We start from the raw sequence: 144179 nt of genomic DNA, 5'->3' as shown, positions 1-144179 counted from the left end.
TCTTTATTAACAACTTTGATGAGGGGATCGAGTGCACCCTCAGTAAGTTTGCAGATGACACCAAGTTGAGGGGGAGCGTTGATCTGCCTGAGGGGAGAAAGGCACTACTGAGGGACCTGGATAGACTGGATCGATGGGCCAAGGTAAACTGTATGACTTTCAGTAGGGCCAAGTGTCGGGTCCTGCATTTTGGTCACAACAACCCCAGGCAACCCTACAGGCTTGGGGAGCAGTAGCTGGGAAGCTGCCTGATGGAAAGGGACCTGGTGCACTGATGGACAGTCGATTGAATATGAGCCATCAGTGTGCCCAGGTGGCCAAGAAGGCCAATGGCATCCTGGCTTGGATCAGGAATGGTGTGGTGAGCAGGACTAGGGAAGTCATCCTGCCCCTGTACTCGGCACTGGTGAGGCCTCACCTCGAGTGCTGTGTTCAGTTTTGGGCACCTCAGTACAGAAAGGACATGGAGGTGCTGGAGCAGGTCCAAAGGAGGGCAACAAGGCTTGTGAAGGGCTTGAAAAATATGGCCTATGAGGAGAGACTGAAGGAACTGGGGCTGTTCAGTCTGGGGAAGAGGAGGCTGAGGGGAGACCTTACTGCTCTCTTCCAATATCTGAAAGGTGCTTACAGTGAGAGCGGGTTGGTCTCTTCTCATTGGTGACAGGTGACAGGATGAGGGGAAATGGCCTCAAGTTGTGCCAGGGGAGGTTTAAGTTGGTTATCAGGAAAGAACTTCGTTACAGAAAGGGTTGTTAAGCACTGGAATAGGCTCCTCAGGGAGGTGGTTGAGTCACCATCCCTGGCTGTGTTTAAAAACCATTTGGATGTGGTGCTCAGGGACATGATTTAGCAGAGGGTTGTTAGTTAGGGTAGGATGGTTAGGTTGTGGTTGGACTTGATGATCTTTAAGATCTTTTCCAACCTGAGCAATTCTATGATTCTAAGACATTAGCCAGGTGAAAACATTGTCTTCCCATCCACTGTCAGCAAGTTCTTAGTAACAACCACAAAAAGTCCAAAACTTCACTGGTGCCACCCACAAATTAGGTGAAATATCGATACAACTTTGAATGAAAGAGATGATGAAGTGCTGTGTTACAAAATCTATTTCAAATTCAGTTACAAGACTGTACTGCAATCGCACAGCAACTAAGAACAGACTTCACTGGTACAATTTCTTTTTCACCCATTTATTGCTATAAGCAGACAAGAGCTTTGGAAGATGGTGCTATGGGTGGGTTCAAAAGAACAAAGATTTAACTGCATATGTTTATTTCAGAATCACAGAACCTTTAAGACCGGAAAAGACATAAAAGATCACCTAGTCCAACTGTCAACCCATCACCACATCAATCAAACCACATCCCTAAGAGCCACATCTACTTAGTATAAGATAAGCAGTTCTCTCCAGCAGTCTACACTACTCCATTCACTCTTCTTTCTACCAAGACTGAATTGTCTACACAGGAAGTTCAGACAAAATGGAATACTTGCACAAGCATGAGCGCTAATCCACTGTCCAGGTGACACCAACACAGCGATTTAAATGCTCATCTGCTATTAGCTCTTCTGTAATTCTCTGCAATATCCGCTGGAGTTTGTTTTTTTTTTTTCAAACACTGCCCTACTAATCACTGCATACAAGAAGCTTTGAGCTAACATTACTATCATCTGTCACATCTGTGGCTTTTCTTTTGCTTCCCTCTACAGAGAAATACTGCCTGCAGACACTTATTGTTTCATATAAATACATGGTATGCTTCCTCACACTGAAGAACAAACCATATACATCTGAGCTAATCTAGTCAACAAAGAACAACCGGTGCGTAAGAAGTTGGTATTAGCACTCCTAAAATCATCATCATTGTTTATTTAAGATATGTTGTACAGACAGAGCATATTCTAAAAAGCAGAGCATGGCTACGCTACCATTAACTATAGAGAATAGTATGCACTGAACCATATAAATCAAACCTGAAGCCTTGTTAACTTATTCCTGCTACGAAAGTCTCTTTTTATAACACAAGCAATTCTAATTCTGGAATAAAGTCATTTTTTATTACTTCCACAAACAGAAAGATTAGCAAAGACCGCACAACTTCCGTAACTATTGTGTATAATCAAGACCATTGTTTCAGCATCTGATTAAGAAGTGTTTTCTAATCTTCTTTATGTGAAGAAAATAGCTGTGGAAAAGGAGAAGAAAAAGGACTGACTCAATTATTTCACATACAACAAAACCTCTCCATTTACTGCCCAGTAACTACATTCCCACTTCCACAAGCCATCCAAACAGCAAAAAACCCCTCCGAAGTCACCCTTCAGCCAGCAGAAGAGTTTGCTTTGCATAACAGAACCTCAGAATGCTTCTGGAAATATATCTTGCTTCCACGTTGTTCAGCGGGAATACAGCCCGGTCCTGGTGACAGGCTGAACAGCTACAGATAAAGCCTCCTTCTGGCAGGACCTACTTGAAAGCCACGTTCACAGAGACAGAACGACGAGGGGCCTTCATTTCAGTGCAAGTGACGGTCCTTCCACGTTAGTCTGTTTTCTCCTTAAATGCCAAACTAAGCTAGCGCTAACTGAGCGCAACACCTAACAAAGTGCATTTCCACAGCTCAAATACAGGGTTTAATCCTTTGGATCCTCAAGTTTGCCAGCGCTGTAACTTGTCACTTCACCCTTACAACCTAATGGTCCCACATCGCACCGATCCACGTAGCAGCAGCCGGATGGCTGAGCTCCGAGATGCGGGCTGTGGAGCAGGGCAGCGTGCTGGAGAAGCGCAGCCGTACCGCTACTCCATTACTTCACTCCCTCCTCCAAGCAGCACCGCACTATCAGGGAAAGCACCGTCTCAGGCCAAGTCAGAACAACACCGCTATCTCACGCAAAAACAACGCTTTTCGATTCCCCGCGTAAAGACAAAATAAAGAGCCCAGCCCGGCACACAGCGAAGCACAACCACCCCTCGGATGTTAAGTCTTCCGAGTTCCCGGCTGCGTCCCAATCCGCCTCATCCTTCCCTCCGGGAGGACTCGCTCCCCGCTCCCCGCTCCCCGCTCCCCACCGCTGACAAAGCGGCACAAAGACGCGGTCACACGCCGCGTTCCCATTCCTGCACGGAGCGCAAATCCGAACCGCCCGTGCGCGCGAAGCGCGTTCTGCCCGGGAACCTCACGACCACATCCCACGGCCGGCGTTGGCCCCACAGCACGGACCTCGGCTTACAGACCACCGCCGGGGAAGGCGGCGGCGGTTGCGCGGCCCCTCACCCACCTGACGCCGCGCTCCGTCCCATCCCGCGCCGCCGTCCCCTACGGCCACCGCCGCCACCGCGCGGAGCCTTCCCCGGCTGTGCCCCCGCGCCCCCACCGCCCCGCCCCTCGGCCGAAAGCCCCGCCCCCTCGCTTCCCCCTTTGGCCCGCGCCAAGAGGGGCGGGACAAGGAGGAAGGGCGACAGCCAATCTCTCGCCGCGCACCTCCTTGATTGGCGTGAAAAGCAATCAATGGAAACGCCGGGAGGGAGGGTCGAGCCGTCAATCAGCGGCCCCTACCTGGGGCTCGCAAGAAGGCTGTCCGCGGGTTGCCGGCTCGCCGCTTCCCGCACGCGGGGCGAGCCCGGCCTGGGGATGCCGGCAGGCGGTTTCTCTCGGGCGCGGGGTCGATCTCGGCTCTCCCTCGGCCTGCCGCCCGCCTCCCGCCCTTCGCCTCCCTCCCTCCCGTTGGCGGCGGGCACCCCGGGCCGTGCCCTCGCCCTCCGCCCGCCCCGCTGACCCACTTCCCAGCGAATCCCAAGTGCGCGCCCCGGCCGTGCCCGCGCCCACCCGCGCTGAGGCCTGGGGCCTGCGGCGGGGGCAGGGGCTGCGCGAGCCGCAGCTGCGGCGCGGCCCAGACGACGTCCGCTCTGCATCCTTTGTGGCGGTCCCGGGGGCGGGGGGCTTTTGTGGGTCGCCGCGAAGCCTTCAGAAAAGACAAAAAGAAAAAAGCCCCGACGTTTCCATGTGAACGAGGTTCCGGGGGGCGCGTAACAATCGCCTCCGGACTTCAAAGGCCGCCGATGAGTGACCCCGGCTGGACGCGGGCTGCCCGGAGCCTCCCCGAGCCGAGCGTGTGGGGCGTCGCAAAGTTTGCTCGACTCCGACGCGGCGGTCGGGCTCACGGGCGGCTCCTCGGAGCTGCTGCCCTGTGGGGAAAAATAATCCCAAATCGCCGCGATCAAACGTGGTGAGAGGCGGCAGCTTGAGAACCGCCGATGTAATCACAGAAGGTTATATGGCAAAAGCGTTAAGCCGTGCGGCTTTACTTGCGCTTTGTAGTGCAGATGGTGACGGCGTTAAGATCGCTGGCAAAGCAAACGGAGAGGAGTCACCGAGTAACAAAGCTAAAGAAGGGAGCCACGGTCTTTTTCTTCAGCTAAGGGCTCGCTTGCACGCGGTCATAGGAGATAAAAGTCACTTCGTTAAAAAAAGAGGCTGTTTTCCCTAAGACGTGCAGCGGGAAAGAGGAAACTTTTCAGAGACCGCAAAATAAAACCGATGTTAAATGATCTTGCATCGTTAAAGCGCTGCTGCATTAATGCTCGTTCAGTGGCAGCTTTTTTCCATATTGAAAATGAGCTCTCGAGGTTGGAAAAACATATTAATTTCAAACAGACCTGTCGCTACCGGTTATTTTTTTCTGCTCTGTCAACACAAGCAAGTGTCCTGTGTGATGGAAGATATCGAAGAGCGTTTATTTTGATCCACCCGTGTTACAGTCCCTTGGATTTCTTCCCAGCTTTTATTTTTCTTCTCTCTATTTGTGACATTTCAGCACCCGTAGCTCTTTTTAATAATATCTAAATCTTGTAAAAATGGGACTCAGGCAGAGCTTTATTAATGCAATTTTACCCTTGCCTTGGAATTTGCAAGTAAGGCAAATCAATTTGCATTTAATCTGTACTAAGTTTTCATCCTGAGACAGAAAAGGGAAAAAGTGCTAAAATTATCTGCAGGGAATAACTCTATCAGCTTTTGTCTAACTGTTACAATTTTCAGCTAAAATGATGCTGCATAAAAGCCCTCTGAAGCGAATAGATTCAGGTTTGGACTGGTGCACCAAAAGATGTCCAGGATTGATCTTTCTGCTGTTAATTTCATTTGAAGGCAGAATGAGGCTTCAGGGAGTAATGAAAAGGCAGAGTTACTGGAGACCAAAGTCAAGATGGGTTAGCGGAAGTGAGCATGAAATTTTCCTAGCAGTGCTCACACTGACTTAAATCAGATTTGTAAGGACTTCCTCTTCTTGTGTAATTGATTTCACTCAAAAAAATGTGCAGCATAAGAAGAAACAACCTTTTGAAAGTTTCGTACTTCTTGTTGCTTCCTGCCAAAGAGCATATTGTGTGATTGAGAAACCTTTCTCTCTTTCAGGAAACACCAAGTTGCTGAGTAATGTTAAAATAAATAATGTTATTCAAATGATTTACAGTGCCCCCAATAATCATTACAGCATCTCTGATTATTAATGGAACATTGATAGGCCCCTGAAGAGTTTCTTGCTGAATCAGCTCTTGCAATAAATTGCTTTGCCTCCAGCCACAGTCCCACCCTATAGAAAGGGCCTCCAAGTTGTGAATGAGGTAATTGATTTAGGATGGCCAGAGGATATATGCGATGCACAACAGAAGATGCTTCAGGAGTTACTGTGTGTCTGTTAATGGAATTTCTTTTCCATTAACGCAAAACTATTTAGCCTTGACAAGTCTGTGTAAATATTTCTTGTGCTATTCATATGCTCAATATTACATTCATTATTGGTATTTTCATTCTATTCATATTTTCCAGGAATATTTCCTGAGACTATTAACTATTTTGCTTTTTTTTTTCTTCTCCTTTTAATATACCTCAATTTCTGGAATACTGAGAAACTGACAAAGTCTGTGAAAGCAAGATGCAAGTGGATCCTCAAAGGAAACATTCAATCTAAGTTCAAAGAAGCACTGTGTATAATCGATTTTGTGGAAAAAAAAAGTAGGAAAACAAGAACAAAAGGAAGGCCAGCAACTTTTCAAGACAGCTACATTCATCAACCAAACAAAAGTTGTAATTCTACTAATTAATAGTGAAGTCCACTCACTATTTATGAGTAAGTCATAAGAACTATTTGCTATGCAAAACACTTATTTTTATTTGCTGGCTCTGACACTTTGGTATGGCAGTGGATTAGGATATCCTGTGAAGCAGGAATGGACACAGTCTCTTAATGGTTTTATGGCATTGTCAGTTGAATAAGCTCCCTTTTAAAAAAATAAGCCCACAGAAGACTCAGTTCCAAATTCTTTGGAGATTAAAAAATGAAATACAAAAAGATGTAACTAGTAACAGGCTGTTGATTTAGCTGCTGTACTGTGCAAGATGCAGTTAGGACTAATGAGATGAAACTAAGAAACAAAGAGTGTGAATGTCCAATCCGAAATAAGAGAAGGGAAGGGAAACTCACAAATCCCTAAGTAGCTGTTTCAAAGTGTGCTGAACAGAACACTTTTTCAACAAGCTAAGGATGAACTAAATTCTGTTTTTCCTGTCTGGATTCACTATTGATGTATGATGCTTTTTGCAGACCCAGCTATCTTTCCCTGAAGTTGTTGTGTTATCATCACCAATCATAACGGAAGTATAGCATGAAAGGCAAAAAAAAAATCTCTTACTGGGTAAAAATCAGCTCTTCCAGATAACAAATGAAAGTGTAAGGAATAGCAGCATGTTGCCTGCTGTCAGAGGATTTATGCAGCTGGGTTTTAGGAAGTCCCTAGCTGCTTTCTCACTCTATTGATCCCATAAAAAGACATGGATATTGGAAGATTTATGACAGCTATGTTTGATTGCTCCCGGCCCGATGTCCGATAGATATTAGTAGCCTCACTCCATCTGATTTGTTTTTCTTGTAGTATCGTGGATAAAATTTACCAACAGGTCTGCAATCATCCATTTTCCACTTACTTTCAGCAAGAGTTTCTCATTTAACTCCCCCATGTGCCTTTAGAAATCTCTCTTCTAGTTCACAGAAGCACACAAATGAGTCAGGGAATCAGTCAGTGTTTTACTCTGCTAACATCTTTCTCTTTGACAAAATCAGAGGGACAGTTAGATACAGCCAGAGCATAAACAGAAGCTCTCTGACCATCGAGTGCCTTTGTCCTATATTTGAACCTGTGTGAATTGCTTCTGATATAGAGGCGTGACACGTGGAAGCTGACCCCTTCAAAATAAGCAAGTTTCAAAGTACTCTTTTGTTCCTTATTTTCCATGCAACATCTATAGCAACTCTTGATGCATACAGAGAGTATCTCATATTATCACAAGGTTTACATTTATCTTAATTTCTTTTTTTTTTTCCTCTTCCCTGCTTAAGACTTTGGAATTGATAGTGCTAATGAAATTATCTGTCAAGGGAGTCAGAAACTACAGTATTACCTTGTTTTGTGGGTCAGAACAAGAGCCATGGAAAGCTGCAGTTGGGAACTACACTGTTAGGGATACCTTGGTTTATCCAACAGAACTTCAGATCCTGAGTCAAGAACTGTTCAAGAACTTGAAATGTCATAGCGGTGAATACAAATGAAAAAAAATAAAATAAAATAAAATAGAAGATTAAATACAATACCAGTCTTTCAACCATGCAAGTATGTTTAACTCACCAGAAAAAAAAGAAAAAAAAATCATGGTAACACCTTCATTGCTGACCTCATAGGAATCAAATTCAAAACAAGCACAGCCATTTATAAACCCACTCTTAGATTACCTTCTTTTCATGACAAGGACTAAATGCGTGTATAAGCTTGCACAACAGCTAACACAAAACACTCCTGAACATTTCCCCAAACAAACTATGTCCCCATACAAAATATGTCCTATGACATATGCACTGTGATATATATTGTTATTTTCTGTTATACTGCGAAGGACTGGAATAAGGTTGCAGTTAACCCTGCTCCTTTCCTCCCAGTGCCTTCCCGAGGGGCTCTTCCAGTTGGCATGCGTTCTTCAGCTCCCCATTCCCAGTTAACTTAATATCCAGGGTTCCAGTGTGGAAGAAGATGAGATAAAAATAATTGAGTTATGGAGGTAACAATAGTGGAACACCAGAAGAAAATCAAGTGCATAGATCTGAACAAAGTGAGATGGATTTTTATTGAGACAACCTCTCAAAAATATGTATAAATTAACTACAAATAATAAAGTTCACGATGAAATTAAACAGGGAGTTTGGTGACACAGACACAGAAAGTGGAGCAAATCGATATCTTGATCCACCCTCCTGTGACAAGACTAAAGTATTTAACCTAAAGAGCAGATTTCACAATTTCCTCCTGCCTTCTTGCCTAGTTTTTACAGTCAGAAAGTTTTTAGTAACATGATTTTTCCCTGTTATAATTTTAGCACATTCTTTTCTTGTTCTATTCACAGTGGGCTTTGACAAGAAATGATAATCTTTGATTACTTGAAGGCTTCTCATGTCTCTCCAGTCATTCATTCAATAAATTAAATCCCTAGCTCCTTTCAGCTCCGCCGCACAGGACATGTTTTCTAGTTCTCTGGTCACTTTCCTTTCTTTCTTTTGGATTGCCTCCACATTTGCTGAAGTTCATTGCACAGAACTAGACATGCATCACTCAGTACCAATGCCGCATGTTTTGCTTTTGCTGAAATAGTGTGACATTGTTGATACATGTTCAACTTATGAGTCACTGTAACCTCAACGTATTTTTCAGCAAAACTTGTACCTAGTCAGCTGTTTCTCATCTTGTGTTAATGCACTCAGCTTTTCCAGATTAAATGCAGACCTTGCATTTTCTTTTTTGAAGTTCATCCTTTTTTTTTTTTTTTTTTTTTGGACCAGTTGTTCCATTTATCGAAACCATTTAGATTGCCACTAGATTTGAGACATTTGCAAATATGTAAGTATTCTTTCTGTTCCATCATCCAGGACACTGACAAAAATATAAAACATTACCAAACTCAGGACGTATTCTTTGAGAAATTCAGCCAACAGTTTCCTAAAAGTTTTGTGACCTTTGATAATTGCTCTGTGTTTATTTCTTTCCAAACAGTCTTCTCCAGCATCTTAAAAGGATCATTCAACAAGGTTTTCTCCACCTTGCTTATGTCACTTAGCAAAAAAAAAAAATCCAGCATCTTCTAAGCAAGTGAAGTAAAACATTTCCTTAATTTATGCTAATGTTCATTAAATATCTCTTGTACCTAGTATACAACACTTTTTGTATAAGAGACACAAAAGGATGTTTCAGAATTGTCAGTGAAAGCTGGCCATCTTGGACACCAGCAGGCAAAAACTGCACACGTAAGATCGTAAGATTCTTAGATTTTGAGCACGCAGTAATTTGATTTTGAGTGTTTGCTTGCATGACTGTATCACTTTTACTCAAACTGGGATGCCTCCTTTCATCTCTAATACTGCAAATTGTGGATGTCCCATCCCTGGAGGCATTCAAGGCCAGGCTGGATGTGGCTCTGGGCAGCCTGGTCTAGTGGTTGGCAACCCTGCACATAGCAGGGGGGTTGGAAACTAGATAATCATTGTAGTCCTTTTCAACCCAGGCCATTCTGTGATTCTGTGACAGATTATCACTTTCCTAGTCTTTCTTAGTATCACTCAGTAACATATCTGGCAATGTTGCATTCCTTGGAAGTGTTAGCCTGAAGGTGAGCAATGAGTTCATTGACATCATGAGTATGATATTATCACTGCAAAGACTGGCCAGTTCTATTTGTTGTGATAGACTGGAACATTAGCAGTCTTCAGGAGGTTTTAATATTGACCTTACTCCCCTCAAAGAGCTGTATTGCTCTAAGAATATTTTTCTACCATAAGCCCTCCAAAGGTTTTGTTCCTTGGCAGAGCTCCAGATATACAGAGAGTTATAGACTGAACTCATCTTCTGAGCAGTCCTCTGGGAAAAGAAGGTGACTTGAATAGGGCAAGGCTGAATGAAGACCAAGATTAAAAGTGAAGCGTTTTGCTGCTTCAGAAGTAACAAGTAGCTGTATTTTCATTAAAAAGGAAAGAAAAGCCACCTGGTGTTAATACTGAAAAAATAATCAGAGGGAAATTTAGATCTCTGTCAAAGTACTAAAATAGTTGAAATGCTGTCAGTTTGAAAGAGGAGCTTTCTAAAAATAAATAGAGATGAGATGTGTATTTGAAAACCAACCAACTTTTTTACAAGGCAGAGCTTTATGCATAATTAATATGTCACTGGAGATTTATTTTTTTTGTAAATAAATATAAAATTAAACTGTTTAATTATCATGACAGTTTAATTAGTACTTCTTTTCTTACAATAAGCTTACCTAATGGTGTGGAATGTTACTGAAATTAGCTAAGTTGAGATGCAGCAGATGTCTAAAACGTAAAGCTTGAAAACAGGAAAGAAAGGCTTATTTTCGCAAGTAGACACGTTTTTAATCTTGAAAACAGCAATATTTCTTTCTAATGAAATTCAAAATGTCACATTTCTTGGATTTGTTTTATTACACTTATTCTGTAATTGTCCTTACGCACATAGTTTTGGCATTTAAATTCTGTAGATTTTGTTCTTTGGTTGACACTGGTGTACTTCAAGTAAGTTTTACTGTAGAAAGTGAGGAAAATAATTCTCTTCCTTGAAACACGATGGCACATTTCATTATGCAGAGCTGAGAGGAAGACACCACATTAAGTCTCCATCTTGCATGTTCTATCTGAAGCCTCTCATTGTCAATCACACTCGTGTACCCACAGGGCAGGAGGTGTGAGTCTCCTCAAATGTCAGTCATACATTTGGTACTGCCAATAGAAAAAATCTCTTGTCCTAGTGTTATCTTAGGGCCTTTTGGCTGAGAATGTGTAGATTTAGAAGTTCCGCCTGTACCTCCTGGTTCAGTAAGCTCAATTACTTGCAGGACTAAACCTATATTAAAGGAGCACGAAAGTGAGCATTTTCTGTGGTTCTTCACTCTGCCTGGGATGCACATGTATGCTTACAGTCTTCAGAGGAGAAATCTACAGTCTCTGTTCTCATACACAATTAATGTAATGTAAAATTGCCAAAATACACAAGCAGATCTTACCTGTGTGCACACAAACTGTAATATGCAAGAGCATTGCACAGCACAGCGCTTGGTTTGTCAAAGGGAACAGGAGTGCAAATTTCCAATCGTAATTAAGCCTTGCTGGGAAATTGAGCATATGTCTTAAAGGATAGCCTGTCTCTCTTCTACTGTCTTTCACTCCCTCACCCCTCAGCCTCATTTTGGGTAGAATATTTTTTTTTAAGGGAATGAAGGGGAAATTTTGATTAAATCTTAACATCAGCTGTTCATGTGTAGGAAAATCTATTATTTGGATAACAGCATTAAAGGAAGATCTCTTCACTGACACAGGAGAGAAAGAAAAGCAATCACAGCAAGTTAGAACAAAAACCTGTCAGAATAAAGAAATCTCAGTGAACCCACAGCAAGGGTTACTGGAAAGCTTTGTGAGAGAGAGTGACAGAGCCCTTATGAAATGTAGATGCTTGAGAAGGCAAGGCGGAAGGGAGAAATAGAGGCTGTTTGCTCACTGGGTTTTAGCTGGAATCAGAGGCAGCTGTCTTTCCTACCATACATCAAACCAAACTCCGGAACTCTGTAATAAAAACAGTTCAATACAGACTGTCTGCAGCTATGTCTTTTTGATTCTGCTTTTTCAACCAGTGCCTCATTGGAAACCTTATCCCTCCTTCCTTCTCCCCTCCAACTCCCCGTTTCCTCACCCCCCCAAAAAAGACAGTTTAGAAACAACTGTGATTACATAGCATATTTTCCCTATTATAAGGCACTTAAAGTACAATAAAAAGACATCTGCTGTAACTTGGCTGCCCTTTCCATTTTAGGTTAATCTACTTCTGGATTTTTCATCATCATTCCCAATTAAATCCTCCTCCAAAACAAATGTAGATGGTTTTACAATTCTTATTTAAACCTTCTTATTGAATTCCAATCCTTTTGGCAAAGTATCTGACAAAATCATTGCATCCTGTATGATATACTTCTTCCTAAAGTTTCTACGAGCGTCTTATTTTCCATTTTTAGACTGATCTCTGGGGGAAAGGAATGCAAATTCCCATGTGACTAATAGCCCTGGCTTTCTGCTGGTTGTTGAAATACAACAGCATTGTAGCATACCTTGAATTTAAATACTTCCTTGTTCAGAGTTTTGTGTGGCACTCTTGGTTCACTTCCACTTTTCATTGCTAGGAAGCTAGTAGAAGAAGCTGCTGTATTCTGCTTTGTACAGTAGAGAGCTGCACTGTGTCTTATCTCTTGGGGGGATATTTGATTTTTGTACTGCCTATTTGTATCTACTGTGCTTTAATCTAATACAAAAGTATCTGTGTGAAGAGTAGAATGATAGGAAACACTCGCCCTGGGGTTCTAATGCTGTCTTTCCAGTTTCAGTCTTATTAATGAACAGCAAAACAAAACAACAAGCTGACAAGTCTGAGCTTCTTTTAGATATCACAGCAGGCACATGGAATAGCTTCTCTCAGACATACTGATCGCTTTTACCACATTTATAGTACTCTAATAAAGGCTTCTTGGAGCAGCTCCAGGCAATTGTAATTAATTCTCAGTGGGATGCTCATAGTGGTCACCCTGGATCAGAAAGGTCAGGACTTTGTCTGTGCCTTTACAACATCAGTAAAAATTAAATACCCACTTTCCCCAAAGGTCATCACAAGCTGACTGCACAAAACGATCAATCTCAATTGGTTTCCTGTTCCCCGCTGTTTCTCATTATTTCTGCTGTTATCCTAAAAATTAAAAGTAAATGTAAATAAATGAAGGCAGAAGCCATTTTCAGAGTGCTGATTTAATCATCCATTCTGTGTAAACAACCGATGAAGATATAAACAGGAGCAACGAGATAGCCCCTGCAAACACGTGAAGAGCAATTCACCTACGGCAACTCTGGCTTTAATTAATCTCCCTGGCTTCTTAGAGTGGCTAAAAGAGGAAAATCCAGGCTGGAAAACATCTGTTGCACAGTTCGCATAGCAGCGATTCGGGGTCTGTGCGTATGCAACCTGAAGGAAAACACTCCTCTCGGTATTCCTCTGCTGACGACGAAGCCCAGCGTGGGACGGGCGCGAAGGGCGCAGCCCGCTGTCTCCCGCCCGCTCTGCTCTACGCGGCCGCCGCTCAGCACCATGGACAGGGCACGCCACCCAGGACGGCTGGGAGGGAGCGCGGCCGGCGGCCCTGCTGTCCCCGCGGGCGGCGATCCCACGGGGTTGCCTTGGGGGCATTTATTGAGTGAACGCTTTCCGAACTCTACCGTCGAGGCCTGGGCCAGTTAGGCCCCGCTGCCTCTCTTCCCCCCGCTGCCAACCGGGGCGCTCAGGCTGAGTCAGAGCCGGCCGGGAAGGGCAGCAGGCTTTATGACACTTCTTCATTTACTGCATTTGTTTTATGGCTAAGCCTCTGTTTTATTTTCCATATTTCGTCATGCCTTTTGAAAAGGTCAATTTGAAAATGGTTGTGGGTTGTTGTTTTTTTTCCTATAATGCTGCACGTCTCGCAGCTGGCAGTTTTGCAAGGGGGGAGAACAGAGGTGACCTCAGCATGAATGAAAGTAAATAAAAAAAAGAGAGACCAATAGAGGAGTGTGCACCCTGTCAAGATATGAAGCGTCAGCCAATGTCATGCACAAAATAAAACCAGTTCTGGACCATTCAAAGCAACCAGTTTCTAAAACCTACTGTCTTTCCAAGGGGAAGAACATCAGTCCATTTTTTTTCTTTGTTAAATTGCTTTATATTCAGACAGCTCTCTCACTATTACTGGTTTCTTTTTCCAGATCTACACCAGAGCTAAAGAAGTCAAGCTTGATGATTTTAAACTAATTTTTAAGTTTTACATTTTTCCTACCTTATTTTTCACTGCATTTTTTTTCCTTTAATTGTCAAATTATAGTTTATTTTACTGTTCTGAATATGGTATCACTCCTTTGAGAAACAATGTAATTTTGCATGTAAATATCAAATCGTTTTTTGGCATGGGAATTGCCATCCTCAGGCTCAAGACAGTGACAAAACTGGCTTAAACAAATGCAAGAAATAGTCTCCAAAGACAGTCAGGCATTAGGTGTCATTGCACTGCTAATTTCCCTTGGGACACCCTCCATCTTTGCTCATAAACCTTTCGAAAGTCCCTTACAAGTCTTCATCTTGGCCTTGCTCTCCTTACATCAGTCTCTGCTTCATTCTCCCCTACTCTGTCCTCATTTGTATATATATCATCTTTCTCATGTCATTGTTCTTTTTAGTTGTTGTGCACAAACATTAAATCAGGAATGAAAAATGTTAAAGCACACCTATGTTTTCCTCACTGCCTCACTTCTTTCAAAAAATCGGGGAGCCAAACTAGAGTGAAAGCCATCACATCCTACGTGATACTTTCAGAGCCGCTTATGTTTCACTTATCTTGACTGCAACTCATTGGGCATCCAAGCTCTGAGTGGTAGAATCTCAGCAGATCTTCAGCTGTTGCTGATGTACAACAGCAAAGAATTTGTCTGTCTTCAATATATAAACAAGATATTTTGATTTCCACAAGTAGTGGTCTTGTGAAAGGTGTAGGCATATGATGGACTCTGGCTGGTGTTTATTATATGAAATGTCACAATTCTTATAATATAGCCCTCCATTTCTGCTCTACTTTTTATTCCTATGGTATAATTAAATTATGAACTCTGAAAGGGAAAGCTGTCCTCCATTTTAAGAATTGTTCAGCATCTAGCTCACCAGGGCTCCGATCCCTCATTAGATCTCTGGTAATACCACAATGTGAATAGTAATGGGGTTGCATCTGCCTGCTCACTAACCACAAGTCTCCAAGCAAGCCTAATGCAGCAGATCTTACAGCCAGTAACACAATAACTGGAGTGACAGATCATTGCAGTGCTTTGTGCTCTGCCAGAAGTGTTACTATGAGTATAAGCAATTAAGCTGGTTATTAATAATCTGAAAGCACTTTACGCATGCATAAATATAAACCACAGAACTCCATTCAGTTGGGTAATCTCATTTTGCTACAATGATCTCCTTCTAAAATTTCTACCAATAATAGTGTTTTCACTTCCACTTCTAAACTTTGTGTCTTGTTGCTTTGCACCACTACATAGCTGACATATTTCTCTTCTGAGGTGATCAGGTTTCTTCTATGGAAATGAAGACACACACAGAGCTGCATTATATTTTTTATGTAGATGACAGAGATCTTTATAAAACCTTTTCTTCATATTGCAATATGTATAAATGTACAATTTTCCTACTCTAACATAAAATGCATTAATGACATTTAGCAACTGAGCTCTTTAGGAAACCTTTTTGAAAGCCAAAATAGTAGACACTGGCTCCTAAATCGTATTTATTCCATGGTGTCATAAAATCCAAAAGCAGCAGGAAAGAGAGAAAATACCCTTAATGCACTTTTCAAAATCTCCACACAATTTGGATGGTTCTGAATATAAAATAGCAATGTCATTTGCAGCTGGCTATTTATTATTTATTGCACAAGGCTATATAGCCACACATTTCTTTATAATACATGAAGGGAGATTTCAATTAGTAAAGCAGAGGAGATTTGGCCTTTTAGACAGCCATGCATGAAAACATTTGAAGAACATTTGAAGATAGCTGAACTGTGGTTCCTGAAGATCTGCAGCCCTTTTAATAGCTACAGTTTAGGATTTATTCCTCAGAAAGAGCAATTCTCCTTGACTGAAGCAAAGTTTTTGTATCCAAATGAAAACGACATATTGAAGCACGGCAGTCTGATGGCAGCTTAGGTAATTTCCTTTATTTAAAATAATAATAATCATTTGCTTGTAACTTTAAATAAGCCCCAATGTGTTCTTTTAGGTCAATTCCCAAAGGAAGAATAAATGCAACTTTTTTTTCTAAACAGTGCTATAGTCCTGAAATTATGTATAACATCTGATAGCATCAGTTTGGGGACTATCTTTGGAAGCTTCTCTGCTATAGCAGCAAACCAAAAAGATAAGCAAACACAAACTAGAATCTGCATCGTTGCTTGGAAACAATCAGTTCAAGGAATGGCATAATCCTATTAGTCTAAAGAAGGCCAAAATTTTAATAGATTTCATGCAATTCAGATGCAAACTCTTCCTCTCAAATCAAATTTTATTATATATATATATAAAAAACAGTTTTTCTCTTTTTTTTTTTTTCTTCCTCCCTATAAAAGGGTATACATAAATGCCTCTTGGCATCGTGTGTGGAAAGACTTAGATGTGCTAAGTCTTCATTGATTTGCTTGGCATTCTCATGGATTCCCACTACCAAAACATACACATTGAATTATGCACTCATGTTAGTAGTACAAAAAAGACATTACAAAAGTCATTCAAAAGAAGATATTGAAAAGCTTAAAAGACTGCTGGTGGAATACAGAAGCACTGATTACTCAAGCTGGGCTTGGCACAGGAGCACATATAGGAACGCAGGAGGAATGCTCATATCAGTGATTTTAGGCAGCTCAGTTAATTAGCATGTCTGGTTATACTTCCACTGGGAGTGGAGAAGACACCAGCAGCTCCCAAAACTGAGCCAGAGTAGAAGTCAAACTTCATGTCCTACTCTTTATCCATTGGCAAGAAAAGGAGCCTAGCTAGCCAGTAGGAGCACTGAAGTTGAGTAGAGAAGCCTCAGGCCTGCTCTAATTTACTTTCAGCTGTCTCAGAAATCAGCTTAGCACTCTGGGACTGCTGCAGCAGAGGGAAAACCTGTGCACATCTTGTGGCAGCAGCCTGGACAGTGCTGAGCACAACTTAGTCTGATAGTAGATAGTTCTAGTGATGGTTCATGAAGATGACTTTCCAGCTTCAAAGCTGTGCAGAGCATAAAGGAAGGCATAGAGGAAGCTTTTAGTCTTCAATGGGTAGAACTGCATTTTTTGAAGTACTTATATATATGCTTAAATCTATTACATGCTGAGCTCCCGTTCGCTTCAGTAGAGCAGAAACTTGTGTGAAATGTAACATACACTGAAGTGCTTTCCTAGTGAGAAATGCCCTGCATCATGGTCATGGTTGCTGGCTTAAATCCAGCCAGAAATGATAGTCATCTAGCTTTATTGCATCAGTGTTAAATTAGCTTATTGACCCTGTGCAGCTCCTTCTGAACAAATACCACAATCAGAGGCATTACGACAGCCATAATTCATTTCATACATAGTCAGCAGAAAGGCAAAGGAACAGCCTTACAAACTGCTCTGCTTTTTCTCTCTAGGAGGCTTCTCTTCAAGGCAGGGTTGTGATACACATGGGGCAGGAATAAGGCAGAGACACCTACTGACGTTGCTTAGTCTGAGCTCTGTTCTCTCAGGCCAACAAGCAAGCCTGCATTTTCAATGGGTACAATATTCCTGTTAAAAGAATGAATTCTGAAAATGAAAATGGGAGACGATTCTCAAAAGGGATTTTTATATCCACAAGAACTCTTTATGCCAACTGCTTAAAAAGGCTTTGAAAATTTTCCAAGAAGGCACAACACAGACCCAGATTACTCCTGCTGCTTTAGCTTTATAATTACCTTCCCTTTCAGTACTTATTTTTGTCTTCAGAAGGGTGCCCTGCTCTCCACCAGCCAAAGTTCCTTTTCCTTGCCAGCATTCTTTAGAAAGAGCTGAATAGAGCTCCTCTTTCCACCCCCACAGGCATGGCTTGGCTGTGCCACAGGATACCAAAGGCAGAAGCACAAGGTGCTCTTGCCCAGCTGTGCCTGAGAACTTGTCCAACTTTTCTAGCATGAAGTATTGACATAAGGTCCAACTCTTGGGTGCAGCACAGAGAACTGCCATCTCCTGAAATCTGTGCTGGTCCCGCAGCAATTGGCAGTGTCTGCTTTGCCAGCACAGCTCTCTTGAAGCATAACCTATTCTGTCACTCACGTACCTGCATTACATGGCTGACAAGAGAAAATACTCGTGTTCCAGCCAGCCCTCAAAGTGTGGTGTTTTAATGAGACAGGGTAACCTGAATTAAAGATCAGATCCACAGTTCCAGTGCAAATTGCCCGAGCTTCCCACAAGCCTTTTTCAGTGCTGAAGTTCCAGTGAAATTTAAAATGCTGTATTTGGATGAGAATCTTTCTAAGCCCCATTGCTGCCATTTCTGTGCAGAAGAAACTTTTTCTTTGCAGAAGGCTCGCTTGACCCAGGTTCTTTGAGTCTGTCCTGGAGACCTTTCCTTCTTTATTAACTATTCTGTTGGCTAGACCCCCTGGGTGCTTGTATTTCCACTTTGAGAGCAATAATGGCCTTTGATGCCTTTGCTGTCCTTCTCCTACATCCTAGCATGCAGAAATTTTTGAGCTAGCTGCACCAGAAATGCAAATCAATGGATGAAAAGATAATAACATTTTCTCATTTGTGTTCCTTAGCTACTTTGTCTAATAGGAAACCTCATTTCCTGGGCTTTTATACACCTTCAGCTTTCCTGTTTCTTCTTCCTTAGATCTTTTATAAATCATAATACTTTTTCATCTTAGAAATATTGTCTGTTTTCTTTACTACCTGACCATCAGATTCTTTCTTGTTAACTGCTAGTTTGCTGTTATTATAAGCATATATGTGGTATGCAACTATATGTACACCTAAATGGTCTCACTGGTGAGCTTTTGCTGTGGGGAGGCCAACACAGCAAAAGAGTGATGATGTCTAAGTAGCTCAGCTTTATACCCTTTCTACACTAGCCAAAATCTGCGTGTGCTAAGCTTTCCTGAGAGGCTCTGAGGTATTAAGTACTTGAACTTGTAGCCCCATAGCCCTGTAAATATAGCATTGCTGCTGCTCACAGTGGGCTGTAGGCTTTCTGCTGAGTTTTTGAAGTCTAGGACTGAGGTTCATCAGGCTGGTCTGAACTTGCCTTCACTTGCCTAGAGCTTTGTTATTTAGCCTGTTTGGCTGTATCACGGTTTTTCAAATGGCCAGATGGGTGTTCCTGTTTCATTTTGCTTATTTTTGCATAGTATAACCATCATGTTTACATTGACAGTAGCAACAAATAGCTATTCTACAAAGAACAAAATATTTACGACTCCCTTAATGCAGTTCTGTAGTGGAATGCAAGCTGGGCGTGATAGTAGAAACCCTGAAAACTGGGACAAAGGACACAATGTGTAGGCATGGGATTATAAGAAAAAAGGACGAGGGCTAAAATAGCAGAGCCCAGGGCTGTAAACAACACAAAGTGATCAGGCAAAGAAATGAAATCATCGAAGCTGAACAAAGCATGTTTCAGGGGTGGAAAACAGAGCAAAGAACAGGTATTTAACACAAATGAGAGGTACTGTATATAAAAATTGGTTATAAGGTAGCCTGGCAAAGCAAAGTGTGAAATAAGTTCACATAGAGAAGTGACCCTAAGGGGTCACCGAGGAGGAAGGAACCATCAACAAAGCAAGGAACAACTGAAGATGTCTTAGCACCTATGAGGGTAGTGAGAGGGGCTGCAAAACCTGGACTGTGTACTAGGACTAGATATAACAATTTTAGCTCTTATTATTATTGAAATATTTTCTACAGTAGCATTCTGCGTATTATTTTTTTTCCTTTCTTCACAATACTTAGATCAAGAATAGTAATAGTTCTTTGATTAGATCATTTGGCTTTGAATTATGCAAACAACTGAGTTTTAGTTCTGCATATGCAGTGCATTTCCTTTGTGCCCATAACAAACATTTGGAGCTTAACACATGCAATAAATCCATGATGCTTTGGAGACTTGGGCAGTTTTTGATTTCTCTCTCTGCCAACAGCTTTGCACAGCAGACACCTGAAGGCACTGACATTATCATCATTCTCCCAGAGCAATGTGAGTAAGAGAGGGAAAAAACGCTCAGCAGCCACAGAGCACACATTACAGCCACTCAGCTGGAGCAGCACCTTCACTGAGGCCATAAATACCCACTCTGGTATAAATTGCTAATTCCTGCAAGAAACATTACTCTTTCACACGACTCTGCAGTGTGTACGGATGATTCCCATTGACACACTAGTATGTTTTAATGTTCTCTTCCTGCTTTCCCAAGATTTGAGTATGATAGGATGACTGAAAAACAACCAGCATCTTTGTTTCTGCATGATGGCAAAGCTACTGCATGCTTTATCAAAATGGTCTTCAGCCAAGAAGAGCAGAAGAAATCCCCTGATGATATTGGACATGCAGGATCACTTAAAGCAGTTTCATGCCCACAAAGGCAAAGTCAGTTCCTTACTGTGCTGGTTTTATTGCTTGGAGAAAAGTGTCCAAAGCAGGCTGACTGAAAGTAGCCCGAACTGCTCAGGCTACTCCTCCCTGTAACACTAACCAGATTTCATTGTTTTTCCCCTGATTATTTCAGCACTTCCAACATTTCCTTAGAAATTTCCAAACCTTTGCTGAAATGGATTAATTCAGTAAAGAAAATTCCAGCAGCTCCTTCTGAAATCATCAAAATAATCCACTGCATTTCCAAAGCTGCTATGTGCAAGTCTCACTCAACAGCAAGAGCTTCAGTGGGAATTCGGTGCCTCTGAAAGTCCAGCAATAAGAAAATGTTAGGCCACAGGCAAACTGGAAAGGATAATGGCAAATGAAATGAGAGAACGTCTTTGGGAGAAACAGTACCCTCTGGTGAAGAGGATACCAAATCCGTCTGCTGCAGAAATTTTCAGGTTACTTGTGGAAAAATGCAGCTGTTAGCAAATTAAAAAGTTTTCATTGGCAGATGAGCTCCTAAATCCTTTGCAGAAGAAGAGAATTAAAGGGGAAATTTAATGAGGAAAGGATAGTCAGTGGGAACAGGGAGCCACCCCCTGCATGAGGTATGTATGCCTTTACAGTGTGCATGCATTTTACTTGTGTTTCCCATCTTTCTCTCTGCCCTGTAATTTAAGGCTGTGTGTTCAAACAGTGAGCTCAGAGCTGCAGAAGGGAAGTTGCAGACAACCTACAATTAACTGCCAAACATGATTCTGAAGAGGTTTGCAATTGGTGATAACGGTATTGTTACTCCAATTCTTCTCTTGTAGATCATCCCTCATTACACACAAAGCCCTCTGTGTTTAGCAGCATTAGCCCCTCAAGCAAGAGATTACAGTAAGAATATTTAAAATTTTATTACTGCAGCTATTTTTTAAGTCCTTAGAGGCAGTGAGTACAAGGTAGGAGTGGGTAGTGCCACAAAAAATCATTTTTGTTTGTATCAGGCAACAAATAAACCACACGCATCTAATAAAACTTGACATAACAAACCCTCAGTGCAATTAGCCTTTAGATCAGTAATTTTATAATTCAGCTGTTCAGCAATGACTCAAACCTGTTGTATGCGATTTTCAAGTAGCTGCATAAATAGCTTTAGCAAACAAAACAGAGACCTGCAATTTATCATTCCAAAATGTACTTTTCCATTACGGATCTCAGAGGTATTTCGAGATCAAACTGTCTGAAGATGATTTGGGTTAAATAGATGGGCTTTACCCAAAGCGGTCTAAGGCTCCTTTGAGAGTGTATAATCTGTGCCAGCGCTGAATGAGCTTGGAAAGCGTACCCTCACACAACAAGAGGCCATTTCTCTGCTGAACGTTTTACTTCACTGCTTCCTCAAGTAAAATATGCATCGCCTCTTACCTCTGAGGAGGGAGGCATGTATGCAAAGACGGTCACTGCACACAGCCTTGCAGGTAGGATTAAAATGAGAGATGTTTGCCGCTTCTTGAGCCTAGAGGCTGAGGTCTGTTTCTAATTAAGATACTGCTTAAATCCATGTAGGAACCTCATCTGCCAAATCCAAAGGTGTTGGTTTTTGTTTTTTTAAATTTATTTTGATTTGTGCTATTGGTTTTACTGAGTTTTCCCATCAGTGACTCCTTCCAGAAACAGTATTTTGTGTCATCAAAGACCTCCTGAAGAATGGGAGCACTCAGCTCTGCTGCAATGCCGTTATTCAAGGCCCACATGCAATTGCTCAGGATCCGTGACACTGTACTTGGCTCCTAGATTATTCCTGTACCTCTGCACTGTAGTGTGTCACCTGGAGTGTTGCATTCAAATAGTTACACTTTTCCTCTTCTGTGCTCCATCATCTTTATTTTCCTTAGCTCAAATGTTTCTTTTCACTAGAGAAAAAATATTCAATGACTCAACAATTTTCTTGTGCTGTGAAAATAGTTTCCTTTTTGAAGAGTCTGTGTTTTACCCTAAAATATTGTTTTATCCATTGGGCTTATAAATAGACCTATGTGGCAACGCCAAATCTACCTTACATCCCATGTCTGTCTTCTCATTACAGCATCATGAGACAGGGAGGCATGCAGGCTATAGCTCTCATCTGACTCCATGAAGAACTGTAATCCAATCTGGTAGAGACGGGGCTGCACTCTTCAGCATCACTACTGTTCATCTGAGAAGTTTTTTCTAAATCTGATGATGTGTGTAAGAAGGGCTCCTGACAGGCCATCATGGAGGAATCCACTTCACTTGGTAAAACAGAAATAGGAATGTAAATTATTTATTTCTTTTAAAACCAACTAATAGCAACAGTTAATTGAACAGCGGGTCAATAAAGACTTGGGATCTGCTAAAGGATATCAGCTTAGACTGGGCAGTCAGGCTGCCTGATATGACATTTATGAATTTGTATTTATTTGTCAAGACTAAGGTTGGTAAGGCGTTGTAAAGCTAATACGACTGACAGTGTTAAATACTGAGATGATATAATTAAAAGATAGCTCACTGTTAATTGATATTAGAAAATTATTCACATGCTTTGATGAATAGACCATTGTGTATCATTTTAAATAAAAATACAAATTAATTTTCTTTAAGGAAAGTTGTGTTTGCAGAGCAATTCTTTGTTGAAGCTGCTTTTCAAAATGTATTGCTATCTTGTTCTGTCAGGCTAAGAAATTAAACAGCACGGAAGAGAGAAAGCAGTACAGACTGACTTGAGAGATTGCTTTAAAAAATCTAGTAGCACAAAATGCTTATTTTGCTTTATTATTTTCTTAAAGAAAGCTGCAGCATCTGTCAGTAATCTTTGTGTGATTGGTCAGGAATAAATCTAGCAAAGTGCTACCCATATCCTAACTCACTGCAGTATAACAACTAAAAATCTTTCCCTTTTTATTACCAATATTTACACCCTGAAACACCCATTTCATACATACAATATGCCTACTTCTAGCATATCCTAAGATGGAACTTTTGCTGTGGTTCCTTCAGGGTAAGGTGTGGCCCATGCTGCTCCATACTTATCAGGCATCTGTTACCAAGATGCCTGTTTTGGCAGGCTTTATGTTCTGGCTATGGTCAATACTTCCTTGGATAGGAAGCTCCCAGCTCCGTAGCAGCCGGGAAATGCAGAAGACACTGTGAAATCCACACGAACCAAACCCCAAACCAAACAGCTGAAACAATAGCTCTCAGTGAAACACAGCCTGACCCTCAGAACATGCAAATTTCTGATGCTGGGCTGCAATTTGGATGGGTTTGGAAGGCTTTGTTTCACAAGGCTCCTGTCCAGTGGGGGCATGATGGGATTAGACAGAGTGATAGTTCAGGTTTGCTAATAATGGGTGACATTTCAGCTAATAATTCCTAGAGGAGAAAGAAGGCTGGGAAAAAGAGACTTAAGCCTGCTAAGGATAAGTTTCCACCAGCATTTGGCTTTAAGAGGTGCTTTTGCAGGTGTTCAGCAGTCCTCAGGGAACCAACTGCACCTCAGGGTGAAGGTTCTATAACATCTGTAAGCTATGTTATCAAATATTTGTGATAACTACAGATTAGTACCTCTTCCTCCCCTTGTCTGCCTCCTCTGATCCCAACTCAAGAATCAACAAAGGCACTGCTGGTAGGACAAAGCTGCATTTGCCCAGAAAGAGATAAGGTCAGTTTTCTGTTAGAAGATTGCAAATAGTTTTACCAATGAAGCCCAAATATGGTTTTTAATCTCAGCCTCATAGGACATAGTGCCCCTCCCAGAAGACAGGGATGAAGCACTGTCCCACCATCCCTGTGTCATGCTGTCCTGTCCAGGTGCAGAGAGCTCTTCCCCCGAGCAGGTCTCGTCTGTAGAAATTGAGCTGCAGGTACAGAGACAAAGGCCGAGGAGAGTATTTGGGAGTCAGATTAGAAATGAAAGCCAGATAAATATCTATATTTGATTTTGAGCCCCTCACTGCAAGAAAGACATTGAGGCCCTGGAATGTATCCAGAGAAGGGCAATGAAGCTGTGAGGGATCTGGAGCACAGATCTGATGGGGAGCAGCTGAGGGAACTGGGATTACTTGGTCTGGAGAAGAGGAAGCTCAGGGGAGACCTTATCTCTCTCCAATTGCCTGGAGGGAGGGTGGGATGAGATGGGTTCAGCCTCTTCTCCCAGGATATTACCAGGCCCAAAGAGTATTCAAACTAATGACCAATTAATAGTACAGAATTGTTTAGCAGCCCTGTGAAACTGCCCTCAATGACAAAACATGACAAGCTATTTTCAAAGGATATACAACATATATAAAGCATGTACAAATGCTAACAACTGGAACCAGAACTGTCTTGATCACTCTGACACTCTGTACAGTTGCACTACATATCTACTGCTTTTTTGCTATCACTCAAGGGAGTTGTGTTCTATTATTTGATCTAAGGTTCTGCAGAAGGTCTTTCATGGCCTGGCTACCTGCCATCTGAGGAAAGACTATCAAATATGGAAGTAACAAAACAGCCAGGACCTCCATTCTCAGCACACAAGATGAGAGGTAATGGCCTCACTGTGCCAGGAGAGGCTCATTTTGGATTTGGATTAGGAAAAATCTGCTCTCAGAAAGAGTGATAAGGCAGTGTCACAAGCTACCCAGGGAGGTGGTCGGGTCACCAAGCCTGGAGGTGTTCAAGAACTGTGTGGATGTGTCATGCAGGGACGTGGTTAGTGGGTTTGGAGGGGATGGTTGGTGGTCGGATTGGATGATCTTAGAGACCTTTTCCAACCTTCATGACTCTGTGATTCTGTGATCTACAGACTATATTTCCTCTGGTCTCTGTACAAGGTAACATTGCTGTTGTATACTTCACCTATAATTGATCACACACAAAAAAAGTTGTGAAGTTCATGTGAATTTCTGTATAATTTCAGTTCAGATACCCATTTAAATAATGTCTTGTTTTCTTTCTCCTCCCCTCCAGCAAATGTCACAGTCAGCAGAGCAGAGTTTCTGAAGGCTTTGTATTTCTCTGATAGCACAAAGCAATCCAAACAGTACCAATGGGCTGCAGCTTGGAAGCACTGCTGGGGAGGAAAATTAACGCAGCTGAATAAACATGGGTCAGCTTTGGCTGACACCTTGGGGTGAAATCTCTAGGTCAGTTAGACTGAAAACGACAGTAGGAAATGTGTCAGGCATGCAAGACCCAGCACTCCATGCTTCCCAGGCTCCAAAGAGATTTTTTGCAGTCCAAGCAAGCAGGGAATGCTTCTCTGCTGAGCCACTGGAGTAACTGACACTGGCAGGGGATGGATGAGTGCTGAAATCTACAGAGGAGGGTGAGACAGCCACCCTTGCTGGGGACAGGACAGTGGAGAAGAGGCAGAAATGAAGTGGAGCTGTTGCAGCAGCGATGAGTTATTGCAGCACTCATTTGTACAAAACAACCATGCACAGACAATAGAAAGAAATAGTCATATTTTGAAAAGGCTGGTTTAAAAAGACGCAATACATTTCCTGACTGACACCTCCGCAGTAAATGTGTATGAATTCCTTCTGACAGCATGCAGTTCAGAGAATTATGGGTTCTGTGTTTCCATAAGTTCTACTACTTGGATTTCCATAGGTTGGCTAATGGCTGTGAAATTCCCTCCCAGCTGTTAGCTGGAACATTGCATCCAGAATTTAAAAGCACTCTTGTGTTGACTGCTGTGTTAGAAAAAGAAAGAAGCTACATGGGCTAAACAGAGTATTATACCCCTGGATGCAGCCAAAGGGAAAGACTGTTCCATCTGCAAGGCTATGGCCCTAACTGAATAAATGCACAAAACGGCATCTGCAGCATAACCCAGCTTCAAGCACCAGAAAGAATCAGGTTCTAACTGCAGAGATATGATCAGCTGCCCATGCAACACCTTATTGTTTCTATTCATAAGTTCCCTCCTCTATCTTTGCCTTTTTTTTACTACACCATTTTCAGGCCAATGAGAAATTCCTCAGTTCCCAAATCACATTCAAGCTACTGTAACCCCTGGCTGCACTTGAAAGCAGCGGATTCTGATTTGGTTTTGCTCTATTATTTCAAGTTTCCTCCCTTGACCTCTTGAAAAGATACCATTCAAACCCTCTGAAAAGAAACTCTGACTTGCTAGTTGTATAAATTTTCAAACAAAAGGCATGAATAATTAGCTCACCCAATTCTGTGCACTAGCAGAACCCTTGTTAACAGACAGCAACCTTAGAAAGACGCTTTTTTCTTACCCAAAACAAAACCACAGTGCTCTGGTGCTGTAATGGTGAGAGAAAACTTGCACACTGTTGATCTACTGCAGTTTTATAGATGACCTAATGCTGTTAATTAACAGCTACCAGAGAGTTTGCTTGGTTTGTCTCTATGTCAGCAAGCACAATTAAATACAAACTTTTCTGTCATGAATCTAAACTATCTTTTAGGGGCTGATTCTGCATTTCATTTGCTATTGAGACAAACATCCCTGCACATACCTAGGGTAAAATAGCTGTGCAGCAAAACAGCATCCTCTGGGGTCATTGGGAGTTCACTCAGCACAGAAGAACGACTTGGTATTCTGTCTGTTAGTGATGGAAATATCTCACACTTAGGAATTTAAACCCACTGCACAAGGCGAAGCTGAAGCTCAGACAAAGATGATAATGGCTGCTTCATTGTTAGACAACTGCTTTTACAGTTCAACAAGTGAACATGAGCTCCAGACTATCGCTGCTCCAGATGGAGCCTGGCATAGACATTGTTCAGTTATCATGAAAGTCTGTATCCTGCTACTCAAAATGGCAGTACCCTGTTTAGTGGGCTGTGTGAACAGAAAGGGTAGAAAACAGCATCTCTCGATGTTTCTCTGGGGATATCATAGGGCAGTTTGCATCTTTATGATTCTCCCCAGCCAGATAACATCAAGAGAAACTGACACCATCCACAGGAGACATGGACTGGCTATTGTCAAATCACAGCCACAGTTTGGGGCTATGAAAGGCTTAAACAGCTTCATTTATAAGAATGTCCTCTCCCAGGGGAAATGAGAACAAAAGAAAGGAAAACCATCTCAGAGATCTTAGCTCATCTGGAAGGACACAGGCTTAGCACGGTGTCCTCAGAGTGTTGGAAGAATCACAGAATCACCAAGGTTGAAAAAGACCTTCAAGATCATCCAGTCCAACCATCCACCCATCACCAATAGTTCTCACTAAACCACGTCCCTCAACAAAGAATCCAAACGTTCCTTGAACACCTCCAGGCTCGGTGATTCCACCACCTCCCTGGGCAGCCCACTGCAATGCCTGAGCACTCTTTCAGAAAAGCAGTATTTCCTAATGTCCAGCCTAAATCTCCCCTGGCTCAGCTTGAAACCATTCCCTCTGGTCCTATCACCAGTTACACGAGAGAAGAGGCCGACCCCCAGCTCACTGCAACCTCCCTTCACGTAGTTATAGAGAGCAGTAAGGTCTCCCCTGAGCCTTCTCTTCTCCAGGCTGAACAATCCCAGCTCCTTCAGCTGCTCCTCATAAGCCCTGTGCTCCAGAACTATTTACAGTGCTATGACAGAGTGTTTGTGTGTGGGGAATCACCTAGGAGCTTTTTAGAGTTCTCCTGTGAGGATTTGCCTGTTCTGCCTTTATGGTCAAGGCAGTCTCTGGCTCCTGTGGACAATGTAGTCATCTTAAAGTAGACATTTGTAGAATCATAGAATCATAGAATTGCTCAGGTTGGAAAAGACCTTAAAGATCATCGAGTCCAACCACAAGACCTCAAGATGAGGCCTCACCAGTGCCTCAGTACACAAGGATGACTTCCCTAGTCCTGCTGACCACACCATTCCTGATACTTTTCTACTTAAATAACCCAGTAGAGATCCCTCTCATCTCAACAGTAAAGGAGAACGTTGACCAGCATTTGCAGTGACAGGTTGAGGTGTGAACTCCACCGCAATCAAGCCAATGTCATGCTGACTGTTTCCTCACAAACATGAGATGAAGTCCAGGGTCACTGGAGCCCCAGTCCAGCTGGTGACTATCGAGCAACTCCCATGATTCTATAACTGGGCCAAGGGCACAGCTGTAAAGGGGAATTCAATCAGAACACTACAGCTTGGTGAAAAAATATCGACTTCACATTCCCTTTTGTTTCTGGGTAGAAATTTGTTAGCACACTCATTTTTTTTTTGGAAGAAATGGTTTCAATGGATATTCACCTGGAAATTAAAATAAAAATATACTTGTGAAAACAAATGTATTTTGGGGGGGCTAAAGAACTTCTTTCCCTTTTGTCAGAAGTAGCAGATGAGGGAGTGTTACAGGCTTGCTCTGCCTGCACCAATGGGTGCAATCACCCTTATTTCTTCCATCAGTATGTTTCAGCCTTGTGCATAAAACGATGGATCTGCTAGCAGTGTGCTCTTGCAGCTTGGAAGGCCAACTGTATCCTGCACTGCATCAAAAGGGATGCAGGGAGGCCAGCAGGGAGAGGGAGGGGTTTATTCCCCTCTGTTCTGCCCTTGGTAGGCCCCATCTGGAGTACCATCCCCCTCCAGTACTGCATACTCCATCTGGGGGGATCCCCCCCCCCAGCAGAGGAGAGATGCAGAACTGTTGGAGGAGGTCCAGAGGAGGGCCATGAAGATGATCAGAGGGTTGGAGCACCTCTCCTGTGAAGAAGGGTTGAGGGAGTTGGTCTTGCTAAGCTTGGAGAAGGCTCTGGGGAGACCTTGCTGCAGCTTTCAGTACTTAAAGAGAGCTTAATAAGTAGGAGGGAGACCAACTTTCTTATACAGTCTAATAGTGATAGGACAAAGGGACATGGCTTTAAACTAGAAGAGGGAAATTTAGCTTACTTATTAGGAAGGAATTCTTTACACAAATGGTGGTGAGGCACTGGCACAGCCTCCCCAGAGAAGATGTGGATACCCCATTCCTGGAAGTGCTCAAGGCCAGGTTGGATGGGACCCTGGGCAGCCTGAGCTGGTGGGTCGCAACTCTCTCTGGGGGTTGGAACTAGATGATCTTTAAGGTCCTTTCCAGCAACAGCAGTTGTACAGTTCTATGATTTATGACCTAAGCAGGTGCTTACTAGAGGAACAGGATGGTCCTATCATTTTTTTCTTAGGCTACTCACTCAGCCATTTTCTCTAATGATATACTAGAAAAGGAGCTGTCTTACTGATGCCAGTTTGTAGCGTGGAGAACAAGTACTCACAATTGTATGGCATCCTGATCGTAATGGGAAGGCAAGCCCAAGTGATTCATGTCCTCATTTGTTCCCAGCATAAAGAAGTAGGAACTACTCATGAACTAGAGAGTCCCGAAGAACAAGGCAACCATTTGGAGAGTAACCTCATGCATGGAAGAGATCAGAAGCACCTTTTGCATAGGAGATGAGTGTCCTGCCAAGCTGCTTCTCTTTGAGGGTCACTGGAGAATCCTATCTAGAATCCCATTTTTTTGGCAAAATAGTGTTACAGCTCCCATCGCCTAGTCTTGCTTTGAGAGAAAGCCGTGGGAAACTGCCAGTCACTCTCCTGTTGCTCAGTTGTCCCTCTGATGTCACACCTGGGGAGTGGTTGCTCCTGGAGCTGCTCTGATGAGTTAATGAGTACTGAACTACTTACCTTTCTCAGGGTGTCAAAGTAGTGACAGCCAAAGACCTTGAGGAATACTTAGAGTTGATAGCTTTTGCAGGAAAGATTAGACTTGTGTCACTCTTACCTCAGGGAAAGAAAGATATGAAGCCATGCAGTCATTGCTGGTTATTTCCATGTGCCCTGCTGCCTCAATCTGCCTACTTTACGGTTTTCATTCCTTTTTAAGGTGTAACAGATGAAATGTGAAGTTCTGTTGGTGATATCATGGTATCTCAGTCCTGCTGCCACTTCCATCATGTCATGTAGGAGCTCCAAGGTTGTGTGAAGCGCAGAGTTAGTCTAACCTCTGAGTTAGTCTTCATTACCCTGAGCAAATTTGCTAGCAGCTATAGTACAGTGGACACCTCTTTATGCATTGGTGTGACATTCCTTGAGAACTGGAAGGAGGGATGCTTCCCTCTCCTGGAAGTGCTCAGTGCAGAACTGGAGGGCTGTATTACTGCTGCCACAGCTCTTTCTGCCCAGGGCCAGTACTTACCTCCCTGACACAAGCTCTTGTGGAATGGGAACATGGGGATACCAAGCCCAACAGATATGTTCTCCACCCTGTCCTCCCAGTCCTACCCTCTAAGGCTCTCTTGATCCCATTCATCCAACCTTCTCTGGCAGCTCTTAATTCCCCATTGTCCTTTTCCCACCCTCCCAGGGCTTGGCAGCCCTGAATACCCGCAGATGTGCAAAGAGGTCTCCTCTGTATCCTCCAGCAGCAGACTGCTGTTCTGCCCTCTGTCCCATCCCTCCTCCAAAGCACAAGATGGGCAAAACTGGGGAGCCCATGGGAAGACATGGCCTGGGAAGTCACACACATTATCTCTGGGAGCAGAGGGAGGAGATGTCCCTGCACCATGTTGAATGCCTCAGAGTGACTTCAGGCTTTTGCAGAAACTTCAGAGCTTTGCCAAGTTCAGGCCCTTCCAGTTTCCAACAGTCTTGGCAAAAACAGTGTCTGAAGCTCAGGAGACTGACGTGGACAGGAAAAAAAGAAAGTTGATGTAATTCTGCTCCTTGACCTCCTGCAGCAAGACTTGGAGAGAAGAAAGAAGAAGGTGTAAAGGAGAAGAGGAGGAGGTGGGGAATCGTTCAGCACTGTAATGAAGACTTTTAAAAATGTCTTACACCTTGTCGCTGAATTCAAAGCTGCTCCAGAAATGAACAGCACAGGAGAGTACAGGGTTGTTGTTCGAGACAGCCATGGGTGATAATGCCAGATTCCCTCACTGGTACATATTTTTCAGATGATCTTTTTTTCCCCCTTCTTTTGATGAAGTTCAAGAAATATGATTCGTAAGGCATAAATACATACTTCAGATATTGGGAGAAATGCTCCTTTTTGGAGAAATGCTCCTTCTTAGAGAAATGCAACTTCTTGGCTAAAGTTTTATGATAAATTTTGTTTTTTCTACTGTGGAGCTATAAGAAACTAATTTACAAAGATCCATATTTAAAACACCCTGGAATTCTCCTTCAGGTACAACAGCTTTTCCCAGACCCACAGAACAAATCCTGCTCCAGCTCCTGTGCTTCAGGCAGCCCAAGTTTTCATTCCACAGGAGCCAAGTGGGTACAGACAGACACACAGACGTGCAGCCACACCGCGTGCCTTTGATTCGGTGGCTGCTTGGCAGACACTGTCCCCAGCTCCCTGGAGAGCCCTTTTCTCTGCCCCAGTCTGCCCATGTGCAAGCAGCATCCTTAATAAGTCAGAGTGAGCAGAGAGAGGCTGAAGGCAGAATCTCACACTCCATGTTTCTCTCCTGTAGCATCAGCCCCTTGTAGTTCCTTTGAGCTTGGGGCAGCACTACCCACAGAGGCTGTCCCAGGGCTTCCTCTGGCCTGGGAATAAATGAAGCAGCACGAAGCGGAATATAATGATCTGAAAAAATATAAGCAGGCTTCTCAGAATAAATCTTTATGAATGTCAGAAGGTAGACTGGAAAATATTCGGGTGTGCTTCCATTGGAGGCTTCACGCACTGGAAGGACATCAGGCTCTCATCTTCTGATGTGAGCATGTGTCTCCCAGCTGTGTCCCCTTCTGGATTTCTCTGCCAGATCTCTCTAGCTTCCATCAGCCACTTTTCCACCCAAATGCTGGCACCCACTGGTCATGGCAGGGCTACGTGTCCCCCAGAAAATCCACAGGGAATCATCTCCCTCTTATGGTGCGATCCCGTACTACACAAACATGCTCATTTCCAAGCTCTCCAACCTGTGCTGTTCCAACTGGGCTCAGAAGTGACAGAGGTGGAAGCCCATCTGAGCTGCGGAGCAGACAAGGGGATAGGTGGAAAACACATGAACTGAATTGCCACAAACATGAAGAGACCCAGAATAAGTATGGGCTGGAAATTAGACAGTGGCATAACCACTAGCAGAGAAGACTGAGGGCAGGAAGAGGATGACAAAGTTGTTCAGTTTATGAGTGAAGAGGAGGTAACGGTTCATGGCTGTTGAAGACAGCCACGTAAGTAAGGCAGTAAGGCAGAGCTCCAGCCAGTCCTTTTCAGCTCACATCCAACAACATTCTTTTCCCTAAAGCTGTGCTCAGAGTGACTGTGGTCCCTCCTCAGGGCATCTCCTCACCCTGCAGAGTGATGCTGTGTGTGTGAGCAGAACAGGGCTGTTTGCCCATAGCAGAACAGGGCTGTTTGCCCATAGGCTAAATGAGCTATCCCTTTTTGAGAATTATAGAGCAGCACAGGTTGGAAGGGATCTTGAAAGATCATCAGGTCGAAGTCTTGGGGAAAAAGGATCCTCAGTGAGATTATGGAGCATCCTGTGCAACTGCACACTGCACGCTGCACACTCCAATACTGGAGATCCTGCCACAACCCTGGGGAGGTTGTTCCAGTGATTGATTGTTCTCAGTGTAGAAAATTTCTTTTGCTCTTCACAGTTTACGATTTTCATAAACTTCACAAATGCTTGAGCAGTCACCCCGAAGCTAGGCTCTGTGGAGTTAACATCAGCAGCATACAAAATGGAGGGGAGCACAGTGCTCTGATGCAGCCCTGGGGCTGTGCGCATTGGAGCACATCCCCTGTGCAGCTCATGCAGATGCACTCCCAGCTGCCCTCTCCAACAGCACCAGCAGCAGCTCTGCTAATAGGACAGCTAATTAGATGTGTTAACAGAATGCCCTTGTCCTGTGAATGGGGGCTGGGAGTTAATGCTTCGTTCCCCTTGCACCGTCCTCATCAGATAAATGTTGTCCCTGGATTAAATCACCTCGAGCCACACTTCCTATCAGGATATCCCAGTATAGCTAAGGCCTTTCGTTTACGAGTTTTCCCTGAATATCTCCCTTCTAAAAAAAAAAAAATTTAAACTGTGTTTCTTATGTAATTACATGACTTCATGGGTGAAATCTTTAGGAAAAACAGTGTAGCTCCTGACTTCCCAGTAACACAGGGGATGGTGGGTTATAAACAAATCACTTTGGAACTGCTCACCTGTCTTCCCTCTAGTGCTTCCAGGAGAAATTGCATATGATTAGTGGTGTTGTGATGGCTGGTGTGCAAGCCCCGTGCCAGCCATACAGCTTTTTGTGTCAAATCCCTGATCTCTCAGGCACATTAATCACAACAAAAACAAGGCAGAAACTGTCAGATAGCTATTTGTAAGCCCTGGACCCCCATTTGCAAGGAGTTCCCAGGGCTCCCAGCTCAAGAAAACAGCTCAACACAGCGTGTTTTCCCCAGGACAAAGGCCCCTTTCCACACACTGTTTGCTGCCTGCCCTGTGGGTGACATTTAAACTGGATCTCCTGGCCTCTCACCTATGTGGCTGAACAAGGTACAGCTCTGATCACATTCAGGTTATAAGAAAAATGGGTGGAAAGAAAGACTGAGAAGTTATTTGCTATTCTGGAATAATGATCCCTGAGTAATGCTGTAAAGAAATATGATGGTTGGAAATAAACCACAGAGATGTTATGGAATTGGATTGATTGTCGTGGTACAGCTCATTGGGGGCACTTTGCAAGCAGAGGTGGCCATGTCTTACTGAAAGTATCATTTAACATGGAAAATGTAGAAAGAAAAGCGGAAGAGTAAGAAGAACGCTTACTTCTAGGGAAGGCAGTGATGGAAAGGGAGGGAGAGGAGGAATATTTGTAAAGAGATCTGTGAAGATCACCGCACACTTTGCTCCAGCTCAGTATTCTGCCCACGCACCTTTTCCACTCGAGGTCCCACTGAGAAGGAACATTTGGGCCTTGGCAATTTCTTTGTGGGGAAGACTCCTCCAAAATGGGCTGCGGTGGCTGAAAAGCAGCTCACAGCAAATTGTGGTTTGTGTGCTGGCAGCTGCCTCGCCCCAGCCAGGGCTGCCCCAGTCAGGTGGCTTGGTTCTGTTCACCTACCGGATGACATTTAATTTGAGATAAATTGCAAACGTTACAACCGAATGAACAGTTTGAAATTCATAGAGTCATAAATTGCAAGGCCATAGGGGGCTATTACCATCATCTTATCTGACCTCCTGTATAGCACAGCCATAAACTCACAGCCAGTGATCCCTGCATCCATCCTCGCAATTTGTGGCTGAGTGGGAAAGACACTCCATCTTGATAAAAGCCCCACTGTGACGGAGAACTCATGGATGAGATCTCCTAAAAGCTAATTACCCACTCAAAATTCATACCTTGCTCTCACTTGGTGGTTGCTCCTTTCCTCGCTGTCCTTTAGTTACATTACTCACAGAGCTCCCTTGCAAAAAGCAGGCCGAGTGTTGCATTGTTGGTGGCTGCGTGGCACAGGGATCATTTGCTGTTTGTTGAACAGTCATGGATAGTCCTGAGCAAACATCTCAGATGGGATCGTAGAATCATCTACGAGTTTTGGAAATGCTGAAATATTCATTCTATTCTTCATGTACGGTTTGATAGAAATGATTTGCTGAGCCTTCATCTGAAAGGAGATGCTGCAGTAGTGGGAAAAGAAAGAGAGGGAAGTAAAAAAAAAAAAAAAAAAAAAAGAATTGATCTGGGGATAATTGAGGAGAAAACTGCAGGCAGTCTGTGAAGATGCATCAGGAAATGTGGCCTGAGAAAGAAAAAAAGTCACGTTTTTGAAAATGTGAGTGCTCTGGGAACAGTGGCACTGGGAAAGACGGGGGTTGAAATGGAGGCACCAGGCAGAGGCAAGCATCTGTGGGCTGCAGGACTGAGGAAGAGAGCAAGGAAGAAGCTTCCAGCTGCAGCGCTCCAAGCAACATGGCAAAGGAGGCTGAGAACTGGCACAGGCTGCCCAGAGGCTGTGGGCTCTCCTCCTTGGGGACCGCCCGAAGCTGCCCAGATGTGGCCCTGGGCAACCTGCTGTGGTGCCCCTGCTGAGCAGGGCCGGGCCAGATGGCCTCCAGAGCTGCCTTCCACCTCAGCCATCCTGTGACTGATTCAGTGCATATGCAGCCAGGCACCATGGAGCAGCAGCACTGACACAGGTCGCTGCAGCATTAAAACAGGCCATTACAGGACCGGTGAGTTTCTTTACATCCACACCAGCACAAAATCCAACCTTCCATTCCCATGGCAACCCCAGCCCGGCTGCAGCCTCGGTGCAGCGAGATGGAGGCATTCGAGTAACGGCAGAGCGGTAATCCCTGAGCCTTGGTGTGCGAGAGGCAGTGAGTTCAGGTTGCTGGGGGAACCACAACTTTTTAATCATCCTGCATTAATGGTTTTATTGCACTGAATATTTATAGTGATTGGTGTATTCAGATGTGTTAGGAGAGAGATTTGCCACCTCCCTGGGCACCTCTGTGCAGGGCTGGGAGGCAACAGAAGGCGCAGAATAGCTGCAACGTGGAGGGGTGAAACAGCAAACAGAAATGCTCTGTGAACAGAAGCGTGTGAAGTGTCCAAAGAAGAACATTCACAGCAGTGGCAGATCAGTGCTTGACACAACACTGAGTATTCTGGTGGATTTTGATTGAAGAGGCAGCTGTGAAAAGCATTAGGAGAGTGTTTTATGCAAACGGAAACTACAAACATTTCAACAACTAAAAAGAATGACAACCAAAGGGGAAAAGATTACTCAACGAGCTGTTTTCTGTAGGGCTGTGGAATAAATGCAACACAGACCAGAAGCCTTCTGCCTCCCAGGGCCTTTGTGGAAGCTCGTCATTCCCCTCTTGCCTGTACAACTCTGCTCAAAAACCTATTTGGAAAGCTTTAGGAAAACACATTAATCCTATTCTGTATTTGAATCAGCTGAGAAGAATGTACTTACCAAAACATTTGGGACATCATAAAAAAATGACCCAGAGAAGCACTTGGAGGTTGTCCTGGGCTCAGAGTTCACACTAGTTCCTTTGGGTTTAACTGCTGACTTTCATCATCCTTCCCCCTCAACAAACACAGTTCAAATTGCACACATTTTACCCCTTCTCTGGGATACATCTGGGCTTCTTCTTGAGCCTCTGGGCTCCTGCAGCCTCTGGGCTGGAGAAGGTGGGACCAGTGGGGCCAGGTTTATCCTCCCTGGGTACTGCAGAGGCTCAAGCACGGTGCTGCTGGTGACCAGTGTCCCACATGGGGTGAGGGATGGGGACAGCCTCACTGAGTCATATAGATGAAGTTGTTGCATAGGAAAGTCCCTTCTGGAAGCAGCAGGAAAAACAGAGTGGTCAGCTCTGCCACACGCTCTGGAAAATCTTCCAGTGCTCTAGCCATGGTGACCACAGCCAAATGGAATGTCCAGCTGAGCCTTGGCTGAAGCTTTAATGTCACCGTTTCCTCAGTACAATTCCTGCCACTGGCTTTTGGGTCTTTGAGAGGGCTGTGGACGCCCAGGATCCTTGTGAGGGTCTGAGAAGAGCCAGGTCATTCACTCCATTAAAATATCACTTGGGTGTAAAGTAAGAAGCAGCCAATGCTGGAAAACCCCAAGCAGCCAGAGCTAAGGAGAATGTCACAGAGAGAGTTCTGCTGGGCTGTGGCCTGGGAGAGGGACATGGCTGAGGGTCAAGAGACGTCTGGGCTAGAGGGGCTTTTTCTGGGTCATACAATCATAGAATCACAGTTGGAAAAGACCTCCAAGATCTCCCAGTCCAACCATTCACCTACCACCACAATTTTCCCACTAAACTATGTCCCTTAGTAGAACATTCAAATGCTTCCTGAACACCTCCAGGGTTGGTGACACCACCACCTCCCTGGGCAGCCCTATATCCCCATGTGTCTCCTCACATTCTGGAGAATCTCCTCCTTGCAGCACACGTCTGTGGGTCTTGGCACCACCTCACCACTCCATGCCCACTTGCCCAGGCTTTTGGCCAAGAAGCAGTGTTTTGGCACCTGCAATGAGGTACAGCTCATGATGGAAACTCAAATAAGGTGCAGCTCAACTCATAGGTACAACAGGGCTCCTTCCTTACAGAATCACAGAATTACTGAGGTTGGAGAGACAAGAAGATCATCTAGTCCAACCATCAACCCACAGCTGTGACTGCTCTAGACCACATCCCTCAGTGCAACATCTGTGCATTTCTTAAACACCTCTAAGGATGGTGACTCCACCGCCTCCCTGGACAGCCTGCTCCAATGCCCAACTACACTTACTGTGTACGAAGTCCAGAAATGCTCTTGTCTCCCAGCACCTCCCATTTGTGGAGGCCACACTGAACACTGGGTTTCAGGCAGCACATTCCAGCACTGGTAGCAGTGATGCTGGGCTGAGCTTTCCCTTCGCTGGTGATGGCGAGGAAAGAGCAGCAACAGCCGAGTGAGCGCAGACCGTGCAGGGTGTCCCTGGTGCCAGGAGGAACCAAGACCCACAAGTGACAGTGCACCCACATAGGGCAGCAGGGATCTGTGCCCACCGGCTCTTCTCCCCAGACTGCCCTGCACACCAGCGGCAGTCACACCTTATTTGAAAGTCCTTTGCACAGCCACTGTCAATGCCGCGGTACTGCGCTTTCAGTGCCCATTTTCTCTGCGTGCAGCCAGTAATTTCTAAAGCACACAAAGTATTTTTAGAGCTCACTTTGAAGAGCTTCAGGTCTGCAATTGTGTGACTCAGCTGCCAATGCTATTTATTTTGGGTTTACACTCAAACTGAGCAATTACAGCCCTGAGCAGCTGTTTAGGTACCGTATTTCTTTGTCATGCTGCTGTACCGTTTGCATGCGGCATTGTCTGCTTTGTGCTCCCAGTTATTTGTCTAAAGGTTTCCAAAGCACATCCAGAATAAAGCCGTGGGCTATCACCTCTCTTTCTTCTGGCTGCGTGCAACCAGGCTTCCTGCGCCCTTTGCAGCACATCCTCATTCCGTGATGATACACCACTCTCTCCCAGGAGTGCTCCACATGATGACAGCTTGCAAAGTGCTGCTGCAGGATTTGGGTCACGGCTGGAGCATAACGTGGTATTTTCTCTTTAACGAAAGTCTCTCGCACAGCTTTTTCCTTTCAGAGGAAGAAATTTCTGCCTCTCGCTGAGCCATTTGTACGGGTTTAATGATGCTCAAGACATTCATCATGGGGAAGGGTTCTGCCTGAGCTCCTTGTTTACTTCAAGTCCATTTATTTCTAACATCCTTTCCTCCAGTTCTTGAATCCTTCACCTGCATGAACAGTACCCTTAGATCATCTTTATTGAATACAGTTAAGTGTAGCTCATGGGGTTATTGAATTACAGGCATGAACTTACCAAAATGAGATAAATCACTACCATGTTAGCCTCTCTCTATTAAACGCATTTCACCCTGAGGCACTTTTCCATAGAACAGATACCATATATCAAGCATTTGAATACCCAAAGTAGCTAATGTGGCTTCTTCCTGGGAGACAGCATGCAGCAGGGGCACAGAGCTGCCTCTGAAGGAAGCCTAAAATATTCATCATAAGTAACAACCCCTGTGCAAGGCTCGAGCGTAAGGACTTGGGATGGGTTTTGAGACACATTTGTTCACTTTAGACTTTCTCTCAGGTGGAGCAGTATTGAATGAAGAGGGCTTGCAATGGAGCTGGGCTCTTGTGTTAAATGAGTGAACTGGGTCCACCTGCTTCCCAGGAACAAGACTGGGGGCTGCCTTGACCTCAGGCCCCAAGTCCCTGCTGACGTTCAGCAGTATCTCCCCAGAATGGTCACCGTTTTACAACCACAGTTCTGGAGGACCTTGGCTGCACCCATTGGGGGTCTTCTCCAGTGTCCCATGCTCGTGCCCTCAAAGGTGGTGAGGAGATGAGATGGCAGGGTGACAAAAGAAGACTCCAAACAGAGCACTCTGTCATGAGGAAAACCCACCCTCTCTTCCCCCCCATCTCTGTAGTGCATCTCAAGGTCCTACACATCACAAAGCCTGATGATGAGCAACCAGAATCACAGAATGGCCAGGGTTGGAAGAGACCTCAAGAGTCATGAATCTCCAACGCCCCTGTCACAGGCAGGGCCAACAACCTCCTCATTTAATACCAGACCAGGCTGCCCAGGGCCCCATCCAACCTGGCCTTGAACACCTCCAGGGATGGGGCATCCACAACCTCTCTGGGCAGCCTGTTCCAGCACCTCACCACTCTCTCTGTAAAGAACTTCCCCCTGACATCCAACCTAAATCTTCCCTCCCTCAACTTAAAACCATTTCCCTTTGTCCTGCTGTTATCAACCCTTTCAAAGAGTTGATTCTCCTCCTGTTTGTAGGCTCCCTTCAGGTACTTGAAAGGCTGCAATTAGGGCACCCTGCAGCCTTCTTTTCTCCCTCTTTTTCTCCCCATGCCCTGCAGCCTAGGCCAGCCCATATGATGGCCAGGGACAGCCTCCACCAGCACCACACTTACAACAGGGAGGGGTTTGACTCCAGATCGCCTGCAGACCAGCAGCTTGCCTTTTCCCCTGGTTATTTCTTGTTCTTGCATCCCTATTAACTTTTCTTATCACAGTTTCACCTTTGGTATTTTCACAGTTGACATCATTTCAACATATTTCCTTTCCTGCCTTGTGGTTTGATAACCCTCATTTTTTTGTGTGTGCGTTTTTCTTTTCCTATCATATCATCCTGTTTGAATTCAAACCCCGAGAGGTTCTGGTGACCGAGAGGTTCCAGTTAGGGGATCCTGATTCCACACCTGTAAGTTGTCAATGCTGTAAATCCAGCGCACTTGCCCAGCTGAGCTTCAGCCTGAGGTCTGTGAAGTAAAGGCAAAAATTCTATCCCTGGGGCCATGCAGAACCTCTCTTGTAGGTGCTGATCCTCTGCAGACAGCTACGAAACCCCAAATCACGCACCCTTTTGTGCACTTCTGTTCATTCACGGAATTATGAAAACTATCAGCTGCCTTTCACATTGTACCTGCAATCATACAAAAGGAATGATGCTTTCGGATTGTTCTTCAGCCTGCTGAAAAACTGCTCTTATTTCTTATCATTATTAGCAGACATAAAGTTTGACCTATTTTCAGCTGAAAAGATTCACTCAGGTACAAAGATGGAAAGAAAAAGCAACTTCCCACATCACTGAGTCCACCCACCTGCCAAAGCAGGTTCCCTATAGTAAACTGCACAGGTAGGTATCCAGAAGGGTCTTGAATATCTCCATAGCATGAGACTCCACAACCTCTCTGGGCAGCCTGTTCCAGTGCTCCGTTACCCATACCATAAAGAATTTTGTCCGCATGTTAGTATGGAATTTCCTATGTTCAAGTTATAGGCCATTGCTCCTTGTTCTATCGCTATGCATCACTGAGAAGAGCCTGGCCTCATCCATTTGCCTCCAACTCCCTTTAGATATTAATAAACATTAATCAGATCTCCCCTCAGTCTTCTCTTCTCCAGGCTGAACAAGCCCAACTTACTCAGCCCTTCCTCATAGGGGAGATGCTCCAGGACTTTTTATCATCTTTGTGGCCCTTCGTTGGACTCCTTCTAGGATATTCCCTGGCTTTTTTGAACTGGGGAGCCCAGAACTGGATTCAGTATTCTAAGTGTGGCCTCACCAGGACAGAGTAGAGAGAAATCCCTCAACTTGCTGACCACTCTCTTTTTAATGCACCCTAGGTTACCAATGGCCACAGCGGCACAGTGCTGGCCACGGCCAACCTCTTGTCCACCAGGACACCCAGGTCCTTCTCTGCAGAGCTCCTCTCCAGCAGATCATACCCTAACCTGTACTGGTTCATACAGCTACTCCTCCCTAGACACAAGACACTACACTGGGCTCTTGTTAAACTTCAGGTTCCTCCCTGCCCAACTCTCCAGACTGCCCAGGTCTTGTTCAATAGCAGTACAACCTTCTGGTATGTCAGCCATTCCTCCCAGCTTCGTATAATCAGCAAACTTCTTGAATGTGGGCTCTGTCCCTTCATCCAGGTTGCTGATGAAGATGTTGAACAAGACCAGACCCAGCACTGACAGGGAACATAGCAAGTTATAGGCCTCCAACTAGACTCTCCACTGCAGATTACAACCCTCTGTTTTGCTTGTGCCCATGTCCCACTCAGGACTCTCAGCAGAGAGAGAGCCCCACCACTGGTGTTTCGTTCCCAAGAGGGACACAGCACTGGGATGGGGGGATGCCCACAGACACACACACACTGGGGAGCTGGTGTTAGTGATACCAAATGCTGCGACTCCAAGAGCGGGCATCCCATCATGTCTCCTTGAGACCCTGCCTGGGCAACCTTGCTGTCTGACTTCAAGCACCCATTCTCACAAGTGAGCACAGCACTTGCTGTCCCTGCTCTGTTCAGATTTTCTGTCAGGGACTTCCTCTCTGTCCCCAGAAGATTGGACCTGTGGTAGCAGGTCGTGTGGCACTTTGAATTGCTCCCACACAGCTCCTGCACCTGTGGGCTGAGCTGCACACAAGAGTGTGCAGCCCAACAGCCCAACAGCCCCGCTCCACCTGCAGCCTTTCTGTGACCCAGTGTGAAGTGCCACTGTCCACTGAGCATGGTGGCCACTGACAGCCCCCTCCTCTGTGCCCACAGAGCTGAGGATTGATGAGATCACAGAATATCTGAGTTGGAAGGGACTCCAAAAGATCATCTGCTCCAACCCCTTGCAGTGAGCAGGGCACACTTACAGCTGGATCAGGTGCTCAGAGCCCTGTCCAGCCTGATCTTGAGTGCCTCCAGGGACAGGGCATCCATCACCTCTTTGGGCAACCTGTGTCAGTGCCTCACCACCCTCACTGAACAACTTCTTCCTTATATCCAGTCTAAATCTCCTCTCTTTTAGTTTGAAACCATTTCCTCTTTTTATGCCATCACAGACTGCTAAAGTTTGTCCCCTTCTTTCTTACAGCCCCCCTTCATATACTGAAAGGCCGCCCTCAGGTCTCCCCACAGCCTTCTCTTCTCCAGGCTGAACAGCCCCAGCTGTCTCAGCCTGTCCTCACAGCTGTTCCATCCCTTGGGTCATTTTTATAACCCCCCTCTCAACACATTCCAACAGCTCCGTGACTCTCCTGAGGACTCCACATCTGGATGCAGTACTGCAGGTGAGGCCTCACCAGCACAGAGCAGAGGGGAGGATCACTTACTCACCCTGCTGGCCACACAGCTTTGGATGCAGCCCAGGATACAGTTGGTTTTCTGGGCTGAGAAGGCACATTGCTGGCTCATGTCCAACCAGTACCACCACCACCATCCACCAGTACCACCAAGCCCTTTCAGCAGGGCTGTGCTCCATCCTTCCATCCTCCAGCTTGTACTGATAGCAGGGATTGCCATGACACTGGTGCAAGACCCTGCACTTGGACTCGTTGAACCTCATGACACCTGACCCATGACTCAACATGAGCCAGCAGTGCGCTCTGGCAGCTCGAAAGGCAAATGGGATCCTGGGCTCCATCAGGAGAGGGGTGGTCAGCAGGGACAGGGAAGTGATTGTCCCTCTCTACTCGGCTCTTGTGAGGCCCCATCTGGAGTACTGTGTCCAGGTGTGGAGCCCTCAGTACAAGAAAGACATGGAGATTTTGGAAAGGGTCCAGAGGAGGGCGACTAAGATGATCAGGGGGCTAGAGCACCTCCCCTATGAGGACAGGCTGAGGGAGTTGGGCTTGTTCAGCCTGGAGAAGAGAAGGCTGCGGGGCGACCTCATTGCAGCCTATCAATACCTGAAGGGAACCTACACCCAGGAGGGGAGTAAACTCTTCATAAGGGCTGACAATAGCAGGACTAGGGGAAATGGATCCAAGTTGAAGGAGGGAAGATTTAGGTTGGATGTTAGGGGGAAGTTCTTTACGAGGAGAGTGGTTAGGCCCTGGAACGGGCTGCCCAGGGAGGTTGTGGATGCCCCGTCCTTGGACGTGTTCAAGGCCAGGTTGGACGGGGTCCTGGGCAACCTGATCTAAATGTGTATGTTTGGTGGCCCTGCTAGGCAGGGGGGTTGGAACTACATGATCCTTGAGGTCCCTTCCAACCCGGGTGATTCTGTGATTCTGTGATTCTGTGTGATTCTGTGACCCAGCAGCTGCTCATCATCCCAGGCTCTGGACACATCACCAGCCTGGTGACACAGGACATTCAGGCTGCTCTTCAAATGTCACCAGCTCGCTCAGCTGAGCAATGAGGGGGATGTTTAACAACAGCTGGTTTTGTCCTGTATGCAAATGTAATACATGGATATCACACATACCTGCACTGCTAAAGGAGGTAGGACACAAGGGGAGCTTCTAAGGGAATTTCTAAGCTTCCAGGCTGCATTAGCAACCCCTCTCACCTTGTCCAGATCTTCTGGAGAAGACACAGGACAGAACACCAGGGGAAAGCCCAGTCACATACAAACTGCCTTTACAGAGGTGAGCATGCCTCAGCCCACACAGTGCCGAGGTGACTGTGCTGGCACCCAGACATAGAAGTTACCTAAGGAGGCTTTCCCCAGGATGTGCTGGATGTGTGAGCAGTGTGACAGATCTGCAGGAGCATGTGGCCAAAACACAGGTGGTGTGGCCTCACCACATCCCTAGGTGTGGAAGCAAACTTTTCAAGAAAGCATATACATGTTCCATTGTTGTGGAGGCAGGGAATGATGCACCAATGCATTCTGTGCTGCATTCACCCCTCCTCCACCTCATGCAGCCCAGTGCGTGTGCAACCCCTAAGCAGGGTCTGAAATGTAAAAGGCTAATTAGGCTCCATGTGGGAGCCAAGGAAAGACTTTGACCATGGAAAGCTGAAAAGTATTGCTTGGTACTTTGTGATCTGGGAGCTTTTGGAGCAGTGGTGGAGCTTATCCATGTTCACATCCTAGGTGAGAGCTGGTGTGCTGCCCCAGGGCAACAGCCTCACTGACACCAGTGCCAAGTTCCACAGCACAGAACCCTCTTAATGGCTTGGGGCAGCTTGTTGAAGTCAGCCAAAATACAGATTGCTTTAAGTCCTTGTGAAGAACTTATCAAGTGAGCCTTGGTGGAAGAAGCAGCTGCATTTTTTTTGCTTTCAGAGGATAAGCACCTGCTGTCTGCCTCCATGCTGCTCGAGCAGTTTGTACATCCTGTCATTCAGATGCCTGCCATGTTCACAAAGCATTCTTTATCCATAGCTGTGACAAGAAATTATGCTGAACCAAGCTCATCCATCTTGGTCTCAGGGAATATTGGCTATTAAACTGTCTCAGAAGCAGCTTCCTGAAGCTCTGTTGCTATTCAGCCTCAAGGAAGATGCTGAGATGGTTATGCTGCCTGACAAAAGGACAACTCCATTCAGAGGTGTAACTAAAAGAGCAAGCAGGGAGCACCACATTAGTCAGTCCTTCCACAAAAAATGTGCTCAACTTACAATAGCAGCAACATTTTGTCCAAATGGCAGGTCTGCAACTTCACAGTTGGCTCCAAGAAACAATCTGTGACCTCCCCTTTTGAAAGGCAATAGCCAATCGAAGCTCCTCCTCCCCAATTATCCCAATTATACCAGTTGGTGGCAGTCAAACTGCCTAACAGTGCCCATAAAATCACCAGCAGCCACCACTCATGAAAGGTCAAGCCTTTCAGCAGAGCCAGGACGGGCCTGGGGAGAGGCAGAAGAAGTGGCTCATTATTTAGGGAACAATTTCAGAAAGGAATCAGTGGACTTTGGGAACAGCACAGGTAATTTCTTCTCATAAAACCTTCGTGTGCAACTGACTCCAAGCCCTCACTCTCATTGCCACTTACACTCGGGTGTGAGCTGGCAGGAGACAAACAGCAAGGTGAAAAAAAGAAGAGTTTTCAAGATCCCTTCTGATAGATCTTCAGGTGGTTCGACATGCTCCACTCATGCTCTGTTGTTGTCTTCTCGCTTCAGATGGCGATGGAGTTCCCTTTGCACTGCTTCCTATCAAACACCACGCTAAGGGGCAGTGAAGTCTCACAGAATCACCTTGCTCTGTGTTTTGCTCTGTGCAAAGCTATGAGGTCGCTCACGGCCCTCAGCACAAGAATGCGAAGGCACTTGCTCTTTCTTGTTCTGTCAGAGTATTACGTCAGGTGCTATGAAGAGAAAGGGAAGTGGCGTTTGCACCTACTGCTCCTGCCACTTCCACATGAATCTTCCCAGCTCACAGCAGGCTCAACTCAACCACGCATCCCAGAAAGGAAAAAGCAAACTGAAGGAAAACCCAACCTGAGCTCTGGCTGCCACCCAGCAGCACACTGCCCTGGCAGCTCTGTGAGCTCACCAAGCATTTTTCAATTCCTATACAACACCACAGAAAAGCAAAGGGCAGAAAGGGTCTCATTTCCTTCTGCTGCTGCTCCTCCCACCTCCATTAACACTGAAACCTTCTTCAAAAAGGGTCTTTGCAAAAAAATGTTTTCTATTTCTTTTAGAGAGATGCATCCTTAGCATGTATAATAAATTCTGACCACAGTAAGCTCTGTTTTACAAAGGCTTGGCTTGCTGCGAGTGCCAAGGCGAATCAAAGTGCAAAAGCGTACTTAGCCTAATGATTGAGTTAAACCTGTAGCCCCACTTTCAGCATAAGCCTACCCTAGGAAAATAATTTATTCTTTAATCAGAGAAACAAAGACTGGCTCCCAGGCTCCAGGTGTTTGAAATATGCTCAGATCGGCCCAGAGAATTGTTGATGAAAAATGAAAAGCTCTGAACTTCTTGAGTCTCACAACAAATGCTCAGCTGTGCAACGAGAGCTGCAACTCGCACGCCAGCTGCCACCGCCTCGCTGCTCTCACCAGTCTGCAACTGCTCTATTAAAATGTTCTCAAAGATGCTTTCTTCTTCCTTACCTTCCCTTAGCCTCACATTAAAAGCTCCCCAAAGCCAAATCCGGACAGAATGAATTTATGCTTTTGTTTTTGAATAAGTTCAGGATAGTAATTTCCTGCCTTTCCTACAGTCTTCCTTAAGACAGCATTAAGAACTAAGAAATTTATTTGGTGCAGAAGATAATTTTATAACTGTCACCTACACAACAAAATTAGCCTTAGCAACAGTAGCAATGCACCCTTTCTTGAAGGCAGAGGTCACACCAAGTACTGACAACCTTCTATTCCCACTGTTCTGGATAAAGAAATCCCAAATTCATCCTCAGAAGGAGGTGACACTCAGACATCAGAACAAGTCTGATACAGAAATGTGACTGCCCTGTAGGACTGCAGTTTGTTGAAGCAACCTGTGATACGTTTACAAGAATGGAGCAGAATGAAAGAAATGACTGCAAACGGAGGAGCAGACAGCTTATAACTACATGTAGGGCATAATTTAGTTTCACTATTATCAGATGATAAGCTGTGCCTGCATCTCCAAATAACCTTTTCAATGGGAAAATTAAATTCAAGTGCAAACTAATGGCAAGGGTTCTTTTTGTCAGCTGGCAGCACGTCCCTATAGAAAAATAAATTAAAGCTGGCCTGCTATTTTCAAACAAAGCATTGGAGACATCAAAATATACTGGTATCAAGTAAGATTAGCATTAATATGAATAATACTAATTCTCATGCATTAATAAGTCCAAATAAGCAAAAAATCGGGGCTGACAGAAATTTAACAGAAATAAAACTGCATAAAAATTACTCTTGTCACCCCTTCAGCAGCTGTGAGAGCCACTGAACACACAAGTTCAAAGTCTACATAAATATTTAGGGAAGGAGGGAAAAGCTTTCATGTGAAAAGAAACCAGAAAGAATTTTACAGCACTCCCAATTCCATATTTCAGTTTATTCCAGACTTGAGGAAGTCACATTTTGACTCTATTAAAGTCCATGATGAATCTCACGCTATCGATGAACTTCCTCTTTCTCAAGCAGCATAAACTTTGGACTCTGCCTTTTTTCTTTTGTCTTACATCTCAAAAACATTTAGACCTCTTCTCTACTCCATTACTTTTATTACACCTCAAACTTACCCCTGGTTTGCATTTTGGGTTGGCTACAGATTTCTTTCTCCTTTGGCTGCACTCAGCCCCCACCTCTGTGCATTTTTTAGTGCCCAACTTGTCTGCCCTTTTCATGGGACAGATGGGTCGTACAACTGGACGTTCACTCTCCATGAAACGCTCGCAGACAAAATCCTGCACATATTGCAAAAGATATTAATGTCGTAAAGTTGTGGTATGGTATCAGATCGCAAGTGAAAGAAACCTTAGGAAAACTACTTAAGCAAGAAGGTCTCTGGATTTTGCAGATGAGAACGAGCAGTCTGATCTATAAAACACAGCTGGCAATGGACCCACATTCAGTGCACCTCCAGCTGACCAACCAGATGTCCCCAGCAGGAGGCAGTGATGTTTTATGAAGGCATCTATCTTTTTTCTGCTATTTAAAAAGCAGCAGAAATGCAGGTTAAATGCTGTTTCTGAAAACAAAGCCCAATATATACGTAGAACGGCAGACTGGGGCGCCGCACACTGAAGGAATACAGGCAAAGATCATGTGCAGATTTATGAAAAATAAATTTATTACATAACACCTTGTTTTAACAATGTTCGATTTTTCTTTTATTCAGAATACTTGCGTCATTCATGTAAAATAGTTTGATACAGTACATTGTAGGTAAGGTCTTCCTCATAAAGTCTAAGGCTCTCCTAACACCTTGATCCTCTGCTGTAAGGATGGCACCCCTAAACAACGTGCGGACATTTAAAAAAAGAAGAAAAGAAGTAACTGAACGAAATTTGAAGTCCACTACACCAAGCCTGCTCTCAAAAATCATGACGAAATATCTGAACGGATGCCACACCTCTTCAGGGAATATCACTCATGCTTTTTTAATCCCAAAGCATGCTCACAAATCATTAACACCAACAGGAAAAAAAAAAAACAAAACACTGTCTATGACAATCATTTTCACTTGTTTGCTGAACCAAACATGTTTATATCAATGACAACATACTTATTTTACTATCAAATAGCAGCTTTAATACCAGTCAAGTCATAGATTTAAAAACAAAACCAAAAACTTACTCTGGAAATTAATCTTTGGGACGTTTGTAATTGCTGGAAAAAATGCAAACGTTTTCATGTCCATTAAAAAAACCTCATTGTAGCAATTGTGTTGGTCATCAAACATTGACCTACGTGGAAAATGAACCAACCCACAAAAGTCACTAAAAATAAATGTATACCAAAATAACTTCAGTTGGAATCACGGTTATTTTGTTTTTTGCCATGTTAACACATACTGTATACTTCAAGTACCAGTTCAAAGATGTCGTGTACTATTGGTCAGATAAGGTTGTTACATCGAGAGAATTCACCACATACGACAACAAAAATGCTTGCCCCTAGCACATTTCACAGCTTCAACTGCTACAGACTGTCACTGAACAAAAATGCATCGGTCAGTCTGAACCATGTCAAGTAAACTATGGAAGTAGCATATCCACAACACAAACTGTGCTAGCACTTTCTTTTCAAGTCTAACCCAACAACAGGTACAACTGGGAGCCACTACTCCATTCTGTGAAAGGTGGTGGAACTTGGCGATCAGACGTGTTGAAGGTGTGGTTGTACAGTACATTCTTGTGGCCCAGGCCAGGTTCCAGGCAGGCAGCTGCGCAGTCCTGCAGCATTAGCAACAGTGCACTGACATTATTGGGATGCAGCTCAGTACCGATGTGTCTGATGTGAGTACTGTGGAGGCTGCTGGGAGGTAGTTGAATATCCCATGCTGCTCTGTGGCTGTGATGTGCTTGGTCCGGGGTTGGGGTAGGCAGCATGGGGATTGGAACGCTGAAAAGGGGTAAAAGCAGAGGAATGGTAATCCTTCTCATCAGCTGGGTCTACAGTTACTTTTTCTAGAGGTACTGAGCACACACAGTCCTAAAGCAGCTGCTGTCCCTATACTCTTCTCACTTAGATTACCACAGGGCAGATGTGAACATCAGGAACAGCAGGTTAGAAAGGCACTGATACCGCCAGTCAGTTATCCACTCTGAATTACCTTTTGGGAATCCACACCCATCAGAGCCAAACCCCAACAGCCCTCCAGGTAGGTATGGCACAGCTGCATGTTACAGAAAGCTACTATCAGCCACATCAGAGGCTTCTCCACTTGCTCCCTTACACTGCCAAGAAAGTATTTTGGGGCTAGAGCTCAGATCTGTGCATCTCAGTGCTGATGAGCCAGTTGGAATCACTCAGACCTCCTGTTACAAAGGATGTGTTTACCAACCTTCTGCTTGGCCTGGGAGCACGGGCTGGAAAATGGTAAGTGTGTTTAGGCTAAGGGGCCACCTAACAGCCTTATAGCTCTTTGGAGTTGGGTTAAAGATGATAGCCAAGCTCTTCTCAGTAGAACCAGATATTTCAAGGGAAAAGGGCCACGATGGCAGAAGCTTGGGAGGTTCAGGTTGGACATTAGGGAAAAAATATACACAAGGAGGCGAGCACAGCACTAGGAGAACTTGTCCAGGAAGGCGGTGAAGTCTCTGTGGCTGTCTATGGAATTTTCCACGACTCGGCTACATAAAGCCACGGCTGACCTGATTTAACATTAGCAACAGTCCTGCTTCAAGTGGGAGATTGGACTGGATGGTCTCCAGAGGCCTCTTTCACCCAGCATTTCTATGATTATTTACCAAGTGGAGCACTGCAAGGAGACCTGAGCAAGTCAGCAGCTGTCTAACTCAATCCCAGCCTAGGAGTCAGTTATTTACACAGCTGGAACTATAAAGGGGAAGGACTGCATGCAGGACTTTGAATGTAAGCATATGATCACTGGTTAAGTTTACACGCAAAAATCACAGGTTTTGGAAACTGCTGTGCAACTTCTGAACTCTTGATACCACAAGACCCATGTTAGCAAAAGCAGCTCCTACTAAAGGTTGGGAAACTTCTCCATAGCGAGAACTCCAGGGCCAAGGTGGAGCTACTGAGATCTGAATACACCAATCTGAGGTTAAACAATGTCCTGAAAAAGTAAAATATTAAAGTAGCTTTAACGATGTCATCAGCTGGAAAACAAATAACAGGATTGGGTTTTGGCTTTTTGTTTGTTTACTTCTTTTCTGCCATTTGGCATATAGAGTGGAAACTATAATTGGGATGTTGAGCAAGGAAAAATCAAAAGCCAAACTCTACTTGCTAACATATGCTCACTGGATGGAGCTGGCTCTCTAGAGGTGCACAGTGTAAAGAAGAAGAAATGGCAAGAGCAGCACTTAGTGACAGCGGGAACAGATTAGCACTGCTGAGCTTCACCATTAACACAGCGACAGAACTTCTGTGGCACTTCTCTTTTAGAGATGGACTCAGTGAAAGTGCCAAAGCTCTGGGTCACCCCTCTCCACAGAGCAAAAAAAAAAACCAAGCCCTCAGCAGTCTTTTTGCTCAAAAGTGGCTCTCGTATATAGGAAACTGGAAAATATCACAAGCACGGCCATTTAAAAATTCACCATTCTCTGAAGCTGTAAACAACTTCTGCATCTCTACTTCTATAACTGATGTTATAAGGTGGGGCTCATTAAAGAAGTCATGTTTTTCATGAAACTTAGTGCAATGAACAGCTTTTGTTTTAAGACAAGATGTAAATAGCCAGTACTCTTTACAAACCGTTAAGCACCCAGAGGGCTATAGCTGGCAAAAGTGCAGAGTACTGGAACTGCTTCAGTTCATTTAATCGCATCAGCTTCAGAAGTGTCATGTTGCAAATGTAAGGAGAAGGCAAGGATGTCTGTATGCTATGTGTCTACTATTTTTATGCACAGCAGAAAGAATTTAGAAGGTCAGCTTACTCTGCAGAGAGTAATTCAGCTTTTAAGTGGAAAGGGAAACTGCCGTAGTGTGTCCTGCCCAGAAGATGGCAATCCTTCTTCGCAAGGGGAACTTCAACAAATTAAATGAAGAACAAAGAGTAGGTGTTGGATTAAAACACAGGGCTGTATTGTAACATTTGCTTGCTGTCTCTTTGAGTTGCAGGATCAGAATTAAGAAATTTGAGGAATGTTTTCAGGGACACCTGAAACCACCAACGGGCAACATTTAACTGCTTTTGTTCCAGTGCCAGCAAGTGCACATCTCCTCTCTTTGCTTACCGTATTTTCCAGATAACCTGATCAGAGCAAAACCCATTTCCTTCATGTGAGACTGAAACAGAGGGGTGAGGGGAGGAAGAACAGAGGTTTTTTGGTTTCCTTTTGTTGTAGTTGTTGTTTGTTCAGTAATTTTTTTTTATAGAACGAAGTGTTTTGCTTCCTGAAGAAAGCAAAACTATTAATTAGGAGCAATCAAGTTACTAAAACGAGCTCCTGAGGGAGTAAAGTAGCTGCTATCACTACTTCAAGGCAGAAGTACTCCGAAATTAAGTTTGCTGACAAGGGCTGCCCCATCTACAGTCCTGGGATGGCTACCAGAGAACACAAAACTGTTTTGATGAACACAAACTGAAGACAAAACTAGTTCAACTCCTTCCAAGGCAATTTCAGTCTAACTTCTCAGGTAGCAATCTTAGCTCTTGCTCATAAAAGTGGAAACATAAGTTTGTTCCAAATGCCAAGCTACAGCAGCAAAATTAGGTGAAGGATGCTTAAATAGGGCAAATAAATGGGGCTCCTTGACACAATACATGCCACCTTCATATCAAACTCCCCAGATATGTGACTCAAGATGACATGAAGATTAAGAGGGTTACAATTGCATATGCTGCCTTAAACACAGATGCACAGAAATAATAGAAAGAGCCAGCTAAGAGCACTATTATCAACTTTGCAGCCTGACAAACTGAAAGAGATGAATCTCCAGTAAGAGTGTTATGATGCACAATCCAAATAAAAGACAGACCACCTTTATATTCAGAAGCTCAACACTCAACACTCTAGTTTGTAGTTAAGATGGACCACACAGTTTCAAACAGCTCAAAAAATCTATGTAATTCTAGGAGAACAACTTGAAAACTGATAAATTACTGATGTCCTAAGATGAACTGAACCATGGCTTACTGGGATTTATACAAAGAGTCTCAATAAGGCTCCTGAAAATGGCCTTATTATACATTTCCTTGAACCTCACTTGGTTTTCAGTCATGTCAACTTTGCCATCCAAAATTCTGCTTTTCAGTCCATTTACCCAACTAAAACCCTTGTTCAAACTCAGCTTGTTTACTGCAATATGCTTTGCCTCCTAGCACTGCAGGCTTGTCAAAATAAGCCATGTTATTTTTAGGTCATACAGAGAGAAGCACAACAGGCCCCTGATCTACAATCAGCATTGCCTAATACAAATGCAATAATTAGTAGCTATAATAATTTCTGATCCTAATTTAGTTGAATGGGCTGCAAACTTAAGAAGCAACAGCATATTAATTGGCAGGCAAACCATCAACTAAATGCAGTTGATCTGATGGATGCAAAAAAATACCATTTACAGGATTACTTTATTAGCTTGAAGAAATTCTGTTGTGAACATGAGAATCAAACAAGATAAGAAAAAAAAGAATACCTGATAGTCTGAGGTCATAATAAGTCCACCTGAGGTAGTGGTAGGAGGAACAACTCTCACTTTTTTCAGTGGGGGTCCCTGCGTGTGACTGTTGTCTTGGTTCCCTGGATGACCAGTTCCATTAGTATGGTTATTGCCCTGCTGCTGCTGCTGGTTCTTCTCAATTGTTTAAACACAAAGAAAAATTTCAACTCAAAAGCAGTACGTGAAAAAACATGAAAACAGGAAATAGTGTGAAAGCCAGTGAAGCACGATGATACCGTTCTTCCAGTACTTACTTTGTCTCCTTTATCATCTGGTTCTTCTTCTGTTAAAAATTCTCGTTTTGGGTAAGGGATTTGACAACCTGCAAAAACACTGCCCCCCAGAAAAGTCTATTTATCACTGTATTAGAACAGAAAAGTTAGACCTGTAAGATCCATACTCCACCCACACTAGTTTCAAGTAGCCTCACTGGGAGCCTTTATCTACAACAAATGGAGTTCTCCTTTTCTTACTTCCACCACATACTAGACTTATTAAACCTGTTCACATTAGTTTTAAATTTTACATTGCCTTTGATAAACTCATCCAAATTCCTAACAGTTTTCAGCGTTTCCAGTAACTGGTGATGAAACTGATGGCTGGAAAGGTATCTGCAGAGGACCACAGAGCTGCCTTCATCCAGTCACAGCATAATTCACTGTCCCAAATCCAATTAAAAACTGGCCTGTAAAGTCCACTGCCTATTAACAAAACCACCTGTAACACTTAAAAATAACTGGAAGTTTCATCTTCAATTCATATCTCATGGATCACACACTAATTTGCTACTGCTAGCACAAGTTAAGACTTATCTGCCCTTTAGCAATACAAAACATTTGTAATAATGTTTCTGTGCACCTGTTAGCATTACTAATGGTGCATTTGCTCTGAAATGCCAACTTAATACAAGAAAGAAGTCAAACACTGACCTAAAACCAGTTTATGCACAATCAAATAATTCACATGACAACATTAAATAACAGAGGCAGGTCAGGTTATAAATAACTTAGCAGATTTTAGTGATATAATGTCATTTTAATTAACTGCTTTTAAATATACATACCATACTTTGCAAATTCTACCCTAAATAACTGTAGAGAATGATGCACAATGGGCACTAATCACTTCTAAAGATGTGCACATTCATGTTCTGCACTGTTGTTTTTTTGAGGAAAGGAGAAGTTCATTAAAAATGAAATTATTCATCATCTCTAAATTTTGTTCCTTTTGTAATCTCACTGCTTAAACAAAAGGGAGCATCTACAGAAAACAGGTTTAAGTTGTTAAGGATGACAACACAGAGACACAGAGCTGAGTCTCTTCACCACTGAATTTACAACAAAGGCTAGGACAGAAAAATGTAAACTTATTAGTGAGTGTCATTTGGCATTCTGCAGCAGAGGAGTGGACCTGCAGGCACTTAGTTGTCTACAAAGATCTGTAGCATGCCTAATCAACCTGTCAGTGAATAACAAGATTAGTGCTGCAACTAACAGGATCAAAGTTCCATAAAGCAAGAGATTAATAAGAATGCTACTTAATTTTAAAATCCTCAAACAGCATTTTAGCTGTTAGAGCTTTCTTTGGATGTTAGAGAGTAAGTATTCAGCTTAATATTCACCAACATTTATAGCAGAGAAAGCATGCACTTCTAAGGCACCTCTGGATGTACTGATAGGTTAATAAACTGACCACTTACTCGGATGTGGGAAGCGGATCTTCTAAGAAATATGGATCCTGCATAGCCTGTTCTGAGGTAATTCTCTTTATTGGATCCATAGTAAGCAATTTCTGAAGCTACATAAAATGAAAGATAAAAAGCTCTGCATTATCAGAACTGATATAACAGAATTTACAAAATATTCATTTTGTAAACGGATTTCATTTCAGACTACATTATTTCTGAAAGATCAACTGATACAAATGTCTCCGATGTCAAAACCTGAACCATAAATGGCAGGAACCCCATTCTTTTCTTCTGTTAAAAACACGGCTCCACACAGAGCATCCATAACTTACCATCAGTTTTCGCAGCCTGTCACTTCCTGCTACATGCAACACGTGCATAATTGGCTTCATAACTACACTTAACAGGAAGTCACATCACACCATTTAATTAACAAATAGCAATTGATAAGCAAAAGTGATGCCACACTCATTATTCCTCATTATTTTGTATTGCCACATCAATACATTTCCATTGTCATCCATAGAATTCAGAAGATCTCTATAAAGTCACAATTCAGAAAACGTGATAAAGCGGCCATCAGCACATTCAAAAACTCCACCTGGCTAGACAACTTTTTATTACCCATTCCTGCACGTATTTGTCTCTTCTGATAAACACAGATTCTCCAACACAACTGTTTGCTACACGTTGTTGGTACGCTGAAATGGATCCAGCGCCATTTCTCTATCAGATTAAGACCTGGGCCCTTATTTCATGAAGGTGATAAATCAGATCAGATGCCAGCTACTTGAAAAGAAAATGTATTTCAAAACATCTGTGCTGGTTAAAGACAGTGAAGATGATCATTGCCGATAAAGTATGAACATGCAAAAGACAAAGTAAAGTACATTTTAGAAAATAGCTGAACTCAGGTCAACTAAAAAACCAGCAAAACCTTACCCTTTGACATGGCACATCTTGCTCTCATTGGAATGTATTAAAAGAGGGCTAAGAAGCACACACGATATTTGCCCTGTGCCTAACTTTTTAAAATGGCAGACAAGATGTTTCAGTGACAGGGAGCACAACCAAAACCCTAAGGTAACACACAAAGATGAAAATTTAATAAAACAAACCTGCTAATCAAAGCAAAGTGAGAAAACGATACGGAAAGTTTCAAACACAGGTACTTAGATGCACGGCCTTTGAGAAATGCTCAGGATACACAGCCAGAATCTCATCCTTACCAACTTAAAATACCAGTAACAAACTTGAAGACTAAATTCAGCATAACATTGAAGACTGAAAGGTGGTTTTAAAAACATCTCTTGCACATGTTTTGCTGTTCTAGTCTAATTTTGCAATCACCTGAACATTTTCAGAAGCTGTCTGGACTTCACACATCTGCCACTGTGAGATCTCAACAGCAATTTTCAATAAAAAACACATTAGAAATACCATGCTCTTTCCATATGTGTAGGATCTTTCTCTGGTTTAGGATCTGCAGACCACAGAGGTTTTGTCTAACTCCAGTACTGAAACAGCAGTACTGCATTTTAGAAGTTTCTCTTTCTCAAAAGGGTGGTGCAGGCACATCTGTTTCTCCCCATCCATTCAGCAGTTATTTTGTGGAATACAGTTGTGCTGGATGCACAGCTTTTCTGAGCAGAATGAGCTGAACTTCAGATAGTAACAGGGAAAGAAAAATCAAAATCCTTCATGCATTATTATGATGGAATACAGCACCTAAGTCAAAACTACACCTTGACCATAGAATTACAGAATGGTTTTGTTGGAAGGGTCTTTAAATATGATCTAGTTGCAACCCCCATACCTGCCATGGGCAGGTATGCCACCCACTGGACGTATTGTCACAATGATCTTCAAAAGAAATGCTGCACTTTTGACTTAGAGCACTTTGTTTTGAAAAATAAGCCATCTAACAAGATGTGCAGAAATTACATATGTAAATAGCATGAATTTCACAGTTGCTCTTCATACTTTTCATGAGATTAACCTTTTTATAAAGATCTAGTGTCACAATCTATGTATGAGCTGATCGTCTCCTTTCACTAGCTATAAGTGGGCATATGCAACCACAGTGCAGACCTCCATATGGCAGACAGCTAAAGTTAGAAAGTACATTTCCTCTCCTCAGCCTTCAGTTCTAATGGCATGGTTTAGAACATAATAAATCACAGAATCATCAGATGCTTTGGGCTGGAAGGAACCTTTAATATCAACTAGTTCCAACCCCCTGCTATAGGCACGGACACCTCCCTTTAGACCAGGCTACTCAAAGCTCCATCCAGCCTGGCCTTGAATGCTTCCACAACCTCACTGGGCAACCTGCTCCAATGTCTCACCACCCTCACAGTGAAGAATTTCTTCATGATACTTAGTCTAAATCTTTAAAGCCATTTCCCCTCATCCTGATGCTACATGGCCTTATGTAAGTTCCTCTCCAGCTTTCCTGTAGGCCCCCTTAAGGTACTGGAAAGCTACTATCAGGTCTCCCCATAACCTTCTCTAAGCTGAAGACTCCCAGCTCTCTCAGCCTGTCCATATAGTCCTTAGGTGCTTCATCCCTCTTATCATCTTTGTGTTCCTCCTCCAGACCCACTCCAACAGCTCCATGCCCATCTTGTGCTGGGGACTCCAGAACTGGACGCAGTACTCCAGGTGGGGTCTCACAAGAGCAGAGCAGAGGGGCAGAATCTCCTCCCTCGACCCGCTCATCATGTTTCTCTTGATGCAACCCAGACACATTTGGCCTTCTGGGCTGCAAGCACACATTGCTGGCTCATGCAGAATCTTTCATCAACCAACATCCCCAAATCCTTCTCCTCAGAGCTGCACTCAAAACCATTCTCTACTCAACCTGTATCTGTGCTTTGGATTGCCCTGACCCAGCTGCAGGACCTTGCACTTAGCCTTGCTGAACTTCATACGGTTGGCATGGGCCCACCTCTCAAGCCTGTCCAAGTTCCTCTGGAGAGCAACCCTTCCCTCTAGCAAGTAAACTGCACCTCTCATCTTGGTCTCATTTGCAAACTTGCTGCAAGTGCACTCAATCCCACTGTCCATGTCTCCTACAAAGATGCTAAATAGCACTGGTCCCAGCACTTATCCCTGAGGAACGCCACTCGTCACCGGCCTCCACTTAGACACTGAGCCACTGCCCACAACTCTCTGAGAGTGACCACCCAAAACCAATTCCTCATCTAGCAAGTGATCCACCCATCAAATCCATTTTTCTCCATTTGGTGACCAGGATATAATGTGGGAGAGTGTCAAAGGCTTTGCACAAGTCCAGGTAGGTGACATTAGTTGCTCTTCCTTTATCCACTGACGCTGTAACTCCATCATAAAAGGGTAAGTCAGGCACGACTTATCCTTGGTGAAACCATGTTTGTTACCACCAATCACCTCATCTTTGTTTTCCATGCACCTTAGTAGGGCCTTCAGGAGGATCCACTCCATGATCTTGCCAGGCACAGAGGTGAGACTGACTGGTCTGTAGTTTCCTGAATCTTCCTTTTTCCCTTCTTGCAAATGGGGGTTATGCTTTCCCTTTTCCAATCAGTGGGAACTTCACCAGACTGCCATGACTTTTCTAAAAAGATGGACAGCAGCTTGGCAACTTCACAGAATCACAGAATCATAGAATTGCTCAGGTTGGAAAAGATCTTAAAGATCATCGAGACCAACCACTACTGAACCATATCATCTGCCGGTTCCCTTAGAACCTGTGGATGGATCTCATTGGGTCCCAAGGACTTCTGAACTTCTAGGTTCTTTAGACGGCCTCAAACTTGATCTTCACTTAAAGCATGCTGATCTTCCTTCTCCAAGTTCTTATCTTTGCTTTCTGTAGCTAGGGTAGTGTGGCCAGAACCCCTGTGATGAAGACTGAAGCAAAGAAATAACTGAACACTGAGCAGCTTTCCCTGTATCCCATGTGACCAGATCTCCAGTTTCCTTCCAGAGAGAGCCCACATCTTCCCTGGCCTTCCTTTTATCACTGATACACCTCTAGAATTTCTTCTTGTTCCCCTTGATGTCCCTGGCTAGATTTAATTCTATCTGGCTTTTAGTTTCCTAACCTGATTCCTGGCTGCTCAGACAGCTTCTTTGTAGTCCTCCCAGGTAACCTGTTCCTGCCTCCACTCCCTACAGACTTTCTTTTTGTGCTTAGGTAACTCCAGGAGCTCTTTGCTAATCCACAGAGGCCTCCTGGCACAGGCCTCCCAGCACTGCCATCAATCCAGCTTTGTTTTTCACATCATTCACATGGAGTCACAATAGGCATTTTCAACTCCCCGAGTTTGCATGAAGTTTTTGTGGAACTATTATCTCAAACAATTCAAAAGCAATCACAGGAGTGAAAAGAAGGTAAAAAAGAAAAGAAAATTGCCAACACACTTAAAGAACACCACAAGCATAAAAAACATTGCAAAATTCTGGCACTTTATTAGGAAATTGACTTATAAAGCCTTCCCATCATGTGCAGACAAGATGTGAACAAACTTTGTAATCATCAGTAACAAAAAACAAAAACCACAAGACAAGTTTAATGACTGTGTAACCATTATCATGTGGGAGACATCCAAACTATTCTGTCCCCTTGTTCAGGCAACAGCACAGACATGAATTTTTCACTTAGCATTACAAATATTGTCTATAAAGAACTGTTGAACCAGAAGATCACCTGCCTGAGCAACATAAGAAAAACACAGTATACTTTATATGACTTTGTGACTACATGCCATGGGATAAAAGGAAAAATGAATCAACCAGGAGCAGCAGCTGGGTCTCCATGTTCCAGGGCACATTTAAGCAGGAAAACGGAAACCAAAGAAAGAGTTGGAAAAAAAATAAGCTGGAAAAACAGAAAGGAGTCAAAGTTGTCTCATGTAACGTCACTTCCGCTTGTGACAAGGAAACCTGTACTTCAGTGTCAGGAAAGGAAAAATTCTACTTAGTTCAAGTTGATAAATGAAAGCATTTCATCCTTGGCAACCACACTTATCCATGCATTCACCATTTCTGGAATTAGCTGGGGTGTTTTACAATTGCAAGTGTATTATTTTAATGGAAGTCTAAACAAAAAGAAGTGTTATGTTCTAGAGACAAATAACTATTATAAGAATACTGAAGAATACTAAAAAGTTTTTGTAAAAAAAACTATTAAAGATTAATGCACCAGGAACACACACATGATGTAATTTTCTAAACATACAAATCTCAAGTAAAATGTTGGGCTCTTTTGATTTGGCAGCTATTTTCTTAATTCATGTTGTTTTGTTTTCAAACAGGCAAGAGTGGTAAGTTTAAAATGAATATGTAGAAAATAATGTGATTAAGTATATTTTTAAAACAAAAAATAGGCTATTAGAAGTATGTAAAGCAGCAAAATAGCAAAAATAATAGTAATATTGCAAATATAGCTACACATTTAATACTGTTTCAAGACCGAAAACTTCTAATACACTTGATAAATGAATTAATCTGATGAACAGCTCAGAGAATTATACTAATGTGAGAAGATAACGTGTTTTTGCAACTTTCAAATCATATATCACTTATTACTAACCTTATTTAAAAGATGAAATATAATATTTATAAAATAAAGTTAGTCACAGACTCTCAATCTAAAGAATTCTAACTTACATAAGGATTTTTATTTTATTTTGTGAATGCAGGAACTTACCAAGTGAAATGCCTTACTGTCTGGTTTAACTTTATGCTTTTCCATATATTTGATAAGGCTGCAGTTGGTGTATCTAGAGAAGAACAGAAAATTAAATTTCTAATACGCAAAGCAGTGATGCTACAAAGCTTTCTTAGCACTCAAGAAACATATTATTGAGAATAGCTGTCTTTGCTAATCTATTAAGCGCAGAAAGAAGAGCAACTACCAAGACCAGAAGATTGCTTAAAAACCATTCAAACACTACAGAAATTCATCTGTTCACTCTTAAACCATATACAGTCAGCAAACTTGGACTTTTAGCCACTTCACTGTAACAGTTTGAACAGTTTCTTTCTATCCAGAGAATTCTACGTATTTCTAATGTTAGGACACACTGAGATAAATGCCATGTCCGTGTCAACACTGTCCTACAATGTGCAGGTTGTTACAAGAACGTCCACAAACTCACTTTTTTGAGCAGAAGCTCAGAAATAAGGTCTCTAAATGGTCTGTTGCGATAGCATTGCAGATGCAAGAAACATATAATAATAGTGCTCCAAATCCCTCAATTTGATCAGTAGGGAAGCAAAAAGACAACAGTGGTAGGGTCTTAAGGGCAAGTATTAGAATCTGGTAATGTGACGACAGCATGTTTAAGATATTCTTTCCTTCATAAGCTACCCCAGGTATCATGACTGACAATTATACTCAGCTTGTTAGAAATACTGTAAGTTTGCTACACTACTTATATGCAGCTATCACAGGAGAATCATTTTCAGTACCACAGATTTGGAAGCAGCTCTGAGGAACTATGCTTAGTAATTTTCAGAGCTGTCTGAGGTCTTACTGGCATCAGCAGTTTCACACCTGCCACTCTCTCATTTGCTGTTCATGTCTGGCCACTTTTCTATGATTCACATCAACTCAACAGATCAACTTTACCATTAAAAACCAACTTTCTACTTCTTCAGAATCTAAGTCCCAGTTACATAGCCACTGCTTAGGATGAAAACAACCTAAACTATAATAATTTTAAAGTAGGAGGGAGAAATAAAATAGGCATTCTTCAGAAAGCTCATTTCAACACAGACTTACGTGTTTCTTCGGAAATCCTTCATTAAAGTTGAATGTTCAGGCATCTTTTTTATGTCTTCCCAATCTTTATCTGCAAAAATCAGTATTTATTACTTTATTTTTCTTTCTCCTAACTACAACAAAGGCTTTTAAAGTATCAGTGTGGACCCTACTTTTTTCATTCAGCTACTCTAAGCATATAGCTACTTATTTCTTTACATTCCCTCTCTTCACAATTAATCTTCTCAGCTCATAAGAGATTCTATTTATATGTAACTCAAGAACTCCAAAAAAAAAACCTACCAGCTGCAATGAAGATCTCCATATGACCAAAGGACAACACAGAAGAAAAACATGTCAGCCCAGTGCACTTGCACCCTTCAGGTCGGTTCCCTAATTTGTTTAGGAACAACAGTGATCACTGGGTAGGATTACACCCAAGTCTAGTAAACATTCATTTTCATTCTGATAGTTTTGTTACAGGAAAATGTATGGAGGTACTGTGTAAATCTGTGCCAGCATCAGCCTAAAAGAAATCCTATTTGTCCAGAAAAGGTCAAGGCGGGGTAACATTAGCACATTCCAATTAAATAACATTTAATCTTAACTCTCTGTATGCACAAAGCCTGAAATGCCTTTAAAAATAAAACAACACTCAGCAACATCACCTGTTAGCCTCAAATGTATTATGCTCTGTAACTACTAAAAAAAATTCTATGGACAAGCAGTTTGATTCAAGTCAAATCTTTACCAAAACTAATCATATTTGCAAATCCTTGGAGCTCAGAAGTATCAAATTAATACATAAATCCATAGACATTCTCTACTTTCCCTGTTGTTCTGTTCCTCTCCCTACCCCTTCTCAAGACAGCTGAAACTTTCAAATACAGCAACTGTCAGTCAAAAAAATGTTGCTATTAAATGAAAAAATAGTAATTGTGAGAAAAACAGACCTACAGAATTGAGAGTAAACCATAAAACAGCACTATTTAAGCCCAACACAAAAAACAATGAGATTGTTATCTATTTGTGTAAGCTACACAAAGACAATATCAACTCCAAATAAGGAAGGAAAAGCACAAGAAAATGATAAAATTCTAGGCTAGACACCAAGAAGTTAAGTATTGCTTAAAGAGGATGGACTGAGGAGCTTTCATTAAAATTAATCCACCTCATGTGCAAAGGCAACACTTATAGCAATCTCATACAGCAGTATGGAAGCAAGGAACTAAATAAAGGAAAAAAGAAAGTCAAAGGGAAAGATGAGAGCAATTTTAAGAACAAAATTCTATAACCACACAGACATAGAGACCACAAACTTTGTGTGATGAGAAGCAGAAAGTCCACCAGCACAGCAAAGAAAGAGGTTACTAATACTAAATGGGAACAGAGAATACAGGGAACACAAGCAGTGAAGAGAAAGATGACTGAAAGGTAAAAATAAGCCCCCTGTAATTCAGACACCTGCAATCATATAAGCACTAGAAGAAAAACGTTGAAATGAAAGTATTCAAGATAGCCTGTAGAATAAAAGATATGACCAACACTGAGAGGAAAATGCAACAGGAGACATCCACGCTGTGCTTTGTTTTGGCTCATGTGACCAGTTCTTTCTTCTCGTTTGAACAAAATACTATTTCTCTGGAAGATAACCTTTCTACAAGGGAGAAACAAAAAAAGAAACACCCTCCTCTAATTCCAAATGTAACCTTTCTTTAATTTAGCATATGCATAATATTCAGAAAATGTAGGCATTGTTCTTGGTTTTATACAATCATAGATCACTTTTCAAACATAAAATCAATCCTGGAGAAGTCCCAGAAATATTCTATATCGTTTTTAATCATCCATCATTTAAAGAGATCTTTTAAAAACAGAATATTGATACATTTGTAGGCATAGATAAACACATCAGTAATAACAGGAAAAATATTTGATGTAACTATTAGATTCTAGGTGACTCACAACAAAGTTTGTGTTTAAACAGCTTTGCTGCTTTTGTCAGCTGCCACCTTCATATGCAAAAAACACAATACAGATATCTTTCTTTGAACAGCCGTGATAAAAAAGACAACACGTACCTGCAGGAAATCCCATAACGTTGAATATTCTGTCCAGCTGGTCATGGTGATAAGGATTACTAGTTTTGATATCCTCTTGTCGACAATGGAATATTGGCTCTGATGTTAGCAGCTCTGCAAATATACACCCTATGGCCCAAATATCTTTAGAAAAGGAGAACAGAAATAAACGTCAAATGAATCTTTCCAAAAGCATCTTGGTGAAGTAAAATGTTAGTTTTCCACTTATGGGTTAAGGTTCCTACACGGAAAATTCCAAGTTTCTATTGCACAACACTTCTTAAGATTTCCCTTTCAGCTACAGGTCCATAATTCAGTAACACAAGTATCATACAAGTTTAGTGGGGCTTTTTGTTTGTTTTTTTTTGTTGTTGTTCATTTCGTGTGTTTTATTCTGGTGGGTTTTTGTGTGTCTGTGTGTGTTCAGTGCTGTTGCTCATTTATTTTTGTTTGCTCATTTTTAAACACAGTTACCACACTGGTAAAAGTGAGTTTGATTTAAAAAAAAAAAAAAAGAAAGAAAAAAAACCCAACAAAAGCTATTTGATTAGCTGTCCACACAAACACAACTGGAGAACCAACCAACACGTCACCTGCTCAAGGTCACACTGCTCCCATCAAAACATTTGCTCTCTCTGATCAGCCCCTCATTTTAACAAATACTTAAAGGTCCCTAAAAAATATGAGCAGTGATAGAGAAATAACCAAACACTAGCTACAAAGTTTTGCAGTAAAATAATAAAACTGCTGTAGGCGCAAGCATCTCACCCTCTTTAAAAAAAGAAAAAAAGAAAAAAAAAAAAAAAAAAAAGTTCTTTAAAAAAAAAAGTTATGCTTTTCTTTCTGGATAATGTTCTCCCCAACCTGTTGTTTTTTTTTGTTTTGTTTTGTTTTGTTATTTTTTTTTGTTATTATTTTTTAAAACAAAAATACTTTCATTTTTAACTGCTTTGTCACAGTCCACAAAATCAGTCTAAATCTTCTGAATTGCTTCCCCCATTTTTTCCTAGTATATACAAGAGCAGTTTCTAAGTTACACATACTAAAGCCACATCAAACCTTGAATGAACAAGGAAAGGTCAGGAACAAGGACAAAAGCCAATGATGCAGAGAACACAACCCCACTGCTCAGTGCTTGCATGCAGCCAGTTTTTATCAGTGCTGAAAAAAATTATGTACTAAAGGCCATGGTTATCCATGCAGTTTTTCACATGCTGCAACCAGAAGGAAACGCCAATAAAACAAAAGAACACGCAAACACTATAAAAAAAGCAGTTAAAAAGAATGTACTTAATACCAGAAATATGGTACTAACATAGTTGCTGAAAATAGATTTGAATCAAAGATTAAAATCTCTGAGAAAAACACTGACACAATGTTAAGAAAAGAATGTGCAGCCTGACAGGAGAACTTCAGGTTATGGAAATAATAACATCTGTGCCAATGCACAGCCTCCACTTTTGTCCAGAATAAGAGGAGCCCTGCAGGGGAAATTGTTTCCCCAGAAACATGTGTCAAGCTTTAACACAGATTTTGAAAATGAGCAGCTTGAGAGGGAAAATTTCCCAGATCTCTTCCTTAGGGTCTCTCACTCCCCTCACTGAGGTGAACACCGTCCCCAGGTGCCCAGGCCTCTCCCCGCCCTCCGGCCACAGCCTACCATGGCTCTGGATTTGGGGACACTCGTACCGCCCAGCAGCAGGTGGAAAGGCCAGCACAGTGATGGCCACTCAGACTGGTGAGTAGGAGCGATGAAATAAGGAGCTGGCAGCATTCAGCTGATGGAATGAACACCATCCTCACAATGCCTGCATACTGCCAGGCTGCAGGTCTGGGTGCGCCCACAGCCCCTCCTGCTGCAGGGCACTGACCACGTCCCACTGCCTCAAGCAATTCTGAGGCACTTGTGTGCTTCGAAAAAGACAGAATCATAGAATGGCATGGGTTGGAAGGAACCTTAAAGCTCACTGAGCTTTAACCCCTTGCCATGGGCTGACACCGCTTGGGCTACCCAGGGTCGATCCAACCTGGCCTTGAACGCCTCAAGGGATGGGCTAAAACACAGGCCTGACAGAGCAGAACCTGTTATTGGCAACTTCCGTCCACTGAAGAGAAACACATACCAAATAGCAAACTTAACATGATTAATTTCTCGCAAACTTTGACAGGTGCAGAAGTGAGGAGTAGCAAGTAAAATGCCACGTTGCATTAAACTTCACTGATACAGGTCAGTGCAGTGAATACATTCTCCATCCTATGCTTTCCCAAGTATATTTCCCAAGCATTTATAAAACCAGATGAAAACCTCTGCAATGAAATCAACACATTATGTCTCATCATCACATGGGTATTACCAACAGTTTGAAGATGCATCCCTATCACTTTAAATCTAACAGCAGCTAGGAAATTCTTGAGGAGCAGCCATTACACCGCATTGCAGGGCACTTTGAACCAAACCCAGAAATGTTTCATTCCTACAGCTAGTCAGAAACCACAAACAACTTGTCAAAGTTAAGCATTTCCTCAAGAGTTCAGTATCACAGCTGCTGACCTTTGTAGAGTTTAATAGTATTCAATGTCTGGGTGCAATTTGCATGAACAATAGTACGGCAGGTTATCCTCCATTTTACTTACCGATAGCTTTGGTATAATGCCTCGCTCCAAGAAGCAACTCTGGAGCTCGATACCAGAACGTTACAACTACTGGATCCAAGTCTGCTAAAGGCTTCAGAGGTGAATTAAATAATCGGGCAAAGCCCATATCAGCTGCAAAATTTAAAGAGAGGTGTTTTAGTCTTTTAGGAAAACTACCATATATTTTTTATAATGAACTGATTGAGTTTGTTAGAGCTACCATCACTGTGCTAAATAAACACAAAGACAGACTGCAGCAGATAGGAATTCTGTGAGCAGATTTCATGTTCTTAAAGCTTTTGTAGAAGTTACTGGATGCCATCACCTATAAAGTACATCATTATAAATCATTACTAACACGAGCCATTTAGAACGAAGAATTAACCATTGTTCTGAAAAAGCGTATCATTCACTTCTCTCAGGACACTGGTAAATCCTGACTCATTTTACCTGATGTTCTCCGGTAAAATAATCCATTATACTGCATGGTCTTTCAAGAAGCATTTTACATGTGAGCAAAACACAAGTTCTGCACAGGTTAGAATGATTTATAATACATACGTGCATGCCACAAAAGCTACCTACTCATGAAGTTAGCTGTAGCAAGTTTTCCTCCACAGAAAAAGCAACTAAGCCTACAGCACCTGCCTCCCTAGCAACATTCTGTCAAGAAGTTATTATTTCCAGCACCAACATAACAGTACTAGACATCATTAAGGTTCTGATTTTAAGCTGTGCTTGGGGGATTAAAAACTGCTTTTTAGAATTGGTAATATATATATCTTCCTAGGAAGCTGCCTGAGCTAGCTAGCAATAGAAATGATACAGGAAAAAAATGGGCAGAGACTAAAATTTGCAATTTCACCCACTGGATCTGCTTGTCTACCCAGTGTTCCCCAAATCCCAAGAACAGGGACTCTGGTGCAGGGGTATACACATGCTGAGAAAGATTGGAAGGAGATGAGCAGCCATTCTGAGGGCAAGAAACTATCTGTTATAGCTCACTGGCTGGGGGGAAATCTGCAGTGTAATATGGGTCTCTAACTTGACGAGACAACTTGAACTACTTTTTCATATGCATTCCTATTTATGATTGTTTTAATGCATTTAAAAAGAGAAACATTTTGCCATTTTCTAAATTATAGATTACTGAAGATACGATCAAGTCACTAGCATCTATAAAAAATTAATAGTCTGCAGAAATTGGTTTTTTTTTTTTTTTTTTTTTATACTCAAAATGACGCAAAAAGCTTATAAAAGTTATTTTAAGTTAAATGCCAGTTATGTATTTTTTAGAGAAATTAGTTGCACTGGAAAAGTGGATGCCCTTGTTATGGGTTTAATTTCTGCATTTTTTTTCCTGCTGTGGTAATATCTTAAGAACATAAGAAAAAAAATCTACATTTTGATAACACACTTAGAAATGCAGGGTCCCCTCACCCCCCTCCCCCCGGGAATGGATGGCTCAGAGGACTGGTGGTACAATCCAGAATCTTTCACCCGTCCATGATCAGTCTGACTAAATTTGGTTGTGTTCAAACTTATTCCCAAATTAATTCAAAACTATCCATTAAATTGGTGGTCTTTGTGCAAATATTAGCAAATAGTTGTGTTCAGCAAACACCACCACTACAGTTCAAACTGCACATGCCCAGAGAACGACCTACGTTCTTCATTTTGGAAGCAACTGCTCCATGAAGAATATGGCAGTAGGAAGAAATAGTCATTTCTGCTGTCTGTGCTGTCCCTGTTTTGTACGCAGAAGACCTCAAGTTCTGCTCTCAACCCTAAGGCTTAGAAGGGCATTAAAATCTTTCAGGGTGGGATGTGCAGAAGTGTTCAGCCTTGGCCTATCTATTCCCTTGGGTTTCAAGAAGGGAGGGCAGAGCTAGAGCAGCACCGAACGCCCCCTGGAAGTCCTATAGCCCTGTCCTTTACACTAGTGATTAACGTTATAGTTCAGATAAACAAAACAGTAAGTGTACAGAGCAACAGAGCAGAAGAACCACTTCATAGAAGAGAGCCAGAGGGAAGTGAAAAAGACGAACTACCTTTAAAATAAATTAAAAATAAATAAATAAATAAAAGCCTATCAGATGGGGCTGTATTCGCATAACAGATATAAGGAGGCTGTGCATTAGCAGCCTGTTCCCACAGCACTGACACACTAATGCACAGCCTGGTATTGCTTAGTACTGTTAGGCTATGGTTAGTTTTTATGTATTTATTTACTTTAATTTAAAACAATTGGAGTTCTGTGAGTTATCCCCTGACTCTGAGCAGGAATTCCCACAAAAAATTCTACAGTGGGGAAGCGTTGGGTCACTTTACCCACTTACAGCCCATTTGGAGCATTTAGCAGGAGTTCTCAGTCAATGTTTTGTCTGAATTCCTGTGTTTTCTGGACTTTAGGATCCCTCGTGCTGATCTCCAAGAGACCTGTCTGCCCTTTCAAAAACATGTTGTAGGCTTGATGCCATCTCTGATTTCGTTATAAAGTTTTAAGGTTTTTAGGAGTAGCAGTGGATAGTTCCTATTTAGATTTTGGAAGCAGCAGCAAGATAATGTCATGACATTACTAGGGCAAATGGAAGAAGTTTTAAAACCCCATTTCTTTCTCCTCTCCTCCCTTGCTGACTCCCTTACCCCCACATCAACACCCACCGCCCCACACAAACACCCATTTAAACAAAACATATTGACATTTACCAGCTTTGATTGGTAAGGCTACCACATTTCATTGGCAGGGATCTAACATCAAGGAGCCAGTCACTCAAACACAGCATTTAGACAATGTCTCCAGCAAATACTAGTATGACAGTAACTACTTTAAGGGGTACAACCGCACCTCCAGAACATTCTAACTTAAATGCTACACTGGGACTTATCAAAGATATCAACATACCAATTTTTACTCTTCCTCGCTCAGGACCTTCACCCATAACTAAAATATTAGCAGGTTTCTGTGGAAAAAAAAATAAATATACAATACATATACCACGATAAACCTAAACACAGTCTCTGAAAAGTTAGTTAAGCTTTGTTTTGCCAGTTTTAAACCAGTTTTGTTTTGATCAAAATGACAAGTTTCTCTACCACGCTGTGCAAGGGCCCAGCCACAGGCTCTCCCTGACTGCATCTCCCTCACGTTTCCTCCCAGCGTGGCTGTGCTCCAGCACTGTGCTCCCTATGCTGCTGCCCTACCGTCAGCCACCCCAGCAGGCACTCTGCAGCCTCCCACATTGCTATGGAACCCCTGGTATTCAACCCGGTGCGCTGGGCAGGAGGCAGACCCTGGCTGCTCAGCATCCCTCGGCACTGGTGCAGGAGTCATCAGGCACCTGTGCAGACACGTTTTCCATGAAAAAAGTACATTGCCATACAGTTTTATATGGGAGACAAAGATCATCTGGATTATTCCTATTTACAAGTATATACCAACTCAGACAGCGTGAAACCAGAAAGTGTTCCCATTGTGCTATCTTTCTCTCCATTATTTTGATAGACAAATACCGATTCTTCCCTTCTTTCTTTTACTAGAGGTGAGTCACAGAACTGAGCTGGAGCTCAGCTGATTAGTAAGACAACCACTTGCTCCTTAATCCATTCTCCCATCCTCTAGTTTCTGTTCTCAAAGTTAAGTTCTTAAAACCCAGTCTCTGTATTTCCGTCAGAAGATTCCTCACATGCTAACATGCTGCATATAAATCAAGCTTCACTGCTTATTTTGAAGAAGAAAGCAATGAAATTCACAATGAAATTTTAAAATTTATACCAGTGTGATTTTTTTTTTGTTTGTTTTTTAAATTTTATCTTAAATTGAGTGATTTAGGTATCTACTCATACAGTGATTCTTGGACAAAATGGGGTCCTAATCAGTTGTCCATTAGAAGAACTGCAATAAGGTCAAGTTACAATCTAGCTTCTTTTTCCCACTTTACTTGGACCTGAAGAAAGAAAGTAGTCCAGTAAGAAAATTTAGGCTACTTAAAAATTAAGAGAATGAATCCTAGTATCTCTTGTAGAGAGCAAAGTGTGATCTACCAAACATTCACTATTACTGAACCTATTAGATTTTGGCATAGAGCACATTCAAAGAGTTAGAAGGCCACAGTTAAATACCAATCTAGTAATAATACATATTGCACAAAACTAGGTGAAAGGTAATAACTGGAAAAAAAAAATCCTTGAGAAACTTTATTACTTCGGCCAATGAAAAGCTCCAATGGGGGTTTCTGAAGCTGCACAACCCACGTACAGAATACATAAATGGAGCACAGGGTAAAGACGAAAGCTGGTGTTACAGCTCGGCTGACCAAAGACTTTCTGATAGCAATTACAGCTCAGCAGAGCACACCTGAGCTGTACTAGCTCAGTGATGTGCAGAAGAATTTGTGTCCCACACCACCAACCCCATCTTTTTTTTTTCTTTTCTTTTTTTTACTTCATTTATTCTTTCTTTACATACAGGTATACATTCCATGCGAGCAGTGCGTCAGCACAAAAAAAAAAGCAGTATGTGTGCACATAGCCCACAAAGCATCAAATTCAGTTGTTTCAAGAGAAGCTCAGAAATAAGCAAGCCACGTAAGTCTTCAAATCCAGAGGTAATGCTGAAGTTTAAAGCAATTCAAACTACTATTCAAGAAAGACAATTCTGCCACACTCTCTTGCTACACATTGATTCAAGGAGAAAATATGAATTTATTTTACGAAAGCTGCTTCAGTGTATCTAGGATGTTAATGAGCTATTTGCCTGATTAATATATTATATTTTTAGCAGAAAGATTACAAAAGCACCAAAGTTTTTCAGGTAAATCGTATGCTATTCTGAAACATCATATTTTACATGTTGGTAACACTCTTCACAAAAATGCTTATAACATCCTCCTTATTCTTTTACCTTAAAAAAAAAAAATTACTACATGGACTGTGATGGGGGTAAGAAGCCATTCTCACACCTGGGCTCCAATACAACAGATGATTAATCAGCACAGTGCAGGGTAACGCCTGCCCGAAATGCCTCTACCCTTAGATCAGGGTAGGTGCACAGGAGAAAACACAAAGATGAGACAGAACTGGTTAGCAAAACAGGTAACAACAGCAACAAGTAACTTGATTCATGCTCAGGGTTTGTATTTTTCCTCTCAGGATTCACAGAAAAATTTTAAAACCACAGACAATTTAGAATTCCATGTAGGAGTCTTTGGAAGCCACAAATTACCAAAAAATCTCAGCCATCAATCTTGAATAATCATTCACAGAAGTTCACCTCTTTCTAAAGTCAAAGGCCCTTCTCTGCAAAAGCACTGTTTGAAAAAGATTCTTATTGTAGACAATACTTATCACTGTAAAGAGAGACAACATCATATTTAAAACAAGGATTAAAACCTGGAACTTCCCAATATCAAAATTCCATGGAAGAAGTTCTACCACAAAGCAGTACAAGGACAGCGTGGGCACTCCTAAAACATACATACTGGGGACTCTCAAAAAAAAACACCAAAAAAACCCAAAAAAACCAACAATCGAGTCCACTAACAAAATTCAAAACACGGGTCAGGAACTCTTATATAGATCTGTCTCCAGTCATAAAATGGATTAGGCTTAAAGGGACCTTAACGACCCTCTAGTTCCAACCCAAGTCCACCATTTGGAGAAAAAAGCACCACCAAAAGAGACAGATTGGGAGAAACTGAGTACATATTAGACAACTCTAATTGCAAAGAAAAATAAGCAATCATTAGAAACAGAAGAGAGAAATCCAGACAAACATCAGTTTAATTTAGTTTTTGTTTAATTTTCATTATTCAGAGAAAATGAAGGTTTAAAGTGCTTATTCAAATCCCTTGGGCTATGCAAGCAAAGAAAAAAAAATCTTACAGCTATTTTTTACATTGAGTTCTGAAAGCAAACTATTTTAAAACAGTAATCTTTTTTTATAATTACTAATAAGTAACTTTTGAAAGTCACTTATTTTTGTTGCAGCTGAGACACATTTATTTTTGCCTTCAAATAAAACAATTTGCTTATTATGCCAGCCAAACATAAATGAGAAAACTGCTGAGATCCTAAACCAAATGTGAAAAGCCATGCAGTAATGAACTGCTGAGTACTTGGCAAAGACTAATGAAACAACATTCAGATACCTTTATAAGATGAAAACTAATCCCTCCCCACCCAACCCCCTTAGTCTCATCAGTAATGGACTAATTCATTCTCATGGACAAACAGATTTGTGACCATGGCACAGCACTAAATCTTATCCAAAATCTCTCTTTGAAGGACTTCTAGACAAGACCTGCGTAGTGCAATTAATCACTATATCTTTAAAGAGAGAATAAATATGCTCATTGAAATATTTTATATACTCTCGCTTTAATCAGTATTTGTAAACTGCACACGATTCCTAAGAAGCAAGCTAATATCAAATAGAGAAGCTATAACAAATAGAGGATACACTGATAGAATTAAAGATCTTCAGGCAGTCTTCCTCTTCCATCTGCCTCATCTAACACGTGAAATACACCACTGCCTCCTTACTCTGACCCCCAAGTCTGGGACAGAAGGCTGCACCATCCTTCCAGGCAGACAACCTTCCTTCACTTTTATTACTGCAATATCTTTCCTAAACTTTTCAGGCAAGCAACGATGTTATATCCATTGCTTCTTTTCTTAAACTTCAGCAGACATCTTTGAATACCTACATCACTTTTCAGTCCCTTTATCTAGATTGAAAGAAGTTCTTCTGCTCAGTGTTTCCTAATAGGATATTTTTTACTGATTTCTCTCCCTGTAGTTCTGCCCCAGGGCCACCTATTCATTTGGACTGGAGCGCCCCAAATTGCACGCTGCTTCTGTTGAGGCTTCACTAATGATAAGTACAAGTGATTATTTTACATGCCTGGCATATAGTCTTCCCTTACGTACAATCCCAGCAGGGTATATGGTTTTGACAGGTGATTGATTCACGTTGAGGTTATGAGCCATGCATTTCCTTCACATCTTTTCTGCAGAACAACTACTTTTTAAAAACATTCCTCCATTTGAACAAAACATTAGACTCCCACACTGCTTCTAAACATACAGTAAAAATGTTTAGGTTCATTCAGAGAGGAATTCCAGGCTTTAAAACATATTCCATTTTCTATTTTGAAGATAAAAATGCAAACAACATGAAAATTGTACCAATCCTTCTCAATGACAAGTAATCACAGATCAAAAAAGACATTTGTGTTGCTTGCAGCGAGCTACAAATAAGAGCAGGAAATGATTACTTGTCCTCGTGCTAAGTGATTGGAAACCATGGGGCATTTTTTGTGCTCCAGTAAAAGCACTGTCAGAATCTACTTTCAGTAAGTTTCATTCAAAGCAGTGAAGAGGGAAATAGAATTTTTGGAAAGCGTAGCAATTGTTTTGCTACTACTTTTAACACTGAACCAGACTGTAGAAATTACTACTCTATATATTTTTCTCTACTGGACTGCATATGAACCAGTTCGTTTTAAAGGCTATACACATATCAATGAATAACCAGAATTCCTTTGATTTATCTATGGTATTATAATGTAGATGTGACCTTTTTTTGCTTGCCACTTATTAAACGTTTGCAGTAGTCTGACACAGAAAGAAAGAGCAGACTGACCTTCTTTGTTACTTCCATTTTAATGCACCTTCTAATAAGGTTTAAGCATTATCCTGATTCTCATTTGGGCTAATCCCATAGTTTGGCTGCTAAAACAGTAGAGGGGTGACTTACAGCACTGACTTTTCCAGACCTCTAATTGTGCAGAATTGTGTGATGGTCTCACAGACAGTTTTCAGAACTGACCATGCCATGTATTTCTATGTGTGATGAGCCAAGACAGCTGAATTAGTTAACACTTGTTTTCATTTGAAACAGCAGCTTTGAGAACAATACTAAGCACAGTGGTTTTATCCCTAAGTTATTTTGCCTTAGCAATCAGTTTCAGCAATGATTCTATTAAGATTTAGAATTAATAACTTTTTAGTATTTCACTCTTAAGTATTAAGCCATATAGGAAGAGATTCAAATGTACAACTCCACAATTGCAAGGGCTTTCCAGTATCAAACTGTTACCTTCTGAGGAAAACAGTTTTTGTGACTGAGGCAGAAATCTAAAATCCTGATGTTATTTCTCACTTCACAGTGAGGTCCTGTGAGAAGAAAAGCTGTACACACACACGTACAAAAAAAAAAAGGAGCCTTCGTTTGGCCTGGTAAAATTCACACCCAATTTCACGGTCTGTGAGCTGCAAAGCTTCACACTTCTTAAGCTACATTGGTTTGCTGAGCAACCTTGTTGGTCTTCAAATAATTGTAACATACACTAAAAATATTCACCTCAATGAGACATGTGCTTGTACTGCATTCTTAGCAATTCTACCTCATTTTTGAGCATTTTATGGTCACAGAAAATAATTCAGTTACACTTCCATTGGGAACAAAACTCAATAATACAATGCTAAACAGCACCGCAGCACAGTGAAAATATCAGTATTATTGCATACAGCTGATAGCATCAGCAATTTTCTGAAGTTAATCTTTTCCTTGCATTAAAAGATGGGCATTCACAGCTGAAACATTTTTAGTGATACATTAACTGAGTTGGTCTTTAACATAAATAATCAAAAGACCACCATAAACAATGTAACTTTTAATGGAAAACAATACAGAATTGAACATGTACTGAATCTAATCATTGAAGTATTTTCAATTAAAAGTATATGAATTCTGTTAACTAATTTTCTTATAAAAAAAGACAACTCAGAGGGTTATGTTTCAATTTTTGGTTTCTTGGGTGTTGTGGGTTTTCTCTTTTTGTTTTGGAGATAAGGAAACATTCAAGCATTTAAAAATTAGTATTTAAACCAGGAACTGTTAAATTTTCAAGGTACAAAAGGTATTTGTACAGGACAGAAGTTACATGGATGCCATGTCTATGCCAGGGAATCCTTCTGCTAGGTACTATCAGCATATTACATCTCTGCTTCATCCTGATGAAAGCTGGCTTTTTTTTTTTTATGCTTTCAACAAGCTTCAAGAATTTATTTCAGTTACTATTATTCAGTTACTGAAAACACGGGGCAATGTAATTTATTAAGATCTGTGCGTAACATGCAGGCTTTTCTATCACTTTGATTAGAAATGCATTATACTGGAAGATGTAATTACGCTTTTCAAGCCAACTGTCCCATCCAGTAAAAGTGTACATCAGACTAAGCTAGAAGGCGCAGCTTTCTGTACAAAGTCTCCAAGGACAAAAAGGTAGATATCATAGGCAAGAAAAGCAATTTCTGCAAGAAAAGTTACTAGCACGTAAACCATGGTTATTGTATCACCCAAACATGCAATAAGAAACTTGAACTAAAACAGACAGACTGGCACAAATGCACTTCCTTTGTATTTCGCTACAAGCGATTATCATCTCCGTGGGTCTGGGCGGCTGCTTCCTGTGAACACACCGGAAGCAGGGTCTGTGCCTAGCATCACAATCAGATATCTGGACAGTTTGCAAAGCCATCATATGAAAAACCAGGCTAGTAACAAAAGAGCACATTTAAAACTATAGACAAGAAAAATCTGGTATAGCGTGCCCATCAGTTCATGTATTTGCATCCCAAGAATTCAACCTAACTCAGGCAGGACTTCTGCCCTTGAAAGGACGAAACCACTCAAGTTACTTTAGTGAAGTCTTCACACACAAATACACACACACAAATGGTATGATTATACATACATGAATGATATCCTTCAATATATTACCTAAATGACACTTAAGAAGATTCTTCCATTATCAATATACTTCAATCCTTTGGAAGTAAAAAAAAAAAAAAGTAGCAGAAGTATTTTTAAAAATACATAATAAACAAAACATAATATAAAAAATGCTAGTTCTGCACATGGTCTTCCTGCTTTCTGAAAGATGCTGAAGTCCAAGACAGAATAATATAGTAACTACATCTGTTTGGAAAGCATCTTCACTGCAGTTATTGAAATCTTCAGCTATAGATCAAGGATTAGAATAAATCAGAAATCTTCAGTTATTGAAACTAGCAGGAAGTAGAACAGTTTCTAACACTTCAGTTAAAAATAGCTATGAAATACAGAAAACATCCAAAATGACAGCTGAGAAATAAATATTCAGGAAATGAAATACAAGCGAGAAAAAAACATTACAGTCATCTGACCATCTTTCTTTCCATTCAAACAGATGCATCTTTCTGTTGCTTCATCCCCTCACTTCCATGTTTTATATTGCATGGCAGAATAAAGCAAGCATGGTTTATAATGCATGTTCCTTTCACAAACAACTTATTTTTTCTCTTCCGAAGCATTTGTGAAAGCAGTAAGAACAGACTGTGAGACTGCTGCATTAACTACTACTGAGTTTATGACTGACTGAAAATACCAACCTCTGCCTGTACGAAGAGATGGGATCCTTCATCTGTCAAACAGTTTTGAGCAGCCGATTAAAGAAGTTTGGAACACTGTATTTTTAAATACTTAATTGTGCAAGCTGCTTAGCAAAGAGCCATTAATAGAAACCTCAAGCCTTCTGGACAGCTAAACAGTGATGGTAACTTTCACGAGGAGCTCATACATCTTCCCAAGGAAAACACTTGCATAAAGCTTTTTGATGGCCCAGTTCTCTCATGGTCAAAATAACGAAAAAACAATATACAATTACACGGAACATAAAATGTATTGCTTTTGTAATCAGTATGGGGTCAAAAAAATTCCCCCAAACACTCTTCCATATTCTTAAAAAGTTTCTCCGTTCTATATATTCTTACCCAAACATTCATCACAAAAATCCTTAACATCTTCAATTTAAATGTAGTAATACTCGGAAAACACCTTCCAAACACTTTTTGCACTACCTGTTTACTTTTGCTACAAAGAATTGTCAACGTATTCCATTGTATTTTGCTTCTTATTTACCCTTCTCTAGCAATTAAATCAGGCTTCTAAAGGCTATCCCATCCTGCCAGAGATCCAACAAAACAAATACATTATGCATTATTTTAAGTAGGCTGGAGCCCTTTTGAGCATTCACAATTTATAGAAGCTGGTATTAACTCTGGCAAATTTAATGTCTGAGGCACCAATCAAGATACTGCAGTCCTTAATCTGTAAGGGAAAAGGTAAAGGATGCTTGTGAGCTTTCAATAACTCCAGGAAAGAACAAAGACATGGAATCTTAAAAGCCTTCACTGAAAATAAAATTAAAAATCTTTCACATATTTAATATATTAATCTGTTCACATTTTCTCCATTGCATCATTACATATTTCAGTCTAAAGCACTTAAACAAGTGGAGGTGTTTTCCCTGAAGGCAATGCTACGTTCTCAGCATCCAAGTCCTAGATTCTCCTGCATTTCTCATTGCATTCCAGCACCATCTTGTTTCCCTTGTCCACCTCCAGAATCCTCTAGCACCCCTCCCATCCCCTATCTGCTTTGAGGACCAAGTAAAGTGAGCCAGGAGAGGCGTGTGGTATAAATGCCCGGTGAATCACTGTCAAAGGAATGAAGGCCAGCCCAACTGAAATGGCCTTGGTACAGCTCCCAATACGTCCCTCCCAAAACACATTCTCCTTTACCTGATTACTTCTTTTTGTGAAGTTTCTAAAAAACGTCATGGCTTTGATACTTTATCTTTTCATCACACATATTTGAAATTTGATAAATACAAAGGTTACGTGAGGGAACTAGCAAAAACCAAACACTCATTTCAGCTTTGTTCCCACTTATGTTGTTCCAGCCATCTCTCTAGAAACTAAAGTAATAATGCTGTCATTTCTTCTAAAAAGCTCTAAAGTACCACCATGCTTTCATTTTAGAAATCAGTAAACAATAAGCAGACAAGGACATCTGTGGTACTGTTACTGAATATGTTCCACTGAACAAGGACAAACTTCTCTAAAACTAATACAACAACATTATTTAATTCTTTGGGACACTGAAAAAGCCTTCCCTGACTTCACAGCAAGGTGAGGATGTAAACAGTTTTAAACACTGGCCCTGAAACATTCCATCCCACACTGAGGGGCTTCAGCAGAAGGAGGAGAGAAAACAAAAAGCAGCATCCTCAGACCTGCAATTCCTCTGCAGGTAATAAGATTCCTCACTACCTAGCTGGTCTGAGGTCAAAGTTTAAAAAGAATGTGATTCACAATGACATTGCAACATCAGGAAAAAGTGTGTTGTGTGCACTGCTTCATGTTTGACAGTTCCACAGCAGATAAGTGAAAAATCTCACTGAAGAAATATCAACGAATTGTAAATGACAGCAGGTTTGCAAATATTATCCACACTGTTAGATGAGTGCAGTGTAACTTCATGCCTCCACATAATCATTCATCCCTGAGCCATCTGGTGGTTAATAAGCAGCCTTATGTTCTCCACTTTTTTTTTTTTTTATTATATCTTATATGTTGCCGATGTGAAAGTTTTCACTAACTATGGAAAACTGAGAATCTTTAAATGCATTTACTCAAGGTAGTAACAGCTTAAAAGTAAGTCTGCCTAGTTTTGCTCACATTATTGCCTTGCTTAATCGGCAAACTTCTAATAATTTTGTTCCACCTTGATCTGCAGCTTTGGGCAAGGACTGTGTTTACTGCAGTTTCAAAGCAAGATATTCTCACATAAAGCCAAAGTGCTGTCATCTGAAAATTACAACTTCACTACAGTGATGTTGGACTTCACTATTATCTCCAATTATTTTTAGAATTATTTATAGAAGAAAAATATCGAACTAAAAACCAGGAAAGGTATTGATGATGTAAATTTAGGTTTCAGTAGAAAAAAAGCAAAAAAACACACCAACCACAAGTCAATACTGATACATAAGATAAACTATCAGAGTTGGACTCTATCAGTATAAGATAATGAAAGGCTTAATAAATTCAGTCATCTTTATGATACTCAGATAAGGTTGGACTTTATCAACAAGTCAATATAATCTGGAATAAAAGCAGTTGTCTAAAAGAGGTGAACTTGGAAAGTGTTTTTGAAGTCGTGAGATTTCTGACCTTCCCTGCACTCGTGAATGAACTTTATAGACAGGCTTTTTAATCGCAATCAGAAAAACCACTACTACAAGTCCACCTATTCAGCACTTGACTTTGTAAGAATTTAACACCACTGTGAGATAAAAGACCAAAAATGTTTAGAAAAATGTTTTCTATTTTTCATGAGCATTGGTTGCATAGATAAAGATTTATTTGCATGTATACCTGTTGATCTCACACATTATAATCTATTTTGTAGTTTCACTCTACCCTTTCCATGGCTCTTACCCAAAAATTCAGTGACCTTGCCCATGGTTATAAGATCTGAGGTTAAAAATCAGGAACCTTCAAATTCTATGAATTGATCTATGAATTTTAAAAGACCTAGTCTATCTGTACAAAAACAAACAAACAACACTAATAAATGACGTATTGGAAACCCGCATACCAATGGAGAGGCACCTGAATACAGTGTTTTCATTTATCTTTTCAAGTTTTATTTCAGCATTAATCAACTTTAGCACAATAGGAATCATATTCCAGCCAAGAATATGAGAGAGCGCTAATCCAAGAGAGCTCTAAAAATATGAAATCCAGTAACACTTCCATCAACACAGAAGTAGTTCATTTTTTATTCTTTCAGAACTCAAATATCTTTTCCTAGAGCTACTGTGGTTATGGAAGTTCTTCATAGCCAAAGTTGGCTCAAATATATAAAGGTTAAAAAGCCACATAAAGACAAGTTTTTGTTTTTCCCCAGCAAGCAGCTGGAAAAGTAATTTACTAATGAGTCATCCTGATGTTCAGAATATTTAATTAGCGCCCTAAAGGAAAAGACAATTAATTCCTGGCTTAAAAAAAAAAACCCTAAAGATTAAAATAAAAAGTGGACCTTCACCCACTTACTAATTCCTACTTTCTCATGCAATTTGACAATCCAGTAGTAAGACATCTTTTATTTTACGGCCACACAGCTTCCAAAAAACATTACTTGGGATACAGCATCTTTTTTCCTCTAGGGAAAAAAAAAAAAATCAAAAACTATGAATTTCCTCTCTTCCCCTGCCGCAGTCAGGAAAAATAGGAGAAATTTTCAATGTAGAGGTTCTGATACATTCTGTATAAGCTATTTAATCTTTCATTTTCTTACATCTATCCTAATACTCCTTCCCCACCCCATTCTCTTTAATTGATCTGTTGTGAGCCGGATTTCAGATTTTGAGAAAGCAATAAGTGAGTTTCTGTAAACGTATCTGTGAACATACAGCACAATCGGGGGTTGGAAGGCACCTCTGGGAATCTTCTGCAAACTGGTTAATGGTACACTCTGTCCCATTATCTAGATCATTAATGAAGATGTTAAGCAGCATTGACCCAGCATCACCCCTGGGGATTCCCTGCTACTGACTGGCATACAGCTTGATGCAGATCATGCATCAAGCATACAGCTTGATGCAGATCAGCTTCGTGATGCAGATCATGACTCTCTAAGACCATCAGCTCAACCAGTTTTTGATTCACTTCCCTGTCCACTTACCTAGTCTGTACTTCACTAAGTTTGTCCATGAAGATGCTACAAGATGAAGTGTTGAAAACATTCCTAAAGTCAAGATAAACAACATCCAGAGATCTTTCCTCATTCATCAGGCTAGCCATTTTGTCCCAGAAGGTTTTCAGGTTGGTTAAGTGTGATTTTACCTTCATAAATCCATGCTAACTACTCTCAATTCCCACCACGTCTTTCATTATGTTTTAAAATGGCTTCCAAGAAGATGTGATCCGTCATGAAGGTGAGAGCAGCTGGCACGTAGTTTCTCAGATCCACCTTTTTGTCCTTCTTTAGGTTGGGGTGACATTGCCTTCCCTTCCCACCCCACCCCTCAGGAACCTCCCCTGATTGCTATGACCTTTCAAAGAGTGGCCTTAAAACAACTTGATTTTACAAAGGCAGTGATTTAAGGTATGCCTATAGGCTTTCCTATGGTGAGTTCAAAGATCTGATAAGAAGGCTTTCAACTTTTCTGGCAGCAAGGCTGGTAGCATGGTAGCAACACATTGTATTTCTAGCTTCAAATCTTCATTTGTACATATCTGTACACTGACAGACTTTATTGAATGAAGTATTTTTTGTTTGTTTTACCTTGGAGACCGTTGTCAACAACAAGGCCCAAGAAGCACACAAAGTAAAATGGATTCTAGTTAGCAGAGCTGGTCTTAAAAACGGTAAAGATCTTCAACATGTTTATTTCTTCTTTTTTTGAAAAGTCACTGATGTGAGCATGGGATATTTGCTTTTGCAGTCTAATCTGATCATTTCCACTCTATTTAGTTACTGTTTTGAACTTTGAGTCTAATATTAAAAAAAGGGGAAAACAAACACTCAAAAAGGCAAGCAAGGAAGTAGTTGTGGCCACTGTAAAGATCTGGATTAAGAAACAATAGATAACAGTATTTGAACTATAGGATATTCAAAATTACAATTCATAGGAAAACCCAAGTTGTTATAACCTAAGCAAGAGAAAAATATTCTGCCAGAAACATTCTTTCTCGTGCAAAAAATGCTTGTGCATACCTTGGAATCAAAAACCTTGAAAAAATGCAACAGATGACAACTGAAGTTGATTTTTTTTTTTTTAACTCCTTTCAAAAATCACCAGTAAGTCAGTAAAATGCCATTTAGTAAGCAATGCTAATACCTGATTATAGGTGTAAAGAGACTGAAAGACCACACTGCTTTTAAAAGCCATTAACTACTTTCTAATAACAAATATAGCTTCTATCAGCTCTTTGTGCAAATGGTCTTAGTTTTGTGAGCACTAGAGCAGCACTGCATTTCTGAAGTAGTGCTTGAATACTGATCGAGGTTAACATCCTTTGATTCAAGAGCTCTAATGTGGAAAATGGTAAATTGGCACAATAAAAGTTCCATATATTTCACTTTGCCTAAGGCACTTATTTAAGTGATTCACAACTAGAGCCTGGAAAGTGACTAAGATGTTGGCCTACAAAAAAACACCCTGGCAGAGGCTTCTCCTCACTTACTGAAAGCATATCTTCAGTATTCTTGCTGATCCCAAAGCTGGCAATAGGCATTCTTGGGAAGAGCTCAACCTGAGGAAGCGAGCTTCCAACCAGCACTGTATTTTACCCACCTGAAAGCTCATTACCAAGAAGTGCTCACCCCAAAACAGCAGCTGAGCTGCAAGCTAGGAATACATTAAAAATGTTGCAGTATCATGTGCTATCTCTAGTATGCATATGGTCATGTAGATCATAATGCAATTCCAGACTATTCAGGACATTAATGTTATAGACAAAGCCTAACAGAGATTATCAGTGCTTTGGCAAGAGACTGGAGGACAGCAATGGGAAGCAGAAATGCAACACTGTGCTACTGACATCCACACCTGGCTTGCCAAGTGGCAATGCATCCACTCACACCGTGCACAAAGTAACAGGCCAGACAACATAGTCCAAAGGTTTGCCAACAAAAAATGCCTTGTAACAGCACCTCAGCTGCAGAACTTTAAGGAAGAGCCATAAGATCCTCTTTTTTTGCTTTCAGCACTGCACTACGAGGTGAGTACATCAAATATTTTTGGTGAAAACCAAGTTAAATCACAGCTTAATCTTACTGTCATCACACAAAACCAATAGAGAAGTGTGCATCTCCAAGACTGAACCCAACCTTTGGACAGGCCTACCATGCAATAATGTTACATAATACTGCATTTTCCAACGTTACCATAAAAGTTGCTGTAACATGCAAAGGGGCCTCTATTTTGAGCCCAGTACTTGAAACCTTCCAAGCACACTGCAGAGACCATCCTTTCTTTCCTTATGTTGCTGAGAATGCAGATTGATGAAAACAGATTTATGGCCAGTTTTCTACTTATGCTTATTTTTAGTGTAAATAAGCTCCTAAAGTACAGGAAGAAGTTTGATAGTTGGATAAAATGAAGTAGAACAAAGACAAGGAAGAGTAGTCAGCAAAACGCTGTATGTTTCAAGCACACTTGATAACTAAATTCAAAATATTAAAACTATAATTGATCCACTTTGTGGTAATTACGTGAAGTGTTCTTATTTCCTTCCTGCTACAGAGAATGAATAAACAATCTGTTTTCAATTGCTTCAATCATAAATTTAAAAAAAGCTAAAGAATATTCAAGTCAAATATGAAATTTTGAAAGGATTGCTGAGAAATTTCACAGTACGTTTCAAAGACATGAAAAAGCTAACTACTTCGGCACAGCACTACTCAAAGATAATCAGCATCTTGCTTGCTAATAGAAATGGTGAACTGGCTTTCAGATAAGTAGTAAAAAAGAAACTGAAGACAGTTAAGTTATTGCTGAGGTCTGCATTCATTCACTTTGTAAAAAACAAACAAGGACTAAAAAGAGCAGATTAAATGTCTTCCTGCAGTTACTATTTCATACACTCACTTTATACAAATCTTATACAAATTAAGCCTCTCCAGTTCCTCTGCTATGAAGACATTTCACAATCTAAGCTCATGTGGTTTCAATAATCATTGAATTTCACTGTCTGTTTTGTGGATGCTAGCAAGACCATTGCTCTATGCTATGTTTTCTTTCTGGTTACAAAAATCAGATCTCAAAAAACGTTCAAAACTTGACCTACCTAATGCTAACTTCAATAATGCATCTTAAAAAACACTACAAAATTGCACTTCAGAGACCAATTTCTCAAAAAACTAACCTTAATCTTCAAAAAAAATCCTTACCCTGTAAGACAGATGTACCAAAGAACAGATTTTTCTGCTAAAGTATTACATTCTCCAGCTCCTTACCACAGCCAAACAACATCACTCAGAGCTAACATGTGAAATGAACATAAGCGTGTTACTTGGTCAACTCTGTGTCAGTATGCATATATGTTCGGATATAAATATACCACTTAAAAGACAGTCTATCCAGTCACCCTGTCAGGAGGTGAAACTGGTGACTAACATTTCTGAAGGCTAATATTACAGATATCCTGGAACAGAAACATCTCCGAATAAGCATCAACTGAGATGATTTTGCTTTACATCAGAACATGCATGCTATTAAAGTCTCAACTTACGAGCATTAACCAGGCACCAATATGCCCCTGTCTTGCTAAGACAGAATATTAGCAAGAACCCCTTCCCTTATTCAAGATACTTCCAAAAACTGAACACATGAAGAAAGTATTTGACATACAATTGTTTTTTGCTGCTGCATGGAATACACGCCATCCATATTCCACAAGTTTTCTATTAGTCACATACCTAAAACTGAACATTTTGTAAAGAACCCAACGGTCTCCCTAAGAAGGACACTGCATGCAGCCCCTGCACAGCTTTTGTATGCTTCCTCATCCACATGGCTTGACAAGATTCCAGTTAAATGACCTCTCAGACTCTGCCTCAAGCTTTCACCTTCTCCTTAGCTAGCAGAAGATACTCGGTTGTGATGGTGGTTTTTTGCTGGACTGAGACCACCAACTCATTTCACATAGGTCAGAAAATGAGATGGTACTTGTTTTGGCTGTTGCCAACAAGTGTATTTGAGCTAGAGACCTAGATGTGAAAGGCTCTGTAATAAATTGCCAATCTCCTGAGCCATCCAGTTAACAACATGCATTATTTTTTCCACTCAATTACATTAATACTTTTCTATTTAAGTTCATAAATTTTCTGAAGCCTTATAAAGTAAAACACCAGAAAATTCAGACTCTTGATGACAGGTCATTTGTTTTCCATATGCCACAAAAATTGAAGAGTACAGTTGCAGGCATGTAGTAAGGGCAAGACATTACCTTCTGGTTTAAAACCAGATGTCTGTGCAGTAACATACTATATATTCTTATATTACTTTTTGCTCCAGTATTTCATGGAGTGATGACTAAACCATCACAAGATTATTTTTTTCCCCTCAGTGCTGAACCTTTTGTTCAGTTTCTAAAACCAGGATCAAATTAGAAACAATATTCATGCAACACTGTTGTAAGAAAACAAGCTTCCTTGTTCTTCAGTTCTGAAAACATATTTTTTCAAATATAGATGTTTTACCATCAGTTTAAAGAGACTAGCACACTACAGAAGCATTCATTAGACACAGAAACAGAAGACAAATAACTAGTCATTGACCAGATTTCAAAGAACACTATTAAAGCTATTTCAAAGACAAAAATTGATTCTAGCAGTTCCTGAGGAGCAATATGGAAGGCACCAAGCATAGAATAGTGCTGGTAATATCTACTCATGGGAATGACAGGTGAAACTCATTATGCTCTCATGTATTAATGAAATTTCAGTAATTAGCAGTCTCACATATCATATTATATTGAAGAACGCTATAATATGTAAGAGGTATGGACAACTGGGTCAGGAAAACAACCAGACTTCAAAATTATACACTGTCATATGCCAAAACAAAACTATGGGCATATTTTAGAAGCAAATATTTAAGAATTGGCAGGATTTACTCATTTAAAACATTTAATGGAATCTGTTGGTTAAGAAATACTAGTTCAAGTTCAAATGCTTTCCTTACATTGCAGTTGGGATAAACATTAAGTCTTCAGCAGTTAGTATGGCTATATTTGTGATATAAATGCTCTAAAAAGCTAACTCTCGAATGCCATTAACTTAAGTGAAACTGACAGTGTTAGGAAGGTAGATTTTTCGTTTAATCTTCATTTCAGCAGCTCTTGTAGTCAACCATCTTCTCTCACACCTACCCGCATGCACTATCAACTATTTCTCAGGCCTGCAGTCATACTACCAGAGGCACATTCTGTAGTTTAACATGCCTGTTATTTAAATTAACAGTCAAAAACAGTTCATTTAGAATAAAGTAAACCAGCCGTCTGATACGCTTCACTTCCATAAGCTTATTACAACATAGCAGGCTTTGAAAATTTGCACACAGGGCTGGCTGACTGCTGTATAAAAATATTCATTTTATTTTCATTAAGGGCCACTTGCCCTTAGCACAGAAGATTGTTTCCCCAAAAAACCAAAAACAAAAAATCCTTGCCCTTAGTCATCCCAGTACTAAACCCACTGCAGATGAACTTACCAAATCCCTGTGCAACACCCAGTTAGCATGCAGGTAGTGAATACCATCTAGGATCTGATATAACAGTGACTTCACCATTCCCCGAGGTAACTGAACTGGTTTCTTGTTTGCTTTAGAAGCCCTGTGAAACTTGATTATATGCTGTAAAGAGGAAAGAAATCAAAATTTAAAAAAGTAAATTTTTTTCTTTTAAACTTCAGCATTACAGAAAAATATTGCCAGCCAATTCCTTACATAGATGACAGTTTTTTGCAAGCTTTCATAATTCATTTTCCAAATTAAAAACCCTTACGAACTAGAAAATGAGTACTATATGAAATAAGACTAACACCATCTCTCAGAAATGAAATCATCAGTGCAAACTGCCTCGCACTGATCTTCCGTAGGTCTGAAGTTTCTGGAGAATATTTTTATTTGAGGCTGATATCTCTATATATCACAGCATAGAATTAAATTACTTTACTCCTGGATCATTTTACTTTACGTTTTCTCTTACAGTCGTGACACTAACATTCAAGATTTAAAGCTAGGTTCTTTGAAACTATATGAGGAGTTTCTGACTTTTAATTTAATCAAGAAATTAATCTGAGCTTAGTCCATACTCTCAAAAACATCATACAAAAGAGCTGTTGCTGTCTGAACAAAGCTACAAGTTTGTCTATCTTAACATCAGTCACCAGGCCACACACAGAAAAACCTACAGCAATTGTCTGCATACACAGGCAACGACATCTAGCAACACAAGAGAGTCCAAAAACCTATGTTGTCCTAACACTCAAATCCCAGATGCCATTAGCATTAATGGCTTTATGCCATAGCATGTGTGTCAGTCTTGGTAACCATTATCTCATTTCTGTCCTTTTGAGAGAGGGGTAATTTCTAGAACAAACGCTGTCTGTGATGGCTTACACTCATGTGATAATCAGAACCTAATCTCACCCTCACCCACCCAAAACTTGGCTTCAAACTGCTGCCACGTGTTCTTCCTATTGTAATGAGGAAGGTCCTCTCTTCTCACTGTGTTCCTCAAGTTCCAGATGCCCCCTGGGTACCTGACTACTCAACCCCCCAGGGCAGTTCCTCCTCTAACACAGTGTCCTCTCCCCAGTCTCATTATAGCAAACTGCTGCACTAGCTGTGCCCAGCACATATGTGACATTTCAGAACAACATTGAGTAAAAAGCTCTTTTACTGTAACATATGGATGATGTCCCCATTCTGCGCACTGCTGTTACTTTGACATCTTTTAATCATAGATGACACGCAGGGTAGGTGAAACTCCACACTACCCTATTTGCTCAATGTTTATTATTTTTCCAAGGCAATCCACCTGTATAATGAATTACACTTTCCCACACACATCATTTTAGCTGTAGCAAAGGATTATATCTGCATTTAACTAGATTTTTAGCTACTGAGGGCTGAATGCAGGTTTTTGTCTTAAAGAGCTCACAAGCTAGCTGTATCGTGTGGTTGCCCAACATTTTCCATTGCTTTTCCTTTGGTACTGAAAAAGTTTCCAACACACACTGAGAGCAAGAGGCTATACTGGTTTTAAATCAATGCCTCTTCCTTGACCTTTCCCCTTTTCTGCACATAAAACTGTTATCTATAAGTAATTCACCTTACCCAGAGGTCATGTTCAGCATAGTCAAAGAGAAGCCACACTTTCCTGTCAGCATGAGAAAGAAACACCTTTTGCAGAGAAATGACATTTGGATGCTTGAGCTCCCGCAGCAACTGCAAAATAAATAAAGACCATAATGGTTATATCCACACATCCAGAGCTGTGGAAGGGCTAGAAAAATGAAGAGTAATAATAGCATTTGCTATGTATTCTACAATACAAACAACAATGACAAAAACTGAAAGAAAATAGCATCTTTTTCCCCTTTTTTCTTTGTTTTTTAAATGACAGAATCAGTCACTAGTTTGAAACCAAAGCCAAACGCACAGTTTGTAACCCCCTTAGAGCAAACACTTCCTATTAATTTTCTTTAAATCTCAGTAAATCTCACTATTATCCAGGATCACAATGCTCCCTGAATAGCCAGCTGTGGCAGCTGCCCCTTCCTATAGGCTCTAATCTTTGATACAGCCATTTGGGGTATCCAATTTTCTCTGGATTCCAAATTATCTTGGAAACCCTGCATTTTGGTTGCAGTCATTCCAGGCAGAAGCTCATGACTCATGGAGCTCCTGTCAATGCAGTCAGCTAAATGAAGCTGTGGTTCACAGGATGGAGTCAGCTGATGTAAAAGGTCAGCTCCACCAAAAGAAGGCAGCCCAGCTCCCTCCCACAACATACACCAGCTATGGCACTCACAGAAGCCATCCACCAAAACAGTTCACCCGTTCAGAAGAAAACTAACCCAGATACACAAAAGTGGCAATTTTCTGCTGAGTTACAGAGCTGCAGTGACTTGTAGCACTAACAGCAGACCCAACAGCAGCAAAAGGACAGAACACAGCTTGGAGCAAAGACTTTCAGCAGCAGTGGGCCACCAAATCAGCTCTGCTGCCTTTCGAAACTGCAAGCTTAGTCACCTCTAAAAGGAAAACATAACAGACAGCACAAGAGCTGAATGCAGAGAGAATGAGTATAAGCCTTACCAGTCATGTTACACTTTACTGTACTCACACAATTGCTGAAACAAAAAAACTTCTCACAAGTCCCTAAGCAAACTACTCTCAAGCATGGATCCACAAGGTTGGAGGAATTTTTTGTCAGCTTACAGATGGTGAATGGAACAGTTAAGTCTGCTGGAAATTATAACATTTTAAATCAAAGAGTGGCCAGCTTTTTTTTTTTTTCTTAAAGCCAAGGACAATTCAAACAAGTCCTTTAATATAAAATTAAAAATTAGAAAATTAGTATTTTATGTCCGAGATTGAATCTAATAGGAGAATTTTGATTTATTAGACAATAGAGGAAACTAGATAATTAGTTCCTTTCCATTGATAATTCAGTTTCATGCTAACATTTTAGCTGCTATTTAGAAAGTAGAAGGGCTATCCCGAAAGTAATGCCTCCTATTGTATGATGTTGGCTCATGACATCAGAGGTGGATGTTGGTATTGTGGCAATAGAGCTGAACCTGCCTGCCAATGTTTTGTACATAGGAAAACTGTACAGTTCCAGTATGCTAAACTTCTTAACACATTTAAAAGCATTCCACAGAGGAATTTTAAGGCAAGATCTGAAAAAACAAGTGTGGAGTTCTGTAAACGTCTATGATCCCTGCATAGCATAAGGATTGGGATGAGAGGGAGAACACCACAGAAATGCATGTCAGTTTTTGTCTGTTACAGGTGGGGGTCATTGGTGCTGGGTTGAGCCTAGCCAGCAGCTAAGCCCCCAAGAAGGAAGAGGAAGAGCACAGGTGAGAATACTTTTGGGTCAAGATAAAAACAGTTTAATAAGTGAAGAACCGGGAGAAGAAAGTAATCTAAAAGCACCAACTCATCACCTTCCACAAGCAGACTGATGCAGACTGCCTCCCACCAATGGTGACCTACCCCAAATCCATTTCCCCTCAGTTTTTAATGCTGAGAATGACGTTATGAGGCACAGACTATCCCTGTGGCCAGTCTGGCTCAGCTGTCCCTGCTGTGACCCTTCCCAGCCAGCCCTCAGCCTTCTCACTGTGGGGGCAAAGTAAGAAAAAGTCAATGCACTGGTATGTTATCAACAGTATTTTAGTCACAAATCTAAAACACAACATGTGCTGCTATGAGGAAAATGAACTCCATCTCATCCAGACCCACTACACAATGAAGACCAAAAGTAGGAGTCAGCCTCTTAAAAGGGAATGAGGTTATAAGGCTCAAGAAAGCACCATTCCAGTCCTTAAAGCCAGAAGAACTTTTTGTTCATTCAGTATAAATTCATGGTGCTAGCTCCAATTTATACCAAACATTTTGATGAACTAACTGTAACCAGAATATTTCATGACAGTACATAATTATATCTCCCAGACCAAAATCTAACCATATCTCCTATGGTCTGATGACACTTGTATCAGCAGTCCAACTCTTCACACCCATACAACTCCCAGATAAAAGAGGATGACAACAGTCAGGGCTCCAGAAAGTATTCATTACCCTTCTCGTCACCTTCTGTTCCATTTTAAGTCCACCCGACTCCTTGTTCTCCATGTAACAAAAATCATCAGCTTTAAAAACCCATCCTCTTCACATCAAATGTGATCCATCTTAAAGAACACAAAACGAATCTATCATCAAAGCTGGACCAGAACACAATGCAGAGATGAGAAACCTCCAGTAACCCAGCAGAATGGTGCCCTGTCTGCACAGCCAAGCAATATAAACATAATCCTCCTTTATTCATGCCAGGAATAGCCAATACTGTGGATTATTAAATTCATAGCATTCCTTCTGATCTGCTACGTGCCAAGCTGCTGCTTTCCCACTTCCAAATTCAGCCAGAGGCAAGCTCTAAGTAGCAGAGGGTATACTTCCAAAATGGGCACACATACAGACCTGTACATGTAAACACACAAAGTACAGACATGACCAGTCACCGATAACAAAGGCAACAGAACAGCACCTCCTTTGCCGGCATGCACTTAGACACAAAATTTCACCACCTTACTGAGCAACATAGCCACAGAGAAGCAAGGAGCCAACACCCAGCCTGCTCACATGGAATCAGACACTTATCTCCCCTCCCCACTTCCACAGGTTTATTTCTCCCAAACCCACCTTGATCTCAACCCTTCCTGCCTTTTACCCTTTCCCTGATCATCCTACAGTAAGTTCTACACAACCTCAGCATCCCTCCCAAATACTCAGTAACACCTCTGCATTTTCCTGTAATACTTGCAGCCATCTTACTTTCCCTCTCATCAGTTACAAAGCCCTCATTGAGTCTAGTCAAGGATAAGCCTGAGAGACTCCTTATGTGGCCCATCATCAGTGCTTTAAGAATTCTGGCTTTTGTTACTGCCATTGATACAGGCTGTTTATGATTCATGCATCTGTGTTCTCAGTATTATCACTCCTGCTGGCTTTTTATCCTTGTCTTTTATGCTGAATAGCTGTTAACCACATATTCTTACAGCCTGCTTTAAAAGCTGATGCATTTGGTCAAAGCAAGACAGCCACAAGCATCTCAGTGAACAGGATGGCTAATGCACATCAGCAAAACCATCAGAATGAGGAAATGATTGCTGCAGTGATGACAGATGATCCCTGAATTACTGTCTTGGAAAGGCTGAAATGCTCCAGGACAGAGATAACAGAGCAATAAATGCAGACGCTGTCTGCAGGACAGAAGAGCTCATGCATCACGTGGGCTGTGTTTCCAGCAACCTCACTCTCCACGAACCAGGCCTCTCCAGCACAAATGGCATGTGCCTTTCCCATTTGCCTCATGTCTAGCAGCTGACAGAGATCAATGAAGAAAAAACAGACTGCAAGAAACAGAGTATGCAACCAGCACGATATTGCTTCTTGGCCTAAGGACTCTCATACCCTGATTTAGTTCTACAGAAAACACAGAAAGTAGACAAAAATCGTTCACCCTAGCTCTCAGCAAGTGACTGTCTTTTTCATCTGCAATTAATATGATGATTCAAAATTGTTTCCACAGGCAGAAAGATTTCCCTTAGATCAGAAAGGCAAAACCTGGCTCACATTCAAAGAAATACAAATCTGCAGCTGATGAAGATGATGATACATCCTGTTTGACTTCAGGGACATAACCTTATGTCTGTTCCATCTGGGCTTGCCCTTGTTTTCATAAACATTGTTCAAGACACAGCAAGAGAACCAACAGCAATTGGTTCCTAATAGCATCCTAATAGCAAATCTTGGGCTCATACTGAGGTTCCTCTACCTCCCTCTTCAAATGCAGAAATATCCCACACCTATGGGCAGCTGAGGGACAGTAAGTGAGTGTCCTGATGACACAAAATGCCAAGAGGAAAAAAAAAAAAGGCACATTGCTGATTTAACTTTTGTGGTTTCCAAAATAATTGAGTCTTCCACATCACACATAAAAGGCAATATTTGCCAGCATCTCTCATGTCCAAGCACATTCAAACTATTAGAAGTTACTGAAATGTTCAGGGTCTGCTAGAACTAAGGAAGTAGATGAAGAATCCCAATGACATGGGCACCTGTCACCAAGCTCAGCAGATTCTGCTGTTCACAGAAAATGTTTACTCCTTAGGAGCCCACTTTTAACATTTAATTGGTATTTTATTCCCTTTTCACAGAACTAGAGCTATTACTACTTCCTTTTATACGAAATCTCTCTATCATATTGCTTGTATACATACCTATAAACCAAGGCAGCCATTTCAGCTCTGGTCCCTGTCCTAGTCACAGCTCTTACTTTTAACTGATGGCGTTCAATAACTATTTCACTTTCAGATGGTTTGACACCGTCAGACATCAGCCTGGATGTTTGCCTCAAATAGATGACTTAGAAAAGTAGGCTATGGGCATTTTTATACTTAAAAAGGTCACTTGAGTCCTAAACTAGATAGTCATTACAAGAAAGAATATTCACTGTATAGTTCTAAAAAATGAGTTCATAGTTTGATATACATCACAGTGATTGCTTAAGTGATTCTGCTACTGTGACTAACGTACAAAAGCTTCAGCCGCCAAAGAAAGTGAAATGGATGTATTTCACACACAAAACAAGTTGTGTCTAACTTCCTCTTAATACCACTGTGCTCATAAAAAGCATTCACTGGAATAGTCTAGAACACACTGCTAGTCTGCCATTCAGACCTGAATTTTAAGTATGACAAATAATAAGTTTATTAATTAGATATACAGATTCCATCTTAGGACACAGCACTTCTGATTAACTCAGTATTCATATATATATATATAGTTTATATTATGTAGTTGTTATATATATATATATATATATATATACACATACACACATATATTACAACTACATAATATAAACAATCTAGGTATTATCTTTGATTTGATCCTTCTCCATATGAAGCTCCTTTTTTTTTTTTTAACACAACATTATTTCACAGAAATGGGGAAAATCCGTTTAATGGAATTTTAAAAAAAAAAAAAAAAAGAATAAATAATTTGGGGGGGATATGGAGGTGATTTTCTTCTTAACTCCCCAAAACAACATCACAAGAAAAGTAAGGAAAAATAGGTAAATAAACCAAACACTAAATTCCATGATGAACTATTAAATCAACTGCAGGGAAATTTGATCACATCAGCACACCAAAACCCAGATGGAAAACAAAGCAAAGCCAACAGATGCTCAAGAAGTGCTGCTTCAGGTTACTCCAACTTTCTATCCCCATAATCACTTCTGGGCTCCACTCCACCCTTTGGTCTTGATGACCACTTCCACTATGATTTTGGGGCCTTTAAAGCATGCTCTGATTGTTCTGAGCCAAAAAGAATTAGTATCTCTTTAAGAAATAATTGAAGTAGTAATGCAAAAGTCAGATCAAATAAGTCATTTAAACCACTGACTCCAATCACATCTTGAAATTCTGCTTTTAATCTGCCCGAGGCAAGCAGTAAACTTTAACTGAAAAACAGGCATTCACCGACAGCAAGTAAAACAGGTGCGTGCATTTCCATGACATTTCTATTTGTTTTATACCTCCATGATAAAATATAGGACCCAGAGTAGAATAACATGATTCAGCAAATAAAAACATGCACTCAATCAGTACTTTTAATAAGTCTGTTAGCTAGCAGAAAGAGCTGTTACTTACTGCTATTTCTCTGCATGCAGACATAGAAATTCCAGTACCTTCTATCTGCTTTAAAGCGTAATCTTTATCATCTTTCCTGTGAAAGAAGAAAAGAAATTTGTTTTAAAAATAGCACTACGAATTCAATGAGAGCTCTTTACCACCATGTCCATCCAAGAGGTTTTTCACAGGGCTCAAAGACAACCCACTGTTCGCATCAACCTTTCTAAACAGAAAAGAGGAAAAAGTAGATTAATGGACAGAATACGAACATGGTTAATGGGGAGAAAGAATGGAATGAAACTGTGAGTGGGCGAGAACAGATTTCAGCAAGAGGGCAATTACACCGAATCAGAAAGATAAAAGAGAGGGGACACACAAGAGCTGACACAGGAAAAAAGGAGCAAGGAGGACAAAGACAGAAGGCATTAAAATGCTTCTATATGATAAAAATTTAAAACTTACTGTCCTGGAAAACAAATCGAGACAATAATGAGCACAAACTCATTCACACATCCAAAACAATAAAAAAAAAAAAACAACCCAAATATGGAGCAATTCTCTATTTTTCACCTTATAGGAATGTTAGTAGCGTGAAGCCTGAAAACAATAAACTTTCATTATTAAGCACATAATTAAACCACGTACCTAACGATGACGCTGTTCTAAGAATGAAAAGCATAAGCAGACTTCAAATCAAATGAGACATTTATGATGGACAGGAGATTCACAGAGCGCTCCAGGCAGCTAGCACAGGGCTTTCCTATGCTGCTGATGAAAGGTGAAATGATTTTGAGCTAGAAAAACTTCCCTCTGTCTTTTCTATCTCCCTTAGCTGGTAAAGGCTTGCAGCCATTATTGGATATAAATATGAAGCAAAATGGATTGGACAGGAGGTTATTCTCATTGTTCTATTCACTTATACACCCGATTTTCAAGGTATTTGGAGGGATCGTTATTGCATGAGAAGTGCTACTACACAACTGCTGCTCATACAAGCACTACCAGGGACAGGACATGGCGCAGGACCGCTCAGACTGAGGGTCTGCCATTGACCTGCCTGCTTTGATTTCATGGCAATAGGAGAACTCAGTACAGAAAGAAGTGCTGCCCTACAAATGGTGTTACAAGCACTTCTGGTAGCGCTGACTGCTGCCTTATACTTAGGATTGTGGACCTCTATTTTTAACTGATTAATTTTTTGCCAAATTAAAAGTCTAGATTAAAATTTTCCATAACAGATGGTACTTTCTCTGGGAATTCTTAGAAAAAAATAACTTCAGCTGTTTCCTAGAACAAAACTGGAAAAAAAACACATGCATTTGTTCTTGCTCAATGTTCTAGAATTATCACTTTAATGGGGGGTTGGGGGGTGCAATAACATTGCGTTCTCTTTCTCCTCACAAGAACATACTCACATTGGATGAAATAAGAAATTGGGAAAAATAAGATTTTTCAAACTGAAGAACAGTTTCAGACCTGAGCTCTGAGATGCTGTGCCCAGCCATGCAGCACTCTGTGGCTGTGTCCCCTTCACCACTTGCTCCTCTGCTACTCCCAGCTGCTAAAACGCTGCACTCTGCTACTGGAAGCAAGGAGGCTCTGCCCTGTCCTCCACTACACAAATGTTTGAGAGGAAACATAAGCATAGGTTGACACACTGGAGGGAAGGGAAGCCATCCAGAGGGACCTGGACAGGCTGGAGAAGTGGGCCCATGAAAACCTAACCAGGTTCAACAAGGCCAAGTGCAGGGTGCTGCATTTGGGTCAGGGCAATCCCAGGTGTTTATACAAACGGGGAAGATCACCTTGAGAGCAGCCCTGCAGAGAAGGACTTAGGGGTCCTGGTGGACAAGAAGCTGGATGTGAGCCAGCAGTGTGTGCTTGCAGCCCGGAAGGCCAACTGTGTTCTGGGCTGCACTAAAAAAGGGGTGGCCAGCAGGAGAGGGAGGTGATTGTCCCCCTCTACTCAGCTCTTGTGAGGCCCCATCTGCAGAACTGCGTCCAGGCAGTGCAGGAAGAACGTGGAGCTCTTGGAGCGGGTCCAGAGAAGGGCACTGAGATGATCAGAGGGCTGGAACACCTCTCCTGTGAGGAAAGGTTAAGAGAACTGGACTTGTTTAGCTTGGAGAAGAGAAGGCTCCGGGGAGACCTCATTGTGGCCTTCCAGTACCTAAAGGGAGCATATGAACAGGAGGGGAAATGCCTGCTTATGAGGGCCGATAGTGACAGGACAAGGGGGAATGGTTTTAAACTGAGACAGGGGAGGTTCAGGTTAGATATTAGGAGGAAGTTTTTCACCCAGAGGGTGGTGATGCATTGGAACTGGAGGCATTCAAGGCCAGTCTGGATGTGGCTCTGGGCAGCCTGGTCTGGTGGTTGGTGTCCTTGCCCATGGCAGGGGGTTGGAACTAGATGATCATTGTGGTCCTTTCAACCCAGGCGTATTGGAACTGTTGAATCATGGCCTGAACCTCTGATTGATCACCTTTGGCAAGCACTGAGTCAGCTGTGGGAGCACAGGTGAAGGCGATTCAGCTGTGTGACTGGAAGGGATGGAGCCTGGCTCCACCTCTCCTAGACCCCATTTAAGGGCTGACTGCACTAAGGAAGGATCTCTCTCTGGAGATTGCCTCTCGTGGAGTTTCTTGCAAGCCTACAACACCAGTGAGCACTTTTCATTCCTGATTATCTTTTCCAACGTGATAAGCTTACTTGCTTAACTTCTCTGTATGCATAATGATCATCCAATACTTTACAACATCTGTATAATGATCTTATACCAGGCCATTCTATAATTGCATACAATTAAAAAATAAGTAAAATTTAGGGGTAAAGCTCACTGTAAGCACTGCACTATGCTCCCTTCCAGAACAAGAGAGAAAATAACAGATGACTTAAGGCTTAAATTCACTAGATGGTGCACATGCAGTTGAGTTATAAAGCAATATTCAAACATCTGTTCTACACTGAGACTGGAAAACTGCGACGGTTACCCTCTACAACATTAGTGTCAGCTATTCCATTAACAAAAGCAGGAAAAACCAAGTTTGATTGAGCCAAGCTAGACTGGCTTTCCATAATTCCTTGGTAATCATGAGAATTAGGAGAATATTCTTTTTTTTAGAGGGAAGAATAAGAACTTTTTGAAGTGTTATGAAATCAAAGGAAAGGTTAAAGCGACTGAGCTTATTTTACACAACTTCTAGAAACACTTAACCCATAATCTGCGTTTACCATAACACAGCCTAAAGAGCCTCTCTGTGTTTGCATGGATAATCACAGAATCACAGAATTGTAGGGGTTGGAAGGGACCTCCAGAGATCATCCAGTCCAACCCCCCTGCCAAAGCAGGTTCCCTACACCAGGTCGCACAGGTAGGCATCCAGGCAGGTCTTGAACATCTCCAGAGAAGGAGACTCCACGACCTCCCTGGGCAGCCTATTCCACCTTCTTTGAAGATACTCAGTGTGTGTGACAAGGCAAGAAAAAAAATTAAAAAAAAAGAACTGTAAATGTATTCCCCAGCAAACTAAGCAACAGCACCAGCTATTTATCAGCTTACATTTTAAGGGCACAGAAAGACTCAAACCGTAGTTTACCTACAGTTCTAACAGAAGGATCACATTGGGAAAACCTGACCATTTTCTCAGTTGTGTGAGTGAGACTTCCAGTAAGTCCAAGCAGATCCTCCACAGCACAGCATGCTTAGAGAGGATGGTAAATCTGCACAATTATATCCCAACTACTACCATCATATATTCTTGTGTTTCAGTAGGCTGGCATTTTCAGCACAGGAATACTCCTTATTAGTAACAGCTGTCAAGTGACAAGAATAAGGGAACTTCCTTTGTACACCACTGCTGGGAAGCTCTTACTCAGGGTGCGATGAGGCACTGGCACAGCTGCCCAGAGAGCTGTGGGTGCCCCATCCCTACCTCTGAAGTACTATAATACCTTCCACAACAACAACAACAAAATCAAACTGAACTGATAAGTACAATGGAACCTAAGGGAATAATTAATGTGAAAAGAACACAACAAAAAGCAGCGAAGAGTAGGAACAGATGCCTGCCAAATGCAAGCACTCTGCACAGCTCTAGTGTTGTATCTAGTACCAATGCCTGGTATTTTTACCATTTGTTAGGAAGAATAATTAAAGCATATATAAGCATATATGCTACACCTGGAAGGGGGCTTGTTACCTAAAAAATACCTTAAATAAACATCAGTGTTACTGTTATTTCATATCATGCATGTTGTACAAATGTACTGATACTGCACTAAAGGATATCCCAAATGCTGATCATGAGATCAGTTAAAAAGTGAGTAATAAAAATAGAAGTACTAAAGACTTAAAAATCAATGGTTGTTATTCCAAATTCACGCTACTGTTAAAAACAGGTCAGAAATTTGAAATTAACTAGTCATAACTTAAGAACAGTTCTTTAAAAATAAGGAAACGGAACATTTGTCAGCAGCTAAACATCTGAGGAAACAGCTTCTACTGTCTTAAAACTACCAAAGGGAACTTTAAATGCAGCATCTATTCAGTAGAAAATTAATGAACCCAGTAATTGTTTATGGTTCTTATTCTCTAAAGAATATGAAAATGCTCATAATTAAGGATACTAACAAAACATAGGATTAAAAAAAAATGAATCTGTTCCATTCTACCTTTGAGAATTCCATTAATATCAGTAGTAATAAAAATAAAAAATCCTAAGCACAGCTGTCATAGTACTGTTAAAGTGACTCAGTCTCAGCAGTATTAATCCAAAATCCACTGAATGTGCTATCACAGAATCTTTTGAGTGAGAAGGGATCCTTAAAGGGCATCCAGTCCAACTTCCTGCAGTGAACAGGGAAACCTACAGTTCCATCAGCTGCTGAGAGCCCTGTACAGCCCGACCTTCAATGCTTCCAGGGATAGGGCATCCACCACCTCTTCCACCAACCTGTGCCAGTGTCTCACCACCCTTACTGTAAAACACTCCTTCCTTATATCCTCCCTAATTCTCCCTACTTTTAGTTTGAAATCATTTTCCCTTATCCTATCACAACAAGCTCTGCTAAAGTCTGTCCTCTTCCTTCTTACAGTCCCCCTTCATATACTGAAAGGCTGCTCTCAGGTCTCCCCCACAGCCTTCTCTTCAAGCTGAACAGCCCCAGCTGTCTCAGCCTGGATGTTTTTGTGGCTCTCCTCAGGACATGCTCCAACAGGTATGTGCCACTCCTGTACTGAAGACTCCACATATGGATGTAGTACTTGAAGTGAAGTCTCACAGCACAGAGCAGAGTGGCAGGATCACTCCCTTGCCCTGCTGGCCATGCTGCTTTGGATGCAGCCCAGGATACAGTTGGCTTTCTGGGCTACGAAGGTACATTGTTGGCTCTCATCCAGCAGTACCCCCCAGTCCATTTTGGGAGGTCTGCACTCCATTTTTACATGCCCCAGGCTTCTACTGACAATGACCTTGGTTTTTGCAGTTGAAAGTGAATTTGTGCTATAGACATCTTAGCTTTGAGCAGCTTATCAGATGAATGTCAAGTAACACTGAACCTATAGCTGTGCAACCAGCAGAACGTCCACATTATTAACAGTAAAACATGGACAGGAACTTTCATACATGCTAGAAAGCCATGCAAGAAATATTAAGTATTGCCCTACCTATTAGAACTTCAAAGAAGGGCATGGATGAATGAGAGGTTTTATTATACTGATAAACATCAAAATGGAACTCGATAGCAAAGATTTAATTTACTACCAAGGAAGAAAGAGATGACACGAAATTAAAAACAATTCTATTATTCTGTGAATTAACTGTAGCAATCGAGTTCGGAGAGGAAAAGAAGAAAACTTCTAGTGAAGCTGGTCATAGCAGCTGTGTGGCCTTACAGCACACGTGAGATGGAAGGAGCGGCTGAAGGAGCTGAGATTGTTCAGTCTGGGTAAGAGGAGGCTCAGGGGACACCTTATTGCTCTCTACAACTGCCTGAACAGAGGGTGTGTGAGGAGGAGGTCAGCCTCGTCTCCCATGTAACAGGGAGAAATAGGAATAGAACAAGTAGAAAAGGCTACAAATTGTGCCAAAAAAGGTTCAGGTTGAATATTAAGAAAAAATAATTCTCAGAAGAGTGGTGAGGCATTGGAATGGGCTGGCTGGGGAGGTGGAAGAATCACCATCGCTGGAGGTGTACAAGGAAAGGGGAGATGTCACACTCAGGGACATGGTGTAGAGCAGAGGTGTGGGCTGATGGTGCGACTCCATGATCTTCACAGTCTTTCCAACCTTAATGAAATCACCTGAGCTGCAATTCAACAGCTTTAACTTAGATTCCATGAACTTACCAGCATACTTAGAGCTCACACAAAGATCACATAAAATCCTTTCACCCCTACAGGAGGCTGACTTACACAGCCTGCCTTCCCCCACCTCCCAAAGACCACTGCACACTGACAAAGTGCTTGTTACAACACAAGTGGTACAAAGTTTGATAAACTGCATAATAGGCACCTGATTTACCAGAAAACACTTCGAATCCAAACACTTGTCAAAACTAATTAGCACACACAGCAAGTCTGATCAATGGCTGTGTACCTTCAGATAAAAATTGAGAAAAATCTCACCAAAAGGACAAAAGGGGCTGCTGTATGCTCAGCTAAGTGCTGAAGTGCTCTGAAAGAAGAGATCAGTCAGAACTAACACAGGCACAGCTGCTTCATTCAAGATTAAGTTAGCACGTCTACTAACTAGTATCATCCCTCCAAGTCAGCTTGAGATACTACACTCACCTTTGCAGAAAGCCGCAGTTGAGTTCTATACCCACTGCAATGTTGAGGGAAAACTGAAGTAGACTTGTTTCTATATGTTGGAAAAGAACCTGAAGTAAAACTACATTGTGTACTTCTAGCTGTCTAAAGGTTCCTTTAAAGCTATTTTACTTTCACTGGTGCTCTATGCATTACATATATCACTACAAAGAAATAATTCTAAAAATCTCTGAATTTTCTATGATACACTTTTTTTTCTGCCTTTAAAACAAAACTATTACCTAAAACAAGTTGGATGAAGCAATACTGAATTAAATACATTAGGTCAAACAATTGGTTCTTAACTTGACTGAATTTTAAAACACTATGAGAATGGTTATTTAGCATACGTGAAACACAGAAGATAAAATTGTCTTCTCTATTATAAGTTTTCTGTATACAACAAAAACACGGCTGTATATGAAAGTTCAGATTTATTCAAGTCCAGAGTATTTAAAAGTATTTACAACCGGCTTAAGGTTCATCCCAGCACAGATTGTTACTTGTTTCCTGCACAGAAGATACCAGTCCAAAATCAGATAAAAAACAGATTCTGTCATGAAAGCCTCTTATGTATTAATAAATGAGAAAGGATAACGTCCGCCAGTCAGAAAAGCTACTTTGTAAAGGATGTCAGCTTGGAAGCGTACTTGCAGCTATCCTCCTCTGCTCTACGAAGACTTTCCAGGTACAGGTGAATAAAGAGCAGATTATACTTGTTCAGCTGTAGAGAACAACAAATTCAGTGCCCAAAACATTATGACTTCAGACTTGTTTGTGCTTACCACTAGAAGCAGTGCTCCGTACTGCTCCTGATGTGGCTGCTGGCATCCGCACCTGCTGTGCAGCATCAGGCCAGGTCCCACCACAGCTAATGACCTCGGGACTGAGTTCTGGTCTATAACAAAATCACAGTGCAACACCCACAGAGCCATGCTACTACAGTGTGTGCACTTCCAGGGCATCTGTGTTTTTTTTTTCAGGTGTCGCCGATGTGCAAGGGCTCTCAATGAAACTGGTACACAGCTAATATTGGGACGACCAGCTATATCTTTTCTCAACAGAATACAATTAGTTCAAGGCAAAAAATAATGTATGCACCACATTCTAAAGAGAGCAAGAGCAACAGTAAGCGAACACTGCAGCAGAAATCCAGGATCTCAATTTTCTTTTCACTCTAAGACAATGGCTGTGGATAGCTGATGAAGCAGGAACACGTCACTAGGAAATCAACACTACATGCCCTCATCTTACTTTACTTTCTAAAGATTGCTAGAGCTGTCGAAGACAAGTCAGTAGACCTTTCCTATGACTGAGGAGAACTGCTCAGTAACTAATACATCATTTTATGAAGGCATGTCATGTCACAAGTTGCATGGATGTTACTCACTCCAAGTTTCTATGTGATGCGTGACCACAGTAACTCCTGAGGAGTCAGGAAGTGTACAGACACTTATATTTGAATAAATTTGAGAATTCAGAAAAACTGACAGAAATGTTTAATTGCCTTGTTCTCTCCTTTTCATCTAGAGAATTAATGTATCAAGAATCAAGAAAGTAATATACTGATTACCTGTCTGCCAAGAATTTCTAACGTTAACATTTAAGAGAAGAACCTAGCACAAAAAAAAAAAAAAAAAACCCTAAAGATGCATTTCAACACTCTGCATGTTTTTCCTTTTAAGGTATGTCTATTAACCACAAAAATGAGAACAGGTAAAACAGCATATTTTAAGTTACACACTCTTTTTACTATTACAGCCCCTACTTCAGAAACATACGTTTTATCCTGAAATTTTCCAGTGTGACTCAATCTTGCTAACTCTTCAGTATTCAATTTTTAAATATAGCATTCTTTAAGGAGACAAAGAAACCTTTAGAAAAGAATAAAAGATTACAAGGAACACAATCTGTGACTGAAGCCCATGTTGTGGACTTGGAACTAAATTTGCAATATGTCATGTAAAAATAGAAGGCCATAGTACTCAAGGAAATACTAACAGAAAGAAAAACATGGCAGGGAAAGCTGTGCTAGGAGAGTTAAGCCTCCAGTTAAGAAATTCAAGGCTTTCTTTATTACCAAGATGCTTGCAGAACATGGCACAGCTGATATGCCAGAAGAGCATCATTATTCTTACCAGAGAGCAAGGCTTGTGCAGAGAGCATTTTCTACTTCAAAACAAATCCTCTAGCAATCAGACCTATTTGTGAGTAAAGCATATTCCACAGCTGGAGGAAAAACCAGCAACAGCAAGCCAGTAAACCACATTTCTGAGACAGCTAATACTATGTGGCAAATGGCAATTTATCACTTTCTTCCTTTTGTTCTTTATTTTTTTAATTAACACCTTTTGCCACAACACATAGTTTGGCAAGAAGTTCAAAGTAAAGGAATAAATTTAATGATACACTGTACATGCTGTTCTTCTGACCCAAGAATTTGCTGCTGTCAAAAGAAAAGTATTTCCTTGCCATCTCCTCCTTCCTGCTCCCAGCCAGAAATCCCTCCCTTCTGACAGCTCTGATCTGTGCCACACTCCTCCACCAGCTGATTCACCCCCTCCAACAAGATATCCCCAAAAAACAGATAAGCAATTTGGATAACAAAGTACGTTAGGCTACAGAACAGTTTGATGAGTATCCAAACCAGCAACAAAGCATGTGGTACGAGCAAAAGATGAAGGGATGGATGGTAGAGGAGATGGAGAGGTGGAAGAGAAAAGACGCTTCTCTGCCAGTTCCCCCTTCTGGAAGCAGTGACACACAGTGAGCGTGCTTGGCCACAAGTCAAAAAGAAATGAAACTAAACAACAGAGACAGAACAACCCATCCACCTATCTCAGTGATCAACTCCAGCACAGAATGCGCACAGAAGCAAGAATGCCTGGGATTCCCTTTTTTTTTTTTTTTTTTCCACAAAACTGTAATTTCACTGCCAGCCTGAAATGAAAGTTTTCATGGAGTACAATTACAAGGACTGCTTCTATAAGAAGACGAGCTAGCAATTGCAGCAGTGAAGAAATTCTGCAGTGACAGCCAAATGACGTTACTCCTGAGAAAAGCTCTGTGCCACTTTGTTGAAACACACTGCAGTTTTAACATCCCTTTATCTAAAGCACTACACAAGGTACCTACACAAACTCTTTTTAAAAGAAAATATTGCTGGACTTCATTTACACTTTCTTCTCTCAGACTGCTCTTCAGTTACCTTGGTATTGTGTGAGTAAAGAATCATCATCTCACAGAAATGATTAATTTATTATCTCTACAACTTCCTGAAGGGAGGTTGTGGTAAAGAGGGATTTGGCCTCTTCTCCCAGGCAACAAACAGGACCTGGGGAAACGGCCACAAGTTGTACCAGAGGGGGGTTTAGATTAGACATAAGGATAAACTTTTTCTCTCAGAGAGTGGTCAGGCACTGGAATGGCTGCCCAGGGAGGTGGTGGAGTCACCGTTCCTGGCGGTGTTCAAGAGGCGTCTCGATGAGGAGCTACAAGATATGGTTTAGTCTGTGTTAGCAGTGATAATGAGAAGACGGTTGGACTAGATGATCTTACAGGTCGTTTCCAACCTTGTGATTCTATGATTCCATCCCCTCAGTCTTGCAAGGTCCTTTCCTGAGCCTTCACAATCAGCCCTCACCTTCACTACCCCAAATAACTACCTCCAGGCAAAGCTGTTTCCCAACTATTTATAAGTAATTTCCAGACAATATAAAACTTAAATTGTCTCTTCTCCTCAGAACCTTTTATGGGTCCACCAGCTCTGCTGTCAGCCCACCTTACTAGTTGGTGGTTTCCACTCTTCCAATAACTCCTTCGAAAAAGAAATTTTGCCCCTTTCCAGTCATTTATGGCTCAATTCGAAGCATCGGGTTATGATCCGTAGTTAGCAATCCATTATACTTTTGAACTCCTTCAGATGTGTGAATGTTTCATCTTGACAAGTGACCGCCCTTCAGTTTGTTCAGGCAGCGCCTCCTCCACACACTGCAATTTGGGATCTCCTGTGGCATTCTTTAACTTCCAATGCTTTAAGTTCTTCTGTAACACACAAAAGCAAAGCTCGTTTCCTGCTGTCACTTCACCTTCTCTAAATGCTTCTCCTATAGGTCAGTGGTCCTCTGGTTCTACAGGTAATGTGGTGTTACAGATGCTTCAGAACAGGGTAGAAAATGGGAGATTAATTTTATGCCCACTTCAGGATGGAGAGGGGAGATTGAGACTTGTGTGTTTTGAAGGGTTAGATGCATAGGGTGCCAGAGGGCTATGACACTGCATTTTCATACTGAGCCTATTGTTACTTCCATTCTTTTCCATCTCCATAACACACAGAAAATGTAATATTTAATTTTTCAGTGTTCTTATTCACAACAGCTTCCTTTATTGTACTATTTAGCTGTGCCAGATGCTTTTGACCAATGGTTTTACAGTATCTTGGTGAGTGATACATACCCACCAAAATTTAAATCTGTTCTCAAGCAGCTTGCAACATCTCACCTTTTCAGCTCACTTTTAGCTTTAAGAAGCTGTATCTTCCTCCCACTGCCATCTCCTTTCTTAAAAAGGAATCATTGTATGAATGAAGTTAAGTGGTACTTTAGTGGATTACTTAACCCTGTTTAGATCCAGCACCCCTCCAAATGCAAAGAACAAATCACGTTTGTCACAGCCCTCAGCAGTAATACTCAGAATCAGCTCTGACATCCCACTGCAGACAAAGCCATGATTGTTTCTCCCTGCGTGGGTCCCATGACCAGCTGATTCATAAGGAGCTACTCACTGTCCCCAGGATTGTCTTGGTATCTCCCCTTGACAGAGCATCTACCTAAACTAAATTAGGCAACAGGCTTTTCATTACTGTTTGCTCTGCAGCCACTCTGATCTTACACAGACAAACTAGAGTCAGGCAGCAATAATGCTATTTGTTTTTTTTTTTTTTTTTTTGCATGTCCTTTATGTGTGCTTGGAATTCTACCTGTACAGATTCCAGTGCTGCAACAGGTACTTTTTGGGAGGTTGAACTGAGTACTTTGGTATCTGACACTCATCTGGAAGTCAGATAAGCTTCCAATTGAGCTGAATTAACCCAAGAATGAATGCCACTATTGGGGCACTCATTTGTGAGCAGTTGTTTTGTCCAACCCTGTTTAAATAGGATTGCAGTCCACTCTAGAAACAAAGAGTTTGAACTCCAAACAGTTCAAGTACAAAAAGTTAGATAAGATCCAAATTACATTCAGAGACAAACTTGCTGCCTTAAAGTCCACGCAGGCAGCACTTGCCCCAGTTGCTTCTGTTAAGCTCCATACCTCGTACAGTAGCTCCGTGAGAACTACTGCGTTCATGAAACCTGATTTTCTGAGGCTTCACTGGGGGATTATCCAGTGTCTGAATGCAAACTCTAATTGAAAGTACACCTGCAGCAAGGGCTATCATTCATAGGACAAGGTTTCTCTCCCAGAAAACACAGCCAGAAACACAAGGCAGAATCTGGGGATTTAATGCAATTCAGATCCCTTTGTATTTGAGTTCAGTCGCACGTATTAGTCAAACACACAGTAATGAACCGAGTCTTCTTTTTTACAGCAACTCTCAAGTGTCCTTTACTCAAATGTCAACATCTTGTACGCAAGGTGTTACAAGCACACAGAATGGAGCATTCCCAGAAAAACAGGCAGATTGTCTCAGTGACCTTTCGTTGTGTTCTTCCATATTGACAGAACATGTGCATTTTTTCCAAGACTCATTTTAATTTTGGATGTTTAGGCTATCATCCATAGTAGATTAAAAAAAAAAAAACATGCTCTCTTGAACATTTTGGTCTTTAAAGAACATATCTATAGCTCAAATCCCGGTTTACCATTCTTTTCCCACAAATACTGAATTAACCACCCAACACACCTTATTATACTTCTTACCACTGAAGGTAGTTTAAAGCAGTTGAATTGAAACTGTTGCCTGAACAGCAGCTTCTTTCTGTTCGAGAACTACAAAACATTTGACATCCTGATCTTCAAAAGCTTGGGACAGTCTTTGACTGGGATGTCCCCTGCTCTAAGGGACATCAGCAGAATTCTCTACAGGTTAAACTGTCTAACCAGTACCTCTCCTGTATCAGCTAAGAAAGATTTCACATTTCTACACAAATTTCAATAAATTTCTTCAAATATATATTTATTAAATGGAAAGTCTACAAGACACAGAAGTATCTTGTTCATAAGCAGCCTTGTACCTAGCAAAAACACATGGATAATGGACTATGGATAATCTATTCCGTAATCCCAAATGTGCTATTAGAGGGGCTTGACAAGGTCTCAGAAACCATTTGTTGAGCCTCTGAGATGACAAGGTAAAAACAGCAGGCCAGCCAGCACACAAAACTCTGAACAGCCATCAGCCTGCATGCAGTGGCAACACAGCACCGTTGCCAGGCTCCTGCAGAAAAAGAGAGAAGGGAAGGGGGGCACAAGAGTCAGATGGGGGGAGAAGCCTCAATCTTACTCCCATCCACCCACACCAGATGGGCTTCTCTACTCTAAACCTTTATCCCTACAGTTCTTCCATTTCTCACTCATTTGCAATTTAAATTCGAAGAGAAGCTGGAGCTGCAGCTACCAGCATTAATCATGCACAGGTAGGAAAAGCAGCCTCCCCAGCAGCCCAGGTGCCACACTGACTCCAGTCTGCTTTCCACATCGTTGCAATTCCACAGCTGTAAGGTACACTGGACAATGGCAGACAACTACCAGGCTTCAACGACAAAACAGACACATCAGTACTGTAATTTGGGAGTCCTGGGGAAGTGCCTGCCATCATTACACACTGCTGGGCTACAACCTCACATAGGCAAGCCCCAGTTCCTGTGCCCTAAAGGTGTTTCTATTGTAGTTCTTATATTTCTTAAACACACACACACAAAAAAACCAACACCTATTCTTAAGAAAAAAAATTCACAGGTTCTACTTCAACCATCTGCAAATTACAGCCTTTCCAACTCCTCTGCTAAAGGACATTAAAAAAAAAAAGATACAAAACAGCTGTAAACTTTCATGTTTAAACACGAGAACCCAAGAATACCCAAGAGCTAGAGCAAGCATACAACCTCAGTGCCATTTGACCAAGGGCAGCACTCTTTAACACACACTTTCTCTACAATCAGCACCTTCAAAACCTGTTAATGAGAAACCAGGCACAGCAGTACATCGCCCTGTTATTTACATGTTCTATTATTCCAATTTGTAACCTAGAATAAAGCAGATACCGATCTCGGCTCTCACACCCTCCTCTGTGTGCTTGCTAATGGCCTCAGATAGCAATGAAACACTCAAGGCTACACAGTTCCACCTTTGCTGCTGGCTACCAACATTAATTGAGGCATGTGGCAAGATTACAAAAAGACTGTACCAAGGAAAGCCCAAGGCTCAGCAAAGAGCTCATGGTGAAGATGGGCCAACTGACCTTAAAAGATACAAAGCCTGGAGACGCCTAAGAGGATGAGAAGGGAAGGAAGCAGATGGGAAGACAGCTAGCTATATGAGTTTTACAAAAAAAAAAAAAATTAAAGAGCACAAGACTCAATGCAACACAGCACACATACCTCATTATGCAGATAGAATTTAATTAGATTTCCAACAACTATGGTAATGGATCCAAAAGAGACTCAGGGCATATATTTTAACAAGATAATACAGACATATTACATAGGCACTAAATACAGTCTGTGACATTTAGAAATTCCACCCCATTGTTCACAGTAGTGGCAAGCCAAGTGCTTGCATTCTGACTTCACACTTTCATTCCGTGCACATCACCTGGTGCAGTGCCACTGCTTCTGTTCAAAGGAGTTCAACTTGACATGTGAATACAGGTAAGAAAAAAATATGTTGTGTTTCTTAAACAGCGAGAAGACAAGAGCTGTTTGTCAGTTCAGTTTGAAAGCTAACAGGATGAACTCCATGACACAGCTCCAGCAAAGACTCAACGCAGAATTAATCCAGAAGCTGGAAGCCTAGGTCTGTTGCTTGCCTTCTTGCCAAAATGTCCTTGCTGGACTCATTGCTTCTATTTGTGGCACCCAAGCTCCACATTCCTCTCACTAAAGTCAGTTTTATATTAACATCGCCCAAATAAGTGAACGATCTATGATCTCAAGTAGGTCAATCAACACATACCCGTAAATACCCACAACATACACTGTTTCATACTACTTAAACATGGTTTCCATCTCTTTAGCTTCAAACCACACATTTCTGAAACAGAATCATCATAATTCTTGCAATACTCTTTTCCAGGTAAGTAGAAACTACCACACGTCATACTGAAGACGAAGCAAACCAGTCGTTCACTGGATGCCACTACTTTCTCCGCTGCTGTTTTTTTAATACAACTCGTGCAGACCCTCAAGGAAAAGAAAAGCCACATACGGATTTGATTCTTTGAAAGGTACAAGTTCAATACATAAATGTACTTTCATGCTTTCAGCTAAGTGTTAGTACATCCAAAAGAAAGAATGTGTCCCTCCGTTTACAGAAATACTTCCAACGCATAACTAATGGCTGAAATGAGAATTAAAAAAAAAAAAAAAAATCAGCTGTACTTCTGTTGGGCGCTTAGATCACTCCTTGTATTTCCTGAGAATAAGCTGGGAAGCATGAGCTTACTGACCACGTGTTCCCAACCATGAGCACAGTCTCCAAAATCCTCTTCTCCTGAAGAGTGAGAAGATCTTCCCTTCCAATAACACATGGGAGATGTTACTACAGACTGGGATTTTCAATTATGCCATTTTCTGCTGCTGTAATTAAAGAGTTAGACATGGCCTTACAGTGACATTCAATAGTTCCTTATGCTCATCCAAACCACAACCAATAAACAGGAAGAACAACTATGTGGAAACAGTCCAAACTGCCACCAAAGCAGACATCCTTGCACAACAGCATATACTTCTCAGAGACCTCAGACATCAGCTGTATGCTAAGAATTGAAGGCACAGGACAGCACGTAAAACAGCGCAAGATCAACTCCATCAAAGTCAGACACCACTGAGGAGTCAGCACACTACCACCGTGCTCTGCCAGCACAGAAATCACAGCCTGAGAGGTAACAAAGCATCTGCTGCACACTCTGGGGCAAGCCCTCCAGTTTCCAAGCACCTCAGCATGCCGCAGCCATCAGCTGGGAGTCAGTTCCTGAGGAACTCAGCAGGAGTCTGATCTCGTCAATTAAACAAAGCAACCACCTCAACTACGTTTCTAGCCCCAAAAGCTAGAAAATGCTGGCCTATTTTCCAGTTCTGCTGCAAGTTAAACAGGCAGTTTTAAAATCTGTGCTGAGCAACATTCCTGAATGAGCACCCAAACAGCATGCAGAGCAGCTTCAATGCAGGAAATAACTGAAATTCCCCAAACAATAAAAAGTAAACTGTCCTACTGCCACTAGAGACAAGAACAAGTTTCCTTAGGTACAGAGTGACATTGAGCACGGCACACCGTTCCCTTCCTGCCTGCCAGCAGAAAGAACTGCCACCTCATGCACTCTGCTGCTAAATCAGTCACGAATGCAGTCAGCCTGCTCAGAGGTGGAGGGCCACCAGCAGCACTTGAAAAGCCGGGAAGATTCTTTTCAACCACAGGGCTACAAAGTTGATGACAAAAGGAATGGAAATGAGAACTTGGGAACTGAATGCAGCTTTGCTGCAGGCCATGTGCCACACAGAGCTTAGCTGTAGCACCACACATGAGTACTCAGCTGATGCGATGTTCAAGTTTTGGCAGGCACTATGTTAGAAACATCAATGGAAGCACACCTGGTGACTCCCCGTGCAAAATTCTCAACACAACCAGTCCAGTCTCAAAGCCTCACCTTGTGGCAAAGGACAAGGCATAGCTGGATTGGCTTTTTTGCTGGTGCAGGGCATAAAAACCATGTTACGTCTTCATCAGTACGTCAAGAACACCCAGCCTCCTTCACTCCTTCTAAGGCTCCTTGCTGCACCGAAATGACCATGTAACTGTCCCCCAAAGCAACCCCTCATAGTTTAACAACTATTACATTTATTTACATATTATTACAACAATTACATTCCTACTGTTTGGACCCATACCTGTTAACCTAGTTTCACGAAGGCAATCAGCAAGAAGGGGTGAAGACCGCTGCTATACAGAAGGCACTAGATCCTTTTGCTTGTAAGATGGATATTCATCACTGAGTTTTTAAATGTTTGCACAGGATGAATTATTAAAATATAGTTCTTTCCTGTGTTTATCCTATCATTAGACATCCGTGTATAGAATGCCATTTAAGAAAGAGCAGCCTCTATTTTTAATAAAACATTTGCAGTCCTGTAGCTCAAGCACTTAAAAAATTGTGACGCATAATAAACATGGGACTTTAGTTATTTAAAATAGGATTTAGAATCATATAATGAAATTTAAAGTAAATGCACACCTTTATGGGAAAAACACATGCAAATTCAGCAGGAAGAAAGAATTTCACGCACAAAGAAAGTTTGAGCTGTGCAAGAACTACAAACAAAAAGGTTTCTCCTCTAGCATTATACAACATGTGGGGAAATATTACAGCAGTGATGCTTTGTATATAGCAGTACTGAGCTCTACCTTTCATAAGCTCACGCTGTAAGATGTACAGTGACCATCCACACATTATCATAGTGTCAGGAAACTGAATTGCTATTAGAGACCTGCTTCTGCAATTCATTTCTTTGTGATAAAGGAATCAAAATGGAATCTTCCCCTTCAATCCTAATTACACCCACATCACTTAAGGCCACCTATGTACCACTATGCCATATGTTACAGAAGCATCCACAGACAGTTATATCTTAAGTGTTTCAGATATTGTCCAAATGCAATTACCCAGCATATTTGAGAGTTCTCAGCAATCTGGCAGAGAAATGAGAAGCGCTGGGGGAAGAGACTGGAAAAGAGGCACTGAAGAACACCTGCAGATAAGGAGATCTGCTGCAACAGCTTACCTAACTCACTGCAGTCTATGCCCTTGCACCCCCCCTCCAAAAAAAAAAAAAAAAAGAAAAAAAATCAGACCAGGTAAGAATTACTCCTGCCAATGGTCTGAAAGATTCACATGTAAGGTGTGAAGTAGTTAGCTGAATCCCAGCAGCAGACAAAACCCATGGTGAAATAACAGCACTCCGATAAATAGCGGTGCGTGCAGAGCCGGGCAGCAGCCCCACCGCAAGCGCTCTGCAGGCAGCGCTAAGAGCTTACATAAAGGGAACCCGATCGCATTTCTGCCGTGGCTGACCACAGTCTGCTCTAAGCTGATTTACCACAGGTAGAAACAACGCCCAGGCTTTCAAACGCACATCTTTTCAATGAGAAAACACGGAGTTCGAGGAGGTGGACAGAAAAGCCGGGTGCGAGGGAGCAGAGGAACCTGTTAGAGCACAGCGCTGCCTCTCCCGCTGCCCTCGCCCCCCACCGCCCATTGTTCTGGCACCGACGCCGTGTCACCGAGAGCCAGGTGACACACCTGCATCTTCCTAGACGGGATTTCTGCGGGGAAATTCACTTACCGCGGTCTGTACTCAAATACAGACCTTCGAAAGCATCCTAAAGGAGACTTGGGCTACAGGAGCAGCCGGCAACAACACCCAAAATGGTGACTACAAGGAATAAACCAGACAAAAAGCGTTCAAAAGGAAAAAGGAACCGAGCTCAGCTTTACGAAGCCGGCGGGCGGGCTGACGTCTGGGGGCCGCCGGCTTCTTAAAAAGGAAAACCCGCCGAGTGCCGCCTCTTATCCCAGCCGTGGCATTTTTCCTCCAGCGGCCGCCAGCCCGGCACCGGGGCGGTGGCGGGGGAGGAGGTGAGGGGGGCGGCAGTGCCGAAAGCCGCTCCGGGGGGCAGGAGCCGCAGGGGCCGAGCGGCAGCCGCCGCCGCAGGGACGGGGCCGGGACTGGGGCGGTCAGAAGGGAGCCCCGCTCCTCACTCACCCGTCCTTGCGCTTGGCTTTGTAGACGTGCCCGTAGGTGCCCCTGCCCACCTTGCAGCCCTCGTACTCGAACAGGTCCTCCACCCGCTCCCGCTCGCCGGTCAGCTTCACCTTGAAGTCATAGTCCATCTTCGCCGCCCCGCGACGCCTCTCGGCAGCCGCGCACCCCGCCCCGCCGCCCCCCGGCAGCGGAGGCAGCAGCAGCAGCAGCGGCAGGAGGAAGAGGAGGAAGAGGAGGCCCCCGGGCCGCCCCGCGGAGCATGCAGGGCCGGGAGGCGGCGGCGGCGGAGCTGCTCGCTCCTTCCCTCCGCGCTCCGTCTCCGGCCGCTCCCCTCCTGCCCGCCGGCTCGCGGCACAACAGCCGGGCTGCGCGCGGAATACGGCGGCCGCGCCTGGCCGCACTGCTGCAAAGAAGCGTCGCAAACAGCGGGCGCCTCCCCGGCCCCGGGCACGGCGGACAGCGCACCGCGTGGAAGAGCGGCGGGCTCAGACCACAGCCCCACCCTCTCGCGGCCCGGCGTGCCTTGCGGCGCGGTGCGAGGCGTACTGGCAGCTGTAGTGCCGGGGGAGAGGCGCAGCGCAGGGCATGCTGGGAGCTGTAGTGCCGGGGGAGGGACTTTGGCGCGGGGCACGCTGGGAGCTGTAGTGCCGGGGGAGGGGCACGGCGCGGGGCATGCTGGCAGCTGTAGTCCTGCCGGCCCAGCTCCTGGGTATTGAAAGAAGAAACCACGTTTTGTGGACCGTCCAGAGAGCGTTTGTGTTTAATTTACACCTTCAGGATTCCTGAAACTTGGAGGAACGGCTGTACGAGCCTCCTGTGCTGGCACTGTGCCACAGGCCCAGTACCAGCTGTGGTATTGCTGTGTAGCCGTGAGGGACCTGATGCCCGCTGGAAGGGCACTGGGCAGGCGTTGTGAGCAGAGCGAGCTGGCACGGCCTCATCCAGCACCCCGCTCCTACTGGCCAGCCCCAGAGCGCAGCCCTGCTGGCCGGGCTGTGCGCAGTGCAGCACTCTCACAGGGGCGATAGATCTGCAGTCTCCTTCTCGCAGCTGCTGTTACCGGGAGGCAGTAATGGGTGAGGTTAGGCTGTCCCAGCTGCGGCACCGTGGGGTGTGGAGGAACAATGAGTGCATGAATAAACACAAGGATGCGGCAGCCAGACGGCCTTCTGAAGACTTGTGCTCTTTGACTCCTTTGCATAAACCATATGGAAAGAATTCCTTGCTTTGACAAAGAAAACCTCACAAGCCAAAACCACAACAGAAAAAAACTTTTTCCTCTCTTTTAGGATTTTATTCCTTTTCTAGGAATGTTCAGAAGTCTGTCTTTCTGCAGATCTTTCTTCCTTTAGCTTTTCCCACCATTGGGATTGCGCACCATCCAGAATTGGTGGATTTTTTCTCTGCTTCTTCACTCTGTTTGCGCTTCCAGTACTTCAATTGTTGGCAGCATTGAATTTTATCGATTCAGATGGATGGTTCTGAAGTCATAAGAAATTTCAAACGAAGCACAAGTTGAACTTCTTAACGACAAGAAACCAACATGGACATTTCAAGACCAACTTTTAATTCTGCTTCATGAAAAAATGCACTCTTGTCTGATTTATTTTAAAAATCTGTCAAAATATGACATAATTTTAAGAAAAGGTTAGTTTAGGAATCTGTTCTTAAAAAGAAAGAGATGGCCAGGCCACGATCTGCTCTTCCTGAAGTACCACAGTGGCTCTTTAAATTGATAACATCTCTTATTTCTTATTCTTATGCCTTCTTTCCCTTCATGCTGTCTCAGAAGTCAATTTTAAAATATATTCTTAACAACTCTTAACATCTACTTTATTCAATTTTTTTTTTCCTAGCATTTCTGGCTTGTGTTACAATGTCCTGTCCCAAGCTTGTGTTGTTTCTAATGTTTCCAGCACACACATAGTTTAGACATTTTTTTCTTTACAACCACGCCTTTAAAGAAAATCAGAGATCTCCACAGAAAAGCAACCACTGCCATGTTAGCATTGATCACATGCAGAGGGTTGGAGATAGTTACCACGACACATCCCCATGTCACCATAATATCCACTTGCTCCATTTACCAATTTGCCAAATTTGAACAAATTTTGGCTATTTGGAGACTTTTTCATTTCAGAATAGCCACTCTGAAATGGCTAATTTTTTTCTTTATTTCCCCAGAGTGATATTCTGTAGCTTAGGTGTTCCCAGGTTGGTACTGAGTGAAAAAGAGCCAATCCTGCTAAACCCTGTACATCTTCTGCTTAGAGCAGTGAAAGCTGAATGCAAATGAATGATGTGGTGTTTGTGGTCTTTTCTTTTAACTTTCCTGTGTGTAAAGAAAAGCCATTTTTCTAGGAACCTTGCAGTTGATAACATGCAGCTATGTTAGCTGAATACTGACAGCATTTAAGAAGCTGAAGTGCTACTCCCACAAATTGATATATAAAGTTAAGTACTCTTTATTGTGTGCTCAGCTGCCCTTTGCTATAAAGTTGATCAGACCAGTGATGCGCTTAACAAAGTGTCTTAGATTCTGGCATGAGTGCAAGTCATCAACAAACATACACCCGTAGTTTGGATCCAGATCCGGAGAGCTGTGTTAGCAGAACATCTGTTTGCCAGACACATGACCATCATCACTATCTGATTGTTTTATGCCCCTGAAGAAGCCAGAGTGTTGGTCCTCAAGAGTCTTGACTTCAAAATTCTGCCTAGGAACAAACATCTGTCTACTTTTTTAGAGCCCTTCCGTAGGGAAATAAACTCTAATACTGACAACTATGTTAGAGATGTATGTTAGTTCAACAGCAAGAATCATAGCAAGAGACTTTAAGAGGTTTGTTAGTTTAATATCCTGCTTAAAGCAGGATTGCTATTAAATTCAGGCTGCTTGAGAAAAAAACTCTGAGGAGGGAGATTCCACAGCCTCTCGACTGTCCTCAGGATAAAAACACTTGTCCTTATTTTGATGCCGAACGTCTATCAAATTCATGGCTACCGTCTGCCCTCCCACTGTGCACTTGGCTAAAAAGTCTGGCTCTGTCTGCTCAGCAACTTCCTTGTGAGTGCTGGCAGGCTGCCCCTTCTCCCAGCTGAACAAGCCCAGGTGCCCACAGCCTCACATAGAAGTGTGCAGCCCGTGCATCTTGGTGCTCTCTGCTGAATTCCTTCCAGTTTGTCAATAATTTTCTGTATGAATATTGTTCTGCTGAAGACCCCCCAGACATAGCATGGTAGCACGGTATTCCACGTGACGGCAGTCAAGCACCAAGTAAGAGGAAACCACTTCCCAACAACATATGTGTGTCATTAGCTTTCCTTGCTGCAGGGGTGCACTCCTGACTGTATATAAAACATGATTATATATAAAAAAACCCGACACATAATAGCATAAAGTTACTTTCTAAAGAAATTAAATGACTGAACAATTGAATGAAACCAGGTTTATAGAGCTTACTTTAAGATTAAAACCAGTTTCCTGAGGTTTGCTGCCCTCTACAGGCTACTTCTATTATCGTCCTAAAAGAGGTATTTTATGTGTGGGAAAGTTGCTGCTGCAACAATAATAATGTTAGAGGAAAGATTTACTATTGTTATTTCGGTATTAACAACACAAATAAGAGCATAAAATAAACATAAGAAGCATAAAATAATCAAATACTTACACTGCACTTCTGTGAAATGTAAATATGAATAGGAAATGAACAGAGAATTGTGCACCGTAGAAAAAGGACTGTTTCAGTCTAAGCTTTGAGTAAAGAAACATGGATTTATTTATCTATCTTCCCAAAACATAGCACAACCTTATTCTGGATGAGCAGCTCATGTGTGCCTTGATACCACTGAAGATGCTGAGTTTGACTGTGATTGCTAAACATCAGAGTGTGAGAGAAAAGGACTGCCAGAAGAGGACAACAGGAAACCATGAAGAAATTGTCAAGGGAGCAGGGCATTACTTTGTATGCAAGGCAGATAATCAGACTCCTATTATAAGAGTGAAATCTGTCTTCAGGAAACACATATTTTAGTTATATCAGGCAAAGGAAGCCAAAGCACACTTCAGCAATCACTAACTTTCATGGTGTGATGAGAAACATGAATAACAAGGGTTGAACCCTTGAATAAACCTACTAGAAAAGAGTAGCCTTGAGCATCAGAATAGCCTCGGTGCTAAAAATGTCCTTCCTGTTGCATCCCTACATCGATAGCATGAACTGGCAAAAACAAACAAACAAACAAACAAAAAACCCACAAAACAAACAAACAAACAAAAATCCCCAGTATAAACTAGTAAGAAACCTAAATGTAAATCTTCCTTACACTTCTTTCTCAAAAAGTATAAACAAATTGTGCAGTATGTAAAGAAGGGAATAGAAGTGTCTTCCTGGACACTGCCCTCAGCCCTTCCTATCACCTCCCTTATTCATGAGGACTTGTTTTTGCATCAAGACCAACTGCAGAATATCCATATTTTATTTCTCTGAGGAAATTTGAGCAAAAGTATCAGCAATTTGGATATCCTAGGAATGAGGTGATTTTACTGAGGTCTCCTGTTCTGCTGATTCAAATAGTTTATACAAGGTGTGGAATGCTCCATCTGTCACAGCCCATCAGCTTCTGCCCTGTGTAGAATCACAGAATCGTTTGAGTTGAAAGGAGCCCTTAAAGGCCATCTAGTCCAACTGTCCTGCAGTGAGCAGGGTTACCTACAGATCCATCGGGTTGCTCAGACCCCCATCCACTGTGATCCTGCACAGTGATGGGGCACCTACCCCCTCTTTGGGCAACCTGGGCCAGTGCATCATACTTACTGTAAAAAAACCTCTTCCTTACATCCAGTCTAAATCTCTTGTAGTTTGAAACTGTTTCCCCTTGTCCTATGGCAACACGACCTGCTAGAGATTCTGACCTCTTCTTTCTTACAGTCCCCCTTCACACACTGAAAGGCCGCTCTCAGGTCTCCCCATAGCCTCCTCTTCTCCAGGCTGAACAGCCCCAGTTCTCAGCCTGTCCTTTAGGGAGGTGTTCCATCCCTTGGATTAGCATAGAAGCTACCAATGGAAGCAACACAGGAAAGAAAGCCTGTGCACGTTGTTAGCATAGCAGCAGTGTGCACGTCAACTTTGTAATAGCATTTGGAGCTTGTGTGCAAAGTTCTATGCTACAAAGTGACTGAAGTCACAGCTGCTGCAACGGCACTGAGCTCTTGGAGGCTCTCTTCGGAAAATGGAAAAGGTGAAGGGAGACAATGGCAGAAAAGTGAAGGAAATAGAAAGGCAGAAAGGAAAGGCACAGAGTCACATGGAAAATACAATCATCCTATCTAAAAAAGCAAACCCGGGAAGGGAAGAGCAGGAAAAAAGCCAGCTCTTGTAAAGAATAAGATATGGAGCACCAGGAGCAGCTGAAGCTGCAGTCCTACGCTGGTTTGCCAACGTGCAGCAGTGATCACCGGAACGGAGAGGATATTCCGGTGCCGAGAAGGGATGCATGGCGAAATCCTGCCTGTGAAAATCTATCCGCCCTCGGTCAGGGCTCACACCCGCCTGGAGACAGCGATGCGAGTTGTGACCCACAGCGGGCTGGCTAACGAAACGCCGACACCCGAGCAGACTTCCTTCTGCGTTTAACGGGAGAGAACGAGTCGAGGACGGCAGTTAGGAGCGAGGAGATCAGCGTTAGCGCGGACGCGTACAGAGAGGCGGCGCGGGGCCGTGCAGGGAGCTCACGGGCTGCCCGCGGACAGCCGGGCGAACGCGAGGCGTTTTTTCCCCGAGCTCCTGGCCCCCGATCGGCCGCGGCCGCCCCGCAGACCGGTAACGGCTCCGAGCCGACAATGGCCGCGCGCCGCCGCACTTCTCGGCGCGCGGCCGCCGCCAGGCGCGCGCCCCGGCCGTCGGCCTTTGTCCGGCGCGCGACCCAACGGTCGCTCGCGCCGCGGCTGCGCATGTGCGGGAGGGGGCGGTGCTCGGCGGAGGGCCGCGCTCGGAACTCGCGCTCGCGGCTCCCGGCGGCCGCCCGGACCGCAATCGGGGCCGGGACGCCCGCTCGCACGGCTCAGGGGTCGGTGTCTTTCCGCTCCCGCCGCCGGGAGGGAAGGGGAGAGCGGAGCGGGGCCGGGAGCCGGGCCGTCCCGCGGGCGGCAGGCGGGGCCGGGCTCCCGGGTCTTCCCGGCCCCTCTCCGGGCGGCCCGCACCGCGGCGGTCGGCGGCACGGACGCCTCCCCGGCTCCGCGCCGCGGGTGATGCCGCTCCTCGGCGGGCGGGGCGGCCGGGGGCGCGGGCGGCGCTGGAGGCGGCGATCCGGCCGGTGGCGGTTAGTGCGGGGCCCGGCCGGGGAGCGTGAGGAGAGCCGGGGGGGGGGGGAAGGGGCGCGGACGCGGCCTACCTCGCCGCGTCGCGGTCGGCCGGCGGCCGGGCGGGCGGTTGGCCGGGAGAGGTGTCGATCGCTGCCCCCGGCCTGCCCCGGCCCGGCGGCGGGCTGCGGAACGTGGCCGGCCGGCCGGCCGGGGGGGTGCGCGGCTCCGCGCCTCCCGCAGCGCCCAGGCCGCAGAGAGCGGCCCGGGGCCGCGCTGCCGTGGGAGCGGGGGAGGCCGCGGGGCTCTCGTTGCCGTGCCGCGCTTCCTTTGTCTGCCTCTGCTTCCCCCTCCCTTCCTCACGCAGAGTCTGGTGGTTTCTCTCCCTCTTTTTTTTTTTTTTTTCTTTCAAGTTCGGTGAGATCATCTCGCCCGGAGGCTGAGATGTGACGGAAATCCTAAGTGGTCTCGTTGTCCGCGAGGTTTCCTCATCTAAACTCAGTTGTCGTCTTGCAGTCAGGTGGTAGGCGATCGGAAAACGCATACCTCGTGGCCTGCGGGGCAGGGAGGCGTGGAGAGGGGCCAGAGCTTAAAAGCGCACGGTATGTGCAGCTTAGGTGGAAACAATCGTAAATATTAGAGAAAGGGCCAGAATAGGTGTGAACTAAGAAGGAAAGGAGTTTGTCTTGGGCTGGAAAATGTGGACAAGCTGCTGGCTTGTGGCACTTGTTTCTTTGCAACGGAAATGTAACCCAGAGCTGTAAATGGATTTTACATTTTTGTTTCTTAGTAGTTAAAATCCTGCAGCTTTCAACGCCTTGAAATATTTTAAGGGCCAAAGTATTTCATTTTGGTGGTGTTTGATAACAAATATGGCTAGTAGCCGTCATCCTTGCAGTTGTGTTAAACAGATGGGACAGCCAAAGGCTTCTCACTTCTTATGGTTTCTAAGTGACTCACTTAAGGAGGGTGAGTAATTGCCCTACCGTCCCATTGTCAACAAAACAGTATTTTTGTGTGTGGTAGAATTCCGTATTTTGCATGAATGCAGGAGGAAAAGCAAAGAATCCTTCTTTCACACAACAGTTTAAATTTAGGTTGAAGGAGACTACATGCAATGGGCTTCTCATCTCGAGAATCTGTGTGTGAGTTTCTCTGCAGCAGTATGGTGATATAGCCAGGAAATCAGTTAACGTAGCATAGTTATAGGGCGGGCACTAACATTTACTGTTAGGTTTTCATCTCAACAGCAGCCTTACGTGAAACTAAATAAACTTTATTTGTTGTCTTCTGTGTGCTGCTTACCTCAAGTATTAAGTCAGCTGGGGGCGGAGGCTTTTTCTTTAGTACTTACTGCAGCATGGATTAAGCATTTTCATGACAGCAGTCAAGTGCTGCTGCTGTCAGGATAGCGATAGTGCTATGACCGTGTGTTGAGCGGAGGGGGGGCAGTTGCATTTGTTTGGAGGAAGGCAGGGCAGTGATACGAAGAGCTGGCTGAGAAATTTGTGTTAAAATGTGTTAAGAGAAGTGACCTGATTTGGGCGTAGCCACTGTGGTAAACAAAAGTCAGTACTTAACTGCAGATTGTGAGGCTGAGCACAGAAGGTGACAGTAAATTAACAGACTATGCAAACATTATGGGAACAGAAAATGGCTTGTGAGGGAGGTACTCAGATTTCATATAGTTTAAGTTAAATGAGTTAAACATCTAGAAGAGAAGTATTACATACATCCAAATGCGGCATTGGATGCAGGAGGCAGATGAATGACAAGATTGATTGGCATGTTTGGAAATGCAGTCACCTATGGTGAAGGGGGAAAAGTAGCAGATGGGGTGGAAAATGAGGAGACCGAGGATGCATCAGAATGGATCCCACAGAGAACATAAGCAAGGTATATTAAATGTATGCCAGCGTCTGCTGTTGGCAAATACATTTCCTGACTCTTCATATCTGTTGGCAGCAGTGATTAAGATCTACTCTTTATTGAATGTATGTTGATTTGGTCTGCTTGTCAGCTTGTGAGCTTTTCTGTGAAGACTAATTACCGAGTGGGAGAGTGCTGAGAATGCTGTTCTGTGTTTCCCCATTTAACACTTGAAGACATTGGCATGTTGGTGAATTGACCCCTCAAAAAGAAGTATTTATCCAATAACTTCTTCTCCACAATTAAACAGAGTAGTGCTGCATGGCGATTCGTGGTAATCTCATTAGAGAAGTGATCTGTTCTGTCAGTTGTCTACCACAGCAAGTATTACAGATGGCTTTTGTTAAATGTGAAGCCCTACTGAAAGGATGACACCCTGCTTTCTCTTCTTTAAAACTGAGTATTGAAAAACAGGTATGGCCAAGAAAAGGGAGATTCATTCTTTTGTTAGCTTGGACTAGAGATTGCAAGGAAAATGTGAAACTTGTGTCAGAATGTCAAAAGGATAACTTCCACCAAAAATGTATCTGTAGGCTTCGTACTGTGGGAGTGGTGGTATGGACTGAGATAATGCTGTCATGTGCCTATCAGTAAACATTTCAAGAGTTCTCCAAAGCAGTAACTGTTTTTTTTGGAAGTCTACGCTGGGTAATTACAGAACAATGTTTTCAATGATATTTAGCTTCTGAAGTACTACACGCTGCTGCTTTATTTCACTGGGGAAAGGTGATTCGTGTTATTCCTTTAATTTTCAATGCTGTCCTTATACAGCAAAAAATAAACCTTTCATTGCTATTGTATTTTAAAGTTGGTGTACCAACTGCAACGTCTTTTCCAAGAGGAAAAAGGGACTTAGAGCTATTTTTGTGCAAGTTAGAAGCAAAACACTTGTACAATGAACAACACTGGTGAACTGACTTGGCAAATAACATAGAGTTTGGTTCATCTTAATCACCTTTAGCTATTTATTAATAAACTAATTTAAATGAAAATGGTGGGAACTTCTTACCATAAACTAGGTAAAATCTTACCATAATTGTTGTACAGTCTAACCTTCCAATTTTGCATAAGGCAGCCTGGCATCATGGATCGCTCTCGGCACCGTGCAGGGAATGGCAATGAACAGGCATCTTCACGAGAGCATGGTCATGGTGAAGATGAGAGACAGCGACAGCTGGAGCGCCTCAGCAGGGAGGAAGCCTATTACCAGTTCATCAATGAACTCAATGAAGACGACTACAGGTTGATGAGAGACCACAACCTGCTTGGCACTCCTGGTAAGATGTGGGTACCTTCAGCAGAAAAGTTGTACTGTGAGGTAATGCTGCTGTTGTCAGGCTCCACATTTAGTAGAAATGTGGATTTCTATTTAAAATTAATGATAGTCAATAAAAGCTAACTTAAATCGATGCTGAAGCTTGAAAAAAAAAAAAAAATAAGTTATCTGAATACTGGTAGTATTCAAACCCAGATAATTAATGCTAAAGTAATCTGGCAACTGATGTCACCTACCTGGACTTCTGCAAGGTCTTTGATATGATCCTCCTCCACATCCTTATCTCTAAATTGGATTTGAAGGGTGGACTGTTTAGTGAATAAGGAATTGCTTGGATGGCTATAGCCAGACAGTTGTGGTCAGTGGTTCTATGTCCAGGTGGAGGCTAGTAATGAGGGGTGTTGCCCAGGCATCTGTCTTGGGACCGGTTTTCTTTAACATCTTTATCAGTGACATAGGTGATGGATTGAGAAGAAGAGGAATGGCAGGGGGAGGTGATTGTTCCCCTCTGTTTGGCCGTTGTGAGTTCCCATCTGTAGTATTGTGTCCAAGTCTGAGGCCTCCAACATAGGAAGGATGTGGAGCTTTTTAGAGAGGATCCAGATGAGGGCCATGAAGATGATCAGAGGGCTGGAGCATCTGTCCTGTGGAGACAGGTGAAGGAGCTGGGCTTGTTCAACCTGGAAAAGAGAAGGCTGTGGAGAGACCTCATTGCGGCCTTGCAGTATTTAAAAGGAGTTTATAAACATGAGGGAAGTCAACTTATTACACAGGTAGATAGTGATAGGATAAGAGAGAATGGTTTTAAAGTAAAGGTGGGGAGATCTAGATTGGATATCAGGGATGTTTTTCTCTGAGAGGGCGGTGAGGTGCTGGAATGGATGTGGAAGTTATGGATGCCCCATCCCTGGAGGTGTTTAAGGCCAGGTTGGGTGGGCCCTGGGCAACCTGCAGGGGTTGGAACTTGATCCTTGGAGTCTGTCTCAATATAATTATTGGTGGAGATGGTTTGACATATATATACCCAGAGAAAGATAAGGCAACAAATAAGGCCAAATGTTGTCCAGTGATTTATTGCAAATTCTGTGCTACAAAGAATGCAGATGAGATGGGGAAGTTAGCAGTAGTAAAGAGAGAAATCCTAGCAAATGGTTAACAAAGCAGGAGTAGTCACCACCAGGGATCCAGCGGCGTCTTGTTGGCCCATAGGGAAGCTGCAAGTCAGTCAGCGACGTCTGAGTGAGCTGCAGCGCTGCAGTTCTGCCGAGGTGGTACCCATTCTTCCTTGGAACTCTTTTGGTTTTTATCCTCTCCATAGTGTCCTTTTGGTTGCCAGGGGCAGCAGCTGATTGTCAGGAGCACTTCTGTTTGGTTCGTTGGGGCAACGGCAGTTGCCATGGGTGCTTCTGTTTTGTTAGTGAGGGGAGACAGTAGTTGAAACAGCACATCCACTGTACATGCCCTTCCTGTTGGGTAGCGGGCAGTAGATCACGCGATTGTCTCACAGTGAGCTGCTAGGTATGCACACTGACTGCATGGTGGTTCTCTCCTCTGAGATGATCCCCACAAGTCAGCTTGAATGCCCAATAGAAGCAACAGCTGAAAAGGTTTCTCCTGGTTGCATATGTTTCTCTTGCTGCTGTGCTTATGGTAACCATTAACCCCAAAAGCTTGTCCAGCAGATTATGCCCTGGATGTGTGCCGCTGAACAAGCTTTGAGCCAGAAATTGTTCCAGCTTCTTACAGGGTCCCTTCCAACTCAAGCCAATCTATGATTCTATGGTATCTATCTGTGGCAGTACTTTGGGCTTCTGGTTTCTTGTTTAAAGTAAGCATGCACTTGATGCTCATTCAGTATCCACCCCTCCCTAGTAACTACTTCTTGTTATCTGCTTACTTGTCTTCCAATTTCACCCTAATGCTCCTTGCTTTTAAATTTAAATTTACCTCCTTTCTTAAGATTTTTTTCTTCAAGATGGAAAATATTATTTCTGCATGGCTGTGTTGAGCCGATAACAGCATGATCGATATGTAAACTATTTCAGGGGAAATAACAGCAGAAGAGTTGCAGCAACGTTTGGAAGGGGCTAAGGAGCGTCTGGCATCACAGTCTGATCTGGAAAACAGAGAAGGTGAAGGTAGAACTGCTGGAGGTAAATATTCTTTCTTGATATGCATGTATAGTACATACAGATATTTAAGAGAAATGCTGATCAAAAGTCTTTTTTTTTACTCTGCCTCTGAAATGTTCTCAAGTAAGAAATTTCCTAATGATATAAAATTAACTTAAAATAAATTCTTATGAAAGATTTTAATGGGAGACACTAATTAGTTTCTTCTCTTCTTCTGATTTCCTTTTCTAATGAGTCTAGGAGCGCAAAAAAAAAAATTATTTTAATTCTTAAGAAGTTCTAGTATACATTAGAGAAGTTAGAGAAGAAAAGAAGTCAACTGGTAAACAGTTAACCTTTCTTCTGTTTTGTTTTTGTTACCTCATTTCTGTTTGTTGTAACAGTGAGGTTGATACTATTTATGCTCATCACTTCCTCACCAGTATTGGCTCATTTGGCCAGTTCCTTTTCTAAAAGGATAGCATCTGTCTTAGCTTTTCTCACTTTATCAAAATTAGTTGACAAAGTTACTCTGAAATCAATAGCTTAAGTGAGAGACGGATATTGGACAAATTGAACTACTTTTGGGCTGTCTCTGAGCGCTTTCTCAGAAGAGGCTGTGTAGATAGATTAATTTATTTGTACCTGCTGGTAAGATCAAAATTCCAGCTTAAGCTTAACAGTTTTGTTGATGTTTCTACATAAGCATATTTTCAGCAAAATTACGTTATCAGGGAGAGGTAGCTGTCCTGCTACCTTAACTCTTAGGAAGTCAGAGTTAAGCAAGCATAGAGGATTTGGAACGCATCATAGTGTGCTAAGAATGCAATTGTATGGATGCTTGCAATTTTTATTTCTCTCAGATTATGATGTTCTTGCAGAAAACTCAAATGGTGATTCTTTGCTTGAATGGCTGAACACGTTTCGTCGCACAGGAAATGCCACTCGCAGTGGACAGAGTGGGAACCAAACCTGGAGAGCTGTGAGTCGGACAAATCCAAACAGTGGGGAATTTCGATTTAGTCTTGAAATCAACATAAATCACGAGCATAACAATTTTGAAACCACTGGTGAAGAATATGTGGGTATAGATCGTAGCAGAATGTATTTAGAAAGAAGACATCAAAGAGCTGTCAGTCCAGTAACCACACGAACAAGAAGCAGGACGACAAGAGAAGCGAACAGCCAGGCTGCAAGCACTGCAAGAACCAGGTCTTTAAGAAGCTCTGTAGTGCAAAGCTCTGAAGCAGCCTCTCTTCCAATCTCAGGGAGGCTCAGGAGTAGAACGAGGGAATTGACTGGCCTTCAACAAACAAATACTACACATCATAGTTCTGCAACTGCTGGTGAACAAAGAGAAATGCCAGAAAGAGGTACTTCTACAAGAGTCACAAGACGTAGTAGATCTAGAGCTAACGTTCGGGTGAATACAAACCAAAGACTGGAAATTCTGCGGTTGAGGTCTACTTTGAGCAGTCGAAGCCGCTCTCCACTGCAGAGGCAAGGTGAGACTGCTTATTCTGGGGAACTTGGGCAGAGGCAGAATAGAAGTACACAGCAAGCTAGTAGAGGTAGAAGACAAACAGCACAGCATCCTCAGCAGCCTGCTGAAGAACAAGCAAGAAATAACACTCAAACGCCTCAGCCTTCCTCTGCAGCCCCATCCGCGGGATTAACTTCAGAAGAGGAGGAATCTAGTAGGCCAGTAGCCTCTGTTAGAAGGCATCCAACAATTACTCTAGATCTTCAAGTGAGAAGAATTCGTCCTGGAGAAAACAGAGATCGGGACAGTATTGCTAGCAGAACTCGTTCTAGAGTAGGAATGGCAGAAAACACAGTTACTTTTGAAAGTGACACTGGAGGATTTCGGAGGACGATATCGCGCTCAGAACGTGCGGGTATTCGAACCTACGTTAGCACCATACGGATACCTCTGCGGCGGATTTCAGAAACTGGGCTTGGTGAGCCTTCATCAGTGGCTCTTCGGTCAATCCTTAGACAAATTATGACAGGTTTTGGAGAACTGAGTTCTTTAATGGAAACTGAATCTAACTCAGAAATGCAAAGAGGTGCTCATCACTTACCAGATGTACAGGCAGAGCAGAATAACTCAAGCTCAGTAAACAATAGCAGTGATCCAAGTGAGGTTTCTCCTCGGAATGGGCACGCAGTAGAAGACGACAGTGAAAGAAACAGACAGAGTGATGATACACGGCACTATGGTCGCAGTAATGAGAACCAGGATAACAGACAGTCTCAAGATGCTAACAGCCTGGTGGAAAATGGAACTCTGCCCATCCTTCGGCTTGCCCACTTCTTCCTGCTGAACGAAGACGATGAAGACGAGCGTTTAAGAGGTTTAACCAAAGAGCAGATTGACAATCTTTCTACTCGGAATTATGGGGATATCCACGCTGAGGAGGAAATAAGTAAAACATGCAGTGTTTGCATTAACGAATATGTAACGGGAAATAAGCTAAGGCAGTTACCTTGTATGCATGAGTTTCATATTCATTGTATAGATCGCTGGCTTTCTGAAAATTCCACTTGCCCAATTTGTCGGCAGCCCGTATTGGGGTCCGATGCCACAGACAACGGCTAAAATCATTTGTACTACTCAATATTTAAAGATCTACTTCTGCTCTGTTTATGATGAGCCAGAGCAAATGAATTGACTTGCATAGGGGTCCATTTGTGTGGGGAATTTTGTTAGGTTTCTTTAAAAATAATAGGAAACTTGTCTAAATCTAGCAATGTAAATAACTATTTTTCTCCAAGTGCAGATCTAGGAGTACACATAGAACCAAATGATATCAGTAAAGTTTATATTTTTTTAGGTAATTTTGTTATGCTAAGCACTTTTGTAAATAGAGAAATGCAATAGTTAATCGGTCCTGCTTCTCGTATGTTTTTTTTTTAACAGCGTAATGGACTCACTTTATTTAGATTACAAATTGTTTCACACAGACCTACCACTGTGTTGAAAAATTAGTGTCTAAATAGCCATTCATTAGCTTTTTGTTCTAAGAACAATTTCTTTTACAGAGTCTCTTGCTGGATATGTTTGCTAAAAGTATTTAAGTTACTTGAAGTGCTCATTTTAATATACAATATATTTTTTTTTAACATTCAGATATCCTTTCCAAAAACTTGCCAATTTGGTTCTATTTAAAATTCTTATGGCAATTTTTGCATGTGGTTTTACACAATGCTTAATGCTGACAAGTTCATGTTCAAAAGGATGGATTAGTGATAAAAATGCGCATAATTAAAAGCTGTCTCTGACAATCGCTGTCTCTTCAGTACAGACAGCCGTCACGTTGATGACAATTCCAAGAGTGTGTCTTAATGAACATGTTTGCTCAAGGAGTAAATGAGCATTGAGAAAGCCTTTTTACTTTTCCAAATTACTCAATATTCATGTTTGTTTTTTTTAACTGCCTTAGTTTAAAGAGGGAAATAATTCCTTAATCATTATATTGTCAACAATATGCATGTTTTGTGCATCCTACTCAGAAAAACAAAGGCTTGAAGTGTTTTTGTACAGAATTTTAAGGTACATATGTTACTAGTCCTCTTGAAACATATCTGAGGAGCAAATGGCAAAAGACACTAAAAAGGACAAGTAAGCTTCCTTTGAAGTCCCCAAATTATTGTACTATTAGATATTAAACTTTATACCAGTAACTTATAAAGAAATAAAGTTGCAAAACAAATAACTGAGGCCTTGTGTGGGTTGCTTTTGAATTGTATCCTGTACATCGGTAAGAAGACTTACTGTTGATTCTCAGGTTTTTTTCCCTTTTCATTTCCCCCAGACGTGTACTTGTGTTTCCACAGTATGTGTTAGCTGCTGTGGTAGGTTAAAAGAAAAATCGAGACAAAGCACTCTTAAGGCTTTTGGAAGTGTGCTGAATGTTAGAAAATCTCATCTTTCTCTGAGGAATGTACATCTCCATCTGCAGAGAAAGGCAGAGTCATGAAACACGTACGTGCGTATGTTGAGTAGTTGGAAGAATACTTAGTGAATAAAGTTGCACTTTTTCTGATTATGGACTGCCTTGACAGGATGTGTTTCAGTTAAAACACTTGGTTAGGCAAACCTGGAGGGGAAATGATACAATCCTGCGTGAGGCTGTTGGGTATCTTTTTTCAGGTTTGCCCATGAAAACCTTGTGTCAAAAGTTCCATACATTTGGGATGCTTCTTTTTTATTCCTAAGAGTAGTTGTAAGAATTTTTTGAAGAGGTTTAAATGAGTTTCAGGATATGGTGATGATCTCTTCTGATGTCATTTGGACTGCTAATTATTATGAACATTGCTAACATCTCTCTGATAGCTCCTTAGCAATATTAAAAAGTTAGATGTAAACATTGTTACCAGAAATTTTTTTTAAGTTTTTCTGTTATTCTTGTTAGCTCCTGATACGGACAGTAAATATGTGGGTGCCTTCTGCTACTTCCTTGTCTCCTGTGGTTTTCCTTTGTATTTGAAAGCTGCCTCACTCAAGTGCTACGGCTGTAGGCACCTGCCTTTGCCTCACTGTTGCTTTGCTGATTGTTTTTTTTTTTCAAAGTCAATTTCTGCTTAAATCTTTACTGGTTCGCACGTTTATGTGTTTCATAGAGTGTTTATCAAGTTGGAATCCTGCTCACTAATGCACTAAAGGTAAAGGGAGATTCCTTGTGCTTTCTTTGATTAGATTGGGGTTTTGTTCTGTAATGACAAGAGCAAAATTTCTGATACAGTTCAAGACTGAGCTGCAGTTACTGAGCTGGGGAATTCCAAACATACAGTTAGAGCTTTGTGCAGAAATCATGGACTGCTGGATAGGAAAGATGAAATCTCCCATGTTATATTCCTGTCCTGTTGCACATGAGTTGTCTTGTTTGACCTAATTGGAAGGGCATGTCATTTGTTCCTCAATTTTCCTGGCAAATTGTATTGATGGGACCAATTAAGGGCTCAGTTATTCAGTTAGGTGTTGGCTTCTATTGCTGAGATATTCCTTCAGTTCTCCACATCTACCTTCAGGTACCTTGTTGTACCTTGTCCATGGTTTGGGAGTTTCTTGATCCAAGTCATCTGTGTGTTTAAGAGCTTGGTTAATTTATTCCCCATGCATTTCCTAGTGGCTTTCAAACTCATCTGTGTTCTTGATCTCCACAGAGATTTGCTTAGAGGTAAAAAGTTTCTTTTGTTGTTTTATACTCAATTTTTTACTGTTTAGGATCTGTAGATTTTGTACTGTAAAATGCCACATCACCAAAATAACACTTCCCCATTCATTTTGCTAGTTCTGCCACTTTTTATTTTTAACACAACAGTCTTAACAAATCACTTTCTACCTGGAAACTGTTCTTTATTTGTAATCATCCTTGTTGCTCTTTTTTAATGGGAGGACAGGTACTCATGTAATATTTAAGATGTGCATGCAGTAGGCATTATGAGAGATAGAACAGTAAATAATTTTGTACCCTCTGTGATCTGAATAATTCCTGATATTCCCGTTTTGGTTTTGATTGCTGCTGAACACTGAGCTGATATCTTAAGGAAGTATGCAAGAAGACTTCACAGTTTCTTTCCTGAGTGCTGAATAGTAACTCTAGAGCTGACTACTGCTGTGAGTTTTATTTAGTCCTTTCCCCCAGACAGGAACATGAAAGCTGAATGTTCAAATTCTGTAATGCCACAGATTTTTATTCTTTTTTTCCTGCTAGTTGTCACGGTCTTCCATCCCACTAAGATGCAAATTGTTCAATGATCCACAACTTTCTTTCCTTCTCTTAGAATTCAGCATATTTGGCCGTTTCCTGTGGATGTTTTCATTTAATTTACTTGATTTCCACTTCCCAGTTAAGAGAACTATCCAATGCAATTCTCAGATTCTTGTAGCAGCATTCATTAGGCATATTTTTTTCCCTTTTCAAAGGGAGAAAACCTGGCCTTGAGCTTCTCTGGACCGTCTGTGCCAGTGCCTCACCGCACTGAGTGAAAAGTTTCCTCCTAACATGTAATCTAAATCTCTTTTAGTTTAAAGCCATTCCCACTTCACCTGTTTCTGTCTGTGTAAAAGGTCAGTCTCTGCTGTTTATAACAAGCACTGGAAGACTGCACTGAGGTCTCCCTGGAGCTTCTCTCCTCCGGACTGAAGAACCCCAGTTCCCTCAACTTTTCTTAGCAGGAGAAGTGCTCTAGCCCAAAGATCATCTTTGTGGCACTCCTCTGGACTCAGTCCAACAGCTCCAGAATCGCGTTGTATTTTGGGCCCCAGGCCTGGGTGCAGTTCTCCAGATGGGGCCTCACAAGGGCAGAGCAGAGGGGAACAATCCCCTCCCTCTCCCTGCTGGCCACCCCTCTTTTGATGTGGCTCAGGATACAGTTAGCCTTCTGGGCCTCAAGTGCACCCTGATGGCTCATGTAAAGCTTTTTGTCCACCAGAACCCCCAAGTCCTTTCCCATTGGGCTGAGGTATGCCAGGTGGCCTGGCCTTCACCCTGTTCATGCAGGGGTGATGGTAGAGCTAAAAGACTTCTCTGAGGAGCAGTGTCCTCTGTGGCATTTTTGGGTGTTAGTTTCTGTGCATCTGTTACAGCACCAGATGCAAGGCCAACTGAATCCTGTGGAATGGCATTGTTGGGTGGGACTCAAGGTGCCTTAATGTTGGAAGTTACAAGTATCCCCTTTTTAAATGTCCTGAGAACATTAGTTTATCAGGTTGTACTCTAACAGCACAGCAAGCCTGTACAATTTGTGTCTGTTGTAGCAATTAGAGGGAGGTTGTGTCCAATTGTAATGAAATGAGTGGCTGGACATTTTTTGCATCCTGCTGAGACATCTTACTGCAAAGGTTAGCATGCAGGGAAGATCTTATATAAGGCTACATAAGATGAGCAGTGACTTGATATTTACAGGATATAAAAGACTCAAAGCCTCATAGTTAACTACAGTCAAGGGAAACAGGGTACTACTAATGCAACTACAGTTGGAAGTTAAGTAGAAGCAAGCTAGGAAACAAGAGGAGGAATGTTGTCTATGCCAAGGTGGTGTGGCTTTCTAGTGCCTCCCATGCTGATGTTATTGCTGTACAAATGGGGCCTCTCTCAGAGCACCGACTGGGTCAAGTTCACTTGTGGAGCTCCTGTCAAATCTTTCCTTATATTTTGCCAAAGAGCTATAAGTCTTTTTTACTGCATGCATTTCAATTCCTATCTTTAAGAGAAGAATTTAATTCTTTGTGAGTTAATTCATGATTCTTATTGCTCATGATGTTTCTTCAGTATGTTTGTGAGAGAAGGATATGCTTTGTACTTAGAAATTTTTCTTCTCATCTACCTTAGACGATTTTCTTCATCTTTCTTATCTTTTTTTTTTTTTTTTTTTTTTTTAAATGAGCATTAATTCAGCAGCCAACTGTCTTCTATTCAGATATTTAATACAATCTGGCTTACATAAATATAATTTTATGGCATGAAAAAAAAGCTAAAAATAAAGAAATGTTAAAAATGAATGGCTTTTTATTTGGATGCTATAGGAAATGTCTTCTAAGCCATCTTTGGATTATATCTAACAGACATTTCTTATTGGAAATCTGCTTCATGTACACAGCTATTGGCACTGGGCTAGCTTTACCTCTGGAAGGAGTAAGAAGTTAAGCAGCTTTTATTGGTGACATTAAGAAAACTAATTTTATTTATATGGAAATAAGTTGGAAAACATGGGCAGAAGTTCTGATAACAAAAAAAATTCAATTGAAATATTAAATTGATGTCAAGTGGCAGCACTAATCTAGAACATGTCTCGAGAGTCCTTGATGCTGAAAATGATCCAGAGAACTGGATTGGACCCTGAAAGAGGTATAGAGAACTCCAAGGCTAAATTAATAGGTTTTTTTTTTTTTTCTTTTCATTTCTTACATGTATGGTATTATCAGTGACTTCCTAGCTGCTGTTATGGCCACGTAGGCCTCTGTAATAGTTTCTCCTTTAATAATATATAAACTAGAAATGGATTCCTGTGTTGCAAAATAACTGCAAACTATGCAGAAGTGTCGTCATTTCTTCCTGTTCTTCAGACTCTTCCCATCTTTTTTAATTCTATCATCTTAGAAGCAGACTGCTTCTGCAAAGTAGCATCCAGGATATTTCTAGATTATCATTCCACAACCGATAAAGAGTATTCTTGCCAGTTTCTTTAGTATCCTGGCACATCTCAGCAAAATGTAAGGATTATTTCTTTCAATACAGATCACTAAGAGAAGACACTGACAGTAAGTTGATTGAATCTGTAGGATTTACCCATTCCTGAAGAGGCTTTCAGACCTGACTCTCCTGATCATACACCACTGCAGCCTGAGTTTTGGGGCTGAAAGCCAAATACAGGATATTAAGGGAGAAAGGGAGCAAATGGCAGGAAGCTCTGTGTTATGTTATACAGTCACATAATGTGGTTATAGCTATGCAGCTGTGCATATGTAGCTTTGATCAGAACAGCATACACAACAAAAGAAATGAGCACTTTAACAGTGCAGCACTCAAATATATGTCTTTAAAATGAAGTGTGTCCTTTGCTCTCCTTGGATGCTGTGCAGCTAATCTGGCTTTGGCCTGGTGTGCAGGAACCACTAAAGATGAGTAGTGCAAACGTCCTGGAGATTTCCATTGGCTGCTCCAGTGTGCAGTGGGAATGAGTTGAGCCCATTATTTGGGGGCACACACTGCCTCAAAGCAAAATTTCTCCCATTTTCTTCCTTCTGCTGGGCTTCCACTGGAATTTGACCAGTTAAAATAAGACCCAGCACAGATTCACCAACACACGGCTCAGTGCAAGCTGCCGATTCGCATTCGTGCTTATTCCAGCAGGTGTTTGTACCACCACTAAATTTATCTTCTGTGTAATATAAATTGCCTGAGGTGCAAAACAAACATACACCTAACAAAGCAATACAAACACAGCTTTGAGTTTCTTCTGTGGGTTGAACAGCAAAATTACGGGATCATTTGTTATTTTAAGCAGTCTTTTAGAAAAACCTGACTTCAGGCATTCGTAATACACAGTTGGGATTTTCATCCTGAGATAAGTGGGTCAGGTATATCACTTAGTCTTATTTCTAAGAAAAGCTCTTGTATATTATGCTGGACCTTTCTGTCTCATCTTTAGTATTAAGTCTTCATCTAGGACAGTTCTATTAAAATGTATTTCCTTATGCAGCATTAGTTTTAGTGTGCTGAACATTTGCACATACTTTACACAGCATGCAAGCTATTTTCATAGTTCTCATAGCTTTGAGCTTCTTTGAGCTCAACATTTTGCATGCAGTTTATCCCATTTGTTGCGTTAAAAGTGTACATATAAATAAGTTATTCCTGTTCTGAAAGAACAGAAAAGCCAGTATATGTATGAACAGAGCATATCATTAATGTTCTTATATGTAGCAGTTAACCTTGTATGCATATGATAAGAATAAAGAAGCACACTACAACTTGCCTAATACTGTAGGATTTTCCTGTCTGTATATATATACACAAACGTGTATGTGTGCCCATATGTGCACAACATTGGAGGGGTTCAAGGCTCAGTAGTCTGGGGCTTTGGCCAACCTGATCTCATGGGAGGTGTCACTGCCCACGGCAGAAGGATTGGAATTGAAGGGGCTTCAAGTTCTCTTCCAACCCATTCTGTGTTCATATGGTATACGTGCATTAATTGAATTCTGCAGGAAAAACACCTGTAAGCATAAGGAAAAAAAATATATAAACATAGCAACGTAACAATCAAACTAGAATTACTGAATATCTGGATTCGGGTCCTTCCACTGCTCTTCTTCACTGTACAGACACTATAGTAGGGCACTGTCCCCACGATCATAACAGCTGAGACCTCTGCTTTTTAGACTACTTAAATTCCTTTTGCTTAGCTTGTTTTTCTTAAAAGTTTATGTTCAGTACAAGATAGAAGTAATAAGTTTAGGGTTATTTCAGCAAGAGTTTTCTAAAATGTAGTCCCTATTTCTCTCGTCTGCTCTCTTTTCCTCTCCTCTCCATCTTAGACAATGTTTCTGGCCTCCCATCTGTTCCCAGTCACTTGGTTCACAACATTCCCTTATGTCCATACTTTGTTCTGACCTTTAACATTAAGTTACGGTTCCTTTCCTACCTCTGTGTATGGAAGTCACGAGATTTACATCCTTGAGACTAGTGCAATTAGAGAGACATAAAACCCCAGCAAATACACTGACTGAAGCATGCTAAGTAAAAACCTGGCTGCAGAATCTCTCTGCGCATCTGAGGCCGTGCCGTCCAGCAGAAGAGGGCGCCCCACAATAAACGTTGTTTTCCGAAGGGGAGGAAGAAAAGCAGAGGGCTGGGACCAAAACCTTTCTCTCTTGCGCTGGCCCAGACCGCGAGCCGGGAGCGGACCGTGCTGCTGGAGCTGTCCATGGTGCCGGAGTTCTCCACGGTGCGGAAGCTGTCCATTGTGTTGGAGCTGTCCGTGGTGCTGGAGAGCTGCGCCCAGCACAGGGAGCCATGGGGGAACTCAGTGTCCCGGCTTTAAATCACGTTTCCAAGGTTTTAAAACTACTTTTTACTTAATACATGTAGTAAATCACTTTTTTCCCCCTTGAATGCAAATATTTACATAAATCGTACAGATATACTCTATTGCAAACTATTTCCTATCAAATGATTGCTCTGTCTACAATAGCTAGTTCAAAATGTATTTTCGAATATTTGCACATTTGCTGCAGCATGTGTCTTCATCTTAACAAGTGTGTAGTTTCTCATACATGTTTTGGTCATTCTGATCACGTCTGATCAAGGCCAACTTTTGCTTCTCCGCATTTTTTTTTACCATACTACAAAGTGGCTGCCACCAAATCAGTATGGCACTCTTACCTGCAGGTCTTGGGTTCTCCTGGCACCAGTCTCATTGATCACATTTCAGGAAAATGTTGAATTCAAGTTAGCTTTCAACCTAGCTGTGGAACAAAGAGGAGAATAAACATAATAAAAATACATCTACTATCCACATTCTGAAATTTATCTTAAACTTGTATTCCTTGAGCCTTTCATTTCTCCAGTGTTATTCTTTGCTTAACATAGCTATCTTTTTGTTTTTTATTTTATTATATTATATATATATAACATATATATAAGTATATAAATGTTATTTATTTTATTATTTTATATTTTTATTTATTATTTTATTATGTAACCCAGCACAAAGATTTGGTTTCAGATCAAGGCAGTATGTTTTTATTTTTAAATACAGAGGAATTAAACAGGCAGAATTTGCGTGAAATTACTCTAGTTCTGTAACTGAACAATACTATCACTGGTAAAAACCACAAACTGTGTACTGAGCTTGTAAGGCCTCATAGGAGGCATAGGAATCCCCCCCCCCCCCCCCCCCCAAAAAAAAAAGGGGGGGGGGAAAGAGGGGGTTAGAACATTGGCAATGCAGAACTGATGTCTATGAACAGCTCTTCAGAAATCAGTTAGCAAAGTGCAAACTTGGGACCTGGGTAAAACTGGGTTTAAGGATAACAAAAAGAAGAAAGAACAAGTACGTAACATGCATAAATAGCATTGCATATAAGATATTAGGATGTAATGCAGAACTGTAGACAAATGAAGAAAGAACAAGATGTAGAAGTCTGTTAGAAAACATAAAAATAGCTGCAGGGTCAGCCTCAACCGAAACAGAAGGAAGAAAAGGAGCAAGAAGAAACTTCACCACATCACACTTTTCTCAACAAAGTACTTGTTGAGAAGACACCAATGACATCTGCTGTTCTAGGGAGATTAACACTGTCAGCCTCAGATCTCAGAGGGATGGCTGACGGGTGAGCACAACACCAAGAGAGGAACAGATAGGAAGAGTGCATCTACATAAAAAATGAACTGTTACATTTTTTGTAATAGCATTCTCTTCTTTCTTTTTTTCTTTATTTTCTATACTAAACTCTCACCTAACAATTTCTTGATGAGACAGTTAAGTTTTCTGTTACATACTAAGGAATTCTATGTGAGGCATGTGCCCGTATTTTTTCTTCTTTTTTTTTTTCTTTTTTTCTTTTTTTTCTTAACAGAACTCTGTAGTTTGTTTCTCTGTTAGTAATTGGAGCAAAGGATACATCTTTTGGAAATTTGGGCTTAGCAGTCTCTCCAAGGTCCCAGACAGTATCTGGCACTGTTAGAAATAGAATCAAGATATCCTGTCTTCCAGTCTGGCACATTAACCACAAAACCATTCTTCCTGCCTTTGCTTTATTTATTACATTGAAATAATTATGCAAACTGAGATCTTTGAAAGTACATTGCTATAAATACTAGAAGAGTAAGCACACTGTAATTTGAAGATCATCAGCTCCTTTCTCGTTTTCGTCACATCATTCAAACCGTGGAGCCATTATGACAGACCTCAGGGAATCACACTGTCGTGACTCATGGTCCCACAATATACAATATAGTGTGCATCAGCGGCACGGCAAAGCCAGGCATTGCAGAACAAAAGGACAACAGTGAGGTCTGTACAGAACGTATGTCTCTTCTCACAACTCAGGGCTAACCTGGTACTTGCTACTAATGGTTATGAGCTTGTGGAAGCAAAACCACCTCAAGTTCACCTCAGGACTGCAAATTACCATTCCTGCGGGCCCTACCCCTTGGCCCTCTAAAGAGGACTCAGTTTCAGTCTCAGTTACCGAGAGAATCTGGCACGCCTTGCTTTCTCACAAGACACCTGGACAGTATACTTTCTCCCTTTTACTCCCCAGTGACTGCAATGCATGGTTACACCAAGCAGCTGCAGAGAGAGATGCTGTAGACAGATCCTCCAATACTCCAGGCAATGCAGAGACAAATATTTTTTCCTTCTGTGCCATTCAATTCCTGGTACCTAATGCTTAGGGATCTGCATTCCACAGGGATACAACTCAGGCTTGTTGAAATAAGTGTGGGATGAGATATTAAAGCTCTTTGAGGAAGGAATATGAGGAGTCAATTTTGCATGTTAGCTGGGGCAGTGAGAACACTGAAAAGGACACGGGTGAAAGCAAGCACTGCGCATGAAAAGGAAGAATGCACCTTAGCTGCTACTTAGCTATCAGACAATACCTTGCAGTGCTGATTGGCACTATTTGGCAGTATTTTTAGTGTACTGCAAACGTACCTTACCTGACAGTTAATTTCTGAAGAAAAAGTAAACACAAAACCAGGAGCTGCCATTCTTTGTTGGTCATTTTTTTCGCACTCTCTTTGACTTTAACCCAACAGCTCAAACCCAAAGTGACCTTCACTTTTGTCTGTTAGCTAACACCATCTGGTTAGGCAACAGACAATTCCTCCTGGTGCAAAAACACCGACCATAACAAAAAATAACCTGTGGGAAGTCAATAGTGTAAGATATTGAGCTAAGAGAAAGCCATATTCTTGAATGAAACCTCCATGCCACATGCTGAAAGTGGTACAGTCATGCAGGAAAGCCAGCATTCAGCATTGCTTCTACCATATGATTTCATTCTCAAAAGCTGTCTGTCCCCAGAGCAATAAAATTCACAAGAGCAAAAGGTTTTCTCTGGGCAGAAGTTCTACAACAGCCTTAGCTCAAAGCAAGCATCTCCAGAGGAGTCCATCCAGTGCAGTTACCATAAAGCACTGCAATTCCATGCTTCTCTGCAGCTATGAAGTCCAACATCATTTGTAAACTACATTTATATTTGCAGCTTCCTGTGAAGTCCTAGCTGGAAACTATCAGTTTCTATTGTTATATGTGAGGATGCTGAAGCACAGTGAGGTTTGGAAGCTTGGCTTTATTTATGATCTTTGAAACAGTACCAAAATTTCCCATCTTGTACTCTTGCCATCTCCATACGGTACAGTGGTTTGGATAATGTTTTAAGGCCTTTTTCTTTCACAGATTTTCACAATACTGGACATTGTTTCTTATGCAGCTGATCTTTCCAAAACCTCGTCTCCTCACCTCTGATGAGCTTCTGCCTCTCTTCAAACAGCCTACCAGAAGCTACTCGTAGGGTAGGCAACCCTAGCAGAGAAGGCAATCCCTTCAGGTGTGGCAACCATTGCTGGCTGTGCTTGATTGAGATCAGTATCTATAAAAATTGAGATACACTTTTTAGTAGGTAGAGTTTATTAGTGTTAGGGTGGGGAGGAATGGCTTTAAAGTAAAAGAGGGGAAAGTAATGTTAGACGTTAGGAGGAAATTCTTCACTCAGGGCACTGGCACAGGCTGCCCAAAGATGTTGATGCCCCATCCCTGAAGGTGCTGGATGAGTGCTGGGCAGCCTGGTCTGGTAAGTGGTGCCTCTGTCCATGGCAGGAGGCTGGAACTTGGTGATCTTTAAGGTCCCTTCCAGCCTGAGCCATTCTATGGTTCTGTCATTCTATTTTTGTTCTATAATTTCTTTCCCTTTGTTTGACCTCGGGCAAACTCTTTATTGCAAATGCTGCACAGAAAGAAAAGAGTGATGCACTGATCAAGTTAAGTGGTATATTGATTAATCTTTCATTTATTTCTTTTTTTACCTTTCATTTACCAGATGTTTTAAGTCGAAAAGGAATGACATGCCTCGTGAAGAGGCTGCCAGTGATGAAGGATGTCCTTGTAACTGCAAACAAAGGAGTTTGCTTGGGGATTTAGATCCAAGCTGGGCCTTGTTAGGATGCAACAATGCGATGTCACGCAATCACAGAATGGCAGGGGTTGCAAGGGACCTCTGCAAATTGAGTTCGACCCCCCGCTGACGCAGGTTCCCTACAGCATGTTGCACAGGAAAGCGTGTAGAGAGGTCTTGAGTATCTACAGAGAAGTAGACTCCACATCCAGCCTGTTCCAGAGCTGTCATACTCGTTTCAGATAGACAACTTTAGGAAAACAACAGGCCTACTCGCTCATTCTGGGTGAGTCCGGCTGCGAGGCGCTGAGTGCCGGAGGAGTAGCACTCCGCCCGCAGGCAGATGGCTGGCTGCGATGTAAGGCAGTAGGGAACTGGGCTGCCTCCCGCTGCCTCCTCACGACCTACAAAGCGGGCACGGCCGCACAGCCCCGCACAGCCCCGCGCCAGGGGAGCGCCGTTATTTCCGTAGGCAGCGCCGAGGAGGCGGTCGGACCCGCGGCCGCTGGCGGAGGAGCCCGGTAGGCGCCCGGGGCTGCGGGGCCCGCGCTGCCCGCCGAGGAGGGCCGGGGCCTCCTCCGCCGCCCGGGGCCGGGCGGGAAGGGGCGGGCACCCCGCTCGCGGAGCGCTCTCCTCCGGCCCCGGCCCCGAGGCAAGGAGGCGGCGGGCCGCCCGCGCTGCCCCCCGGCGGGAGCCGCGCCCGGCAGGGCTTAGCGCCTCGCCCGCCCCCGCAGCGGGCCGCGGCGGTGCCGGCGCCGCGCGGCGTCTGCGCGAGGGGTGGCCCATGCCCACCCGCCGCCGCCGCCGCCGCCGCCGCAACCCCGAGCCGGCCGCCCCGGCCCCAGCATGCCGACCAGGGCCGGCCTCGACGCGGCGCTGAGGATGTCGCTGCGGCGGAAATCCTCCAAGATCCACTCCTCGGCCGGTGAGGAGAGGGCGAGGCGAGGCGAGCGGGCGGCGGGGCGGGCGGGCGCGGCGAGGGCGGAGGCGGCGCGGCGGAGGAAGGAGCGCGAGCGGCCGGGAGAACGCAGCTCCGCGGCCGCGCCGCCCGGCCCTGCCCCGCCGGGCCCGCTCCCGCCTGCCCCCGCCTCGGCGGCGCCCGCCGGTTCCGCTCGGGAGGCGCGGAGCCTCCCCACAGTGCCCCCGCCGCCCTCGGGGCCCCGCCGCCCGTCCCGGAGCGTCTGGCCGGGCGAACGGTAGCGTCGGTGACGTTACCCGTGCCCTGTAGGCGGGTCTCGTGAAGGCCGAGTTCCTGCGCCCGGTGCAAGGTCTGCGGGGAGCTGGGGTGCAGCGCGATGCGCCTTCTGCGCTGTTTATTGAATGAGGAATGTGCTTTTGAGGAACGTTTCCCCATCAGCTGTGCTGTGCGGAGAGCACCTTGGAGAGCGTGTATGGGGTTGTTTTGGGGTGATGCTGAGCTGGAAGAAGTCCTCCAGCACGGCGTGGTTGTTAGCCCGCAGAACCAGACTGGAGATGATGTGAAGGAGAAGCTGCTCTGCTCTGCACAGCCTGGTCACTGTGCTCACGTCCTCCTGCTCGGCCTCACTGCTTGCTAATAAGGACAGAACCCCCGGGAGCTCTGCAGAGCTGCTGAAGTAAGCAGGATGCTGAGCAGCGAGCCATGCAGTGCTGTCTCATGGGGAATGGGAAGGTTTCAGCCTAGGGTTTAGCATGTTACCAGGCTGTCCTCAGTGTAAGCCATGCAGATGAAACAGCCCCACTTAAGCAGATTGCTCTGTCTGGTGGCTGGGGTCGTGTCTGCCTGACTGCAGTTAGTGTCAGGGAGCTGTTGTTCAGATTTGTAACATTTCATTCAGAGTCTAAACTAGTGTGCTTAGCCAAAACCAGCCCTTCAGAAGGTATCCAGGTGCAGAACATTGGCACTTGAAGAGTGTTTGGCTGGAGCACGGCATATGCACTGAGTTTAAGCTTCAGCTTCTGTACATCTTACTCATGGATCTGGGTGGCTGTGTTGCATGTCAGTCATTCTGGGGCACCTGAGTTATACAGGGGCTTCTAGCTGGGATTTGTCTGTACCTAGATTTGGACTTTCTCATGTACCCCGCCTTTCACATAACAGAAATCCAAGTTAGGTAAGTATTTGAAGAAGGATAGGAGTTGCTGGGTAACACTGCTACCACTGCTTCTCAGCTGTTGGCAGTGTATTTCGTATTTAGAATATTTTTCTGGAGGATAACAGAACCATATCACATTATATCTATACAAATTTACATAGTACAGGTTTGTCTAATTTAAAACATACACTTATTAATAAGGATGACTGTGGTTGACACAGATCAGGACCTACGGGCTGCCAGAAAGAAGCTCCTGCCTTCATCTTTCTGGAAAAACACGCACTTGGGAGCTGACCAACCACACAGCTGAAAATGAGGTCAGGTATGGAAGTGTGATGGCAGTGCAAGACCTGAAGGCCTTTCCTGAGCTGAGTGGAGGGAAGGAGGATCAGTCACCCTTTCATCACCCTTAGTAAGGGTCATGAAACCTCTTTAACCTCTGTGACTCCCTTCATGCAATATTTGAGAGTATTCTGCCTGCATTTTTGTTCTAAAAAGATGCTTCCTGCTTTAAATACTTGCAGTGTATTTGCTAGTCCTGTTTACTTTTGAGGGAGCTTTAGTATCTTAAAGTATTAGCTTTTAAACTGAACCACAGAGATTTCTTTTCATGCTGTGTGAAGGATTTCAGCAGCTTATGGATGTACTTGTTTACAAAACAACACTCTGTGACGATCTGATGATCTTTTCACGTCAGATCCAGTTGTGATTTCTACCTTTGCATTTTGTAGCATCACTTCTGCATTTACTAATACAGGATAAAATTCAGTAGTATATTTAGTAGAACTTTAAACCTGCGCAGCACTGGTGCAAAGGACCACAGAGATGAGGTGAAAAGCAGAAATTAGAGATGGCGAGTCACCTCCTGCCACTCAAAGGATCAGTCCTTTTCTACTTTGTGCATTTTCTCATTAATCGATTTCTTTTTTTGCTTCGTACAATGAAATCTTTTTATTGCTGTAGTGTTGTACCAGCTGGGCTAAATTGATTAGATTAAAATTGTTCTCAAAGAAGTCTCCAGTTCTTTGCTGTTGGAACCGCAGACATCAAAAGCCAACCTGTACCTCTCCTTCCTGTCTCCTTAAGCCACTGAAAATAAGCAACTGTCAATAACATATTGGATGATTACACAACAGCATTTTTATTTTTAGGGCAAAAAATGTTGAATTCCTACTTTAGATTGGATTAAAGGTACAAATGATCGTGATATCATTTACTGAGGTCTTCTTCAGCCACTCAGTGGTGTGCATCAGCAAGAAGAGATCATTTTAGCATAGAGTTAGTCACTGAGTCTTCTCCCTGGGCATGAGGAGCTGAAATATAAACATCATTTTGCGGTACAAAACCACACTCCTTGTATGTCTTTTCCATCTACATTTATGCTTAAGTATTTGCTGACATTCTTTTCTGTGTCTTTAGTCTTAAGACCAGTGACTGACTCCCAGAGTCTTACTCCCTTCTGATTGTGAAGGGTCTTCACAGTCTTCGGACCCACTTCAGTCAGAAAAATGCTTCAGAGGAGGTGCCTGCTGATGCTGCAGAGGTCAGATTCAGGCAGTTCAAGAAGTGCAGTGAAGACTGAAGCTTTCACTGTGCAGCTCACTGCAGTCACCTGCTTTGGGCTGTCCACATCATACTTTGGAGGCAGATGAGCAATCATCCTGAAGGCATTTTTAACCAAACAAACCCTAGGAAAGAGGTCAGCCTAGTGCTGAACTTACAAGAGTCCTCAGATACTAACATTTAAATGTTTAAGAGCAAAATCCCTGCTCTGCTGTGAGAAAGACACTTGGCAGTCACAGAGACATCGGGCACTGAGCAGAGATACATCCTCAGCAGATGCTGCTGCAGCCACAGTGTTGTCAGACATGAATTTTAGCCTATGATGAGATGATTTCCAGGTGAAGACTAAAGCATGTGTGTGCTTATGCAAATGGTGTGGTAATTACTTGGGTTACTGAGTTCTTGTTTCTTTTCATTGATGTATAACTTAGGATAATGTGCAGCTTATCCAACCACTTCAAACACCCAATCCTATTCTCACAAACATCAGCAACAATTACGTCTTTTGAGCAAGATCTCATCACAATCCATGCCCTATTTTATGTTACTGTGCTTTTATACTTGCACGGAGTGGAATCATGTCAAGCAGAGTGAGCCCTTTTTGAGGTGTAAACTGGCAGTATGACAATGATGCCTAAATGAATGCCAACCCAAACTACCTTTTGTCTTGGGTAACTCACTCAGAGCTTGTCTGGCTATGAAAGTTAGTTTAGAGTAAGATAGGAGGGAATTCAAAATGTATCTGCTTATGACACTGACTCAGAAAAAGATGTTTTATGCACAGTTCCTGTGAAATAACTTCATGTATAAAGCCTTAAATATTGTTCAAGTAGAAGCACTTTGCCTTGTTAGAAAGAGAAAGGTGAAATGATGAAGAAATACATTAAAGATCAAGCCCCTCAGATGATAGAGGACATGGTTATTCAGGAGTTAAACAAATTTAATTAACTTTCAGGTTTTAAGATTAAATGTGTATTTAATAAAAATAGAACAGTTCTAGCTGAATTTATAGCCAATACTTTCATTCTGTTACCTATGTTATCTTTTATTTGAATCTGTGCAACTCCATTGAAAATGGACAAGTGTTCTGTCTAATTTAGGAACTATTTTTTCCTTCTCTGCTTCACTCTCTCCTTGGGAAGAGAGAGGTCTGTTCCCTTGCAGTGTCTGCTTTCACTATACTTCCCTATGCTACTGTGCGTTAGCAGTGATGCTGTTGTAACTCCATGCAGGATTAGAACGCTGATCAGAACATAACATGATTGCAAAGAAACCTGTCTGCCTGTTCAGGTTCCCAGAACATAGAATCATAGAGCATTCCAAGCTAGAAAGTTCCCACAGGAGTTGACTCCTGACTCCACAAAGAACTGTTCAAAATCCTAAATGCATTGAAACTGCATTTACTGAAAGTAAAAAGAAGTTGTTCAGCAATGCATTACCTTTGCCTCAAGGTTGTCTTGATCTCTTACTATTCTGTAGGAGTTTGTGTATGGAAACTTATGGCTTCAGAAATGGTGCTGTTTTAAAGCATTCCCTTTTTCTGAATAGTTGTAGCTGATCACAAAATCTTTCTTGTATATATAGGTAGTGGAGCAGAGCAATATGTTATATGTTGGAAAGGCAGCTGAATATCTCTGCAGCTACAATTTTCTGCTCCTGGGAAGACATTAATTAAGTTTGGCTTGGCCTTTTTGTCAACATAAATGTTATCCTT

At 42.3% G+C, this 144179-nt stretch overlaps 2 protein-coding genes across 3 annotated transcripts; one reads left to right on the top strand and one right to left on the bottom strand.

Moving 5' to 3' along the window:
* Nucleotides 1–48941: 48941 nt before the first annotated feature.
* CDK8 (cyclin dependent kinase 8) lies at nucleotides 48942–112703 on the bottom strand (the record flags this gene model as incomplete). 2 transcript variants are annotated; one of them, XM_079549670.1, is made up of 13 exons in its annotated part: nucleotides 48942–49067; nucleotides 52773–52931; nucleotides 53051–53129; nucleotides 54496–54593; nucleotides 60179–60251; nucleotides 61256–61325; nucleotides 63316–63459; nucleotides 65950–66081; nucleotides 68855–68912; nucleotides 86064–86204; nucleotides 87693–87803; nucleotides 93806–93881; nucleotides 112576–112703. In XM_079549670.1, the coding sequence occupies 13 exons, from the start codon at nucleotides 112701–112703 to the stop codon at nucleotides 48942–48944; spliced, it is 1395 nt and encodes a 464-aa protein (XP_079405796.1). The 2 variants fall into 2 exon arrangements, with proteins under 2 accessions (XP_079405796.1, XP_079405797.1); XM_079549671.1 differs by having other exon boundaries at nucleotides 52773–52928.
* A 6122-nt stretch (nucleotides 112704–118825) lies between these two features.
* On the top strand, nucleotides 118826–126794 carry RNF6 (ring finger protein 6; the record flags this gene model as incomplete). Its single annotated transcript, XM_079532655.1, has 4 exons — nucleotides 118826–118900; nucleotides 121881–122082; nucleotides 124127–124234; nucleotides 125056–126794. 4 exons carry the CDS (start codon nucleotides 118826–118828, stop codon nucleotides 126792–126794), a joined length of 2124 nt encoding a protein of 707 aa, XP_079388781.1.
* Between the last annotated feature and the right edge of the window lie 17385 nt (nucleotides 126795–144179).

The sequence above is a fragment of the Tetrao urogallus genome (assembly GCF_951394365.1).
Source record: "Tetrao urogallus genome assembly, chromosome: 1".
NCBI classification, from domain to species: Eukaryota; Metazoa; Chordata; class Aves; order Galliformes; family Phasianidae; genus Tetrao; species Tetrao urogallus.
The sequence above is the reverse complement of the archived record's forward strand: the minus strand, read 5'-3'. Positions and strand labels throughout refer to the sequence as shown.